Source organism: Peromyscus californicus, unplaced genomic scaffold, assembly GCF_007827085.1.
Source record: "Peromyscus californicus insignis strain IS unplaced genomic scaffold, ASM782708v3 Scaffold_12__1_contigs__length_115047231, whole genome shotgun sequence".
NCBI classification, from domain to species: Eukaryota; Metazoa; Chordata; class Mammalia; order Rodentia; family Cricetidae; genus Peromyscus; species Peromyscus californicus.
The window spans coordinates 85,622,303-85,730,690 of NW_026294413.1; the positions used below are offsets into that span (position 1 = coordinate 85,622,303).

General features: G+C 44.4%; 2 protein-coding genes across 10 annotated transcripts; one reads left to right on the forward strand and one right to left on the reverse strand.

Annotated features, from left to right (window-relative positions):
* Positions 1-20,523: 20,523 nt before the first annotated feature.
* Eaf1 (ELL associated factor 1) lies at positions 20,524-36,836 on the reverse strand. The gene is made up of 6 exons (XM_052733644.1): positions 36,476-36,836; positions 33,533-33,627; positions 31,136-31,272; positions 28,502-28,692; positions 26,064-26,303; positions 20,524-23,739 (listed from the first exon to the last, which is right to left on the reverse strand). Exons 1-6 carry the CDS (start codon positions 36,834-36,836, stop codon positions 23,693-23,695), a joined length of 1,071 nt encoding a protein of 356 aa, XP_052589604.1. The 3' UTR covers positions 20,524-23,692.
* Mettl6 (methyltransferase 6, methylcytidine) lies at positions 36,836-107,834 on the forward strand. Of its 9 annotated transcripts, none has more exons than XM_052733646.1 (6): positions 36,836-36,951; positions 37,953-38,320; positions 39,681-39,815; positions 42,996-43,166; positions 50,248-50,389; positions 99,566-107,834. In XM_052733646.1, the coding sequence occupies exons 2-6, from the start codon at positions 38,096-38,098 to the stop codon at positions 99,754-99,756; spliced, it is 864 nt and encodes a 287-aa protein (XP_052589606.1). In that variant the 5' UTR covers positions 36,836-36,951; positions 37,953-38,095; the 3' UTR covers positions 99,757-107,834. The 9 variants fall into 9 exon arrangements, with proteins under 9 accessions (XP_052589606.1, XP_052589608.1, XP_052589610.1 ...); XM_052733648.1 differs by lacking the exon at positions 99,566-107,834 and adding an exon at positions 90,415-90,961; XM_052733650.1 differs by lacking the exon at positions 99,566-107,834 and adding an exon at positions 72,046-72,275.
* The last annotated feature ends 554 nt before the right edge of the window (positions 107,835-108,388 follow it).

Here is a 108,388-nt window from a genome sequence, read left to right on the forward strand (position 1 = left end):
CTCCCACACCCCTAAGCTCTCTTTCCCTCCACCCTTGTCCTTCATTACCCCCACTCACATCCAGGTTGCTCATATAGCTCTCATCCATTTCTCTGTCCTTTTTTTATTCATATACACAGATTGTCATGCTGTTTTTGTCCTTTATTCATTTTATGTGGTGGGATAAATACATTGATTTGTGTATGTTGAATTATCCTTGCAGGTTTGAGGTGAAGACAACTTGACCACGGTGAATAATTTTTTTGATGTGATTCTGAACTTGATTTGCAAATATTTTATTGAGAATTTGTGTGTATATGTTCATCAGGGTAATAGGCTTATAATTCTATCTATCTATCCATCTACTACCCATCCATCCATCTATCTATCTACCTACCTACCTACCTACCTACCTACCTATCTATCTGTCTCCCTCTCTCAATACCAGGATTTCCCTGGCTTAAAAATGAATTTGGATGAGTGCCTTCTTTTTCCATTTTATGGAATAATCTCTGGAGTGTTAGTTGCTCTTTAAATGTCCTTCTCCGGGCTTCTTTTAGTTGGGAGATTTTTAATTACAGCTTCTATACCACTAATTGGTATAGGGTTATTTAAAATATTCATGTTATCTTGATATAATTTTGGTGGATTACAGACATCTAAAACTTCATCAGTTCTTTAAAAAGATTTTTCAGTTTCGTGGAGTGTAAATTTTTAAAAGGTTAAGGTCCCTCCATGTCTCCTTTATCCTCCTTTGTTTTATTATTTTCATCCTCATCTTCCTTTTGGTTAATTTGGCTAAAGGTGTGCCCATCTTGTTAATGTCTTCAAAGAACTGACTCTTGGTTTCACTGTATCTTCATATTTTTGTTTTTATTTCATTGATTTCAGTCATACCTAATGACTTATCTGTATCACACCCTTTCCACAAGTTTCAAAGACCATCATGGGCCGGGCGGTGGTGGCGCACGCCTTTAATCCCAGCACTCGGGAGGCAGAGCCAGGCGGATCTCTGTGAGTTCGAGGCCAGCCTGGACTACCAAGTGAGTTCCAGGAAAGGCGCAAAGCTACATAGAGAAACCCTGTCTCGAAAAACCAAAAAAAAAAAAAAAAAAAAAAAAAAAAAAAGACCATCATGGAAGATGAGGCAGGAAGACTGTAGGAGCCAGAGGTCAGGGAGGATTAGAGCAAACAGTGTCTTCTGGCCATGATTCAGAGCTGCTGTGGTCACTGTCCAATATCAAGCCGGTCAACATTCAAGCATGGAGTGGGAAGCGTCCTTGAGCCCCTATTCCTAACTGATGAGCTTTGGACCAGTAATGGCTTCCGGCAAATTGGGTCAGTTTTCTTTAAGAGTCTGCCTCTGGCCAGGTGGTGGTGGCGCACGCCTTTAATCCTAGCACTCAGGAGGCAGAAGTAGGTGGATCTCTGTGAGTTCGAGGCCAGCCTGGGCTACAGAGTGAGTTCCAGGAAAGGCGCAGAGCTATACAGAGAAACCCTGTCTCGAAAAAACAAACAAACAAACAAACAAAAAAGAGACTGCCCTAGGTTTATTAAAAAGTAACGTAATGAAGAAGATGTAAATTGGGCATCACAGATGTAGGGGCAGACTTGGGATGACAACAAAATGGGAGGAATTGGGTGGTGAATATTTTCAAAATGCATCCTATGCATTTCTCAAAGACTAAGTAAAAATATATTGAAGTATATTCATTAAATTATTACTGTAAAAATGTATTATTATTATATAGGGATATTTTATTAAATAACTTTAACGAATTTTGATAACCCCGATGTGTCTGTCAACTTGTGGGTTCACCCACAGAGCATTATCTGTTCTGCCACTAATAGTGTTTTGTTTCAAATGGCAGCCTACAAAATGGAAAAAGGTTTTTTTTTTTTTATCAACTACATATCCAATAGAAGGCTGATATACAAATTATATATAGAACAAAAAAACCTGCATATCAAGAAAATAAATAACACAGTTAAAAACTAGGTATAGATCTAAACAGAGAAGTTTCACTAGTAGAAATTCTAGTTTCTGGGAAACACTTTAAAAATGTGCAGTATCCTTAGTCTTTAGGGTAATGTAAATCAAAACTATTTTGAGATTTCATGTTACTTGAGTCAGAATAGATAAGATTAATAAAACAAATGACAGCTAATGTTGTCGAGGGTGGGGAGCAAGGGAAACACTCATCCATTGCTGGTGGGAATGCAAACTTGTGCGGCCACTATGGAAAGAGGTGTGGCTGTTCTTTGGGAAGCTGGGAATTGATCAAGACCCAGTACACCACTCTTGGCATATACCCAAAGGATGCTTCACCTACCACAGAGACACTTACTTGCTCAACCATGTTCATTGCTGCTCTATTTATAATTACCAGAAATTGGAGATATCCTAGGTATTCGTGAACAGATGAATGCCCAAAGAAAATGAGATAAAGTTACAGAAATGGGCTATTACTCAGCAGTTAAAAAAGAAAAAGAGGCCGGGTGGTGGTGGCGCACACCTTTAATCCCAGCACTTGGGAGGCAGAGGCAGGCGGATCTCTGTGAGTTCAAGGCCAGTCTGGTCTATAGAGCGAGATCCAGGAAAAAGCTCCAAAGCTACACAGAGAAACCCTGTCTCGAAGAAAAAAACAAAAGACAAAGGTTTGGCCTGGAGAGATGGCTCAGAGGTTAGGAGAACTGACTGCTCTTCTAGAGGTCCTGAGTTCAATTCCCAGCAACCACATGGTGGCTCACAACCATCTGTAATGAGATCTGGTGCCCTCTTCTGGTGTGCAGACATACATACAAACAGAACACTGTATACATAATAAATAAATAAATCTTTTAAAAAAAAAGAAAAAGGAAGTCATGAAATTTACAGGTAAATGGATGGAGCTAGAAAAAAATCATCCTGATTGCGATAACTCAGAACTAGAAAGACAAATATGGTATGTTTTCATTTATATATAGATATTAGCTATTGAGTCAAAGATAAGTAAGCTACAATCTGTATAACCACAGGTTAGGTATAGAGTAAGGGACTGGGGGGAGGTACAGATCTCCATATAGGGGGAAGAGAATAGATTGTTGTGGATGGATGAGGAATGGAGTCTGGAACAAGATGGTCAAATGAGGAGGGAGAGAGAAGAAGGAGCAAATAAATATAGGGAGGGAGCGGTAAAATTAAGGGCGATTGGAGGGATCTTATGGAAACCTAATAGAGTAGAACCACTCTAAAATATATACATATATGAAGGGGATCTAGATGAAATACACCACCCCAAAAGAAAGCTGGGCGGTGGTGGTGCACACCTTTAATCCCAGCACTTGGGAGGCAGAGGCAGGTGGATCTCTGTGAGTTCAAGGCCAACCTGGGTTACAGAGTGAGTTCCAGGAGAGGCTCCAAAGCTACACAGAGAAACCCTATCTCATAAAAAAAAAAACAAAGGAAGGAAGGAAGGAAGGAAGAGAGAGAGAGAGAGAGAGAGAGAGAGAGAGAGAGAGAGAGAGAGAGAGAGAGAAAGAGAGAGAGAAAGAAAGACCTTCTCAAAAAACCCAAATAAACAAAAACAAAACAAACAGAAACCAGAGTGTAGGATACAGAGCCCCAACTGGATATCTCTTGTTACCAAATGCAGCTTGCAGTACTGGCAATGGGTTACATCTAGTCAAGTTGTAGGTCAAAGGTGTCCAATGGTGATCCCAAACAACCCAAGGTTTTGCAAGGCTATTGGTTACTCTCCATAAACTGACAGGAAGGTGCTGTTCCTGAAGATGATGATGACACAGCTCATTGAACATGGAGAAGTCAAGCTGGTATCTCCCTAGAGTCTTCACCACTTATGGACTAGATCTCATGGCACTGAAAAGTACTCTGCTCACTATCAAAGGAGAAAGGTAAACACCAACCCAGCTCCAAAACCTCCAATCTAGAATGGTGACTGCATCCAAGATATGCTGGTGCAGTAATGGACCAAAGCTTGTGGGAGAAACCAACCAATATCTGACTTGATTAAAGGCCATTCCATAAGATGGAACCCATACCCAGCACTGCATGGGTGGACAAGACCTGAGACTAGACAGGCCAGGGTCCACGGGGAAAACCAAATACTACTGTTGTGCTTAAGGAGCATAGCAATAAAATGACTCCTAACAATATTCTGCTGTACTCATAGATAATGCCTTTCTCAGCCCTCTGAAGAGCAGCTTCCTCCTGCAGCAGATGGGAACAAATACAGAGACCCTCAGTAGATTATAGGCAGGGAGTAAGAGATCTTGGAACACTCAACCCTAAACAGGACATCTCCACTCCAATTCCTCCCCTCAGGACTTGGGGAACCCTGTGGAAGAGGAAGTGAAAAGAGTGCCACAGAATACTGCAGATGGCAGGACCGTGGTCCATCTACTGAGGGGAAGCACAGATATGGAGTGGGGCCAGACTAAGCCCGAGAAAAGCTGCACTGCATGTGTTGTACAGGGTATAGCTGGAGAGGGAGGATTGCCCCATTTGGATTCCAGAAGATCACATGAGTATCAGATGCTGGGCATTGGGCTGTAGGAATTTGATATTTAAAACTGGATTTTGGTAATGTTCCCATCTGAATATTTCTGTGCTCCATTCTTCCATTGTGGAATAAGAAAATATCTAATTTTTTTGGTTTGTTTGACCAGACCCAATTAAGAGACTTTTTTCCTAAGGGACCTTGGACTTTCGAAATGTTTTAAGTTTTAAAGTTTGTGGGGTTTTTAAAGTGTACACTGCATTTTATATTATGATATTAACACAAAAATTTGGAGAACAAGAAATAAATGGTTAGGGTGTTTAGGTGATATGTTTGTGTTTCATGCTGACAAGGAATGGAAAGTCCTAGTTAACTTTATCTGTCAACTTGAAACAGCCCAGCAACAATGGAGATGAGAATCTCAATCTAGAGCCTGCATGGATCAGACTGCCCTTTGGCATGTCTGTGTGGGACGTCTTGATTTTCACTGACTTAGGATAGCCTAGCCCATTGTGGGCTGTGTAAGAAAGATAGCTGAGCAAGTCATCAAACAGCATTCCTCCCTGGTTCCTGCTTCAAGTCCATGCTTTTGTTCCTGCCCTGACTTCTCTCAGTGATGGACTGTAAACTGAAATAAACTCATTTCCTAAAACAAACAAACAAACAAAACAAAACAGTGTTTTGTTTCCATGTACCTTTCTCATTCATATATATTTCATTTCATTTATTAGTCAACTGACTGCATTATTGGGTGCATTATTATAGTAGCACAACCTCTGTTATTTGCTAAGACATTTTCTCTTTTTTTTTTTTAACGGTATATTTACCACAACTGGGAAACACACCTCCTGATTGGCACTCAGAGCCCATAGCTTACTAAGAGTCCAATCTGAGTGCAGTTTGTGGATCTGAGAAATCTTTTTTTTAAATTTTTTTAAATTTTTCTTACTAAGAAATTTTCTACTCACTCTACATACCACCCACAGATCCCACCTCCTCCCTCCTCCCACCCCACATCCCCACATCCCCCAAATCAAGGTCTCCCATGAGGGAGTCAGCAGAGCCTGGCACACTGAGCCTAGGCAGGTCCAAGCCCCTCCCCACTGCACCAAGGCTGTGCAAGGCATCACACCACAGGCACCGGGCTCCCAAAAGCCTGCCCACACACCAGGGACAGATCCCGATCCCCCTGCCTGGGTGCCCCCCAAACAGTTCAAGCCAAACAACCATCTTCCATATCCAGAGGGCCTAGTCCAGTCCCATGGGGGCTCCACAGCCACTAGCCTACAGTTTATGGGCCTCCACTAGTGTGGTTGGTCATCTCTGCACATTTTCCCATCATGATCTTGACATCCCCTGCCTGCAAAAAATCCCTCCTCTCTCTCATCGATTGGATTCCCAGAGCTCAGCCTGGCGCCTGGCCGTGGATCTCTGCATCTACCTCCATCAGTCACTGGACAAAGGCTCTATGATGGCGGTTAGGATATTCACTAGACCGGTCATCAGAGTAGACCAGTCCAGGCACCCTTAGATCACTGCCAGCACTCCCAGGTGGGGTCATCCTTGTGGATTCCTGAGAGCCTCCCTGGCACCCTGCATCCTCCTATTCCCATGATGTCCTCTCTATCATGGTATCTCCCTCCCTGCCCTCCCACTCTGTCCCTGTTCCAGCTTGACCCTCCCATTTCCCTATGTTCTCATCCCCCACTCCTCGCCCTCTGCCACGCCCCCACACCCAGTCCGCCCATGTAGATCTCATCCACTCCTCCTTTGCAGGGTCATCCATGTGTCCCTCCTAGGGTCTTTCCCTATTGGTTAGCCTCTCTGGAGCTGTAGGTTGCAGTCTGGTCATCCCTTCCCTCACATCTAGTATCCACTTTGAGTGAGTAATACTATGTTTGTCCTTCTGAGTCTGGGTTACCTCACTCAGGATGATATTTTCTAATTCCATCCATTTGCCTGCAAATTTCATGATATCATTGTTTTTTTACCGCTGAGTAGTACTCCATTGTGTATATGTACCACATTTTCTTTATCCATTCTTCAGTTGAGGGGCATCTAGGTTGTTTCCAGGTTCTTGCTATTACGAATAATGCTGCTATGAACATAGTTGAGCATGTGTCCTTGTGGTATGATTGAGCATTCCTTGGGTATATGGCCAAGAGTGGTATAGCTGGGTTTTGAGGAAGACTTATTCTCAATTTTCTGAGAAACCGCCATACTGATTTCCAGAGTGGCTGTACAAGTTTGCATTCCCACCAACAGTGGAGGAGTGTTCCCCTTGCTCCACATCTTCTCCAACATAAGCTAGCTAAGACATTTTCTTAATTGATAGGTTTTGCATTTCCTAATAATGTTTTCTTGGGAGCACACAACTTGTTCCACTATATTTTAATATATGATTGGGTTTACTTATAATATTCATATATGTAAGTAAGTGAAAGTGGGCCTATAACTTTATTTGGTTTTCTTAATTTTGTAAACAAGGCTACCACAGCCTCAAAAAGAGTTGATGCATAGCCAGGCATGGTGGCACACCGCTTTAATCACAGCACTTAGGATGTAGAAACAGACAGATTTTTGAATTCTAGGCCTGCCTGGTCTACATAGTGAGTTCTAGAAAAGTCAGAGCAACCACGGATTGAACTCACTGGAACTGTACAGCAGGATAAACCCTTCTCTCCTTAGGCCAGTGGTTCTCAACCTTCCTAACACTGCAACCCTTTAATAGAGTTCCTCATGTCATGGTGACCCCCCAACCATAAAATTATTTTGTTGCTACTTCATAACTGTAATTTTGATGCTGTTATGAATTGTAATGTAAGTATCTTATATGCAGGATATCTGATATTCGACCCCTGTGAAAGTGTCCTTCCACTCTCCCAAAGGGTATGTGGCCCACAAATTGAAAACCACTGCCAAAGCAATGCTTTCTGGATTTGTATAAGAGTGTTAGAAAATAGGATAAAATATTTTAGACTTAAGTCAAGCAATTTACTATAGTAAACCAGTGTATCATTTTACATCTTAAGTCTTTATAGACAAGCTTAAATAGCTAATATAAAGTTTACACACAGTGGTAGCACCTGCTGTCTCAAAGCTAAAGCACATTTTGCTACATGGTATAGCTCATAGGAAAGACAAGGTAGAGTGAAGTGTTTGTTATGAGTGCATATTAAAGTCATCTTTTAACTTTATTTGAAAATGCCAGGTCAGTGAGATCAGAGTCAGTCAGTTACCTAGGCAAAATACATCCATGGCAAGAACAGCCTCAGATGGCAAACATAGTTTACAGCTTCCTATAAGCAAAACTACTTCCATATAGCACTTATTCCAAAAGCTATTATCAAATATCCATTCTTGAGTTGCCATGAAAAATTAATAACAATTTCACATATGAAAGGAAGCACTTGCTCACCTTAGTAAACAGAATTGGGTGGTTTAGAGGCAAGAATATAACAAGAGATAGAGTAATAGATTCTACTTATATTGTGTGGCAAATGACACTGTAAATATTTATTCAAGATCTTCCTTACCTATCTAGATCAAGACTGAACGGTAGTAACACCCTTTCAATTCACAAAGCATTTGGACTACCAACTTCCTAACATTCCCCTGTAAGTCCTGTTTGAAACAGTGTGGCCTCCTCTTGGATGATGATTCTGATTTTAATCAAGAATGAATCAAAGACATTGGTTATCAAAGACTAACTTATTTCCACATATACAATCTTACATCATTTTACTGACAATACTAATTTCATTAGATACACAGTACAGATTGTTTATATTTTGCATTGTCTCTGCTACTATATGTATATGTTATGTCTAAGGACTAAAAATATTAATATTGTGATTCTATTATTGCTTGTGTCCCTGAGAACAGGGAATTTAAAATTCAAAGCCCTGATTTTGAACTCCAAGTATCAATATGAACACATGACACATTTTATCTCCTTTATACATAGAATATCCTCAAATGTAAAAACATTATAAGCCCTTAATGTTGCCAAAGAACAAATGTCCCATGTCAATTAGAGGTTTAAATATTTGAATGATTTTATTGCTCGTCTTCTGAATTTTGAATAAGTTCACCAACTGCAATTACAGGGATTTCTCATAAAACAGCAAAGCACCTAGACTGTACCCTTGTTCAGGGTATGGACTTGGGTTATACCAGCAATTTGATTTCTATACCACATTCAGCTGCCAGTTCTCAGGACATATGATGGACAGGATAGACTTCATCATGAGCATGCAGTCATGAAACCCAAACCATGAAGAACTACATACCAAATGATTAGAGTTCTCCCATGCCACAGATAAACTGCCAAGGAAAAGGAGACAGAAGGGAAATCTGTGGGTTCTGGTATTATGACAATGAAAACAATAAACTTCAAGAGTAAGAAAGTGACTAGGGACGTATAGTTGGGTGACAAAAAAGACAGACATGAGGCTACTGTAAGACCAGTGTAATGGTTGCTACTAGTGGGAGATAGAACATTGCCATTCGATGGGGTACCTGAGGGACTTCTGAGGGACCAGAAAATTCTCTGTTCAATCTGCCTGTTGACCATAAGACATCCATTTATCATAAGCCACTACATCCTGCATTTGTTATGGGTGTTTTAACTACTTGCTTTTAAAATACAGTAAGGGCTTTGGGAATATTAGGGGATACTTGTATACACATCGTCTGTACAAGTCTGGTGAGTTCAACCCCCAGAAATCACCTAAAATCCAGAACAGTGGCACACATCTGTGATTCCTTCACTCATGGCAGAGTTATGCGGGGATGAGACTAGAAATTGCCTGGAAGCTGGAAGGCCAGCTGGACTAGAGTACACAGTACATCCTAGAAACAAGAGAGACCTGCCTCACCACGGTAGATGGGGAGAGCCAACTCCTGAAGGATGTCCTCTGACATGCACAGTGTCCTGGTTGGGGTTCTGTTGCTTCAATGAAGAACCATGACTAAAGCAAGTTGGGAAAGAACGCATTAATCTGACTTACACTTTCATGTCACTGTTCACCACTGAAGGAAGTCAGGACCAGAACTCAAACAGGACAGGATCCTAGAGGCAGGAGCTGATGCAGAGCCCATGGATGGTCCTGTTTCTGGCTCACTCGTTGCAGCTTGCTCAGCCTGCTTTCTTGTAGAAACCAGGACCACCAGTCCAGGGGTGACCCCACTCACAGTGGGCTGGGCCCTCCCACATCAACAAATAATTAGAAAAATGCCCTAAAGGCTTGCCTAGTGTCAAGTGGACATAAAATTAGCCAGCACAAGTAAGCTATGGGATGTGTATTCTCTCTCTCTCTCTCTCTCTCTCTCTCTCTCTCTCTCTCTCTCTCTCGTTCCCCCAACACATACAATGTTCTGATTTGTTTTTATATTGCTGTGATTAAACACTCTGGTCAAAAGCAAATTAGAGAAGAAAGGATTGATTTCATCCCACGTCACAATTCCTGAGGAAACTCAGGGCAGGAACTCAAGGCAGAAACAGAAACAGAGCCCATGGAGGAGTGCTCTTTACTGACTGGGATTCTTGTTCTTACTCAGCTACCTTTCTTATACAGCCAGCCCAGGCTTACCTGCTTAGTGATAGCACACCCACAGTGGACTGGGCCCTCCTATATCAGTCATTAGTTAAGAAAATTCCCCATAGACATGTCTATATGCCAATATGATGGAGGTAATTCTTCAGTCAAGGTTCCTCTCCAGCTTGTCAAGTTGACAGCGAAGGTGGTCTCACATACCCACAAGTAAATATTAAAATACAAATAAAGAGAATTTGGTTTAATGAAATAAAAAACCCATGTTTTCTGCCTTATATTTTGCATTTTTTTAAACATGGAAGCTTATCACGCTGGGCAAGATTTCTAGCAGTGTTTTATATCCCCCAGTCCCTGTAACTTCACAAGTGTGTTCATGTTGGACTGGACATGTTCATGGAAGCCAGAGGACAGCTTCCAGTGTTTCTCAACTTTCTTATTTCTTTTTAAAAATAAAACAAATGGAGTCTTTTGTTGTCTGGAGCTCTCCATTAGGCTAGGCTGGCTCACCAGTGAGGCCCAGGGATTGCCTTGGCCCTCCCTTTCCAATGACCAGCATGAACCACCATCCCCAGCTTCCCCCCCCCCCCCCCACGTAGGTTCTGTGAATTGAACTTGGGAGCTTGTGCTCACACAGCAAGCTCTTTCTGACTGAGCTATCTCCCGAGTCCTAACTTAACACACCTCTAATTCTGCTTCCCGCCTTGTCAGCTTTGGGGGTTTTGCTTGTTAAACTTACACTGAGTCAAATTTACTTTTTTCAGTTCTGAGTTTGGACATAGATGTAGTATTGTGTAACCATGACCAGAACCAAGAGGGAAGACACCTCTGTCTTCCCAGAATTCTCTATGCTACTATACTTTATATATACTATACTTTTATATATACTATACTATACCATACTATACTATACAGCCCCCCACCCTGCCCTACCACTTACAATTTTACCTTTTCTGGAATGTCAGGGGATGACATAATACAATAAATAGCCCTTTGAATCTTGCTTATTTCATTAGCAATAATGCATTTTGTGTAATAGCATGTATCCATTATTGTTCATCGTTGCATACTAATTTATTTCTTCTTTTATTGCCTATTTCTCCTTTGGTTTCTTTCCAGTTTAGTGAAATTGACATGGAGACTGCCTATATTGAGAGGAGAAAGAAGATAGCAAAGATAAGAGACCAGACACCCCTCCCCGCCCAGAAAGAGAGAGAACGATGGAGAAGGATGCATCCTAATGACGTTCCTGTGCCCTCACCCCAGAGGCTCTGGTGCAGTGTTCTGTGTGTATAACTTGGGGATTGCTCTTGAACTTACTCCCCAAGTGTGTTTCTGTTCTTTGCATACATAACGCTCCTCCAATCTCTTTGATACTGAGCATAAACTTTAATTTTTTTTCTGCAGAATTATAGGAAGGCTGCCTTGTTTTGTAAAATCTCCCTAATAATCATCCCATCTGCAATGATGTTAATTGGCTTAAGTTTGGAACACATACATAAAATAGGGATGTTTTATGATTAAATGAACAATATTTTTGTTTGACACTGAATGGTTCTACGGTTACAATTCCTTTCTTGTACAGCACCACGTTTCCTGCAGTGAATTGTCTCATTTTCCCATTTTCTGTTTCCCATATACTCTCTTGTTAGTTCATCAGCAGATGAACAGATCCTGACCATCCTTTCCTTTCTTCCCTGCAGCCCTCATCCCTGCCCTTTCAGTCCTGGTGACAGGCTTCTTCTGCGCTATCCTGAGAACCACATTCCTTATGCTGTTGGCTGTATGCTCTCTGTGGCACCCTGTACCCCCTGTCGCTCTGTGCCCTCATGTCACTGAGTCACACCTGTCACTGGCTCCCACTGGAAAGGTACAGGGCAGGTAAACTTTTTTTTTTTTTTTTTTTTTTTTTTTTTTTTTTTTTTTTTTTTTTTGGTTTTTCGAGACAGGGTTTCTCTGTGTAGCTTTGAGCCTTTCCTGGAACTCGCTTTGGAGACCAGGCTGGCCTCGAACTCACAGAGATCCGCCTGCCTCTGCCTCCCAAGTGCTGGGATTAAAGGCGTGCGCCACCACCACCCGGCGCAGGTAAACTTTTAAAAAAATGGTTATTGCAAAACCGTTGTGTTCTGTGTTCATTCTTGACAGCTTGGGCATTCTTCCTGCCCACTGACGTCATTCCATCCTTTTTGTCTACATCCCAGTGCGAATCACAAGAAGGCAGGAGCTGCTGTAATACAGACTAGCTTGTCTTTAGCGGTCTAAAATTTCATAACTGCATCCCTGGTGTGATCTTTTCAGCCACGTTGCTTGATGCTCAGTGGACTCTACCTACACGTGACTTCTTATATCATGGAGCCCTACTGTCTCATATTTCTTCTCTGGCACTTTCTATCCCTTCCCTTTCTCCATTCCTGTTCATGCCAGTGGCTACTTGACTGATATCTTGGATTGATACTTATATTTTTTTATCTGCTATTGGTTATAGCTTTGCCTTTTTGGCCATCTCTCAATGTAGAGTTGACGGCGTCATCTTGCTTGCTGTTTCCAAATAGCCTCTCCTTTACATAGTTTCTCAGATATGATCTTTTCTAATCCAAAATAAAATCCTGCTGTACTCTCTAGGCTCCTTCTGGGAGGTTTTTCCTTGATTGCTTGGTTTTCTCTTTTAAATGCTGGAAGATTTTCTCAACTTTTTATATGTCCCATATGTCTGTTTGTATTTCACAGTGAGATAGTAAAAGCAGGAGAGGGTTAAACTCTCCAGTGCACGGTCAGGGACTGTCTAATGGCTGGTGCTTCTTTACAGTGACTCGGTTGGACACCATGTGTTGGCGTTTATAAATCTCTGTACAAGAATAATTTTTCACGTCAAATTTTAGAAATGAATATTCTACAAGCTCCATATTTCATTTACACAACTATAAAGAGAAAACATGTAGAAATTTACATGGAAAATCCTGGAAACTTCAGCAATAACACATATGGTGATAATCAGCTTAATTGTAACAAAACAGGAGAGAAAATTCAATTTCCCATAATGAATAAAGTTTATAACTTAAGCAAACAATTAACTCTAGCAAATAGAATTTCCTATGGTATACAAAGTTTCAGGATTATGCCTTACGATAGAACTATTATATTTCTGAGTTTAAACATTCTGGAGACTGCCCTTAGAAAGCAAATATTTAAGAGGAGGTATAATTCTGCTTTCAGTTGAGCGTGTGTAAACTCAAAAACCCACCAGAAGACAGGAGGAGGACTTGGACCTTCTGGTTCAGAATCTTGTTGTGTTCTTGATACCATGAAATGTAAAGTCCTCTGTTATTCATCTGTCTCTGATGTGAGGAAAATAACACTACACTGAATCTGAAATATTTACTCTAATTAAGCTCTAATTTCCTACAAACACATTTTTTGTCTTGTAAACTACTACCCCTTTATCATTTTAACTACATGTAAATTAAATTGTTTGCAAGGTAATAAATTTTCACAGATTTGTCATCTTCTGCTTCCTGTGGGGACAAGAGGATGTGAGGGCTAGAGGTGACAATTTTAGCTGCCATCTTTCCTGAGATAAGAAAAGGAGAGTAGTCAGAAGGGACTCGCTGTTCAGTGTGTCGTCTTTCCTTCACTTCATCCGGATTTCCAGAAAGTAACTCATTCCCATCTGCCTTACATTGTATTCCATAGCATCTTAGTGGAGTTCTGGGAGGAAGCAACCGTAGCAAAGACTGTGCCCAGTGGGACATATTCAACCTGAAGTTCTGATGAGAGTCTTTGAATGTGAGAAGTGCCTTCACGGGATCATTCAGGGAAAAGATAAGAGCAGATGCTATTTTATTTATTTATTTTTGCTCAGCTGCTCATACTGCCAAGAAAACGGAAGTACCAGCTGTTGAACTGCTCCCCTGTCTCAATGCACACACCTTTCTTCTCTCAGCAGCTCAGTTTCAGAGTACCTTGCTCTTTGTTTTGTTTTTTTTGTTTTTTTTTGTTTTTTTTTTTTTTGGTTTTTCGAGACAGGGTTTCTCTGTTTTGTTTTTATTAAGAGATTTTCTATTCATTTTACATATCAATCAAGATTCCCCTGTCCTCCCTCCTCCCGCCCCCCCAGCCTATTCCCCCAACCCACCACCCATTCCCACCTCCTCCAGGGCAAGGTCTCCCGTGGGGAGTCAGCAGAGCCTGGTACATTCAGTTGAGGCAGGTCCAAGCCCCTCCTCCCTGCACCAAGGCTGCGCAAAGTGTCTCACCATAGGCACTAGGCTCCAAAAAGCTGTCTCATGCACTAGAGATGGATCCTGATCCCATTGCCTGGGGGCTCCCTAAACAGTTTAAGCTAAACAACTCTCTCTCCTATCCAGAGGGCCTAGTCCAGTACCATGAGAGCTCCTCAGCTATTGGTCCACAGATCATGTGTTTCTACTACTTTGGTAGTTGTCTCTGTACTTTTTCCAGTTATGGTCTCGATATCCCTTGCTCATAGAATCGCTCCTCTCTCTCATCGACTGGACTCCTAGAGCTCCGCCTGGGACCCGGCCGTGGATCTCTGCATCTGCTTCCATCAGTCACTGGAAGAGGGTTCTTGATGACAGTTAGGGTATTCAGCCATCCAATCACCAGAGTAGGTCAGCTCAGGCACTCTCTCGGACTATTGCCAGTAGTCTATGGTGGAATCATCCTTGTGGATTTCTGGGAAACTCCCTAGCATTCTGCTTCTCCCTATTCCCATGCTGTGTTCATTTATCATGGTGTCTCTTTCCTTGCTCTCCCACACTGTTCCCGATCCAGCTTGAACCTCCCATTCCTCTAAGCTCTCATCCCCCATCCTTTGGCCTCCATTGCCCCCCTCACCCCCAGTTTGCTCATGTATATCTCACCCATTTCTCCATTGCTGGGCAATCCACGTGTCCTTCCTAGGGTCCTCCTTACTAGCTAGCCTCCCTACGGGTTGCAGTCTGGTTATCCTTTGCTTTACATCTAGTATTCACTTATGAGTGAGTACATACTATGTTTGTCCTTCTGAGTCTGGGTTACCTCACTCAGGATGATATTTTCTAGTTCCATTCATTTGCCTGCAAACCTTATGATGTTTTTCTCTGCTAAGTAGTACTCCATTGTGTATATGTACCACATTTTCTTTTCTTTCTTTCTTTTTTTTTATTTTCTTCAGTTGAGGGGCATCTAGGTTGTTTCCAGGTTCTGGCTATTACAAATAGTGCTGCTATGAACACAGTTGAGCATGTGTCCTTGTGGTATGATTGAGCATTCCCTGGGTATATACCCAAGAGTGGTATACCTGGGTCTTGAGGGAGATTGATTCCCAATTTTCTGAAAACCTTGGTTACTCTGCATCATCAGCCTAATTGGATTGAGAAGTGCCTAGACTAGCAAATCTCACTTCTAGGTATGTCTGCGAGTGTTCTCTAGAGATGATCAACTTAAGGGGACTCTCCCTGAATGTGGGCCATGCTATCCCAAGGCTGGGGTCCAGGTGGAATAGAAGAGGAATCGGGAAAGCCTCTGGTGTGTGGTTCTCTGTACATACTTCCTATCTGTCATGAGGTGAGCTGCTTTGCTCCACCACACACTGTTGCTGTCGTCACATTCTGGCTGACCACAGGCCCGGGAGCATGCCAACCATCCACTGAGAGTCCTGAAACTGTTGGCCAAACACCAGTCTTTCCTCCCTTTGAGTTGGTTTCCTGGGGTGCATGTCACAGGATGGAAAACTAGCACACCATCTGCCCGAAAAGACGGAAACTCCAAGCTCCCCATCAGGATGGCAACTCCCAGCCTCTGCTGCAGCCACATGTGGCCATGTGTGTTCCAGTCTCTGAAAAAGTGTACAAACATGGTATTTGGAACTTCTGGAAGGCCTCCTGAAGATGAAAACAGCTTGCTTTCTTCTCTCCCTCTGTCCTCTTTCCTTATAATCAGGTGAAATTTGGGTTGACTAGCAGCCATCTTGAATCTTGAAGACTTTGCCATACCCTGTCGGACTAATGAGTCTGACCTCATGAAGAAGGCTAGGCCGTGGCATCTTCTTACTAAAACATGTATCATTAAGTGAGTTCCCTAACCCATTTGGGGGCCCAGATGAATAAAACTGTCCTGTTCTGTGTCTTCTAAACTTCCAGGATTCTGAGGGCCTGTGCACCAGGATGCCTCTTACAGAATTTCCCTCCTCAGTCCTAGCTTACAGCTGTCCTGTTACCCAGGATGCTTCTCTAGAATTCCTGGTTCTACAGACATTTTGATCAGATAAACTTAGATCCCAAGTACAACTCAGCGATATTATACTCGGACACAGAGGTCAAATGAATTAGACCTACCAAACACTATCCAATACTATCATTAAACATAAACTCTAGACCAGGTCCAATCTTTCGGCTTCTCTGGGCTACACTTGATGAGGAAGAATTGTTTGGGACCAAATGTTAAATCTAGCAGTGTCTAAACTGTGACTAAAGGGTTGTGAGAACATACATATGTTTATTTTCTTGTAATATTGTGTCAGGATACCGTCATCTACAAAGTTCACAGAGAAATATTCAATCAAATTATCAAAAAAAAAAAGGGAAGAAAAATCACAAAACTATATCATTATATTTTAAGATTTTGTGTTGGGCCACACTCATACCTAACCTGGGTCACGTGTGGCCTTCAGGCTGTGGGTTGGATATCTCTGCTTCAGAATCACCAATCCCTGAGTGTCTTCTGAAGTAGAGGATATCTTTAGACTTACCAACCCCTAAGGGATTGGAGGAAGAGCCGTGACAGCCGGTCAGCAGGCTAGACTCCTGTGGGCAGGCTGCTCCATCACTCCACCACCCACTGGACTCTGCAACCTATAAGACCCATTCCACATCCTAATCCACGGAACCCATGGGTTCCCAACCCCCCAACACACCCTGTTCCCACCCCCGCAGCCCCTGGAGGCACAGGCACCACCTGCACTGATTGGACGAAGAATCAACACCTGTACCTATAATTACCCCAAACCAGATGTGTAGATGGCAGTGTAAGAATACATTCAACAACATAAAGAGCAATATGGCACCACCAGAACCTAGTGAGTCTACAACAGCAAGACCTGAACATCCCAACGCAGATAAAGCAGAAGAAAATGACCTTAAAAATAACTTTATGAACATGTTAGAGGCCTTAAAGAGGAAAGGAAAAATTCCCTTACAGAAATCGAGAAAAAGACAAACAAAAAATTAGAAGAAATCAATAAATTCCTTAAAGAAGATAAAGAAAAAAAAAAACAATCACACAGGGGAAGGAGGCAGTTCAAGACTTGAAAATTGAAATAGAGGCAATAAAGAAAACACAAACCGAGGGAATTCTGGAAATGGAAAATCAGGGTAAATGAACAGGAACTACAGATGCAAGCATAACCAATAGAATGCAAGAAATGGAAGAGAGAATCTCAGACATTGAAGATATGATAGAGGAAATAGATTCACTGGTCAAAGAAAACATTAAATCCAACAAAGTCATACACAAAATATCCAGGAAATCTGGGACACCCATGGAAAGACCAAACCTAAGAATAATAGGGATAGAAGAAGGAGAAGAATACCAGCTCAAAGGCACAAAAAATATATTCAACTAAATCATAGAAGAAAACTTTCCCAACCCAAAGAAGGACATGACTATGAAGATACAAGAAGCTTACAAAATACCAAATAGACTAGACCAAAAAATTAATGAGGTGTCCCCTCACCACATTAATAATCAAAACACTAAATATACAGAATAAAGAAAAATTAAGAGCTGCAAAGGAAAAAGGCCAAGTAATATATAATGGAAGACCTATCAGAACTACACCGACTCAAACCAATGGAAAACTCAAACCAATGGAAGTTAGCTGCACCCACGAAAACACAGGCAATAGATAATCCCACACCCAAATCCCAAAGAAGGGAAACACATACACACATTACCACCAACAATAACAAAACCAAAAGTAACAGGAATTAACAACCACTGGCCATTAATATCCCTTAATATCAATGGACTCAATTCCCCTATAAAAAGACAGATTAACAGAATGGATACGAAAACAGGATCCATCCTTCTGCTGCATACAAGAAATACACATCAACTTCAAAGACAGGCTGGCCTCGAACTCGTGATCCTCCTGCCTCCGCCTCCTTCAGCAAATCCTACCAGTGTGAGCCAGCTGAGGAGCCCCCATGGAACTGGATCAGGCCCTCTGGATAAGTGAGACAGTCGATTAGCTTAAACTGTTTGGGAGGCCACCAGGCAGTGGGACCGGGACCTGTCCTTAGTGCATGAGCTGACTTTTTGGAACCTGGGGCCTATGCTGGGACACTTTGTTCAGCCTGGGTGAAGGGAGGAGGGGACTGGACCTGCCTCAACAATTGAATCTACCAGGCTGAGCTGAATCCCCAGGGGAGTCCTTGCCATGGAGAAGGTGGGAATGGGGGGTGGGTTGGAGGGAGGGATGGGGGAGGGTGGGAAGAGGGAGGACAGGGGAATCTGTGGCTGATATGTAAAATTAAATTAATTATTAAAAAAAACAATTTCAAAGACAAATATTACCTCAGACTAAAGGGTTGGGAAAAGATTTTCCAATCAAATGGCCCTAAGAAGAAAGCTGGTGTAGCTATTGTAATATCTAACAAAATAGACTTTAAACTAAAAATAATCAAAAGAGATGGAGGACACTTCATATTAATCATAGGAAAAACCCATCAAGATGAAGTCTCAATTCTGAACATTTATGCACCAAATACAAGGGCACCACCCCTAAAAGAAACATTACTAAAGCTTAAATCACACATCAAACCCCACACACTAATAGTCGGAGACTTCAACACCCAACTCTCACCAAATGAACAGGTTTGCCAGACAGGAATTTAACAGAGAAATAAGGGAACTAACAGATCTTATAACTCAAATGGGCTTAGCAGATATCTATAGAACATTCCACCCAAATACAAAAGAATATACCTTCTTCTCAGCACCTCACGGAACCTTCTCTAAAATTGACCACATACTCTGTCACAAAGCAAATCTCAACAGATACAAAAAAAAAAAAAATTAGAATAACCCCCTGTATCTTATCGGATCACCATGGCTTAAAGTTAAAATATAACAACAACACAAGTCACAGAAAGCGTACACACTTATAGACATTGAATAACACTCAATTGAATCACTACTGGGTCAAGGAAGAAATAAAGAAGGAAATTAAAGACTTCCTAGAATTCAACGAAAATGAATGCATAACATACCCAAACTTATGGGACAATATGAAAGCAGTACTAAGAGGAAAGTTCATTAACACTAAATGCCTATATAAAGAAGTTGGAGAACTCTCACACTAGCAACTTAACAGCAAACCTGAAAGCTCTAGAACAAAAAGAAGCAAACTCACTCAGAAGAGTAGAGGACAGGAAACAATCAAATTGAGGGCTGAAATCAATAAAACAGACACAATGAGGAAATCCAGAGAATTATACTTCAAACACCTGTACTCCACAAAATTGGAAAATCTAAAAGAAATGGACAATTTTCTGGATAGGTATCACATACCTAAGTTAAATCAAGACCAGATAAACTATTTAAATAGACCAATAACCCCTAAGGAAATAGAAACAGTCATTAAAAGTCTGCCCACCAAAAAAAGCCCAGGGCCCGATGGGTTCAGTGCAGAATTCCACCAGAATTTCAAAGAAGAGCTAATACCAATACTCTTCAAGTTGTTCCACACAATAGAAACAGAAGGAACATTACCAAACTCTTTTTATGAGGCCACAGTTACCCTGGTACCCAAACAACACAAAGATGCAACACAGAAAGAGAATTATAGACCAACTGAACCCTCATGAACATTGATGTAAAAATACTCAAAATACCCCTTCATGATAAAAGTTTTGGAGAGATCAGGAATACAAGGAACATACCTAAACATAATAAATGCAATTTACAGCAAGCTGACAGCCAACGTCAAATTAAATGGAGAGAAACTCAAAGCGATTCCACTAAAATCAGGAGCAGGACGAGGCTGCCCGCCCTCTCCCTATCTATTAAATATAGCACTCCCAGCCCACGCTCTTAGTGGTTGAGCCGTCTCTAGCCTCCTGACCTTCATACCTTTTTAAAACCAGAATGTGTTTTATAGTTTTGAATGTACAACCTTTTAAAAGCTGAAGTGAACTTCATGACCCAAAACTGAATAGGAATCAAGTTAATCCATTAGACTTAATCATAAAGAATTCTCTATTTTTTGGGGGGGGGGGGGAGGTTCAAGACAGGGTTTCTCTATGTAGCCTGGGCTACCCTGAAACTCACTCTGTAGGCCAGGCTGTTCTTGAACTCACAGAGATGCCTCTGCCTCCTGAGTGCTGGAACTAAAAGGTGTGTGCCACCACCGCCCAGCCTAAATGATTCTTAAAAAGCCTTATTTTACACAGATTTTCAGTTAAAAAAAAAAAACAATCCAAGACATTAAATATATTGCTGACCTTCATTTTTATTTAAATATATTCATCTTGAAGAGACTACACAGCAAATATAAATGTAAACATGCATGTCTACATCAGAATTAAGCAAAATGAATTTGTAGGCACAAGATTTTAAATATTATTAAAGGAGACAAGGAATCTAAGACAGAAATAACAGAGGCAACAAAAACATACATTTCCTAACACTTGAGTTGGTCTTCCAAGCTACTGGTTAAGGCCTGAGTCTTAGAAAGTCTATGTTCCTTGCCAAGTGGAAAGATCCACTTTGGCTGTTCTTAATACACATCTACAAAACAGACAAATAATTCTCTTTCAAAATAATGTAATAAATATGCCATTCACACACACACACACACACACACACACACACACACACACACACACACACACACACACGGAGCTAAACCAGACTCTCAAAAAAGGGAAGGAAGGACTTTGGAATTTTCAAGTTTCCTTATTACTGCAGCACACCACCCATACAGAAAATTATTCTGCTACAGAAATAAATTAACCAGTGGCATTATTACAAATCTTTAGTTTATTTGTATTGCATTTCCCCAACGTTTTTCTAAGGATTGCCATGGCTTCTTTGTAGAATTAGTCTTCCCACCTCACCCAAGCGGCCAACGTTGCATAGAGCAAATAAAAGGTAATTTAAGAAAGAATTCAGCAGGGACTTGCAGGGGCAGTCAAAGCATTAGCTTTGTCTCAATGCCTGGACAGTTTCCCCTATGTTTATCCTCAGTCCTTAGCTAGTTAGTTGTCTCAGCCTCCTCCCCACCAAGCTAGGAGCATGTGCATGTCTAGTTCTATGATGACAGTCCTTACTTTCGAGGTGCTCCTGCCAACCAGAGACCAGGTATGCACACCACGGCACAGCTCAAAGGTTGAAAGAAATGAAGAGTTGGTGACGATGGTGCCTGAGGAGCTCTGGAGAAGGTTGAGTGGGTGAAGAAGAGGGGACAGCAAAGGCACAGAGACAGGAAGGAAGTCATTTGGTTGGCACAAGGATACCCCTGAGAGGTCATCATTGTCATCATCAATGTAGAGGCTGCATTCTGGATGTTCAAAAATGGTTTTCTTACTGTGGTGGGCAAAGGAGATAGGACCACTGAAGGATCTGTGCAGACAGAAAAACTGGGGCCAACAAAGGAATGTGGTGCTGGTAGGCCAGGTGACAGGAGTCGGAGGCTCAGAAAGCTCGACAATCAAGCCCAGTGCCACATGCAAATACTTCCTATACAAACAGTCACTGACCAGCATCCCAACACCACAGTTCTGTCTCCACAAACCAAGGCTTTTGGAGAAAAGCAGGGCAAGGGGATACTTAAATAGGTATTTTTAGTTCAAGTTCCTGAAACCTGCCCCAATGTGAACAGGTTAAGAGCAGTAACACAATTCAATTCTCACATCCAGTGACAATTCAAGTCACCCAATCATAACCTTCACCTTCCCTGAGCTGTCGTTACCAAAGAATTATAAAGCAATTATCAGTTTGCTATAAAGAGGTTCCCATCTGCCACTGGAAATCCACCGAGCATCCATCCCCCAGTGGGCTGAAACAAAGCGCAATGTACCAGTGCACACACCCTCTACACCTGTACTTGGGCAGAGTGGTGTAGATGTGCTGCTAGGCAATGCCTTCTGCCCCATCTCAGATCACTTCCATCTCTGTGTGGATCAAACAGTTGACCTAGACGGTATGACTCTAACCCAAGCCCCCACCACGGACCAGCCATTTCCTTTCTAGGTCCAGACCACCTCCCTCCACTAGCTCAGGAGAAAGGGGTATATGAGTAGAGGAACCCAGGGAAAGCCAACAAAGCAAAGACAGGAACTTCCTACGATATATTCATTCTAACTACAGAGATGGGCAGTGACATATAAGTCACCACACACTTCCTCAATATGGAACATTGACTAGTGAGTTTCCAGCAAGAACAGTCATTTGGAAGTGGCACACTGCAAAAGGCAATCTTGTGATTCTCTTCTTTAAAAAACCCATCAGTCTGGGAGTCAGGCACAGACAGTGGCACAAAAGCATAAACAGCTCATGAAGACTGTTCCATATGCAGAACTCCTGCTGGATTCTCTGTGGAGACTTGCTGCTGTTCATCTGCTCTGAGGTCTCTTCACTCCATCCCTCTTTGATTCCTAACCTCTGCTAACATCCGTGGATGAAGAACACCTAGGGGATGGATCCACACGAACCCAGAGGCCTCATGAGCTGAGGATGTATGTCAGCATGGCAGCTGCTGATTTAACCTGTTCACTCTGTCTCACATACACAGGAACTGCCTGAGTCTGAATCCAAGATAAACGCCAGCTGCGCTTTTGTCTTTTGGAATCTGACAGAAAGTTCTGTGTAGAAAAATCTGACAGCAGCAAGTGTAATTCAAAGGAGAAGTAGTGAGCAAGTTTGTACCGGGACAGGTGACTGGCCATTCCCTGCTGTGTGCTTCCTTTCCTAGCTGTGCTGGACTGAGCTACTGGATTTCCAGCATGCGCGCGCGCGCACACACACACGCGCACGCACACACACACACACACACACACACACACACACACACACAGTACTGGATTTCCAGTACACACATGCACATACACATACACACACACCAATTGACCCAAAGTCAAGGTCCACCTCTATGGTCTTGTCAAACTGGGTCACATAAAACTTCCTTACCACCTCATGTCAAAGATGTAAAGTGGTCTTAATGTATTTCTATGACACAGTTTGAGGATCTCCTTTCTTTCTATAACCCTTTACTGGTACAGACCGCCTGGCCAAACTGATGGCTGCTGAATTACTGGCCTGGTGAAGACATGGGTTTTGAATGACCTAGACCAGGGTGCATTGTTTTTTTCCATCAATTTTCATTGATTTTTCATTAATAATGTTAACCACAGGGAAACAGAATTCCGTTAGTTCTCCTATAGATCTACTTAAACTCTGAAACAAGAGATTGTTCGAGAATTACATGAGAAAACCACCCACCACCACCAGGTTAAAGACTGAGTATCTGAATGCTTCCAGGCCTTAACTCCTCCTACAGGCTCTGCTTCGCAACATCCTCCGGTGGCGTAGAGTCCCAGCAGGAGTAGCTGGGTCTTGCAGCATGTCTGCATACCAGAAAGCAGATTTCAGAAGCCAGTGCTAGTCATCACTGTCACTGCCAGACTCACTTAACTGCAAGTCATTTCCTACGGGAGAAAACAAAATCAAGCTGAGAGCACAGCAGTTAATGACGTCCTGCCTCCTCTGCCTTCTCCACTTCCCTCTGTTCTACCTACAGTCGGCTCTCTGCACTTCAATATGCCTATATTTTGCCTTCACTTAAAACATCAAGATATCCTTAAAATTCTTTGGATGTGATAGCTTAAAATTTAGCTATCACACCGGGCGGTGGTGGCGCACGCCTTTAATCCCAGCACTCGGGAGGCAGAGGCAGGTGGATCTCTGTGAGTTCGAGGCCAGCCTGTTCTACAGAGCGAGATCCAGGAAAGGCGCAAAGCTACACAGAGAAACCCTGTCTCGAAAAACCAAAAAAAATTCAGCTATCACATCACATTTAAAGCTTCCTAATAAGGGCTGGAGATAGTTCAGTTGCTCTTGCAGAGGACCCAGGTTCGATTCCTGGCACCCACATGGTGGCTCACAACCACCTATAACTCCAGTTCCAGGAGATCCGATGCCCTCTCTGACCTTCTTAGGCATCAAACATGCACATGGCTTAATACATAGAGGCAGGAAAAACATGCACACAAAATAAAAAGAATTAATCAAATTTAAAAATTTAAAAACAAAACAAAAAAACTTTGTTAATCCAACTTAATAGATAACAAAACCATTTGGTACAGTTGACATTCTGAAAGAAACACTATTTTTAGCATGTGCAAAGCACAATTTGGTACGGCTTATTAGTACTGAGGAGCAGTGAGACAGTTTTAAATGTGCTAAGAAAATATAGATAACATACAGCATTTGGCAGACTCTCTCACATTAAGTTGCTTTATAATTAGATTTATTTACTTTATTTATTATATATTATATATAAAAATATACATGTATATATCATATTTTATATATATATATACATACATATATATACACACACACACACATACATACACACACATGTATATATGAGTGTTTGGCCTGCATGCATGTCTGTCTCTTGGAGGTCAGAAGAGGGCATTGGATCCCCTGGAACTGGAGTTATGGGTGGTTGTGAGCTGCCATGTTTGTGCTAAGAATCGAACCCAGGTCGTCTGCAAGAACAAGTGCTCTTAACTAACCCCTAAGCCATCTCTGCAGCTTCATTAAGTTGCTTTAGAAAAAACTAAATAGAGCCAGGACTGGTGGCTCATGCCTATAACCCCTGTATCAAGGAGGCTGAGGCAAGAATCACAAATTCAATCCCCCCAACCCCGCCCCCACTTCCAAAAAAGCCAAGGAAACAAAAAGTTCCCACTACAGAAGCTGAGTGCTGTTTCCACCTGTACTATGCTAATCCATGATCTCCTCTGCCCACCTCTGTCCAGGACATTTATATTGCTTTAATAGAAAGCTCCAGATTCTTAGATGGTATGTAGGTGCCTAGAATTTAAGTGGACTCAACACTTCAAGTTCACCTAACAAAAATGTATATAAAAGAACCTCAGCTGATAGTGGTTGGATGAAAGTGAACATCCATGCTTTTCTTTGTCCCTGGAACCTTTTCAGAGGACCCAGGCCCACCCCTGAGGACTTCCTTTTCTGACTGTATGAGGACAGACTTCTTACCTGGACCTCATCTTATACAGATGACAGGGCACACCAGGCAAATGCTGAGGAGTTTTAGTTGGCAGGTGCAGGGGATAGCACAAGTGGGTGGAGTTCAGACATGCTGCTTCATACCCAATAAGGCATTGCACAGCCCTGTGAAAAGGAACTACCCAGCCTGGAATGTCCACAGCATTGAAACTAATAATGTCTGCCTGGGCCACACTGCAGGGTTAACTAGGTCTGCATCCCACCTCCGCTGCCAGGCCTTCCAACTTCCTCAAAGGAAGATGACTAGGAGAGAGACCATTTGCCATGCAAGGTTGGGGGCAGGGGATTGGGGGGCAGAATCGCCTCATTCTGAAACAAAGCCAATTTTACTCTGGCTTTCCTCTGTGTTACCTTATCAACTGTAGGAAAACTACTCAAACATGACAATATCCTGTCTTGTCTCTTGCCAAAAGCTAGGAGGTGTCCAAATAGAGGTAATAGGTAACTTTTAAAGACCAGCTGTTGGCAGGCCACGTCTTAAACCTGGTGTATGGAAAGCCAAAGAGCCTACAATCAGGTTTAAGCATTTTGCAGACATCACAGCCGTAAGTAAAGGGGGGAAACGAAGGAAAAGATTGTGAGTTTGGGGTTGCCCAATGTGTCCTTGTCAAGACACTCTCCTAACTGCCTGTAGTTTATAGGTTCTGGCACAAGGCCACAGAAGTTGCACATGGCCGGCGCTGTGTCAGCCACTAAAGGAGGACACACTTACTGAGCGTATTCATGAGCTGAGAGCTTCCTTGGGGCCGGCTGGCTCCATTGGCCACTGCAGACCTGCTGTTGTAGGGCTGCTGGTGTGAAGGCTGCGGAGGAGAGGCCGGGCCATTGGCCTCCGGCCCGCTGCTGGAGCTCTCATCGTCACTGGCCGAGGAGCTCTCCGAGTCGGAGGAGCTGCTCCCACTGCCGCTGCTGCTGCTCATCTGCTCAATAACGTCCACCTCAGCCCTCAGCTCTGCAAGGACACGCACGACAGGGCAAACCAGCACAGTCAGCACTCGGAGAGGACAGGAGGCGTCCATGGACAGTCAGCCACAAAACCAGCTGCAGCAACGGACTGCAATCCTCCCTGCCACTTGACTATAACACACCATGAACCCTCAAACTGACCAAATACCTACTCCGTCTTGGGCTGATGGAAACACTGAATTCACCAAAATAATGACTCTTCTGTGTGAGACACATGAGAATTATTAATTATTTCCTTAAATAAAGACTCTGATTTGGGTGTAGTGTGTGCCCATAACCTCAGTCGTTAGGGGCAGTGGAGTTAGGAAGATCTTAGTTCAGGACCAGCCTGGGCTACAAAGTGAGACCTTGACACATTCAAGCAAGCAAATGGGAGTTATTGTATAAAACCTCAAATAAGAGAAAAGAATAGGAAAACATTTATCGAGCAATTGCAATTCTGAGGGCTTATGGTAGATCCTCCTGTCTCAGGTTCTCTTTGTCGCTGTGACGTAAGCAAGGATTTATTCCAGCTCCCAGTACCATGTACAGCCTATCAGTGAGGTCAGAGTGCAGGAGCTCTAGGCACCGAGTCACTCCTCATCCAGCCACAAGCAGAGAGCAACAGAAGCCTGTGCTCTCACTTTCTCCTCCTTATATGTTCAATGACCCAAAGCCCAGAGTGCTGCATACTCATGTGGGTCTTCCTACCTCAACCTAATCTAAACAATCCCTCAGAGCCATGCCCAGAGGCTAGACAACCCCTGCAGGAGTGCCTGGAGGCCTTTTCCTAGGTGATTTCAGATCCTGTCAAGTTGACAATTAACATTAAACATCACTACTGCTGACCAGTAAGTAGTGAAGTCGATATCAATGGATTTCCTAAGCCACCAAGGAAAAAAACCGGCTAGGCAGCCCGTGTTGGCCTGAGTCCTTTCTGACTCCCATGGAAGCCTGTAAGAAAGACCCTGGCAAGGGAGGGCAAATGGTAAAATGCCATCCCCTCTTGACTCTTACACATTTGATCATGGCTGTGCCTGTCAGGTTCTGCATTCTTCGTGGATTTAAAGTAGAGGTGGAAGAAACATGTTTTCCCTAACCAATCCACTGTCCCTGGATATATGAAGGAACATCAAGACAGCTGATAGATTTCTTTCTGTCTAAACATCACCATGGCCTCACATGGCTATGGCTCCTTTCACTGCAGCTGGCATCAACTGGCTACTCTTGGCCTAATTCCTATTACAGTACAGTAGAAACTTCCACAGCAGCGTTCTAGAATCCAAGAGGGAAAATAATCAAGAGGTGTAGCAGCTGTGTGAAACTTGGGGTGACTGTGTTTGTGAGAAGACAACATTTCTTTTTCTTTTTTTTAAAATTGATTTATTTTGTGTGGATTGGTGTTTTGCCTGCACGTGTGTCTGTGTGAGGGTATCAAGGTCTTGGAGTTACAGTTGTGAGCTGCCATGTGGGTGTTGGGAATTGAACCTGGGTCCTCTGGAAGAACAGCCAGTGCTCTTAACTGCTGAGCCATCTCTCCAGCCCCAAGGAGGCAATATTTCTACAGGTTGAAAAAGGCCAATTCCCAGGAAGCCTCCAAGGCCTCCCATTTTCTACTATTAGAGATCGCATTTGTTCCACAAAACATAAATGTGAAATATGATACTCAGCCCCATAACACCCGAGAGTCTGGAGACCAGCACCTTCTACTGTGTGGGACAAAAGCCAAGGCAAGCTTGTCTCATGTCTGTAAAGGAAAGGCCCAAACCAGACCCGAGTCCTTCTGGGCCAGATTCCATCCCCAGTGGCCTCAGGGCCTTTCAGAATTACATGCTTTGAGACAGCAAAGAGCATCTAACCCTGGCGTTTTAAGAGTTCCCTTAATAAAGCACTTACATTTGCACACATTAATTAGTAAGTGAGCTCAGAATCTACACACTGAGAATACTCTTTCTGGGAGTCTAAAGCCCTGAAAAGCTTTGGCTGATAGTAATGTTTATTTAAACTCTAAGCCTAGAATGCTGCCAAGACAATAGCACTTAAGTAACTGTTCCTGGACTCGTTCTTGTCAAACAATGTACGTGATAAAGTGTCAGCCCCCGGCAGCTCTAGAGCCGCAAGTTCTGATGACACAACTGTATAGTGAGCTTTGTGAGCTTCCCGAGGACCCTCTGCCTGACCCCACGGGCTAGCCCAGCTCGGTACCTCTTTTGATGTCATCCAGCTGGGGCTCAGGTGAGGGGTTATCCTTCAAGGGAGAAGTTTTGGGTCCAGCTGGAGGCTTTGTTGGGGCTCGGAACGGCATGGGTGGTGGAGGAGGGGGTGGCTGTGATGGCTGTGGAGGACGAGTAGGCTGCTGTTCCATCCGGGCTTGGATTTTACTGCTCCCCTCAGCTCTGAAACAGACATGAGATCCAGAGGCAAAATAGTATCTCTCAGGATGACCAAGCACACGGGCAGTGTCTGCCGACCCAAAATCTGATCTTTGTAATTTCACCATGAGAACACACTCAACATCCATGTGTCTACTGCATCCCAGAACTGTACTATGCATCAGCAATGCAGAAACAATGAAATGCTTCTTCTGCTTCCAAGGAGTGCACTTTTTTTTTTCCCTTTCTGAGTCAGGGTCTAGCTCTGTACTCTTGGGACAGCCTCAGCCTCCCAAGAGCTGAGTCTACAGATGTGCCACACCCAGTACAAGCTCAGCAAGGAGATAAACACATTCACAATGTGATTAAATGTGTTTATAAGAAAATATCACAATATGACAAATTCAATATACAGTTGTAATAATAAATACAGAAGTTTCTGAATAAACTAGATTTTGAAATGCTGGCAGCTCGCAAATTTCCCATTATTTACTGATTTCTACTTCCAAGTGAGAAAATTTTACCCATTAATAATGTCTCTTGCTCCTCTGCATACACGCTGTGGTTGTTTGTGGGAGTGTGTATGTGGGGTGTATAGTGGGAATGGGTACATCTCTGACTCTTTTGCCTGCTCTTGGGACTCTTTTCCTCCTATTGGGTTGCCTTGCCCAGCCTCCAAAGGAGGGCTTTTGCCTTGTCTTATTGCATCTTGTTATGCTGAGTCCTATAGATATCACTGGGAGGTCTGCTCTTTTCTGTAGGGAAATGGAGGAGCAGTGGATCTGGTGGGGGGAGGGGTGGAGCTGGGAGGAGTAAAGGGAGAAGAGGCTGCAGTTGGGATGTATTATATGAGAGAATTTTTAAAAAAAAGGAATAAATGCTCAAAAATGACAAGATGGGAAAAGATACACTGTTCAATAACCAATAAAAGGTGTCTGCATACTAAAAAATCATAATAGTTCTTTCTGCAAATGGACTAGCCTAGTGCTCCTTAACTTCAGCATCTGCACAAATCCCCTGGAGTTTCTGCAGGTTCTGACCTAGCAGGTCTTGATAATCTGTGAGTGTAACAAGTACCCAAGAGGTACGCTGCTAGTTCCCAAACCACAGAGTGGAAAGGGAACAGAGCAGCACTGGTGTCACAGGAGCAGCGGGTTTACCACAGGCCTTGATACAAAACAAAGGGGCAGGGCAGAAGCTGGCACTACGGGAGCTTCGCCTAGGATGGGCTCTCAGCTCTAGCAGTCTAATTAGGTAAATCACAACTTCGGTAATCCCCAGTTTCATCCCCTGCCTCAAAGAGAACAGCATTCTAAAAATTACTGGTGAAGATTAGGTACCACACCCACAACATCCAGCATACTGACCCATGATAATCTCAATGAACGGAAACTTTTCCTTTTCTGGGGAAATGAGTGAAAGGAGAAAAATGGCTCAAAGAAGCATAAGCAGACATCAGGTTGTAATAGTCTCTTAAAACTTAATTAGCGGCTGGGCGGTGGTGGCGCACGCCTTTAATCCCAGCACTCGGGAGGCAGAACCAGGCGGATCTCTGTGAGTTCGAGGCCAGCCTGGGCTACAAAACGAGTTCCAGGAAAGGCGCAAAGCTACACAGAGAAATCCTGTCTCGAAAAACCAAAAAAAAAAAAAAAGAAAGTTCATTCTTTAAAAAATTAGGAAACATTCTATTTTTTTTATTTTTAAGTTTTTTAAAATTATATTTTTATTTATTTATGCTATGCCTTCTACCACGTGGGTCCTGTGGACTGAACTCAGGTAATCAGAGTTGGTGCCTAACATCTCTATCCACTGAGCAATCTTGCAAGACCATTTTTGTTGCTGTTGTTGTTGTTGTTTTGAAACGGGGTCTCATGTAACTAAGACTAGCCTCAAACTCACTATGTAGCTGCAGATGGCCTTGCATTCTTGATCCTGCTGCCTCCAACTCTCAAATGCTTGGCTTAGAGGTATGACCCACCATACTCAGTTAGCAAGGTTTTATTTTAATAGTACAGTCACCTCAAGTATATCCTAATTTACAAGCAATAATTTACTCTAACAAAGTTATGCAATCATTATTTTGTAATTTTAAGTCTATACATATAAATCGAATTTCCTACTTGATAGTATAAGAGTATAAGATAGTATAATTATGAGATTGACAAAACTGGCTCAATTATAAGTACTTTGTTTTCCCCAATGACTTCATGTTTTAGCTCTTAAAAGCATTATTTACTGCATTTGAGGGAAATGTACATTTCTGTCTGAGACAGAAGTGGCTAACATTACTGATGGAACACTAGCCATGAACAAGCAGATGTTCACACCTTTGTAATATTGGACTAAATGCCACAAAGACTTAGAAACATTTAAGGCAGTCCTTCAGGAGAGCATCTGCTGGCCCACGGGACCCTAGCTTTGATCCCCACAGTGCAAGAGAAAGGGAGGACACGGTCGTCAGCCATACCTCGTCTTCTTGACCTGAATGCTGCTGCTGAGCTTCTCCAGCACATACTCTCCAGTGTCATGATTGATAATGAGCACACAGTCTTTCTGATAAGGCCGTTTGTTCCCTTTGAACACAGTCATCGGTGGTGTGGACCCCTGTTTGTATAAACACACAGTTATGAACAGCCCACCTTTACAAAGGACACTGCCTCATCCATCCTTCATCAGAGCTACCCAAAAAGAACAAACAACCCATCCCTGGCTTAACTCCTCTGGCATTCAAGGCAAGAGGAAAGAAACAGTCAGAACACAGCAAGCATCTGGTTTTAGGTAATCATGGATGTAGCATAAGATTTTTAAATTACTAGGCACATTTTTAAGGGTGTGGGGAAATGTTTCAAAGAACAGTGATTCATGAACTGAGAACAATGAACTTTCCCCTACACTACACAGAGCTATCACTATGACTGGTGAGTGATCTCTGTATTTCTTTGCAATTCAAGAGTCCAAGACTTCCCCGTCATGCAAATGACCAACACAGCATTCTCTAAGGGTAGCCCACCAACCTGATGAACGGAAACTATCCCATGCTAGTTACCTACCCAAGTCTTTCAACTGTTCCCATGTTTCACTAGGGCCAAAGGAGAATATCTTTAAGGTGGCCCCCTGGCTCCACCACCCACCTGTTGCTCTGTGGTCTTCAGAAAACAAGCTCTTGTTCCTGCCTCAGGGTTATAACTGGGCTTCTACTTGCTATATTTGGACACTCCTGTCTAAATTCTTCAACCTTCTGCTAAGTCCAAAGACAAGTTAGGAAACACTTCTCTAGCTTTCCACAACAAGTATTTGTTTTGGTTTGGTTTTGAGACAGGGTCTCATGTAGCCCAGGCCAGCCTTGTACTCTCAATCATCTTGCTTCCGCCTCTCAAATGCTGGGATTACAGGAAAGCATCACATCCAGTAACGACTATATATTCCCATATTTAAATTCCAGACCCTAAGCTGCATAAAGGCAAGAAATGTACTTGTTGAAGGTTAAATTCTTAGAGCCTAGTAATGGGCTAGTACATTGAACATTCCTTTAATATTTGTCAAATATAAAATTTAATTTCTTGCTTAGGAAAAAAAATTGCTTGGCTCGTCAACTTCTTATTTTCACAGTAAAAATGTAGGTTTGAAAGGGAGCTTAGGGACCATTTATCTAACCCCTTCATTTTTCATTTGGGAAACTGAAGTCCAATGGGAGATGATGTAACCCGCCACAAGTAACATGTAACAAAAGAGGAGTTTGCATGAACAGGCTGTTTCCCTCAGCTCAGGGGCTTCGGGGCCCGGACTCTTCATTCTGTCACCAGTTACACAGAGCTTACTGAATGTGAGGACAGAGCTGTGAAATGTGCTAAGAACCTCTTCTATTTTAACGTTTTTGTTTGCTTGTTGGTTTTGCATGTGTGTGTGGTGTGCTTGCATGTATGTGGGCAGATGTGTGTGCAGGTCCGTATGTGCATACATGCACCTGGAGCCTCGAAGTTGACTTCAAGAACCTTCCTCAACTGCTCTCCACTTTTCTTTGTTGAGACAGGGTCTCTTGCTGAACTCAGCTAAGTTCTAGCTGGCCGGCTTGCCCCCGGGCTCCTGTGTCCCCGCTTCTGTAAATGTGGGAGCACAGGCAGCTGACAGGCCTGCCCTGCTTTTTACATGGGTTCTGAGGAACAAAACTTTGTACACTTCATTCACCAGCCATCTCCCCAGGCCAAAGTATTATTAACACAAACCTGAGTTAATGTTTCTTCCTGTTTTTCCTTTGGCTGGACTGGGGACTGAACCAAGGGCCTCATGCATGCAAGGCAAGCCCTCTACCATTGAGCTAAAGCCTCAGAACCAAAGGGCTGCCCTGAAGAGAGCTCTACAAAGTCTTTTCTTGCAAGTTCTTGGTGCATCTTTTAACTGAGTCCTTCATCCTTAAATTAGCAATGTTCCAAACCTTTACTCCTGCCTGGGACCATCAGCCTGCACTGGACCCCTTACCATACTAAAGATATTCCTCTGGCTCCTACCTGCCTTCTGGCTGCCCGGTGTTCAGGAGCTGCTGTGGCTACACATGGCACATAGGGCCTTTCTCTCCAGAACTGCTTGGGAGAAACTCTAGGTATGTAGCAGAAGGGCAGCTGTCCCGAAGGAAACATGCCTACTGTACTGCACACCGAGGAGAGGGGAGCTCAGGAACAAGCGCAAAGAACTACCTTAAACCAACCCCATGGCACGAGTTACCACCCACCCAAGCCCTAACTTCCTACTTTACTTACATTGGCTCTTTAAACATCTAGAAAAGAAATTAAACCGAAGGGAACTCCAACTGTAACTTAAACACAAAGAATTGTGGCATTAAAACCAACAATGGAAACAAACAACTTACAGGGATATGTGGCAGTGTAATTGTGACTTCATCTCCTTTGCCAACCTGGAGCTCTCCTTCACAGGAGGTATCTATCGATGCTGGCTTAAAATCATCTAAAAGGGAAGAAAGAACATTTCCCAATGGGTGACTAAAAAGAAGGACTTCCTGGGCACTTATTTTCAGAATTAAAAATTGTATTACATAAATAAAAATGGATGAGGATTCTTTCATGTATGTGTGTTCCTGTATGTACATGGGTACATGTGTACATGTGTGCATATATTTGCAGCACCTTAGACAGTCTCTCAGATACTGTTAGTCTTGTTTTGTTGTTGTTGTTTTGTTTTTCAAGACAGGGTTTCTCTGTGTAACAGTCCTGGCTGTCCTGGAACTCACTTTGTAGACCAGGCTGGCCTCAAACTCATAGAGATCCACCTGCCTCTGCCTCCAGAGTGCTGGGATTAAAGGCCTGCGCCACCACCACCCAGCTCATCTTGTTTTTTGAGACAGGGTCTCTCATTAGCCTGGAGCTCACTGACCAGTGAAGCCAGCTGGCCAGTGAGTTCCCAGTGATCCTCCTGTCTCAGTATCCCCAGCACTGGGATTACAACAGTTTACTACCACACTGTGGCACTTTTATTATTCTAGAAATTCAGATCAGATAATCATGCTTTCATGGCAACGATTTCACAAATGGAGCCAACTCTCCAGCCCCATCATTTAAAATTCTAAAGAAAAAAAGAAAATACTTCATAGAAAACTTCATATATGCTAAAGTAGAAAGAACAGTGCAATGAGCCCCAAATAACCTCATTCAATTCAATAATTACCAACTCAGGAACACCTCTACATATGGTACCTTCAACTACACTATTATTTTAGTGCAGGAAGCTGGGACTCATACACCATTATGTTAATATTCCAAGTGATAGGTAACAGTTAACATCCATCATCCATGATAAGGCAATTATTAGAACTGTGTGCATAGAAGCAACAGAGCAAACATCCTGACGCTAAATCTGCATGAGACTCAGCAGGGCACGTGAGGCTGATTTCTTTTTACACAGAAACGTTCAAAAGTAGAACCTGCCACACTCAAGTTCTTTCATTTTGAAGAAGATACTTCTGGAGGTGTTTTGTTTTGTTTTGTTTTTTCAAGACAGGGTTTCTCTGTGTAGTTTTGGTGCCTGTCCTGGAGCTCACTCTGTAGCCCAGGCTGGCCTTGAACTCACAGAGATCCTCCTGGCTGTGCCTCCCAAGTGCTGGGATTAAACGCGTGCGCCGCCACCACCACCTAAGAAGATACTTCTGGATATGTTCAAAAGCAAACAGGGGAACTCCAGAAATTATCATGCTTATTCTTACAAATTATACAATCAGAAGAGCCATTTTATTTCGTATTAACACACACCTGCCTCAAACTGCAAGCTAGGTACACATGTGCAGAATCTCACTTAAAACCCATACTGCCCTTCAATGAAGGGGGGCAGGGAAAGGTAAGTCTTATCATTTCCCCAATATTGTCTCATTGAAACAGCTGGATCTGCTGTCAGTGGGAAGCACAGAAACGGCATGATGATGGCCACACAAGATGAGACTTTAATGTCTAACACACCCCCTTCCTGAGTGTTGAGTCACATCTATTAGCTGCCATGACAAAGCATGTCTTAACCAGTGTTAATGCTACCGGAAACCAGAAGCCTGTGAATCACAGAGGGATGTGCTCAGTCAGCCAAATCTTTACTCAGGACACACAGTGGAAGTACCCCTTTCAGAGTCTATAATCATGTAGAAAAAGGCCAGCATAATGACTGTTTCCACATTCCTTAAGCTGCTGTCTTCATTTTCCAAACATAGATCAAGGTTTAACTTATGCCAGGTTCACAAACTTTTTTTTTTTTTTTTTTTTGGTTTTTCGAGACAAGGTTTCTCTGCGTTGTTTTGGTGCCTGTCCTGGCTTTCACTCTGTAGACCAGGCTGGCCTCGAACTCACAGAGATTGGCCTGGCTCTGCCTCCCAAGTGCTGGGATTAAAGGTGGGCACCACCGCCAACTAATTTTATTCTTCACCACAAGTCAGAGTGGTGGAGGTGATCGAAAGGCATTAATGTCAACTACGTATGGTGGGTCAGGCCCATAATTTCAGCACTACAGAAACCACCGAGGCAGGACTGCAGCACGTTCAGGGCTGGCCTGAGCTTTATAGTGAGTTCTAGGGCAGCATAACCTACAGTAAGACAGTCTCAAACAACAACAAAATCAGTGTCCAAAGAAGCATGGGAGGAGGAAGAGAAAACCCCATGGGTGATACAAAGAATGCAGATTCCCAGCCGGGCGGTGGTGGCGCACGCCTTTAATCCCAGCACTCGGGAGGCAGAGGCAGGTGGATCTCTGTGAGTTCGAGGCCAGCCTGGTCTACAAAGTGAGTTCCAGGAAAGGCGCAAAACTACAGAGAAACCCTGTCTCGAAAAAAAAAAAAAAAAAAGAATGCAGATTCCCTAGATGTGGAGGGGACCAAGAGCCCTAAGAGGAAAGGAAAGCAAGGAAGAAAATGGAGCAGACTGAGTAAATGACGCTCGTGGCAAACGAGAAGTCTTCCAAAGCGTGAGCCCTGACGGAATAATTCGACAAAGGGGGACTCAAGGGAGGAGAAAGGGGCCTCGCTCCGAAGGAGGAAAGTCTGGCGAAAGGGCTGGGAAGGGGGATTTTAATTAAAGGGCCCATGACTTTCTGAACTGGTATTTGAGACTGTAAGGTAAAAGAATAGTTAGTTGACAGCAGCCAGAAGTTTGGTTTGAGAAGCGCGACCTGAAAATAAAAGAACAGATAGAAGTCCCAGAGGCTCTGGGGTGAGAGATAAGGAAAGTGACGCTTTGGAGAGCCCAGGTCGGACAGGAGGGCGTCGGGGCTGGCACGTGGCGGCCAGAGAGGCCGAAGCGAACCGCGGGGAGCGCTCACTCACAGCGAATAGTGTGGAAGGAGGTCCGCGGCCGTTTCTCGAAGCTCTCCCCTAGCCTCAGGCAGTGTTCCTCTCGATCCAGCAGCGGGTTCGCCGTGCCGTTCATGGCCTTGCACCTGCCTGGCACCCAGATCGGCGCTCTCCTGGCGCGGCCGCAGTCCCGGAACCCCGCGCAAGCGGCCCGCAGGACCGCGCTCCCGGGACACAGCTCCGGAGCGCGCACCGAGCCAAGTCCGCGCCCACCCGGGGCCGGAAACCAGTCTCCACTGCGTCTAGAAAGACTCTGAGGAAGTAAGGCCGCTGCGCTTCCGGCATTGGGGAGGGACTTCCGGTTTCCCAGCGGAAATAGCGGGGGAAGTGCCATGGAGGGAGAATTCCTCGAGAGAACCTCTATGGACAGTTCTGGGCAATATCTGGTTTAGTCTCAGGAGGTTTACACGTCAGTTGGAAGATTCTACCCCTGAGAGCTTGACCGACAGGTGAGTGCGCCCTGACCTGTCCTTTGCTGGCAACCCTGCGAACCGATAGTCGGGAGCCCCGAGCGTGGGAACGCAGTGAATGCGAATCTGAGCGTTGATACCGACGGCCGGAGACATGCCCGAGACCCTGGCGGCCTAGTTTATCCTGAGGGTCCTGAGAGAGATGACGGATCTCGGGAACTCAGCGACCCGTCACTCCGCCCTTCCTACTTGGCTCCACGGTTGCGGCGTGAGGGTTTCATTCAGTTCTTGGCCGGCGACGCTTCCTTTAGTTGGTGCTGTAGCCTTTTGTGGGGTACGATCAGAAACTCTGGCCTCCTCGGATTAGCTCCATCACCTCCGAAAACATGAAGCTACGGTCCCAACGAACGTGACTACTCTTTTGTCTGGCAGTCGTCTACCCGCTTTCAGTTCGGGCTGTTGTTGTTTTGAAGTCCCATTTTCCGCGGGCACTGACCATTGATGAGAATTTTTTTCTCACATTTTCTCTGTCAATTCCTGGAAGCGTCCCTTCGTCCTAACTAAATCTATGTCTTGTGACACTTGGCTCATCTGGTTTGAATTGGAGTCCGCTACATGAGAGTTCTGGTCTCTGAATGTAGTAAGCTTTGTGCAGTAGACTGTCTTGGTCTTTGTGACCTCTCCCACCCCCGGCAGGGTGTTGGGTAGAGTCAGCATCTGGTGAGTGTTTGGTGAATTGACCCCAGCGCCTTAAAGAGCTAGTCAGGAACCTCTCCCCCAGAGTCTTGGACTACTTTAGAACCCAAACTCTAGAAGTCCTAAAGAACGCTCTAGCTCGGTGAGTCGGTATAGCCACATTCACAGCACTTGGAAGGCTGAGGCAGGAGGATATACGTTCAAGGGACAGCCTGGGCTACTTCCATACGGGATTCAAGGGCAACTTTACATAACTAGACCCTGGCTAACAGAAAAACAGGATGGGGAGGGGAGCGAGCAGGCTATTACAGAATCACTAACCAGAATCTCCTTTTCCTAAGTAGCATCGTTGGCTGCGGAAGCTTGAAAATCACCTGGGGAAAATGCACCAGAGAAAATCCAGTGTGTGCAGGGTCAGCACGGATTGTTCAGCTGGTCAAAGACCAGAGAATCTTTAGCGGCGTTGAATGTGTTACCAGCAACTGCAATGGCTTCTTCCCAAAGGAAAGGACTGCAAGCAAGGGTGCTTAGCTCTGAAGAGGAGGAGAAATTGCAGAGAGACCAAGCTTTGGTGTCTGACTTTAAACAGCAAAAACTGGAAAAAGAGGCTCAGAAGAACTGGGACCTCTTCTACAAAAGAAACAGTACCAATTTTTTCAAGGACAGACACTGGACCACCAGAGAGTTTGAGGAGCTAAGATCATGTAGGGAGGTAGGCTGGGCTACCTTTATTTGCAATGTGTAGAGGAGAGGTCCTTTATTACATGTAGAGTGTGCTCCCAGCTGAGAACCTTGGGTGTCATTTGTCAGGAGCTGTCTACCTTTTTTTGTTGTTGTTGGTGGTGGTGGGTTTTTTTGTTATTTTTTTTTGGTTTTCCAAGACAGGGTTTCTCTGTGTAGTTTTGGTGCCTGTCCTGGATCTCACTCTGTAGACCAGGCTGGCCTCGAACTCACAGAGATCCGCCTGGCTCCCGAGTGCTGGGATTAAATGTGCGCCACCACCTCCTGGCCTACCTTGTTTTTTGAAACAGGGTCTCTCACTGGGACCTGGGACACACAGATTAGCTTGGGCTAGATGGCAGTACACCCCAGGGAGCCTTCTTAGCACAGAGATCCAAGCATACTTCACCAAGACCAGCTTTTTATATGAGTGCCCGGGGTTGAACTCAGGCCCTTGTAGTTGTACGACAGGACTTTACCGACTGAACTAACAAAAATTTATGACGCCTGTCAAAATGTACCTAAGGAGAGTTCTGTTTGGTTTCAAGTAATTTTAGCAATTTCTGGACTGTTTAATAGAAAGAACTTTTAGGTTTTCTTTTTAGATTTATTTATTTTATTATCTTATGTGTATGAGTGTTTTGCCTGCATGTATGTCTGCACCACATGCATGTCTGTTGCCTGTGGAGGTCAGAAGAGGGCACCAGATCCACTGGAACTGGAATTACAGACAGTTTGTAAGTTGCCATGTGGATGCAGGCAATCGAACCCAGGTCCTCTGGAAGAGCAGCACGTGCTCTTAACCACAGAGCCATCTCTCTAGCCCCTTAATGTTGTTTTCTACTTACTTAAAGCTAATCTGAAGGTTAGAAATATTAAATATTCAGAGTAAACTTTAGTGATAGATTGAAGCTACTTTTAGTAGTTAATGAACTATTCACTATAACCCTTTTCTAAGAATTTTACATATGTTCTCCTTGTTAGGCTTCATAGCAACTCTATGAAGTCATTTTCAGGAAAAATGGAGGCACAGAGCTGTAGAAATGAGTTGCCCAAGGATAGAATACAGGGGCAAAAGGAGTTGGGATTTGAGGCAGGAGGTTAACCCCAGGGTGTCTACACTGTACTAATGGCTGGTTTATTTTTTGCTGATGTTCTTAATACTAAACTGCCCGGTGTTGGGTAGTTATAAATGAGGTACCAGTGTTAGCTTTTCCTTACTAGTTCTGTTGTCTGTTATCAGCTTCATGAGGTTAGAGATGTTGTCTCTTGCATGCTAAACCTTTTAGCTTGGTGTGTTTCTTCATTATGCAAAAGTAATGTACTGTAACTTTTGTGTTCTCATTCCTTAGTATGAAGGTCAAAAATTGACTTTGTTGGAAGCTGGATGTGGGGTTGGGAACTGTTTATTCCCACTTTTAGAAGAAGATTTGAATATCTTTGCCTATGCCTGTGATTTTTCTCCAAGGGCAGTTGACTACGTTAAGGTTGGTGCACCATATTCTGCTCTTTTTGATTCCTTAGACCATTTGTCTAATTCCAGTCCTCTTCTAGGAGCTTACCTGCTGTGGTCACCATGTATGTCATTTTCTTTTGAATGTACATATGAAAACATTTTGATTCAAAGCAAAGCAAGAAGAATACTGAGCAGTGCCTCTGTGCTTCATTCATATCATTTACTCTATAGGTTTGTTTCTGATTATTTGTGTTTATAAATCAGGTTCATGTGACCAGTGTTGTGCATATGCTTCTCAAAACTCACATGCACAGTACTCTGTGATGACTAATGGAGGGAATGAAATCCCTTAGAAGAGTGTGAAAATTTCATAGATAATACCACTTTCCTTTCAAAAGAAGATTATGCCAATAGATGTGTATATATTTTTTGCGGGGAGGGATGGTGGTTTTGAGACTGAGTTTCTCTTTGTAGCTCTGACTGTCCTGGAACTCACTCTGTAGACCAGGCTGGCCTCAAACTCAGAGGTCCTCCTGCCTCTGATGGGATTAAAGGTGTGCACTACCACCACTGCCCGGCTGCCAATTTATAATATTACCAGTAATATAAAGGCACTCTTTCCTGTTTCCTCAATATTTTTTGTTTCTGCCAATCTTTGAGGAAAAAAAGTCTCTGTTTTTTTGTTTCTCATTACCAGAGATATTGCAGACTGAAATATGTAAAAACACATACATTTTCTTCCGCCATGAGCTCCTTTCTCCTACATGTGTTTATTGAGAGCTTACTATATTCCAGTTGCTGTCCTAAGCGCTGGGGGTAAGCAGTGAACAAGAGGCAAAGTCCTCACCTGTGCAGAACTTACATCACAGTAAGAATTATCTGTTCATAACTGTTGCCTATTTTTCTGTTGACTTGTCATTTCTTACTTTTAGAATATATAGAATGTTATGATACATATATTGCAAGCATCTCTTTTTGCCCATTCAACATTATTAATGGTAGCCTTTTCCTAACACAGGATTTAATTATGTCTTTTTTTTTTATATATAGCCCAGGCCAAGGCAGGTGAAACTGTTGATCCTCCTGCCATAGCCTCCCAAGTGCTGGGATTACAAGTGTGTGCCACCATACTTGGCAGTTATCAACTCTATTAACCTTCTGCTTTTTGAGGTAATAAGGTTTTATGTGTAAGAATTCTTTATTCCTGCCATTTAGATAATTGTTTATTGTTTTGTTATTTTTTTATTTATTTTTTATTTTTTTTGGTTTTTTCGAGACAGGGTTTCTCTGTGTAGTTTTGCGCCTTTTCCTGGAACTCACTTGGTAGCCCAGGCTGGCCTCGAACTCACAGAGATCCGCCTGGCTCTGCCTCCCGAGTGCTGGGATTAAAGGCATGTGCCACCACCGCCCGGCTGTTTTGTTATGTTTTCTAATCTGGAAAAAATCTGGTCATACTTCAGTTAATTTCTTGAGTTCTTATTCTTTGTTCTCCCTCTAGGGAATTCAGTTACAAGTACTTTATGCCATTGGCTGCTCCCACCATACACTTTCACACACACACACACACACACACACACACACACACACACACACACACTCTGTTAAATGTGGGGTTCCCTCTTTTAATTTTGTTTTCATTTTTAATTCATATTATTTCTATTGTCCTGTCATCAAGTTCACTGTTTCTAAGAGAGCTAGTCCTCCAATAAACTTATTTGAAAATGATTTATTTCTGTTATGAATTTATTTATTTTATTTCATAATTTTTTTTATTTTGGGCACTTAAATTTTAGTCTTTATAATTTCCATCCCTCACATTACCTATCTTACTTTTCATGTTATCTGTCTATAACATTTTAATGTTTATAACATTTTAATGTTCTTTAGATTTTTTTAAGATCTATTTTTATATTAAATTATGTGTAGTGTGTATATTTTTGCATGTGGGTATGTGCAAGGTGTGTCAGATCCCCTGTAGCTGGAGATATTGGTAGTTATGATCTGCCATTGTGGTTAGTGGGAGTTGAACCAGGGTCCTCTGGAAGACAGCATGCGTTCTTTACCGCTGAACCATCTCTCCAGCCTGTGGATTCAGTGCCCTCTGGCCTCTGAGGGCACCTGTATGCACATGTACATACATAAACATAAATAAAATGAATCTTTTTTAATACTAAATATTCCCACCCAGTAGCCTTGTATATTAATTTATTGAGGTCCCTGTTTACACGATTAAATAAAGCTTATTCTCCTCCTCTATAATACTCATACTGGAGCCTACCAACCAACCAAAATGCTCCAGGAGTAAGTACACTTGTTAGAAAGAAAGGTAGATTAGGATCTTAAATCTTTTATCTCTAGAAAAATCAGCCACATAAGAACTATGGGGGCATCCCAGTAGGGCGAAGTGGAAGAACTTCTCATAGAGTCTAGGCTTGTCGGGGATAGCCAAAGGAGGGTTAGGAAGCAGCTGCCGACTTTGTATTATCCTTTTGGAGGAACAGGCCTCTGAAATGCTTGGTTTTAAATAAGTGGTAGACTATATTCTGCCCTCAGTTAAAAATCATTTGCTGAAATGCTGCCTTGCTCCCTGTAGCAGTATTGAATATACTTCCCCAGTAACAAGTGACCATTCTATGTTGTAGAAAGTTATTTTAAGGTGTGTTACTTTTGTTTATATTACATTTGTTTAACTCTGTGAAACTGTGTTACTGCGTCTGTCTAAAACACCTGATAATCTAATAAAGAACTGAACAGCCAATAGCAAGGCAGGAGAAAGGATAGGCAGGGCTGGCAGGCAGAGAGAATATATAGAGGGAGAAAACTGGGAGGAGAGAGCTAGGAGCCGGAGAAGAAGGAAGACATCAGGGGCCAGCCACACAGCAAGCCATGGAGTAAGAGTAAGATTTTTACAGAAGTAAGAGAAAGGGAAAAGCCCAGAGGCAAGGTAGATGGGATAATTTAATTTAAAGTTAAAGCTGGCAAAAAAACAAGCCATGCTAAGGTTGGGCATTTATAATTAAGAATAAGCCTGTGTGTGATTTATCTGGGAGCTGGGTGGCAGCCCCCGCTAAAGGTAACAAGAGCAAAAAACAATTATATGTAGCCGTAAACAAGTAGAAACGGGATCTTTCTTCAGTGCTGCATGTTCATACATGAATCAGCAGGGTAGTTAATTAAAATCCTAAGTTCTTTCTGGTTTTCCCCTTTCTAGCAAAATCCTTTATATAACACAGAGAGATGTAAAGTATTCCAGTGTGACCTCACTAGAGATGACCTCCTTGACCATATCCCACCAGAGTCTGTGGATGCTGTCACATTGATCTTTGTGCTCTCAGCTGTTCACCCTGAGAAGATGCACCTTGTCTTACTAAATGTGTACAAGGTTAGTGATTTGGCCAGCTGGGCGGTGGTGGTGCACGCCTTTAATCCCAGCACTCGGGAGGCAGAGCCAGGTGGATCTCTGTGAGTTCGAGGCCAGCCTGGTCTACAGAGTGGGTTCCAGGACAGGTACCAAAGCTATACAGAGAAACCCTGTCTCGGAAAAATAAAAATAGAAAAAAAAGAAAAAAAGGTTAGTGATTTGATGTCTGTGCTTGAGGATTGGCCCCTCAGGCTCCCTTGCCTCCTCCTCTGTAAGGCTTGTGTACTGCAGTTCCAACATCTTCCCATTTTCAATGGGTAGACTGTGGCCAGTATAGGAGGAGGGATTCGCTGGCATAAAGCAGCCACTGTAGCTCTGGGCTTGTGCAGTGCCATGGCTGCCCTTCAGAACATGGCCAGCCCAGAGCAAGGAAGATGTTGCAGTTACTTGGGATCCATAAGGTGAGGGGACATGTGACTAGTGGAGAAGACAGTCAGAAGGCCTAGAAGCTAAGCTGGGTTCACTACCAAGGCAAGTTCCTTCACCTCTCCAAGCCTGTTTCTATACCTGAAAAATGCTGGGATAATGCTTCTGAGATGGAAGCAGTTGAGGAAGATGTATAATGGGTGCCAGGCACAGTGCTTGCACTCTGCTAAGTGTCCTCGAAGCCAACTCTTGTTACATTACCGTCACTATTCTTGTTAGGATGGCAGAACCTGAACTGCTATGGCCACCAGAAGGCTGCTATAGCATGCCTATAATCTTACTACTTGAGACTGAGGTAGGAGGATTGCCATGAGTTCAAGGCCAGCCTCGCCCACATTGTGAGTTCAAGATCAGCTTGAGCTATAGATTGAAAACAAGCCAGTATGCTGGCATATACCTTCAGCTTCAAGAAGGTCAAGATTTCAAGACTGTTCTCATGTATAGAGCAAATTTGAAGCTGGCCTAGGTTATTTTACACTATGTCTCTAAAAAAAAAAAAAAAAAAAAAAAAAGAACCAAAAAAGCTTCACCTGTTAAGTTACATGATTCAAGACAAGCTATGGCACCTATCTCTGAGCCTCAGTTTCCTCTTAGTGCTAAAGCTGAGAATATAAGTGAGTGATATCACTTTTTTGGAGAACCTCAGTGGGAGTATTCATGTAGACACTGTAGTCACCATATCAGTTAACTCTTAAGAGTCAATGAAATCAGCCGGGCGGTGGTGGTGCACGCCTTTAATCCCAGCACTTGGGAGGCAGAGCCAGGCGGATCTCTGTGAGTTCGAGGCCAGCCTGGGCTACCAAGTGAGTTCCAGGAAAGGCGTAAAGCTACACAGAGAAACCCTGTCTCGAAAAACCAAAAAAAAAAAAAAAAAAGTCAATGGAATCAGTTGTTTAAAATGGTAAATTCTAGCCGGGCGGTGATGGCGCACACCTTTAATCCCAGCACTCAGGAGGCAGAGCCAGGCCAATCTCTGAGTTCAAGGCCAGCCTGGTCTACAGAGCAAGATCCAGGACAGCCACCAAAGCTACACAGAGAAACCCTGTCTCAAGAAAAGAAAAAAGGAAAAAAAAAAATTTTTTTTTTTGAAACAAGATCTTACAATATACTTCTTCCAGGCTGGACTTCATATATAGACTAGGTCAGCCTCAAACTCTGGACAGTCCTTCTGCCTCTGCCTCCTGACTATGGGGATGACACTCAGGTGCCACCATGCTGATGAAATGTTTGACTTTATATAGAAATTGTAAGCTTCTTACTCATGTTCACATGTCATTGTTACAGTCTCTCTTTTTTAAAATTATTTTAAAATTAAAATAAACTTGGGTCTTGCTGTGTACTCCAAGGAAGCCTCAATCTTCCTGCCTCAGCCTCCTGAGTACTAGGACTACAGGAGTTCAGCACAACACTTAGCGTCATGTACTCTCTTGCTTTTCATTTTTGTCACCCTGTAGCTCAGGCTGACCAAAAACTTAAACTTGTGCTGCAGCTTTCAAGTGCTAGGATTACAGGCATGAACCTCTTCACCCAGCACTTTCTCTCTTTTAAGATTGTCTGTGTGAGAGTATGCCTTATGTATGTGGATGCTCATGGAGGCCAGGAGAAGGTGTCGGATCCCCTGGAACTGGAATTACAGGTGATTGAGAGTAGCCTGATGAATATGTTGAGAACTGAACTAAGATCCAGAAAGACAGCAAATGCTAACTAAGCCCCACTCAGCACCTTAATTAAAATGTGTAATTTAGTTGAAAATCCACAGGTATAAGTAAGTTTGAAAAGAAAGATGAGTGATGCGTGTACAGCATAGAGGGTGGGACAGTTAAGTACCAGAGTGTACAGACTGATTTTAGAGGAAAGAGAAGGCAGCCAGCGAGTTGAAAATGATGCTGGATAAAAGAGTGTCACTTGGCAGTGTGTATTAATGCTTCAACCTTGTTTTTGATTTTGATTTTGATTTTATGTGTATTTTGCCTATGTGTATATATGTGCACCATGTGCATGCCTGGTACCTAAGGAGGTCAGAAAAAGGGCATCAGATCCCCTGGAACTAGAATTAGGGGTGATTGTGAACCACCATGTGGGTGCTGGGAATTAAACCCAGGTCTTCTGCAAGAGCAACCAGTGTTCCCACTAAGCCATCTCTCCAGCCCTTAACCCTAGTTTTAAATGTTACATGCAGTGAGATAAAGGTTTCAAAACATTGGAAAACTGTTAGGGAATTATTCTCCTCCAAAGTAGTATATTTTAAAATGTATACTTCTACCACAATGTAGGTGGGGGTTTCTGTCCCACAAGTCCACTCCCAAATAACCACTCAGAGACTTATTAACTATAAATGCTCAGCCAATAGCTTAGGCTTGTTACTAACAAGTTCTTTTAAATTGACTCATATTTCTTAACTACACTTTAACACATGGCAGTCTGTTTTTTAGCATAGCCGTTTTATCTCTTGCTTTCTCTGCATCTGGCTGGTGACTCCACCCTACTTCCTAGTATTCTCTCAGTCTGGCTCTCCTGCCTAACCTCTTCCTGCGTAGCTGTTGGCCAATTGGCTCTTTTATTAAACCAATGAATGTAATACATATTCACAGTATGTAGGAGTCCAGCTCTGACCTGTCGAAGGGTTCTTGGGGGGAGAAGAGAGGAATGAGGAAGTATTAGATAGAAATATAGACATAGCCAGAGAGAAAGACGAGACACAGGATAGCTTTGGGAGGGCCCTGGGTCAATACCCAGCTGCCTCAAGGTTTATTCTAATGGGCTTTTCATACACTGCCGAGGGGAGAGGCAAAAGACCTTCCTTTTCAAGATCAAAGCACAATGTGCAGCCAAGTGTAGACCCTTCAAAACACCTGGTAACCACACCCCTACCCAAATCATCCTATTATGCAGCCCTGCTGAGTAAAGCAAACTCCGATTTTGACCTTGAGTAAGGGCTTACTAGGGAGCCTTTGTGGGCCCCTACAACAGTGTACAAAAGGATTATTCCACAGCACCTCACTGGCTTATCTCTGCCTGTGAGCTTCACAAAGTTTTCTTTTGTTCCTCCTCAACTCCATTCTGTCCCTGGATATCTGAGCAGGTGAGAACCCAGAATATGCCCACAAATGGACATGGGACGTAAGCTAGACAGAAAAAAAGGCACCAAAGAAAAGATGAGCATATTGCCTGATTTAGGCCCAGGTGAGAGTGAAGGATTACTAGAAATAGGTGATGAGGAAAAAAGAGAGAGAATGCTAAGACAGACAGAAGGGGCAGAGTGGCTTGCCTGGCCTTGTGTGGATGGGGTGCTCTACTTCTGCGTGTTGCCAGAGTATTAAGACTTCACTCTGGGAATAAGTGGTTCATAGATAGGTGGAGGAGAGAGAAGCCAAAGAAAAGGCCAGCAATATGGCTTAGTGAGTAAAAATGCTTGCCACTGAGTCTGATGGCCTGAGTTCAGTCTCTGAAGGAGAAAACCAACCCTTGAACTGCCCTCTGACCCCATGCACACATTCACCACATGTAAGTAAATGTGAGGGGGAAATGACATGACAAAGAAGCCAGCATAGGGGCTGAAGAGATGACTCAACAAGTAAAGGGCTTGCCATCCAGTCATGAGGACCTCAGCTCGATTTCCAGAACCCATGTAAAGCTGGTAGTGCTTGTCTGAAATCCCAGTACTCCTGTGGTGAGATAGGAGGCAGACACAGGAAAATGTTGGAAGATTGAAGAGCAGCTAGCTTGGTGTGACCAGTGAGAGACCAGCTCTCTCTGAATCTGAGGTTGCCCTCTGATTCTCATACACATACCTACATTCAAGCACAGGAACATGTGCATACACATGTGTCTACATACACACACACACACACACACACACACACACACACACACACACACCAGCACAATTGGAAAGACAATCTACTTGTCTACTGAAATTAGCTAGGATTAAAAATAGAATAGCATTTAGAGTAAGACAAGACAGAAGGTACAGTCCTTGAAGAGTACAGCCAAGTAACCCTGGAATGAATAGGCAAGAGTAACAGGGCATATAGTAAGTGATTTGTCTGATGACAGGGAAAGAGAGAGGAAGTATAGAGAGGAGGAAGGATGCACAGGATGTAGCAGGGATGACACTAAGCCCTGTGAGTGATGGGAGAAAGCACAGCCTGGCTTGGAGGGAAAACTAGCCTCCATAGATACCAGGTTTCTGTGAGAACAGAGCATGAAAGAATGTTCAGAGGCAGATGGATCTCTGTGAGTTTGAGGCCAGTCTCTATAGTGAGTTCAGGCCACCCATGACTACATTGTGAAACCCTGCCTAAAAATTTTTTAATTGCAAAAAGAACTGTGCCATGATACAAGAATATTTATGATTTCATTAGTTACCATCCAAATTCTTAATGTAGTACACAGCTTTCATAATTAAAGGAATGTAATGTTCCCATGAGAAGAAGTAAAAATAAAGGTGTACCTTGTTTTTTCCACTTGAAATTTACAGCCCTCTGAGCTCTAACTTTATGCCTTTTGGACCTGTGAACTCTAAATAAAGAATTTCTTTTGGTGGGTAGAGGGCAGGAGGGGCGAGGAACCTATGGGCAGGTAATGGGTCATTGGTGGTCATCTAGCCTGTAGAGCAGAAGATCCCACTCAGAGTTCACAGCTTACGAGTGTTGTCTGTGCTTTCCACCCTCCTAAGCTTTAGTGTTCTTGAGCTAAGTGCCCCGATTTTAAGTATAAGATTGGAGGCTCTTACTTGTGCTTTTAATGAGTATACCACCTAGACACCGAATGCCTCCAGTATCTCTGAGTTCCGTAATGCCCCCAACTCGCTCTTCACAGATCAGCCTCTTCTGAACTTTTTATAGAAATAAATAGTAGGTCACCTATATTTTAGTAGGTATGACATGTCACATTTGTAAAAAATTTTCTTGCACTGTCCCAGGGCACGATTTCCTTTGACAAAATTCTATTTGAGTATGCCTCCTATTTTTAGTCTCCATTAGAGATCTTCTTTCAGCCAAGCCACAGTGACTTTCTAGCCCAGTCCGATTACTCTCTCACTGCCATTATGGTGATTGGCTGCTGAATTTAAAATTGTGTGTTTTGTTGGGAAAGTACTAGAGAAAGAAGCCGTCTTCAGGCTCTACTGACAAGACCCCAGCAGCCTAGGTGAAGCCCAGTGTGAACAGTCCAGGGCATAAGCTTCCTGCCATAGATCTCGTTACTCTATGGCGCCAACACCAGGCAGGCTTCTTAAGTCAGAATTTAATTTGAAAAGCAACCAAGAAGTTGAATTCTCTCATTTCCTAAACAGAATGGTGATCTGCGGGAGAACACTGGAGTTTGGGTCTCCTTTGTGCCGCTCACTTGTCCTTACGATCTCAACAAGTAACTTACTACTTTTATTCTGGGCCTTACTGAAAAGTGGGCAGAGTGAAGGCGCACCAGCTGCTTTTGGGACTCGTGGGCGGGACAATACATGACAGGAATGTGTGCTGAACTACATAGTGCTGTGAGCAGAGAAGGCATTGGCGATGCAGCGAATTGAGGGAAAGCTGGGATGTGAGCGCAGATGCCCATCTGTCTCAGGAAGCGCCCTGCTCACTGCCTCACACAGCCTTTCCTTCCTTCTGAAATGAAGATTGAGTCACCTGTGAATGAAATTTCTCACCTGTTTTTCTTTGCACCATTGGTGTGGTGACAGACACCTATAGTCGCAGCACCCAGGAAAGTAAGGCAGGAGAATCTCTACAAGTTCAAGATCAGCCTGGGCTGCATAGCAATTGGTTACCAGGCCAGCCAAGGCTATATATATATAAAACCATAGCTGGCTGGGGGAGGGTATGACTATGCAAGTGCATCAGCACACGCTTTTCCAAAGGAGACAAAACCTGTCACAAAAGGTGGCATCTGTCATTTTAAAACAAGTGCTCTGTGCTCCGTGAGGTAGTGTGGGTCTGTGGAACACCTGCCTCTTGGGGTATAGAGGAGATGTGTGTGCACTGTCTGCAGCACAGATAGAAGACAGGCCCTGAGGAAAGGATGGCTTTCCTTATTCTTCCTACGGTGCGGACTTCCTGATACAAAGAACAGATGGTCAGGCCAGAGCCCAGCACCTGAGAGGAGGGGTCAGTGCTGAGACCGTAGGGAGTCTCACAGGAGCCCTGCAGAGGTAATTGTCAGAAGCAGATATCTGGAAACTCAGTCTAATGAAGGAGGTGGCTCATGCCTTGTAGAAGGCAGAGTGTGTCTTATGTGGTTACTTTTATGTGGGGTCTGAAACTGTACTGTGGTCCATTACATCCAAAAAATGACTTCTAAGGCACTTTATTTTTTATTTTTGTTTTTCTGAGACAGGGTCCCCTTGCTATGTAGCCCTGGTGGGCCAGGTCCTCACTATGTAGGCCAGTCTCAAACTCAGAATGATCCTCCTGCCTCAGCCTCATGAGTACTGGGATTACAGGTGTGTACCACTACACCCAACATGTTTTAAAAGCAACCATTCATATTAAAAGTATTTTATATGCCTTCTTTCATAACTACCACAGGTCTGTTTTAATTCCTAACGTCATTGGATTGTACTTTATTTGACTAGGTTCCTCTGAGTTATATGCAACCTGCTTTACTTTTGTAGGTATTAAAACCAGGCAGAAGTGTCTTGTTCCGTGACTATGGGCTGCATGACCATGCCATGCTTAGGTTTAAAGCTGGAAGCAAACTTGGAGAAAATTTTTATGTCAGACAAGATGGAACCAGATCCTATTTTTTTACTGATGGTAAGAGGAATGGAGTATCTCCTTAGTGTTTCATTCTCTGTCTCTGCTCATTTGACTGTCAACAGTGGGGTCCTGCTTGGGCAGCTATGTGGCCATGCTAACACAAGTCCCAAGTTCTTAGAATAAGCCCTGATGTACACCGCTTTCCCAGTACTTGCTGAGACATAGACCCCTAGTGAGTGAGCCTGGGAGAATAGACAGGCCTCAGACATGTCACATGGTGACTGAGCTTACTTTCCCAGACCAAAGGCAAAAATCCTTCTTGAATAAAAGTGATTGGATCTGTTTTCAAATAGACAAATTTGCTATCAAAGAATACTGAGAATGTAGCTCAGTTGGTAGAGTGCTGACCTAGCATGGGTCAGATTCTGGGTTCAGTCGCCCGCACTGCGTAAACTGGGGTGGTCACATACAAGTCTTAGACCCAGCAATCTAGAGGCAGAAGCAGGACGATCAAGAGTTAAAAGTCCAGCTGGAGAAATGATTCAGCAGTTCAGAGCACTTGTACTTGCTGAGAACTGGTTCTGTTCCCCACACCCACATGGTGGCTCAACCATGTAAGTCTAGTTCCTGGGGATGAGGACCAAACACCTGCTCTGACCCGTGTGGACACCAGGTGTGCACATGGTGCACATACTTCATGCAGGCAAACACTCATACACAGAAAATAAACAGTAGTTCAAGGTCCTTCTCACCCTCAGCTAGTTCCTGGGCTACATGAGATCCTGTCTCGATAAGTGGTTGTAACTGGGAGGATGGCAGAGTAAAGTCTGCTGCAGCCCCCCAGCAGCCACGTGAAAAGCCAGGTGTGGTGGCCTATCCCTGTAATCCTGATGCTGGGAAGGCGAGAGAGTAAAAATCCCTAGAGCCTGCTATTCAGCTGGTTTTGTTGGAAATGCCAGGTTGGTGAGAAACCTTGTCTCAAAAAGTGTGGTAGACAAGGACAGCCAGGGCTATATAGGAGTGAACCTGTCTCAGGGGGAGAAAAAAAAAGGGCAAGGTGGAAGGCTGGAGAGATGGCTCAGTGGTTAAGGGCACTGTTGGCTCTTCCGGAGGACCTGGGTTTGAATCCCAGCAGCCACATAGCAGCTCACAAATGAGGTCTGTAACTTCTTTCCAGAGGCTCTTTGGACCTCTGTGGGCACGAGGCATGCATGTGATGCAAATGCAGACAGACGGTCCGTGAACATAAATAAAAACATACATTTTTTTTACAGTGGAGAATATAATAGAAGAAACATTGACCTCTAGCCTCTTTGTATGTGTGTGTGCTATTGCACACAGATGCACATACACATGAACACATGACATATGCCACATCAAGATAATAATAGAAAATACTTTAAAAGGCCTTTTGGATCAGTAAATGCCGAATATCTTTTCAATTTTTAAAAAGATAAAGATCCTTTATCTTTTTCTAGCTCTGGGTTTTGAGGGCTTTGCTTGTTTTGGAATGCTAAGGCTTGAACCCAGAGCTTCAAGCATGCTAGGTGAGTGTTTTGCCCTCAGCTGTATGCCTAGTTCTTTTACTTTTTGGTTTTAGGGTTAGGGTGTTTGTTTGTTTTTAAGTTTTTTTATTTTTATTTTATATGTATATGTGTTGCCTGTATTGTGAGTATGTGCACCATGAATGTGCCTGGGGTGTATGGAGGTCAGAAGCGGGTGTCATCCCCTGGGCCTGAAGTCATGGATAGTTGTGAGCCACCACAGAAACCAAACCTGAGTCTTCTGCAAGAACAACAGGCACTCTTAACTGCTGAACCCTCTCTCTAGCTCCATATTTTTTAGGTTTTTGAAACAAAATCTCAGTCTGTAGCCCAGGCTGTCCTTAACCTTACAGCAGTTCTGTCTTTGCTTCATAGATATATGCCACCCAACTTACATTTCATTTCTTGAAATACTGTTTTAGATATTAAACGAAAAAATGAGTGTTTACAGTTAAATATCTAGTGTCAGGTGAAAATGAAGACGACTTTAAGGTTTCTGACATGGCCGCATCTGGATAAACCCATAGAGGTCATCAGGAAGCCCAGTGGTATCTGCACAGTGCTCCAGAGCACAGCCTGTGCAGTAATGCCCTGAGGAGGACTGCATGTGTGCTCTTGGTTCTACTTACTTACTTCATTTGTCTGTGTGATGTTTTGCTGGGGTGAATTTATCCTCAGGCTGTCACACTACCAGGTGATCCCCCCAATTCTGGGCACAGATATCCTTCCTTTCTGTAAACAAGTTGAGTGTGTGCAGTCTTCTCCATAGCTAGCCTGGGCATTGTTTCTTTCCAGTCAGACTTTTGTATGTGCTGACACATGGACAAGCCAAGGTAGGTACACCTTTGTTGCTGCTTTAATTGGAGGTTTCTGCTCGGGTCTCAAGACCATGAGAAGTAGGAATGTGTTTGGGATTTTTTTTGTTTTTGTTTTTTGGTTTTTCGAGACAGGGTTTCTCTGTGTGGCTTTGCACCTTTCCTGGATCTCACTCTGTAGCCTAGGTTGGCCTTGAACTCACAGAGATCCGCCCGCCTCTGCCTCCCAAGTGCTAGGATTAAAGGCGTGCGCCACCACGGCCTGGCTAGGAATGTGTTTGTTTTTAAAACAGAAAGAGCAAATGAGTGAAGGGAGAGAAAGAAAGCCTGGCCTGTTAGCACAGGCCTGTATACCCAGCACTGGGAAGCTGGGGCAGAAGCATTAAAAATCTCAGGCCAGCCGGAGATATAAAGTACAATCTTGTCTCAAGAGGGGAAAAATCAAATAAGAAAAGTCTAAAAACAAATGAAAAAGTTTAGCATTGAAGTTTTTATTACAGAAAAAAACCAAAACCTCCGTAGCCCATCTCAGTCCTCACCCCTCAGAGCTCACCACTGCTTGCCTTCTAGAATTCCTGGCGCAGCTCTTTGTGGACGCAGGTTATGAAGAAGTGGCGAATGAGTATGTGTTTCGAGAAACAGTGAATAAAAAGGAAGGCCTGTTTGTGCCACGAGTTTTTCTTCAGAGCAAGTTCCGGAAGCCTCCACGGGACCCAGACCCCACCCCTGACTCTGCTTCACTTGGAAGAGAAGTGTTTTAAACTAACATAGATTTTTGTATTCTGAATTTTTAAAATTACATGTGTAATTTTTGTATTAAAAACAAGTGGGGACTAGGGAGATGGCTTAGCAGTTAAAGTGTTAGCTGTGCAAGCCTGACCACCCAAGTGTGACCCCAGGAATCTGTCTAGGAAAACAAAGATGGGGGCTGGAGAGATGACTCAGTGGTCAAGAGCATTGGCTGCTCTTGCAGATCACCTGGGTTCGATTCCCAACACCCACATGGCAGCTTACAGCCATCTGTAACTCCAGTCCCAGGGGATCGAAAGGAATGGAATGCCCTGTTCTGGCCTCTTCAGGTGGTACAGAGATATACATGCAGGCAAAACACCCAAATTTAAAAAAAATCCAGGTTTGGCAGTTTGAATCCATAATCCCAGCACTCCTACCTCAAGAGAAGCAGAGTAAGAATCATCTGGAAGCTCCAGGACCAGCTAGCCAGGAGTGTGGCAGAAAGGAGACAAGAGACCTGACCTCAGAAAGGTGGAGGGTGAAAACGACTCCTGGGACTTGTTCTCTGCCCTCCACATGTGCACAAATGGATAAATGAACAGAGAGTGTATGTATGTGCACATAGAAAAACGAAAATGTAAGTCGGTCCTGAAAGTCAAGTTCTGTGGTTTACCTGTGTCGTACAATTCTCTTTCCACAAAGGAAAGCCAGGAGCCAAGCGTGCAGATACACAAAACCGGTGTGCAAATCAAGCATTTGATAATAAATACATTAAAGACAGTTCTTTAATCTTACCATTTATTAAAGAAAAAAGCAAATTTATATACTAATCAGGTGGGTATGCTTGTTTATTTTTACATAAAAAATTAAATCTTGAGCAGTGGCGCATGCCTTTAATCCCAGCATTCAGGAGGCAGAGGCAGATGGATCTCTGAGTTCAAGGCCGGCATGGTCTACAAAGAGAGTTCCAGAACAGCCAGGATTACAGAGAAACCCTGTCTTGACAACCCCCCCCCCCCCAAAAAAAAAAGAAAAAGAAGCAAAAGTCAGCAACTTACTTTTTTTTTTGTTTGGGGGTGTGTGAGTGTGATGTATGTGTGTGTGTGTGTGTGTGTGATGTGTGTATATATGTGTGTGTGTGTGTGTGTGTGTGTGTATGTGTGTGTATGATGTGTATATATGTGTGTGTATGATGTGTATATATGTGTGTGTGCTGTATGTGTGTGTGTGCTGTATGTGTGTGTGATGTATATATTTGTGTGTGATGTGTGTGTGTGTGTGCACGCTCAGGTGTGGGTGTCATCCTCTTTCACTCTCTACCTTATATCCTAGAAACAGTCACTTGCTGGACCAGGAGCTTGTCATCTGGCTAGGCTGGCTAGTCACTGGGCTCTCAAGACCCACCAGTCTCCTCCTCCCGGTGCTGGTGTTATAGGGTCATGTAGCCATGCCCAGCTTTCTTACATGGATGCTGAAAATTTGACCTCAAGTCCTTATGCTTCCACTTTTAAGCACTAGGCCCTTTAAATAATAAATTTTAAAATTTTTGTTTCCAGGTGTTTTGTCTGCAGGTATGTCTATACTACATTCATGCCTGGTTCCCATGGAAGCCAGAGGGTATCAGATCCCCCAGAACAGAAGTTAGACTGTTGAGTCTTGAACCACTGTATGGGTGCTGGGAATCTAACCTAGGTCCTCTGGAAAAGCAACCAGTTCTCTTAACCACTGAGCCATCTCTCCAACCCCCTTAAACAGTAATTTTAAAAATTCTCACAGTACTATTTTATTTTATTTTATTTTATTGGTTTTTCGAGACAGGGTTTTCCATATAGCTTTGGTGCCTGTCCTGGATCTCTCTCTGTAGACCAGGCTGGCCTTGAACTCAGAGATCCGCCTGGTTCTGCCTCCTGAGTGCTGGGATTAAAGGTATGTGCCACCGCCTCCCGGCACAATTTTAAAGATATCCTAATTTGATATTTACATGCTGAGGAGTGGTGGTAGGAAAATATTAAAAATCTTTGCTTGGCATAATTAAACTATTGTTTCTGGATGTCTTAGTTTGGGTTGCTATTGCTATGATGAAACACCATGACCAAAAGCAAGTTGGGGAGGAAAGGGTTTATGCTTCTACATCCATAGTCCATCACTGAAGGAAGACAGGTCAGTAACCTGGCGGCAGGAGCTGATGCAGAGGCCATGGAGGGGTGCTGCTTACTGGCTTACTCAGCCTGCTTTCTTATAGAACCCAGGAAGGGCCCCACCCACAATGGACTGTGTGGTGGTTTCAATAGGTATTGTCCCCTAACCCCAACCCCACCCCGCACACACACCCCAATAGACTCATATGTGTGAATGTTTGACCTGTAGGGAGTGGCACTATTAGGAGGTGTGGCCTTGTTGGAGGAAGTGTATCACTGGGGGAGGGCTTTGAGGTCTCAAGCTATGCCCAGGGTGGAACACAGTTCACTTTTGCTGCCTGTGGATCAGGATGTAGAAGTCTCAGCTCCTTCTCCAGCTCCATGTCTGCCTGCAAGCTGCCATGCTTTCCTCCATGATGATAATGGACTAAACCTCTGAACTGTAAACCAGCCCCAATTAAATGTTTTCCTTTATAAGAGTTGTAATAGTCATGATGTCTCTTCATAGCAATAGAAACCCTAAGACAGGCTGGGCCCTCCCTCAATCACTAAGAAAATCCCCTACAGGCCTGCCTACAGCCCAGTTTAGAGACATTTATTCACGTCTCATTTATTCATGACTCTAGCCTCTGTCAAAGTGATATAAAATTAGCCCCCACACTGAGAACAGGAAACTATGGACAGTTTGAAAACAGCAAAGCAGTGCAGTTGGCAGTATACAGTGGTCTTGGGCCTAAGCTGAAGTGTTTCAGGCAGTGGTGTTGGTGTGTGCCTGAACAGCATGCACGGGGCAAGGTGTACGTGGTTCGCAGCCCAGCCTGCAGTGACATCACACAGTGTCAGAGGGAAGCACTGCCCGAATGGCCTTGGAGACATTCTACCTTTGTTCTGAGTTAGCATTTGGTTGTTGCACATTTTCAAAGCTTACATTTGTGACCCTCACATTTAGTTATCTGACATTGTATGGGGTCAGGACCCACAGTTTAAACAGCTGGGGCATAAAGACATCGTTGTCATTACTCATGGGGATTTTTTTCTGGTGTCTCATATTTGCCCTTTTCTTCCTTTAAATCATTTATGTGCTTCTTTAACACCAGTGTTACTAAACACTGCTGAACTCTGCTGAAGAACCTAGCATGGGTTTCTGCCTGATTCCCACCCCCCCCCTCTCTCCCCCCTCCCCCCTCCCCCTCCCCCCCCCCCTCTCTCTCTCTCTCTCTCGTGTGTGTGCATCTGTAACTCCATTTCCAGGGGATTCAACACTTTCGTCTGTCTTTCTCTGGCACCAGCCATTCATATGCTGCACATACATATATGCAGACAAAACATTCATATACATTAATAAATCTAAAAACAATTTTTTTTGTTACTTGTGAGACAGGGTCTCACTATGTAGCCCTGGCTGGCCTAGAATACACTGTGTAGATCAGGCTGGCCTCTGCTGGGATTAAAAGCATGCACCACCATGCCTAGCTGAGATATTTAGTATTTTGTTGTCATACCAGAGATTGAACCCAGGCCCTCACATATGCTAGGCAAGTGCTCTACCATTGAGCTCATCCCTAATCCTTAAAAAAAAAAAAAAAAAGTTAAACACTAAAAAAAACTCAGGTCCTCAGGCTTGGTAGTAAGTGCCTTTATCTGCTAAGCCATCTGCCATCTTGTCAGCCCTTTCTGCCTGATTGTGGATGCCCTCTATAGTCAGCCAGTTGCCCTGAGAAGGGGAAAGGAAGGCCACCCACCCACCCCCATCTGCCCAGTGCAGTTTCTCAAGAAACACAGTTGATACCTGTTTGCTTCCGAGTTGGAATTTTAACTGTGAAGGGGCATTGGAGTGTGTCCAGTTCCCTCCTGGGAAGCAGTGGCTAGAGAGGAATGCTGAGGCCCAGTGCTAATTTTAGTGTGGACTATGGGGAACACCCTAAATTGGTCTGGTGACCTGTCTCCTGGGCACTGTCATATGTGACTTTTACATTATGATGCAGAATTGAAATTCCATATGTGCATAAAAATTGGCCTTGCAAGCCTTTCCCATGTTTGTTTGCAGAACGTTGTTGGTGAGAACATCATCCTGAGCATGTGGCTTGCCTGCATGTGCAGCCAAGCCCAACTGTATCTTGAAGAAGGGCAGTACCGCTGGGGATGGGCAATATTCACTGTGGTTCTGTCCAGTCAGAATAAGTCCCCCAGTCCTGGAAAGGAGGGGCTGACTCAGAGCTCAGTTGGGCTTGCTGGCTGACCTTCAGGGCCATCTGTTTCAGCTTGGGAGGAGCCCTTTTCCCCTGCTAGTCAGTTGCTCTGTGTAGTCTCTCCTTTGGAGGCTCAAAAATGGCTATTGCAAGTAAAAACACAACTGATGAGATAGAGGATTTTGTCTTTTGCAGTAGTTTTTTTTCCCCCCTTGAAATCGACTTGTAAAGGAGAAAGACCTACAAGAAATCGCATGGGTCTCAGAGGAGGAGCAATTGTGGGGAGAGCCAAGAGGGCCTGGAGTCTCAGTTCAGCCCCTAGCCTCCACCAAAAGCATCCCAAGCTGCCTTAGCCCAGGATGCTGCTCAGGGCCTCTTCAGGAGATCCTTTCCCTCCATACCGAACCACTACCTCAGATTTAGTGGCTGGGCCTGGGGAAGACAGAATGAAATGGGAAGTGGGGAAAGGGATGGTGTGATAGGAAAGTTGACCTGGGGATTCTGGCCTCATTCCTTCACTGTTTGAACCTCAGACTAGATTCCCCATGTAAATGTAACCTCAAAGTATGAGGATTAAAGGAAAATTTTCTGATATGTGGCTGAGTACACACCCCAGGTACACAGGCCTCATTGTTAGCAATGTTATTGTTTAACCTGTATGCAAAGAGCTACATAAAGCAAGATCTTAGTCCAGGGATGTCACAGTAGACATACCTGTGTGACAAGCATCCAGCTGAAGAAATGGTTGGTCAGTATTCCAGAATCCCAAATGTTCCTTCTGGTCACTGATCACCTTCTGGTCACCCAGGGGTAACTACCCTTCTGACTCCCTACACCATAATTTTCCCTTTCTGTTTGAAAATTCTCCCTGAAGGAATTTAAAGATGACTTGTAAAGTAGGCAAGTTGGGAAGTAAAGAGATGGTTTTGTGCTTAAGAGCACTTGCTACTTGGCAGGGGACCCAGGTTTGATCCTAGCACCCACATGATGGCTCCCAACCATCTGTAACGCCAGTCCCAGGGGATCCTACATCTTCTGGCCACTGCAGGAACCAGGCCCGCATGTGGTACACAGACAGACATACAAGCAAAACACCTATACACACAAAATACATTTTAAAAGTAGGCCAATTCTAAGTAAGGAAACAATGAAGGGGGATGCTGCATTCAAGAGTAAGATAAGCACACTAACGGCCTTGCATTTCGGGAGATCTTGCAAACTAGACCAGGTACAAATGTTGGGAAGCCAGCACTTTCTCACTGGAGATAAACCTGAGGCCTTTGCTCCTGAGTTCCCGTGCATTGTGCCTCCATCCTCATAGCACCTTCGACAGCTTCACCAGTAACGAACACAAGAGCCACTGTCGTTTCGGCTAGTGTCAGTGAGGACGTAATCTCACAGGACTGAGCAGGTATTTGGTCTGGTGCAGGCAGCTGAAAGGAGATGGGAATCCCTGAGGGCTGGTGATGGCCTGGCCATCTTGGCAATCCTCTGACCACAGTGAGAGAGAGGCTGGTGAGATGGCTATGGATAAAAAGGCTTGCCACACAAGCCCAACTACAAGTCTCATCTCCAGAACCCAAGTTAAAAGATGGGGTGGTGGTACATCTCTAATCCCAGCACTGCTAAATACGAGGAGAATCGCCTGGAAACTGTCAGGCTGGCTAGTTGGGAATAAACAGCCGGAAGAAACCAGAAGGATCCTGCCTCAGGGAGGTGGAAGGAGAGAAACAACCACCAAGAGCTTTCCTCCAACCTCCACATGTGCACTGTGGTACTCAGGACCATGCACTTACATAGACACATGCAAACACATTCATCATTTTTTTTTAAAGTGAGGGTTTGATGTGAGTGGGCAAAGTTTTTAAAGTTACACTTATTCATACGTATACATGTGGGTGGGTATGCATATGTCACGATGCACGTGTGGAAGTGAGAGGGCAAGTTGCTGGAATTGGTTCTCTCCTTTTACCAAGTGGGTGCTAGGAATTGAGCTCAGGTCATCAGGCTTGGCAGTAAGCACCCTTATACTGAGCCATCTCTACTGTGGGAGGATCCTTCTGTATGCTGTGAATGTGTGTTACTCTCATGGGTTGATAATAAAAACTGATTTGGCCTATAGCCAGGCAGAATAAGGCTGGGCAGGAAAGCCAAATGAAGATACAAGGAGAAGAAGGGCGGAGTTGAGAGATTTGAGAGTCAGAAGGAGAACAAGTCAGACATACAAAATGGGATAGAGGTAAAAGCTACAAGCCTCGGGGCAGCATATTAATAGAAATGTTAATAGATTAATAGAAATGGGTTAAGTTGTAAAAGCTAGTTAGTAATAAGCCTGAGCTAACAGCTGAGCATTTACAATTAATACAAGCCTCTGAGTGATATTTGGAAGCAACTGCAGGATGGGACAAAACAGACAAAAGCCTCTGGTTTCCCTGAAGAGCCAATCAGTACAGCATTGCCACTGCACACACAAAACAGCCCCAGAGACCTAGTGAACTCTTCCTAATACTACTACAGAAGGTGGTGTGTGGTATGTGTGTATAGAACTAGTAGAGTTGGAGGTACAAGTGTAAAATATACCACACAATAGGTGCACATATAATTTAATGGTATATACTACAGTTAAACGATTGCACACATTAGTATTAACAAAATGCTACAGAGTTTGAGTTTGACCATCCAGGAGCAAGTAGAGGACTTGACTCATGCAGTCATCCACATCCCTGGATATAGCTGTCACGTGTTCAAGACCAAAGTCTCCAGGGATGCCATCTATGTCAGAGGACTTTGCCCATACTATAAAGTATAAACTGTGAAATCCAGTCAAGTGCTAGGTATTTCTAATATTTTTAGCCTTCTGTCTCCAACCTCCCACATGATTATTATGTCCAAATGTTCCAAACAGCTCAGAACCCAGCTCCTCTTCAAGAAGACTTAATTTTCCATCGTAAATACCTGGGATTGAGAACAGGCCACCACAAGGTGGCGATAGATGCTCAATGTTTATATTGGATTTGTTTTTTTTGTTTGTTTGGTTTTTTTTTTGTTGTTGTTGTTGTTGTTGTTTTTTTTGAGACAGGGTTTCTCTGTGTAGCTTTGCGCCTTTTCCTGGAACTCACTCTGTAGCCCAGGCTGGCCCCGAACTCACAGAGATCCTCCTGCCTCTGCCTCCCAAGTGCTGGGATTAAAGGCGAGCGCCACCACCGCCCGGCTGTTTTTGTTTGTCTCATGTAGTCTTGGCCCTGGATTTGAACTCGAAGAGGTTTTTCTGCCTCTGTGCTGGGATTAAAGATGTATGCCACCACGACCAGCTTCTGCTGCCATCTTAGTCACCGCTACACAGGGGCCATTTTTATTGTCCTTGCACAGTAAGGAAAATATTGTTACAAATGTGCTTTCTAGGTCAACTTCAGCTGGTAAGATCAATTTGTGCTTCACTGGACAAAACAAAATGAAGATGCTCTTATCCAATATTCAGTCAACTTTTGTCTCCTGAATTCAGTTTGCTTTCAACTAAATTTTCACATTTAAGGCAATGTCTGTGATGTCTGTAAGGCTTCAAGGCACACTGGAGAACATAAATACACGAGGGACCTAATGGACGATCTGAAGCTTTTCCCTGTAGATAAATAATATATACTCCATAGACCTCTCTTATTCCTAAATAACTCTGCAGATGTACTTTATTGCTGCTCAGGATTAAGGCAAAACAAGGGCAGGGCTATATCTTGGATATCAGTCTGCCTCACACATTAGTCATAGTATTCTTTTGTGTGAATCCAGGACTCAAGCTCAGATCCTCAGGTTTGGTGGTAGATGCCTTTACCAGCCGAGCTCTCCCTGGTCCCAATATTCTTTGATAGTAGCTGATTTCCTGTTCCATAGTTGCCACTCAAGGAAGAGAAAAATGGGGGAAAGTAAAGCAAAGTGGTGCTTTGCAGGACCATGTTTTCTGTTAGGAAGAAATATTTCCTGTAAACTCTATATGTTCTGTTTCTGAAACCAAATATTTTATTAGAAATAAAATTAGGTTGGGTGTTTGGGGATTTAGCTCAGTGGTAGAGCACTTGCCTAATAAGCGTAAGGCCCTGGGTTCGGTCCTCAGCTCTGAAAAATAAAATACAAAAAAAAAAAAAAATAGGTTGGGTGGTGGTGGCACACACCTTTAATCCTAGCACTCGGGAGGCAGAGGCAGGTGAATCTCTGAGTTCCAGGACAGCCTGGTCTATAGAGCAGTTCCAGTACAGCCAAGGCTATACAGAGAAACCCTGTCTCAAAAAAACCAAGGGGAAAAAAAGAAGGAGGAGGAGGAGGAGGAGGAGGAGGAGGAGGAGGAGGAGGAGGAGGAGGAGGAGAAGAGAGAAGAAGAAGAAGAAGAAGAAGAAGAAGAAGAAGAAGAAGAAGAAGAAGAAGAAGAAGAAGAAGAAGAAGAAGAAGAAGAAGAAGAAGAAGAAGAAGGAAGAAGAAGAAGAAGAAGAAGAAGAAAGAAGAAGAAGAAGAAGAAGAAGAAGAAGAAGAAGAAGAAGAAGAAGAAGAAGCCCAATTAGGTTAGCTTGGCTGGCCAGTGATTTCCAGGGATCCTTCTGTCTCTGACTTCCCAGCAATCGGGTGACACACACCTGCCCCACCTCTGGGATTCTTAGATAGGTTCTGGGGATGGAGCTTGGCCCTCCTGTTTACAGGGCAGACACTTTACTGATGGAGCAATCTCCCAAGCTCTGTTCTTCACCTTTTGAGAACTGTCTGTTCACTTCACTTACCCATTTAGTAACTGTTTGAGTTCTTGTTATTTAGTTGTTGTGGGTTGTTTCCTTTCAGCTCTTTATATATGTATTTTTAATGAAAGATTTATTTTTTTACTCGTTTTAAAGTGTTCGTGTGTGTGTGTGTGTGTGTGTGTGTGTGTGTGTGTGTGTGTGTGTGTGTGTATGTGTGTCCCTGCACATGAGTGTAGGTGCCTGTGGAGGCCGGAGGCGTCAGATTCCCTGGAGCTGAAAGTAACAGGTGGTTGTGAGTCACCTGATATGGGTGCTGGGATTGAAATTTGGGTTCTCCAAAAGAGCAAGTGCTCTTCACTGCTGAGCAGTCTCTCCAGTCCTCTCAGTATTCTAGATGTCGGTCCTGTGTCAGATGAGTAGCTAGCAAATATTTTGTTCCATTCTGTGGGTTGCCTCTTTATTTGATTAGCCGTTACCTTTGTGTGGTCCTACTTGAAGATATTGCATATTGGAGACTGGCCTGCTCTACAGTGAATTCCAAGTCAGCCAGGGCTACGTGGCATCACACTGTCTCGGAAAGAAAAGAGGTAGGAAAAAGAGTAGGGATGGGCTATGTTTGGGAATCCAGAGAGCAGAGAGGAAAGACTTAGTGAGTTTGAGGCCAGCCTGTCTATATAGGAGTTCCAGAGCAGCCTGAGTCACATGGTGAGACCCTGTCATAACTCCTCCCCACCTCTAAAAAAGAAAAGATGTTGACTATAACAGGAGTGAGGCAGCAGAGCCACACATGGCGGCTCAGGCCTGTAATCCCAGTGCTTGCGAGGCTGAGGCGGGAGGTGGGGAGCTCTGGGCCAGAGTATCGTTCACTGGAGAGCCCGCCTCAAGAAAAGAAAAAGGGGCATGTGCAGCAGACTAGTCAGTGCCATTAGGAGGGCTGAGATATGGAAGACACTTTCCAAGTCAGCCGAGACAGCTGAGGAGCTGAGCCTAGAACATTCCCACAGGGTGTTCACTTCATATGAGGGGACTTCCTCTGCAACATGCCAACATGCTTTCTTCCTTTACATGTGAGTGCCAACACACAGCAGGGAGTCACCAAACCGCTGGGAAAGGGGAAGGAAACACCAGGTATTTCAGTCCTTCCTGCAATGACAGCCCCAAACTGTCCAACATGAGACCCTCCACTAGGAAAGGGGCGGGGACCAGCCATTGTGTTTGCTGGGGCATTCCGGGCTTTAGCATGATGCTCCTACATGGCAGAAGACACACACACACACACACACACACACACACACACTGTTCTATTACCTGTCTTGTACAGGAAAATGAGTTAACCTGTGTTGGATTCCTCTCTAGTGGTCAGACTGGCAGACCACCACTAACTTATTGGATCTTTGTACAAACTCAATAACCTGCCCTGGGTAAATGTATTCCTCGAAGCTTGGTGTGGTCCTCTGGTAAAAGGTGCTTTTCTGCTGCATAGGCCTTCTCAGGGTAGGATAGCTCAGCAAGCAGAGCCTTGGTTGGGTTTCAGACCTCCACCTCCAGGCACCTTTGCGCTGTGGGAGAACCACACCTCCGAGTGGGGAGGCCTTCGGCTCAGACTGCAAGAAGGGTTTGTTCTCTGTCCCATATGCCCCTAACATCAGCAGTGCCAGAAAACACAGAACTCTTCCTTCACCACCGAATTAGATCTTTTTGTCTAGGAAATGGGCCTGCTGTGAATGTGAAATCCGAAATAAACACAAGGTTTTAATTTCCTTACAGACTAAAGACCTTCTAAAAATAAATGACAGAATAACAAGGCCGGTGGAGAAGAAACACTGGAGCCGAGGGTGAGGATATGGGTTTAGCCCTGTGAGTCTGGGTCTTTGAGTCCAAGGAGAAGGGGCTCACCAGCAGGTACAGCATGGCGGCCGCTCCTGCCCCTTTGGCTGCAGCCCTAGACTCCTAGTCACTTATCCGAAGGCTGCTCACACTGTCACCTGAGCTGTTCCCTCTCACACATCTTCTCCGCTACACCACATGGACTACTCTGGGTTCCCTAAAATATGCTAAAATATGCGTTTGCTTTGTTCATAAACTTTCAGTGGTTTCGGTTGGTTTATTTTGGGAGACAGGGTTTCTCTATGTAGCCCTGTCTGATCTTGAACTCTCTATAGCCCGGCCCAACAAGTTGCATTTAAAAGAAAAAAAAATGTATTTCTTTTTCTTTATGTGCAGGAGTGTCTTACCTGTGTATGTGCCTGCTGCCTGTAAAGGCCAGTAGAGGGTGGCATTTCCCTAGGGAGGAAGGAAAGCAGAGCTGGTATGGGGACAGGGAGCTGGCGCTGAGCCCTGACAGATAACGAGGAGCTAGATGTGGAAAAGAACTAGAAAGGCCCACATAGAATTTGATGGCTTTGTTTTGTTTTAAGGCAGGGACTCTTGGTTTTTGTTTATTTGTTTTTGTTTTGTTTTGTTTGAGACAGAGTTTCTCTGTGTAATAATAGCCTTGGCTGTCCTGGAACTTGCTCTGTAGACCAGGCTGGCCTCAAATTCACAGAGATCTGCCTGCTTCTCTGTCTCCTGAGTGCCAGGATTAAAGGAGTGTGCCACCCACTGCCCAGCAAGACAGAACTCTTGTTGCCTAGGCTGGCTTGAACTCTCAGGAGCTAAGAATGGCCTTGAACTCAAGATCATCCTGCCTCAGCTTCCCCAGTGCTGGGATCATAGGCATGGGCTACCATACCTGGTTTACATGGTGCTAGGGCTGGAACCCAGGGCCTCGGCACACTAAGCAGACGTTTTACTGACTTATCTTCATCTCCAGCCCCCAAATTCCAGTGTTTACTATCTCCTAGGAATCCTGCTTGATTGTGGAGCCCCCAAATTTCAGTGTTCACTATCCCCTAGGAATCCTGCTTGATTGTGACCTTTGATTCTGTAAATCTGGAACAGACTCTGAGATTCTATATTTTTATCTAAGAATCTCCTACTTCCTCCTCGTCGTCCTCTTCCTCCACTTCTTCCTCCAAATATGGTCTTTCACAGCCAAAGCTGGCCTCAAACTCAGTCTGTAGCCAAAGATAACCTTGTATTTCTGATCCTCCTACCCCTGCCAGAGTGCTGGGATCACAGAGGTGGCCATCACATTCAATCTATGTGGAGCTTGGGATTGAACCCAGGGCTTCGTGCATGCTCGTCAGGCACATCAACTGAGCTGCATCTGCAGCGCTGACTGCAGTTCTGCTGCACTGTGGACCCCACCTGGAGTAAACTAAGTTCCCGTCTGCCTTAAGCTAGTCGAATAAGGGCCCCTGGAGGCCCACTGGTTAAACAGATCCCAAGCCAATCTTCTACTGACTAATTGCAGGACGCCTTTCAGGACTGGGCTCCAGTGTAACCCTCTAGGAAGCCCCCTCCATGCCTGTATCCACAGTGTATCTTACCAGGAGCCTGGCTGGGAACCCCCCTCCTCACTGCCTGTGCCCAACTGTGACCACACCTCTGTCACACTGTACTGCAGTCAGTGCCTAAAGTCAGTGCCCATGTCCTTGGCACTGGCACACCACCTGGCAGCTTTAACAGAAATAAGAAAATAGTTTATCCTGGTCAAACATGACTGGCCTTGGCCTAGGAGAGTGGTTCTCAACCTTCCTAATGCTGCAACCCTTTAATATAGTTCCTCATGTTGTGGTGAACCTAACCATAAAATTATTTGGGTGCTACTTCTTCATAACTGTAATTTTGCTAGTTATGAATCATAATGTAAATATGATATGTGGTATATCTGATATGTGACTCCCAGAGGGGTCATGACCCACAAGTTGAGAACCATTTGCCTAGGAGCACAGATTCAAGTTAGTTTGAATGACAGGCTCCATCATGGAAGAAATGACATGAACCTCCAGAGTCACAGAACAAAACAAAGACATGTTATGAATCTATGTGGTTCCCAAATGCATTAGTGGAATCACCAGTTAGATGGGCTACAGACATTTCTGCTCTGACTTTTAGATATTCTCTCTCTCCCTCCCTCTTTCTCTCCCTCCCTCCCTTCCTCCCTCCCTCCCTCCCTTCCTCCCTCCCTCCCTCCTGAGGTTGAACCCACCTATATTACCTTATGCATTCTTTGGTTTTTGTTTGTTTTTTTTTGTTTTTGTTTTTCAAGACAGGGTTTCTCTGTGTAGCTTTGCACCTTTCCTGGAACTCACTTGGTAGCCCAGGCTGGCCTCGAACTCACAGAGATCCACCTGCCTCTGCCTCCCGAGTGCTGGGATTAAAGGCGTGCGCCACCACCGCCCCGGCCACCTTATGCATTCTTAACTTCAGGGTTGCTGTACAATCTCAGTTTGTCAAGCTTTGAGATTCCAAGAGTTTATCTGATGGTCACAAGGACGTTAGGTGAGATCCAGGGGATGATATAAATGAGTACTGGAAAAGCCTAGCAGAGTCCAAGGTACCTTTAGCTCTGGGTCTGCTATATCACATCTCTCCACAGTCACGATGATCTCATGAGTCAGGGTCAAACAGCCTTCAGGTATTCTGGGTGGATGTGGCCTCTTAAAGTCAAAGAACTTGACTTTAAAGAACTCGGTAAAGGAGCTGTTGAGATAGCTTTGTGGCATAAATGAATAGAAGAACAAACTAGGAATGGGAACTTGGTGGTGATACAGCATACTCTTGACCAGGACTTACAGGCCAGGCCTCTGTTTATTCTCAGGGCTGCAATGATCCTCTTGGCTCTGGTCCTGGCCTGAACTGTATCCTCCTTAGAGTCTTTCACACAGCCCTAACCCCATGCTGATTGTGTTTGGGGGTAATTAAGAAGTAAAGTCAGAAGTCTGGAGGCCTAATCCAATAAGACTGGAGCCTTTAGAAGAAGAGGCGCCAGGATGCATGTGCACAGACAAAGGGCTGTATATAAGGACTCAGTAAGAAAGTGGCCCTGGGCACATCAAGGAGCCAGGCCTCTAGAGAAAGCAAAGCTGCCCGAGGGCAGGCCTGAAGTCTCTGGAAGTAAGAAAACAGCCTTCTGCTGTATCAGCACCCAGTCTGAGGTGTGGTGTGCTGGCAGCCCTGGAGACTAGCCTGGGAATGGACCAGGAGCCTAGGGTTCTAGGTCTGCTATGTTTTCACACAAGTCTTTCAGCTCACAGAGACCTCCCGTAAAAATCAGCTCAGCTTCTGTCCTCCACTCTCCCAAGGCCAAGAGTAGAGAACCTCCTCTGGGCTGGGGACTTTTGCTGGGCAGTTAGAGAAAGGGGTACTCCTGAGACTCCAGTAATAATTCTCAGAGGGGCATGTCTGAGTTCCAAAACTTGGCTTTTGGGTAATGGGTTTTCTCCTATCCACTTCTGCCTAATAAATACACCTGGGGCTCCTCAGCCCTGTTTCCCACTGGTTCTTTGAAACAAGGCCTTGTGCAGACCAGGCTGGCTTCCAACTCAGTGTGTATCTGAGGATGACCTTGAACTACTGATCCTCCTGTCTCCACTTCCCCAGTGCTAGGATTATAGGCGTGCACCGTGTACTGTGTGTGCATATATGTTCATGTCTTTGTATGGGTATGTGCATGTGGATGCAGTTGCCCTCAAAGGCTTGAGGCATCAGATCTCCCAGAGCTGAAGTGACAAGCAGTTGTGAGCCATCCGACTTGGGTACTGAGGAGGAGACTGTGGTCCTATGCAAGTGTAGGAAGGGTTCTTAACCAGTGAGTCTTCTCTCCAGCCATCAGGCTTGGTTCCTTAATGAAATCGTTTTCCCCTATGAGTCATGGAGAAATGCCCTGGGCATCACAAAAGTCATCTGACTACCAGGACTTGTGACACGTATGTCAGAGCAACTGCCTGACCTGCAGAATTGGAGGAGATGTGCGGAAGACAGAGGGCAGCTCAGGAGCTTCTCCGAGCCTCAGTTTCTCCACAGATCTAACAATGTCAGCTGAGCATAATGGTCTCAGCACTAAGTCGACTAAGACAGAAGGATGGTCACATCTGAGGCCACATACTGAGTTCCAGGACAGCATGGGCTTCATTGCGAAACCTGTCTTTTAAAAACGCCAAACAGCCGAGCAGTGGTGACACATGCCTTTAATCTCAGCATTTGGGAGGCAGAGGCAGGTGGATGACCTTTTACGACCTCTGCATGGGTATGGTACATACAAACTCATGAGGATACACACGTACTCATACATTTTTAAAAACGAGGTGGGCACAGTGCCCAGGACTTGGGAGGAAAACCACAAATTTGAGGCCAGCCTGGGCCACATAGAAAGACCCTGTCTCAAAAAACAAAACAAAAAAGCACCTCCTCAACCCCAACTAACCACTAACTCTGCGCTTGTCATGAGTAGCCCATGTCTACAGTTTTCTGAGGTTACCTTCCAGAAACTTCTCTTTTTCAGTGCTGGGATTCAAAGCCACGGCCTCGTGCAGGCTGTGTGGACAGTCTACCCCTGAGCTACATCCACAGTCCAGTTTATTTCTTTTTCCTTATTTATTTTGGGGGTAAGTTGTCCAGGCTGACTTTAAACTCACTATGTAGCCTAGGCAAACAACTTGCGATCCCCTTTCCTCATCCTCCAGAAATGGGTAGAGGCCCACATCACCAGGCCTTGATCATGCTGGAAGTTGAAACAGACAACAGTTTGAATAGAATTGATTGAAAAGTAATGAGATTTGGTATTGAAAACATTGCAGGGTAAAATTGCTACATCACTGGATCCCATATAATCTTTAAAATCCAGAAAATTACCATGCTGTTCATATTCCTGCTACACAAGTGTGAGCCATGGCTGGCAGTGCTGGTGTCCCTGGGAGCTTATTGGAAAAGCAGTCTCAAGGCCCAGCCAGACCTGTTAAAGCAGACTCTGTATATTATCAAGCCTGTAAGTGATTCCTGTGCATGTTAATATTTGAGAAGCTCTGGGCTGCACCAGTGATTATTATTATTATTATTTTTTAGACAAGGTTTCTCTGTGTAACATCCCTGGCTGTCCTGGAACTTACTCTGTAGACCAGGCTAGCCTCAAACTCACAGAGATCCACCTGCTGGGATTAAAGGCGTGAGTCACTACTGACTGGCACCAGTGATTCTTTTTGTTTGTTTGTTTTTAGGTTTTTTTGAGACAGGATTTCTCTATGTAGCCCTGGCTTTCCTGGAATTTGCTCTGTAGACCAAACTGGGCTTGAACTCAGAGATCTGCCAGCCTCTGCCTTCCGAGTGCTGGGATTAAAGAAGTGCACCACCACCACCACCACCGCCTGGCTTGCACCAGTGATTTCTTAACTATAGCTATGTATTGGAATGTGGCTAGAGAGATGGCTCAATGGTTAAGAACACTGACTGCTCTTCCAGAGGATCCAGGTTCAAAGCCCAGCACCCACATGGCAGCTCACAACTGTCTATAACTCCAGTTACAGAGGATCTGATGCCTTCTTATGTCACTGCATGTATGTGGTACACAGGTATACATGCAGACAAAATACCATACACATAAAATAAAAATAAATCTTAAAAAATTAAAATGTGGTTTTCACCCTCAGAGATTCTTATTATTGGTTAGGTGCATGGCCTAGGATCTTGGTTTCAAAATACTTCCTGAATAAGGGGGCCACACTTGCAACCTCAGCACCCAGGAGACAGACAGGAGGGTAGCTGCAAATTCAAGACCAGCCTGGACTACATAACAAGTTCCAGTCCAGCCAGTGCTAAATAGTGACATGCTGTCTTAAAAATACAATAAAATAACCCCTAGATGGTGGAAAATGAAGATTAAAAGTGAGCCGTACTAAAATGAGGAAAGTGTTAAGAAGTAAAGTACAGCCGGGCGGTGGTGGGGCACACCTTTAATCCCAGCACTTGGGAGGCAGAGGCAGGTGGATCTCAGTGAGTTTGAGGCCAGCCTGGTCTACAAAGTGAGTTCCAGGACAGCCAGGGCTGTTATACAGAGAAACCCTGTCTCAAAAAACAAAAAACAACAAAAAAAGTAAAGTACATGCCCATAATGTCTGCACTTGGAATGCTGAAGCAAGAGGATAAGACATTTAAGGTTATCTCCAGCTACATAGTGGGGAGAAGGAGGAGAAGCAAAAGCTGACAGCAGCCAGGCAAGGTGGCACAGGCCTATACTCCTGCACTTGGGAGACTGGGACAGAAGGATCAGGAGGTTGAGGCCAGTGTCGGCTACATAGACACTCTGAGACCAACCTAGACTACACTGCAAGACTCCCATCCACATGGTTTTGGCGGGGAGTGGGGTAGAAGCAAAGAATGTATTACTCCCAATTAAAAAACAAAAACAAAATCCCCACAGGGACTGTCAGCCCAGTGTGTAAACCTGAGTTCCATCCCGAGAATCCACAGGGTGGGAAGAGAGAACCTACTCCTGCAAGTTGTCCTCTGACCTCCACATGTATGCCACGGTGCACACTTCCCCCCACACACAGAGATAATTGTAAATTTTGTTCTTAAAAAACCCCACTACAGATGAATCTCATGGTTAGAGATATAATCTAGCAGTGATTAAAAAGTAATACAATAAGCTGGGCGGTGGTGGCACACGCCTTTAATCCCAGCACTCGGGAGGCAGAGCCAGGCGAATCTCTGTGAGTTCGAGGCCAGCCTGGGCTACAGAGTGAGTTCCAGGAAAGGCACAAAGCTACAGAGAAACTCTGTCTCAAAAAAAACCAAAAAAAAAAAAAAAAAAAAAAAAAAAAAAAAAGTAATACAATAAGAAAGGCCAAGCAGAGTGTGTTCTGGAAATGCAAGTGATAGCGTGTGTGCTGGTTTAATAACTCGTTCTCTGAGAAAGAAAAACAGCCCATCGGCGCCAGTTTTGAATTGCCAGCATGACCTCAGCCATTTCGAAAGGTTCTGGAGGGGCTAACAGTGGGCTCCCTTGGCTGGTGAGAGCAGCGGCAAACAGTCTACTGGCCCAGTTTGTCCGTAAAGTACAACAGCAAATTGACTGCCTCAGGTGGACCAGAGCCCAGTTGTCTCCCTGACCCAACAGTCCCTAACACAAGTGTTTGTGATCAAGTCGGGCCCAGCCAGCCATGCTGGGGCCACTTTTCCCCTCACAGTCCTGGCAGGACCAGCTTCAGTCCCGGCCGGTACAGGGAGGGCAGCGGGAACCGCACTGCTTCCTTAGCTGGCGATAGCCTACTGCAGACGCTTTGGCCCTTCCTCAACCCCAAGAGGAACAGGAGAGCAAGGCAGGGTGGGGTTCCTGCCTGCTGGCGTTCTTGGCCCGCGTTCTTGTCTCCCGAAGATCACCCACTCAGCCCTGCATTTCCTTACCTCCCCACCCCTCCCAGTGCCAGGCCCTCCTCTGTGAGTCTCCCACATCTTTCCAGTAAGTTCCATTCTGTCTAGCTACCCAGTGTCTAAAATCACTGCTGCCAAATCATTCCCGAATAAATACCACCAGTCCTTGTGCAAGGGAGCTGAACCCAGGGCACAGGAATCCAAGCAAGTCATATCAAGGATAGATGATTACCAAATTCATTCTCAGGGCTTGGAATGGGATTCTGGGAATGTGAATTCAACAGCTCCTTCCAGGCAGGTTTACCCACTTTTTTTTTTTTTTGAGGGTGCTGGAGATTGAACCCACACGGCCTTGCACATGCCAGGCAAGCATTGTACTGATGAGCTACACCCTAGATCTGTGCTTGGCAACTCTTCGGAAGGTTTCAAAGTATCCACAGAACTTCTGGGAACAAACTGTTGAGCAAGTCACTGCATGGGACCTAATGCTCTAGGGAAAACAATGCTGTCTGTGAGCTCCGTCCTCCCGGAAACACTGTTCTCACCTTTCAGGAGTGCTGCGCCCCCCCCCGCCCCCCCCCCCCCCCCCGCCCCCCGAGCGCCCATTAGGCAAAGCGCAGTGAGAAGTTAGCCAAATGCTGCAGGAGCTTGCTTGGCTTATCCTCCACAAACCCACTAGTGTAATTAGTCAGCACCTGGCGTGGACCGTTTCTTGCTGGGGAGAAGAGCAGTGAACCAGAGAAATGTGGATGCCAGTAGCCCCATATTTCATCCAGAGAAGGAAATGAGCAAAGCGGTCCTAAACAAATGAAGGAATGGGTTGATGGGAGGTAGTTGTAAGAAACAAGACATAAGAAGAGGACAGAGAGAAAGAGCTTCTTTAACTCAGGAAGTCAGCGAAAGGCATTCTGGGAAAATAACCCACACAGAGGGAGAGCCAGCCATATGCCAGGCAGAGGGAAGAGCAAAGACAAAGGCCCCACAGGGAGGTGGGCAGGCGTGGGGCTGCAGAGCCTAGAGGTCCAGTGTGGCGGCCGCAGAAAGGTAGGTGGGGTCAGGTCATCACACGGGGCTGCTGGGCACCAAGGAGTCTCTATGTTCTTGATGGAAACTGAACAGGAAGTTTTAAGCGGGAGGGCCATCAGCTCTGACTAGGTTTGGGAAGTCTGCTGCGGCTATGGTGGGGAGAATGGACTATGACGGACCAACCGTGGAGGCAGGAGCCTGGCTGGCAGGTGGCAGAGAGGCCAGAGACAGCAGCAGCAGCCAGCCATCTGGTATGCAAGGCTGTGCTTAATCATGGGAACCATCCTCAAAAGCCTCTGCTCAGAAGCTGTCACTGCAACCCAGAAACACAGCATTTACTTGCCTAAAACAAACCCTATATATTTATTCTGAAACAGCAGTAATTGCGGGGCAGTCTCTCTTCACGCCTTCCCTGCTAACTGATGATCACCCCCGGATTACCTCCTATAATCTGTTCAGCCCACCAGCCCACCTGCTCTGACACTCATTTCAAGCCGTCTGCCACCTCTTTGTATATGACCAGCCCCAATATTATGGATTTTTATCACCAATTATTTTGAGACACGATCTCTTTGTAGCCTAAGGTGGCTTTGAATGTGCTGTGCAGACCAAACTGGCCTGGAACTCATCCTTTTCCCTCCACCATCGTGAGCTGGGATTACAAGTGTGTGCCACCATGGCCAATCCTCCCAACTTGTTTTTTATACATTACCAGACATATAGGGAGGGAATAGATCGATTTTTGGAGCTAAGTTTCACCTATAAGTTATTTGACGACTTTAGATAGCTTAAACACCCCACATTCTTTACAATGTACAGAAATATATTCACTCACCTGTTTATCTATCTGTCCATCCAATCCCTATGGTCTGCTCCGTTCCTTCCTGGATAGGAGCTGGAGAGACTGAGGTAGATGGCACAGACCTTACCCTCCAGTGGGGAGGCCCATCCGCTGGCTTCCTCACGGCTGACTCTTTATTGGGCACCAACTCTATTTTGTAGGCCTCAGAACTAGATTCTTTTTCTATTGCAAGGAGAGATGAAAATTCACACCCTGACTATCTTCTCTGTGTCAGGCACTAAGATGTTTCTACAGGTTTGACCACATCGTTACTTTTCACAGAAGGAGGCTGTCTGTGATCACTCCTGTTTTTAGTGGATGAGGATATTGAGAAAGGAAAGGTTTCCATTTGGGTATAATAGCTGGAGTATAGCAGAACTAGGCCTGAATCCCACCCTGTTCAACTCAAAACTCTGTGCTCATGGGGCTAGGGATGTAGCTTAGTGGTGGAATACTTACCCAGCATGAACAACACCTTGGATTCAGTTCCTTCAATGCAATGACTTTGATTCATTCATTAAAATACATTTTAAATTAAATAAACATTTTAAAACAGGTGTAGTAGTGCTTATCTGTAATTTCAGCATTTGTGAATTAGAGGCAAGAGGATCAAGAGTTCATGACCAGGCTAGAAAGATGGCTCAGCTGTTAAGAACACTTGTTGCTCTTCCAGAGGATCCAGGTTCAGTTCCCAGCACCCAAGTGATGGCTCACAACCATCTGTAACTCCAGCTCCTGAGGATTTGACACCCTCTTCTGGCTTCTGTGGGCACTGCACATGTGTGGTATACATACATACAGTCAAAACACACAAACACAAAAAATAAAAACCCTTGTCGGGCATAGTGCTGCAAGCCTTTAACCCCTGCAACCCCTGCACTCAGAATGCAGAGGCAGATTGATTTCTGGGAATTAAAGAACAGTCCAGTCTACATAGAGAGTTCCAGAACAGCCAAGGGTACATAGAGACTGCCTTTAAACAAAGTTCGTGACCAACCTCAGCTACATACTTGTAATTCCAACACTCAGAAGGCTGAGGCAGGAGGGTGACTATGAGTTCAAGATCAGCCTGAGCAACATGAGACCCTGTACCAACAATCAAAGCCAGGACTGGTGGAAGGAGGAAACGGACTCCACACCCCATCGTGGTTCGACTGTAAAGAGGTAGATCAAATGAGAAGCAATAATCAAACTAAACCAAAGAGAAGGACTGCCACATGCCAGGCCCTCCTTGGTCAAATCAGATGAAGAAGTACGTCCTGCAGTGACAAAAAAGTCACATGTCCTCTCTAGATGACAGGGCCTCCACCACAAAGGAGTCATGAAAACAGAGTCCTCATGGAAAAACCCAGAAAGCTGCTTCCCATCTCTGAATGAGTCATCCCAGAGAGCTTTGGAGAACGACTAGAAAATGGATAGGCTTGGGTGTGATTACTTATCTGAGCTTGACTGGGAGGCAGAGTCCTGCCAGAACTGTGTATTTATCATCCAGATGGCTGGCTGCGAGAGGTGGGAGGAGGGAACTCCCAGGACATCCTGCCAAAGAGTGCCCTCACCGCAGGATCAGCAAGGGGAGCCTCTAGGTCCCTGAGTCCAAACCTGGGGGCCTGTACCTACAGAATTATTGGCAGGCTGGAGGGTGGAACAGGCCACAGATGGAAAAGAGGATCTTTAGATGTATCTATTTCTCTTAAAAATTATGCAAAACTCCCAGGCATTTTGATCGTGCCCATAATCCTAGGACTCAGGGAGGCTGAGGCAGGAGGATTGTTTTGAGTTCAAAGCCAGCCTGGGATGCATTGTGAGCCCTTTGTCTTAAAACAAACAATAAGCAAACTGGACAAAGCTATTACTGATGGTGCAGGTCTGTACTCCGAGTACTCAGGGGGCTGGGGCAGCCTGAGATACACAGGGAGTTCAAGGCCAACCAGAGATACATATAGACTTTGTCTCATAAAAAAGAATAGAACGAAGAAGGGGGGTGGCTGTTGCCAGATGTGGTGGCATGTGCCTGTAACCCCAGCTACTCAGGAGATGGAAGCAGGAGGAGCCCGAGTTTCAGGCCAGTATGTGCAAATTAGCAAGATCCTGTCTCAAAATAAAATGAAAGGGATGTGGGGTACTGTGGGTGTGACTCAACAGTAGAACCTTTGCCCCGTATGTGGGAAGCCTTAGGCTCAGTCCCTGGTACCAAACAAAGCACAGCCCCTCAAAACTCATGGCCATAGTGCTGAGACCTGTGATCCCAGCTACTAAGGAGACAGGAGGATGACAAGTTCAGCAACTGGCTACTTACATAGTGAGCGCAAGACCATGCCACTAAAGGGAGAACCTCTCCTAAAACAAAAAGTTAAAAGGGGAGGGGGCGCTGAATAGCCGGGCATGGTGGTGCATGCCTTTAATCCTAGCACTTGGGAGGCAGAGGTAAGCAGATCTCTGAGTTTGAGGCAGGCCTTGGTTCAATCCCCTGTACAACAACCAAAAATCTAATAAGAAAACCAACAACAATAAAACACAACAATAACATTCCTTTGATAATGAACATCAGTGTGTTATTACTACATGAAACTTTAAGATGAACCCATCCTTTTAGTGGGCTCAAAACTTGTTTACCAGGCTGGCAAAGACCCCAGGACCTTTGGTGGGATCTGCCAAGACCTATAGGATGGTTAACTCAAACATGTCAGCTGAACTAGCTGTTCCCTATCTCAAATCAGTTGTAACCAACATTCATGGAACTCTGGCTTAGACCTGATAGTCTTCTACTGGATCCTGTTTCAGATTAGTAAACTATTATCCATGCAGTGTATAAACTATTATACACATTCACAGTAGCTATCATAATTCAGTGTATGACTGCTAGCACAGAGGCATGTGGAGGAGCCAGTGTGCTCAGAGGAGTGACTGATTCTCCTCATCCAAGAATGCTGTGCAAAGAAGTCTCAGCTGTGAGGAAGGGCACACAGGGGTTGGCTTGTTCGAGACCATCAAGGCAAGTTTGTGGTGCACGCTGGGAAGCCAGGAAATTGCTGAGACTGGAACCTTCAAATCATGGGAGGCCCTGGTCAGAGGTCAGTTGCTGGGTTCAGGTTGTCATCCTGGAGATGCTGGGCTCCACACAGAGGACAGTGCTGGGTGGCCACTGGAAGGGTGGGTGACAAGCACAGCTAACCCTGTGCTTTGGAGAGTTAGTGAAGGTGGAGGGTGGCTTCTAGCAAGTTCAGATTTCCGGGGGCTGTCCGGACACCATCCAGTCATTCGGGCAGCTCAGCTTGTCCTTGTCACTCTCCAGTGACAGTGATTCTCTACATTTCCAGAGTACATTATAAAATGTAATTACCCCATAGGGTGGATTATATGCTGCTACACCATAATTTTTGGTAACGTTTCAATAAATGCACCTTAATATAATCGATTTTCTTTATAATCCTGTGGTTTTAGGATTCAGGCATAGTGGCATGTGCCTGAGTTCCCAATGCTTAAAAGGTACAGCCAAGAGAATCAGGAGTTGACCAACCTGGGCTACTCACAAGACCCTGTCTTAAAAAACAAAACCAATATATATGTATTATCTTTGAAAACACTCCGTATATTATAGAAGTCTTGGCCTGATACCAAAGGAATTCCTGGCAGACCCTTCAAACATTTGAAAACATCCCATAAAACATCTTCCTCTTCTCCAGGCATGCTAACTTCTAAACCAAGCTACTCCTGTGCTCAACGTGATGTCCCGAATCTGGAACCAGGCTGGTTCTACTTACTCCAGCTCTGTGTCGTCAGGCAAATGTTAACCTCTAATAGGTTTCCTGTAAAATCATGCCATCCTCCTGAGATTGTTTCCAGAATTCCGTGAATGGAAGAAGCTTTAGCCTACTCCAGCTCCCTGCTTATGGGATAATTAGGGACACAATAACCTCAGGAGAGACTATTTGAGAAGAGAGCTACTTCTTTTATAACCCTCTCATGGTAGGTTCTATTCCGAAGATACAGACCTGGAAAAAGTATTAATCAAATCCCTTTAAAGTCTATGCTTCGGGACTGGAGGGATGCCTCAGCGGTTAAGAGCAATGGGTGCTCTTGCACAGGGCACAGATTCAATTCCCAGCACCCATGTGGTGGCTCACAATCATCTGTAACTCCAGTTTAAGGGGATCCAATGTCCTCTTCTAGCCTCTAGTAGCACTAGGCATACAAGTGGTGCACACAGACATACCGCCCATACACATACAAACTTAATTTAAAAATTAAGAGTATACTCACCTACAATTTTGATAGATGTCTTCATCAGGCTCCTCAAAAGTAAACTGTGGTAGTATTGTGTTCCCCAAAATATTGTGTATCCTAATAAACTTATCTGGGGTCAGAGAACAGAAAAGCCACTAGATACTTAGGACAGGCAGTGGTAGCACACGCCTTTAATCCTAGCATTCCAGAGGCAGAAATCCATCTGTTCAAGGATACAGCCAAGCATGGTGACTCATGCCTTTAATCCCAGAAAGCAAGCCTTTAATCCCAGGGAGTGATGGCAGATAGCAGAAAGGTATATAAGGCGTGAGGACCAGAAACTAGAAGCATTTGGCTGGTTAAGCTTTCAGGCTTTCAAGCAGCAGTTCAGCTGAGATTCATTCTGGATGAGGACTCAGAGGCATCCAGTCTGAGGAAACAGAATCAGCTGAGGAATTGTCAAGGTGAGGTAGCTGTGGCTTATTCTGCTTCTCTGATATCCAGCATGCAACCTAATAACTGGCCTCAGGTTTGGTTTTATTAATAAGAACTTTTAAGATTCCTGTTACAGTAAACCCTGATACAAAATATTTGGAGTGAATGCTCCATGGTTATTCCTTCACTTATAGTGGCTCAGCTTAGTGATGACAGGAAAGAATGTCTTTAGAAGTGTCCCGATTCACACGCTCAGGGAATATTGAATGAATTACACAATGTAGTCAATACTTCATTACAAAATAAGCTTCCTGCTAGTGATTTGCCCCATTGCAGGCTGTTTTGAGCACATTTAAGGTGGATTAGGCTGAGCGGTGGTATTGACAGGTCAGGGCTGCTAAATGCATTGTTCATTTATATCTTTAATTTACGATTTTGCTTCATTAAAGACCGAGTCTTGTGGCGCCCATGCTAGCTGTGAACTCTTGAGCCTCTTGCCTTCACCTCCCAAGTGCTAGGATCACAGGACGGTACTATCCCATGCCCAGCTAGGGTGATTTTAACTAAGATACAAGTCCTTTCTAAACTAGAGTGTCCGCATCCTGGAAATGACCTAAGGAATCAGGAAGTGAGATAAGGATAAGAACCGCCAGGAAGGGCACTTGAGAGCGCAAACCACACACCTGGGCGGGGGTGGCAGCGGGGCTACCATCTTGTAGGGGACTCTGAGAGAGTGTGTAGAACACAGCTCTGCTGGAGTGAGGAGACGACCCTGCCTTATCCACCAGCTCATAGCCCTTGGCTGTTGAGAGCGGCCTCCAGAGTATTACATCCCAGCAGCCCTGGCCTCAGAGAGAAAGGCAGTGAGTGGAGAATTGGGTTCCAGTGTCGCAGGTGACTCTGGGTGGAGTACTTACAAGTGCCACTTCCCTGGGGAGGGCTGAGTTAATAGAGTGTCCAGGCTGAGCGTGAAATGATTATAAAATGGATGAAAGAGACATAAATAAGACAGGTTAGCTTTGACTTTGATTTAAAAATGTGACTGACATGTTTGACCCTAGCCTGGCCCTGTCTACGTTTCCTGCTTTCCACCCTCATTTATCAAAGCCTGTGATTTTCCTGGGTGCTTACTTTAGCAGGGTCTGTGTGGTTTCATCTTTAAGGGTGTAATCAGAAATTCCGCTCGCCCACTCTTGTAGCCCATGTGTTATTACTGGGAAACTTCAGCACTTTGAGGGTGAGCAGTGAGAAGATTGTTATTGCTCTGGTACCTGCTCATTAGTGACAAAAACTGAGTTCCTGGGGTGTTTTTCTTTGGTCAGTGACATCTATTATTCAAGTACACGCCATGACTTGTAATTCAGAATCTTAGGATTGGAGCTCTTGGGTTCATGTATCGATTTCCCTGTGAGGTAAAGCCATGAGAGCATGCATCTTGTTTAATAAATGAATGCCTGTCGAGGTGTTAAATTCCATAAAAAGCAGTTGCAATCTGTTCAGTTTCCAGGTGACTGAATGGATGCCAGAGAGGCAACTTATCACCGTTATTTTGAAAATCACTCCATGGCAAAGGAAAGTGAATACAGAATATCAAATTTGATGCACATTGAGAACCACAGAGTATAAATTATGGAGCTTTGGAGACATGAACAGAAGGGTCATAACGAGGAAAGGGAGAGTCTTTTTTGCCAGTACAGTCAATTTTCTTTTAAATAGAAGATAGATCACATAGTGTGATCTGGGACTTGATCTTGTGATGAAATGTATCTTCCAGAATGCTTTCAGTTAACCTTAGCAACTTCTCTAGGCTCATAGAAATTTACTAAGAAATTACCTAAAATTTCCTCCTAGTACTGGAAGAGAAACATTGTGGAGAAGGATGAGCCTCAAAATTTATATGCTGTGTAAGAGCACAAGGCTGCTTGTGCTATGATGTCATTGCTATGAAATTTCTAGAAAAGGCAAAACAATGGATACAGAAAGTAGACCAGTGGCTCCAGGAGCAGGGATTGAGTGTGGATGACACAATGAAGAAATTGGGTGCTGGGTGTGGCGGCTCACGCCTGCAATCTCAGTACTGAGGAGGCTAAATTAGGACAATTATGAGTTTAAGGCTAGCCTGGGCTACATAATGAGACTCTGTCTCAAAAGGCCAAGAGTTAAAACAAACAAAAGGTAGAAAAGACAGTTACAGAAAGAATGTTCATTTGTAGAAGAGAATTGAATATCCGCCTCTATTTACTTATGTAATTAGCCCTGGATCCTTTCATGAAAACCACATGGACTCTATGAACCACATGGCTTCAAACTCATGGCAACCTTCCTGCCTCAGCCTCCCCGAATCTTTGCCTTTTGTTTTTGCTTTATTTTGAGACAGTGTCTCAGTACTTACCCCTCACTGACCTGGAATTCAGTATGTAGACCCGGCTGGGATTAAAGGCACAAACCCCCATGTCTGCCCTCTGTCCTTGTTTCACCCGGTCCTGTGGAACTGACTTCTTCCTCCTTTCCGTTCTTTCTCTTTGTATTTATTTATTTGGTCCTATGAAACTGATTTTGCATCAGTGTGTGCACACAGGCTTGTGTTTGTGTGTGTGCTCCTGGAAACCCGAAGTCTGTGTTGGTCTGCAGTTGCTCTCCATGTTAGTTTGGAGATAGGGGATCTCACTGAACCTAGAGTGTACCACCAGCTAACCTGGCTGCCCAGCAAGCTCTGAGGATCTCCCTGCACCGCCACCTCCACAGGGTGCCAATTTAGATCCCTATGCTTGCACAGTTAACACTTTACCCAGACCCATGGAATGTTTTTTAAATGTGCAACACTCAATGATTTTTCTTTTTGAGGTCCTAGCGATTACATCATGGCTGGTCCATTCAGAAAGCATGTGTTTGAAGTAAACATCAAAAAGGGCCAGGCCATTTGGAGGCTGGGAATAGGAAGTGAGGATTTGAACTAATTTTAAAGGTTATGTCTTTCCCCGGGCGGTGGTGGCGCACACCTTTAATCCCAGCACTTGGGAGGCGGAGGCAGGCGGATCTCTGTGAGTTCGAGGCCAGCCTGGGCTACCAAGTGAGTTCCAGGAAAAGGCGCAAAGCTAAACAGAGAAACCCTGTCTCGAAAAACCAAAAAAAAAAAAAAAAAAAAAAGGTTATGTCTTTGTGTGGAAACTACATCCCATCTTTGGGAAGAACAGAAGAGATGATCTACTGCTGTGGGTCTATCTGATTATTATAATTATTGAACCAAAGCTAGTAACTGGCCGAATGATAGTGTCACAGATCAATAAGAACAGTTTGGGGCCTTGGGATCTTGAGTGGGTTTGCTTTATTTAGGAGTGGGATCCAAGTGTTTGAGTTTTAGATAATGTAATCATTTGAACTCCGGTCAAGATTCTACAGCTTTCTCAGTGAGTCCCAATCTGCTGTTCACTGCAGGAGAATCTGATTTAGTCCACAAAGTATTCAGCATCCAGTTTTGTCTACAGTACCTGCTGGTGATTACAGGCTTAGTGGAATCAAAACTGCTCTCAGATTATTTATTTATTTATTTATTTATTTATTTATTTATGGCATGAGGTGTGTTTTATTTTCATTAGTCATACAAATAATTTTCTATATGATTCCAGGGCAAATAGGTGAGACTTTGTAGGCTGTATAGGGAGAGGTAGGTCCCTTCAGAGACCAGTAGAACAGTGGGGAGTGCCTGGCTTCACAGATTGTGGTTTTCACCCATCCTGAAGGTGACCTTTCCTCCCCATCATGAAGGGGTCTTGGAGATGATAGAATATGTGTTTGGGGGTGGAGGTGAATCCTCCAATCTAGGTTTTTAGGGAATTTTACTCTGCTTTTCCTGCTCAATGGTCTCTTTGGTTGGCAAGATATTTTCTTGTGTCAGAGTTTCCTCTGCTTGGCTTTATTGAAACTGCCTATTTCCCATGTCCAGTTTGTCTAATGTTTTCTTGCAATCACCCAGCAGTATTGTTGGGAATAAGCAAAAGGTGTTTGACCTAACTAAGTACTGCCATCTTGTTTCCAGACTCCATTTTTTTTTTTTTTTTTTTTTTTTTTTTTTTTTGGTGACAGGGTTTGTCTGTGTTACAGCTCTGGCTGTCCTGGAACTCACTCTGTAAGCCAGGCTGGCCTTGAACTCATAGAGATCTTCCTGCCTCTGTCTTTCAAGTGCTGAGATTAAAGGCATGTGCCACCACCAGCCTGGCTTCTAGACTCCATTTTAAAAGCAGGGTCAAATAAAGTTTTAAGCTTCCAAGACCTCCCCAGACCTCCGTGGGTAACTGACATCTTTGTGCTGCCCTGCCACACTTGAGGGAACCATCCAGTGAGAACAAGATAAGTGTACCACAGAACAATGTTCCTAGGAAAGTTCCCTATCTCTGGATCCTGATTGGTGGGAAAGTGTAACTGTAACTTGGCACAGATGTTTGCTGAAATGAAGCTGGAGGACAAGGTCAGTTCCTGAGTCTGTACAGTTGTCCCTGAGAGGATGGTTTCTGCCATGCTGTCCAATCCAATAAAATCTTGCTTTGTGTGACCTCTTGTGTCTGTGTGGGTTATTTCGGAGCCTTGGACCCACAACAACATCACCTTTGGCCTGGACTCTTGGTGCTCCCAGAGACTAGATTGTTTTGTTTTGTTTTGAGACAAGGTTTCTTTGTGTAGCCCTGGGTGTCTTAGAACTAGCTCTCCAGGCTGGCCACAAACTCAGAGATCTGCCTGCCTCTGCCTCCCGAGTGCTGGGATTAAAAGGGTGCTCCACAGTGGAGCACCCCCCATTCAAAAAAAAAAAAACACAAACAAACAGCAAGCAAAGAAGACATGTTTGCTGGCATGGCAGTACATGCCTGTGATCTCAGCATAGGAGAGGCTAAGGCAGAAGGATTTGTGGGGCCATCGAGGCTTGTCTGAATTACAGAGTAAGTTGAAAGCTAGCCTAGACTACATATGGAGACCCTGTCTAAATAACAGTAACAAACAAAACCCACCAAGACTGAGTTGAGGTAGAGGGGCCATGCTATGGTAGGGACAAGGGAACCCTGTACTCTACTCAGTTTTGCTGTGGACCTAACACTGTCCTCTAAGACGCATGCCATTCATTTATAAAACTTGCCCAGCTGCTGTGCATGGTGCTCATGCACGGTGTGACACGGTGTGACACAGGTGACTCACCCTGCCATCCTAGTACTTGGAAGGCCGAGGACAGGGGATTCGCTACGAGTTTGAGGCCAGCCTCAGGTACAATCAGACCTTGCTTCCACCTTAAAAAGAATTTGCTCTGTGGCTATACCACCTGAAAATACTATTTCTTCCCTGGAAACACTGCAGCTATAGCTCTTTCGAATAGCCACGAAGTAAAGTGTGTGTTTTAGGGGGGGTGTCCTCATTAACTGGGCAGGAAGAAAGGCAGGTGATTGGTTTCTCAGTTATTGTCGATTGTTCTGGGAAATTCCCCTCTGGAAATGGTGATCTTTTGTTTTGCTCTTCCCTTTTCTGGCTTAGTCATGCCTTTGGGGTGCAGGTGTCCTGACTCCAACTGTTGATTTCCTTAGGTGTCTCTTGAAGTCCTGCACAAACATCCTCCTTGTGGGGAGGAGGCCCCTCACTGGAATGCTGAAGAGGAAAGCCCTCACCTCACCCTGGGTGCCTGCCTTTAATCCTGGCCTCCCCCTGCTTCACAAATGCACCCCATTTTCTTTTTTTCTCTAAGTCTCTAGCCTGGCTTCAGGTCTCACTGGTCTCTAGGATCTGCTTTGAATATCTTTCTCAATCTGGAGCCTTTCCCCATTTACAAGGTCTCCCCTGGTCCCCAAACTATTGTACTCACTCTGGGCACAAGCAGATCCTGGCCTGTATGTACTGTCAACTTTAAGCTGTAATGTTTAGAAGGTACTTCAGCCAGGCATGGTGAGATTGCTGTAAACACAACACTCAGGAGGTGGAGAGTTTGAGACCAGCCCCAAACTATGAGTTTTAGAGTAAGACCTTGACCTAAAAAGAAACTCAGGGAAAAAAAAGACATATTCTCCCTCATATTCAGAACCTGCCAAAAATATATATGCATATCTGTAAATAAATATACGTGTGGATACAGCTTAACATGAAGGAAAGAGAAGAAAGGCTAAATATGGGAGGGTAAGGACTGGATGCAGGGGATGAACACGGGTTATGATGGGGGATATAAATCTAATTGTTTTTCTAATTCTGCCGTTGGATTTTGCAGTTGTGGTGGTGAATAAGTGCATAAAAGTGTATTCAATAGGGAAAATGTGAAATCCAATGGCATTCTAACTGTGCAGAAGTTTCCCGAGATACATAGACTTCTGGGTAGTTTTAGTGTGTCATGTTTTTTTATATTAAAGTTAAAGAGTTGTTTTAAGTCTAGTGATAGAGTGCCCGCTGAGAATGTGTAAAGGCCCAGGTTTGATACCCAACATTGGAGGAGGAGGGGGAAGGGAGGGGAGGTTGAGGCAGTAGAGCAGTTCTGGTGATGTCCTCAAAGCCAGAGAGGTCAAGGGTAGAAGTCTTTCCAGAGTGGAGAAACCTTACAGGAGTGAGGAAAGCCAGTCTGGGGGAAGCTGAGAATGTCACACTGGGCAAAGGCAGGGTATCCTCATGGTGCCAATTGATGAGCAAGTTTTATAAATGAATGGCATGCGTCTTAGAGGACAGCGTTAGGTCCACAGCAAAACTGAGTAGAGTACAGAGTTCCCTTGTCCCTACCATAACATGGCCCCCTCTACCTCAACTCAGTCTTGGTGGGTTTTGTTTGTTTGTTACTGTTATTTAGACAGGGTCTCCATATGTAGTCTAGGCTAGCTTTCAACTTACTCTGTAATTCAGACAATTGATGGCCTGTCACCTAAGAGTACCTGCTCAAAATTCTACTGTCACTGTCACTGGCTATGATGACACAAATCATTAATCCCAGAACTCAGGAGTCATGTTCTAAGACAGCCTGGTCTACATAGCAAGTTTCAGGGCACCAGGGCTACATAGTGAGAAGCTGTCTCAAGAAACAAAACAATAAAAAAAAATCTGATGTCATCTATAGGAACTCCAAAGCAGTGAGAAAAAATTTTAGTGGTGATTGTTTGTTTTTGAGAAGGTCTATGTAGCCCTGGCTGTCCTTTTTTTTTTTTTTTTTTTTTTTTTTTTTTTTTTTTTTTGAGACGGGGTCTTTCTACATAGCCCTGACTGTCCTGGGAACCCACTATATAGACCAGGCTGTCCCTAAACTCAAAGAGATTTCTGTCTGCCTCTATGTCCTCAGTGCTAGAATTAAAGGCATTCACAACTACTCCTGACTCAAGATCATTTTTTAAATATTTCTTCTTTTAAAAAGGAACTTTTTATTTCTAAATATTTAATTTTAATTTTATTCATGTATATGTGTGTAACTGAAGTTTTCCTGGTCCTGCCTGGCCCACGGTCAGGAGAAATCTCTCCCACTAGCGTCCCCCAAGTAAACACACAGATTTATATTACTTATAAACTGTATGGCTGTGGCAGGCTTCTAGATATATGTTCTTTTATCTTAAATTAACCCATTTCTATTAATCTATAAGTTGCCATGTGGCTTGTGGCTTACTGGTATCTTACATCATGCTTCTCCTTGTGGCAGCTGGCAGCGTCTCCTCGACTCTGCCTTCCTGTTCCCCCAATTCTCCTCTCTGCTAGTCCTGCCTATACTTCCTGCCTGGCTACTGGCCAATCAATGTTTTATTTATCAATCAATCATAGCAATACATTCACAGCATAGAGAACATCCCACAGCATATGCATGTGCCACATGTGTGCAGGTGCTTATGGAGGCCAGAAAACAGTGTTGGATCCCCTGGAGCTGAAGTTACAGGAGGTTATAAGCCATGTGAAGTGTGTGCTGGAAACCTGTAATTGGTTTTCTGACTCTTTGGGGGCCTGCCACCCAGCTCCCAAATAAATACACGGAGACTTATTTTTTTATTTTTTATTTTTTTGGTTTTTTCGAGACAGGGTTTCTCTGTGTAGCTTTGTACCTTTCCTGGAACTCACTTGGTAGCCCAGGCTGGCCTCGAACTCACAGAGATCCGCCTGGCTCTGCCTCCCGAGTGCTGGGATTAAAGGCGTGCGCCACCACCGCCCGGCTTTTTTTTTTTGGACTTATTTTTATTTATGAATGCCTGGCCTTAGCTTGGCTTGTTTCTAGACAGCTTTTCTAACTTAAATTATCCTGTTTCTCCTTAACTACATTTTGCATCTGGGCTTTTTACTTTCTTTATTCTATGTATGTTTCTTTCCTTCTTTTTCTGTGACTGACTGGATGGCTGGGTGGCTGTCCCCTCTTGCCCCCCTCTCCTTTTCCTCTTCTTGCTCCTCCCTCTCATCCCTAGATTTCTCCTTCTATTTATCCGCTCTGCCCACCAGCACCAACTATCCTTTCTCCTGACTAGTTATTGGCTATTCAGCTCTTTATTAAGCCAATCAGGTGTTTTAGGCAGGCAAAGTAACACAGTTTCACAGAATTAAACAAATGCAACATAAAAGAATGCAACACATCTTTACATCATTAAACAAATATTCCACAGAGTAAACAAATGTAACACATCTTAAACTAATATTCCACAACAGAAACCAAACTTGGGTCTTCTGGAAGAATATTGCTTTTAGCCTCTGAGCCCCCCACCTTCTTTTCTAAATTAACATTACACAGATGTTTTATTGTGACTTTTTCATATATGCATAGAACATACCTTGAAATTAGATTTTGTTTTTGAGACAAGATTTTTCTGTGGCTGGCCTTGAATTCACCTCACTGTACAGCCCAGATTGGCCTTAAACTCACAGAGGGCCTTAGCCTCCCAAATTCTGGGATTATAGGCATGTGTCAATACCCCTGGCCCCCATAGATACTATACTTCATCAAAGTATATCTCTTTCTCTCTCTCTCTCCCTCCTACCTTCCTCCCTCCTTTCTTTCTTTTTTTTTTCTTTTACATGAGACTAGAGTCTTATGTACCCCAGGTTAGCCTCATGTGTACAATATAGCTGAGGCTGGCCTTGAATTACTGCTCTTCCTGATTCTACCTCCTTCATGTTGGGATTACAGGATTACCATGTCCAGCTCAAACTACTATTTGTCATACTCAGAGCACACACACACCTTTGCATCTACTAGATAATTCCTAATACACAATTGCAAAGTGATTCTATTATTTCCAGTTTCCAGACAAGGCAACTATGGCTCACAGAGTTAAGTTTAGTGAATGACCCGGGGTTGTACACCTTTGCAAGCTGCAGAACTAGGGTTCTAAACTACTTCACAGGCAAAGACAGAAATACGACTCTTGTTTCAAGGACATATGTGTTTTTTTACCAGACACAGGAAGACAGGAAACCTAATGAGTCAGTCTGCAACTGAAAAGTGGTGTAGCCAATGCTTCAGGGCTCAGATCTGGGGGCCAGCTGACACCCTGGAAAAACCCCAAAGAAGAGAGTCTGTGCTTAATATTCTCTCTCTCTCTCTCTCTCTCTCTCTCTCTCTCTCTCTGTGTGTGTGTGTGTGTGTGTGTGTGTGTGTGTGTGTGTGTGTGTGTGTGTTGGTTGTTAAGAATTGAACTTCATGGTACACTCCTTGCCTTGTGCATGCTAGGCAAGGTCTCTACCACTGAGCTATGTCCCCAGCTCATAAACATTATTAATATTTTAATGTTTGTAGTACAAGGTCTTACTATATAACCCAGGCTGATCTGGAACTCTCCATCCTCCTACCTAAGCTCCCCAACATCTGAGATTACAATTGTGTGCCACCATGCCTGGCTCAAACCTTTCATTGATTTTTATATTTATAGACAGGCTTTTACTTTATAGCCCAGGCTGGCCTGGAACTCAGATATTCACCTGCCTCTGCCTGCTCCCAAGTGCTGGAATTAAAGATGTTCACCACCACACTCAGCCAGGATTTCTTGAACCGGTTTCCCTTGGTAGGCTTTAATGTTCTCAGGTTCTAGGTAGGCCTCTGGCCTAAAGTAATACTTGCTATGATTTGGACATGTTTTTTCCTCATGGTCATGTGTAAAAAGCTTGGACCCCAGTTTAAAAAGTTATAGGTGCTTTAAGAAGCAGGGCTAGCTGGGCTTTGGTGGTACGTGCCTTTAATCTCTGCACTCAGGAGGCAGAGGCAGGGGGATATCCAAGTTCTACAGAGTCCCAGGCCAGCCACGACGACAGAGAAGAACCATCTCAGGAAAAACAACAAGAAGAGAGACGCAGAAGGCCACGGGTGCTTCCTAAGGAAGGATTTAAAGTAGTTCTGTGAGACGCAGGTTAGGTCTTTGAGGAGGCTGGTATTGGGACAAGCCTCTCTGGCTCCCTGTCTCACCGTGTGCTCTCTTGCTGTCGGCACATGCTGTCACCTTGACACCATTTGCGGTCTTCCTGTCTCACCGTGTGATCTCTTGCTGTCGGCACATGCTGTCACCTTGACACCATTTGCGGTGACAGGACATGCCGTGGGGTTTTCTCTCACCAGTGTTAGCAATGTCCTATTTAGACTTACGGCCCCCAAATCTGAGCTGAAAACCAAAACACAAATCAAACAAACAAAAAATCCTCAAACCTTTTTCAATGTTCGTTTAATTTATGTTTATGTGGTTTTTGCCGGTATGCATGTCTGTGCACCACATGTATGCCCAGTGCCTGTGGAGGTCAGAAGAAGGTGTCAGGCCCACTGGAACTGGAGTCATAGATGGCTGTGAGCTACCATGTGGGTGCTAGGAATCGAACCCAGGTCCTTTGGAAGAGCAACAAGGAATTTTGTTGTTGTTGTTTTCCAAGACAGGGTTTCTTTGTGTAGCCCTGGCTGTCCTGGAACTCACTCTGTAGACCAGGCTGGCCGTGAACTCACAGAGATCCGCCTGCCTCTGCTTCCCGAGTGCTGGGATTAAAGGCATGCGCCACCGTCTCCCAGCTGCAACCAGTACTCTTAATCATGTGCCATCTTCCCAGCCCGAGTCTTCTTTTCCTTACCAGTGTCCAGCCTCAGGTATTTTACTGCAGCAACAGAAGACTGACCAATGCACCATGTCCTTATCAATGACTCAGATTCGGACATGTGCTCCAGACTCAAGAATCCAGCTTCTTCCTTGACTGTCTATTATGACTGACAAATACCTTAACATTAAACAAAACTCTTGGCCCTTTTCCTCCCTCCAAGATCTTTCTCTTCTCGGTTAATGAAACCGCCCTTCCCATAGGTGCTCAAGCCCAAAGCTTAGACAGCATCCTTGAGTCCTCTTTTGTCTACCTCATATCCAGTGACTCAACAAGTCTTCAGGGCATCTCCTCTTCCATATGTAGACCAATTTCAACTACTTCCCTGTTTCCCACTCTTCCAAGTCTCACCAGTCTCACCCCACTGACTGGCTTCCCTGTTACACTTAGCATTCATATGATGCACAGACATACATGCAGGCAACCCACCCAAACACATACAAGTAAATAAAATAAGATAAAGAGAATGTAGATCAGATGATATGGATCACTGCTATAAAACTCGCCAGTGGCTTCTTCAGAAAGAAAACAATTCATTTCCCTCGATAAGAATTACGTAGCATGTCATTATTTAGGCAAAAATTAGCAAGGGTCAGATATATTATAGGCTTTGTGACCCATATGGCCTTTGTCATTGGTACTTAACTCTGGAAACAGGGTAGCCATAGCTGACCTGGAACTTGATTTGTAGACTATGCTGGCCTCAAACAGAGATCCATCTACCTCTGAGTGCTGGCATTAAACATGTCTAGGCTGGAGATGTGGCTCAGTGGTTCAGAGCACCAGCTGCTCTGCTCTCCAGAGGACCAAGGTTTGATTCCCAGCATCTGCATGGTGGCGCCAAGCCATCTGTAACTCCATTCCCAGGAGATCTGATGCTTTCTTCTGACCTCTGGTACACAGACAGACATACAAACACCCATATGTGTTAAAAAAAAAATATGTACCACCATAGCAGGTTTTCTTTGGACTTTTCAGTTACAAGAGCCAATGCATCCAATTCTACTGTCTCCTTCCTATAGATATACCAACTTGACTTGTAATTTCTGTACTTTTGTTTACTAACTTACTGTGTTTTCCTTCCTGTTCCCCCTCCCCTCTTTTTTCTCGTGTATCCCTGCCTAGCCTCGAACTGTGTAGCCGAGGATGACCTTGAACTTCGGATCTTCCTACCTCCATCCAGTTGCTAAGACTGAGTGTGTGCCACCTTGCCTAGCTTTATGTGGTGTTAGGGACTGGACTTAGGGCTTTAGGCAGGCTAAGCAAGTACCGTACCAACTGAGCTACATCTGCAGCCTCTGGGCTTCCTTAGTCTCACACTGCAGCTCCACCACTCTCCAGGGCTTTGTTACCATCTGCATACAGTCACAAACAAGAAAATGGAGAAGGATCATATATGTAAATTGGGTAGGGGGGGTGCGGATAGGAAGCCATTGTCATTGCTGTCCACCAAGTTACAGGGCCCCAGCACATCAAATAGTAGATAAATGTTGTCTTGTTTATTGCTTCAAGAAGTAAGAATGGCCAAGCATGTCTATAATCCCAGCACTCAGGAGACTGAGGCAGTGAGTTCAAGTCCAACCTGGACTGCATAGTTAGACCTTGAAAAAAAAGGGGGGGCCTCCTGGTGCATGAGCCGGCTTTCTGGATCCCATTGCTTATGGTGGGACAACTTGCTCACCCTTGATGCTGGGAGGGGGGCTTGGTCCTGCCTCAACTGAATGTACCAGGCTTTGCTGTCCCCCCCATGGGAGGACTTACCCTTTTGGAGGAGGGGATGAGGGTTGGGTTGTGGGGGGTTAGGCAGGAGTGGGGAGAGCGGGAGGAGGGATGAGAGGGGGGTCTGTGGTTGGTATGTAAAATGAATAATTTTTTTAATTAAAAAAAGAAAAGAGCTGGGCGGTGGTGGCGCACGCCTTTAATCCCAGCACTCGGGAGGCAGAGCCAGGCGGATCTCTGTGAGTTCGAGGCCAGCCTGGGCTACCAAGTGAGTTCCAGGAAAGGCGCAAAGCTACACAGAGAAACCCTGTCTCGAAAAAACCAAAAAAGAAAAGAAAAAATACATTTAATATATACTTTCTAAGTTACAAAGAAAAAAGAAGGAAAAATGGATGTGGTGGACGGCTAATGGTCTCCATGATCCACAGCTAAAGTCATGGTGAGGTAGATTTAATCACTGATAAACTGACCACACATTCCTTCCTTTTAGAGCTAACCCTGTACCCCTGCCCACTGGGTCAAGTCTCAGTCCATTGCTCACTCTGTCCTTGTCAAGCTATAACAGCATAATGCAGTGCAAATAACATAAAACTCGATGGCAAAGTGAAGTTGTCAGTGTTCAAAGCAAGCAGGCTTCAGGAGGATGAGGAAAGTGGTTCTGTCTGCAGACTCATCCACATGGAGAGATGGCAGCTTGAGATGAGAGGAAGGTCCACAAGATGAAGACCAAAGGCCAAAGCACAGTGCCAAGGAGAACGAGACAGTAATTTGAATAGCCAGAGGAAGAGAGACACCTGGGAGATTTACACAGGACTCAACTACGTTCCACAAATTTTATTGCTTATGATTAAGCTTTGAAAATGGAACCTGAACTGACAGCTTCCATGTATGCTCATATGATGTATCAGAAAAAATATGTAAACAAATTGTTCAACAATTGATTTATTTTTCTGGCTACTGTTGCTGGTTTTAAAGATGGCTGCTTGCAGTTTTATTTTATTTATATTTTTGAAAAAGAGCCTCATGTGACCCAGGTTGGCCTCAACATTGCTGTGAATCTGAGGCTAGTATTATACTCAGAATCTCATGTCTCCACCTTCCAAGTGCTAGGATTACAGGTTCTAAGCCAATTTAAAAAAATCAAAACAAGAACAACAAAATCAAACAAACAAAAAACTGACTGACTGCTTTATAGCCCAGGCTGACCTGGAACTTACCATCCTCCTGCCTCAGCCTCTCAGTGCTGGGATTATGGGTATGCAACACCATACCTGTTGGTTTCCTGTCGAGTATGTGTGTATGTATGTGTGTGTGTGTGTGTGTGTGTGTGTGAGAGAGAGAGAGAGAGAGAGAGAGAGAGAGAGAGAGAGAGAGAGAGAGAGAGAGAGAAAGAGAGAAAGAGAGAAAGAGAGAAAGAGAGAGTTAGAGTTTCATTTGGCTGAGGCTGGGCTTGAACTCCTGATCCTCCTGCCTCTACTCCCTAAGGACAGGGATTACAGGTGATGGCCACCACACCCAGCTAGTTGCAGTCCTCTTGCTTGGCTTCTCTTTCCAGGCTGTTCTGTAGTTGTGATGCTCCACAGCATTTAGATGCTTTGCCCCAGGCCTCTTCCTTCTCCACCTCCATCTCCTAAGTGATCTCATCCAGTCTCTTGGCTTTAAGTATTGCCTGTATGTGGCTGAACATGTATAATCCTGTAATCACAGCTACCCTGGAGACTGAAGCAGGAGGATTCAGAGTTCAAAGCCAACCTGGTCTACAGAGTGAGTTCGAGACTAGCATGAGTAACTTGGACTTGAGTAATTGAGTAAAGTGGTGGCAGGGAATATAACTCTGTGGTAGAGCACCTTCCCAGCATGTGTAGGCCCTCGATTAAATCCCCAGTGGGTGCCAAGGAAATATAATAAAAATAAATTATAACAAAAATAAATAGCAACAATTTCTGTTGACTCCTAAATTTAAAAACCGCTACCTGTGCTGGGTGATGGTATCGCACACCTTTAATCCCAGCACTTGGGAGGCAGAGGCAGGCAGATCTCTGTGAGTTCAAGGCCAGCCTGGTCTACAGAGCGAGTTCCAGGACAGCCAGGGCTACACAGAGAAACCCTGTCTCAGAAAAAAAGAAGACCCAAACTGTCACCTCTGCCACCTGAACCTGTCCTTTGCTGTATACTTGACATCCTGATTATTTAATAGCCTGTCCAGCTTGGGTGACTAAAGCAGAACTCTTGATTTCAAAAGATTTGGTTCTCACTTTCCCCATCTTACTCTGGCAGTATCAGTCAGTCATGTGCTCAGGCCACAATCTCAAGAGTCTAAGGATCATGCCACTGTACCTGACCAAGAGTCCTTTTTTAACTTTTTTTTTTTTTTTTTTTTTTTTTTTGGTTTTTCGAGACAGGGTTTCTCTGTGTAGCTTTGCGCCTTTCCTGGAACTCACTTGGTAGCCCAGGCTGGCCTCGAACTCACAGAGATCCGCCTGGCTCTGCCTCCCGAGTGCTGGGATTAAAGGACTTTTTTAACTTTTAATCATTTATTTAACTTTATTTTATGTTCATTGGTGTGAAGGTATCAGATCCCTTGGAACTGGAGTCACAGACAGTTGTAAGATGCCATGTGGGTGCTATAAATTGAACCTGGGTCCCCCAGAAGAGCAGCCAGTGCTCTTAACCGCTGAGCCATCTCTCCAGCCCCGCCTCAAGAGTTCTTCTTGATACCTCTGCCTACCTCCACATCTGCTGAACCAGCAGTGATGTCCTTGTGGCTATCTTCAAATCTAACTCATGCTAATGCTGCGCCCCCTCCAGCACCACATAATATGACCCAGGCTACCACATCTATTGCTGGTGCCTGTGGTTCTGATTCCACTCTTGCCTTCCCGCTGCGTGGAAATGAGCTGGTAATTACCATTCCCACACAGTGACCGCAGTGATCATTTAAACATGTAAGTCAGAGTGTATAATCCCTTGAAGTACGTCTCTCCAATGGCTTCCATCACATCTGTAACAAACTCCATCCCGTGTTCTCCCAGGATACCTGCCTGCACCTACCTTTCCCACGTTGCCTCGCCACCATCCTCCTTCTCCCACTCTCCAGTCACAGTAGGGGCTGAGTCTCCAGACCTTGGCTGTCCTGAGCTCTCATTTCTCCACAGCATGGCTGCCTGACTCTTCGTCAAAACCTCTCCTCAAGATCTCCATGAGTAAACTGGGGTTAAGGGGGGGGGGGTCAATGGAGGGTGGGGGTGGGGGATGAGAACATGAGGGAATGGGATGGTCAAGCTGGAGCAGGGACAGAGTGGGGGAGCAGTAAGGGAGAATCCATGATGGAGGGAGACATCATGGGGCTAGGGAGAAACCAGGTGCTAGGGAAGTTCCCGGGAATCCACAAGAATGACCCCAGCTTAGACTACTAGCAATAGTGGAGAGGGATCCTGAACTGGCTTACCCAGGTAATCAGATCAGTGAACACCCTAACTGTCATCATAGAGCCTTAATCCAGTAACTGATGGAAGCAGATGCAGAGATCCACAGCCAAGCATCAGGCCGAGCTCCTGGAGTCCAGTCGAAGAGGGATTCTATGAGCAAGGGGCATCAAGATCATGATGGGGAAACCTACAGAGACAACCAAACCAAACTAGTGGGAACTCATGACCTTTAGACCAACAGCTGTGGAGCCTCCATGGGACTGGACTAGGCCCTCTGCATAAGTGAGACAGTTGCGTAGCTTGATCTGCTTAAGGGGTCCCCTGGCAGTAGGATCAGGATCCATCCCTGGTCCACGAACCCACTACCTATGGTGGGACACCTCGCACACCCTTGATGGGAGGGGCTTGGACCTGCCTCTACTGAATGGACCAGGCTCTGCCGACTCCCCATGGGAGACCTTGTCTTGTTGAAGAAGGGAATGGGGGGTGGGTTGGGAGGAAGACGAGAGGAGGGAGGAGAGTGGGGATTTGTGGTTGGTATATAAAATGAATTTTAAAATTCCTTAATGAAAAAACAACCTCTCCTCAAAGGTCACGGAGCAACCTTCTCCAGCACCATCTAGAGCAGCTCTCCTTACTCATGTCTGCATAGTCTCTATAGAGCGTTTCTCACATTCTCACTACATGAATGACTTTGTTAATGTGTTGTGTCAGTTTTTTGTGACTGACAAATACCTGAGCAAAACAACTGTAATTACTCTGTTTTTGTTTTATGTGTATGAGTGTTTCTGTACATATATGTATAGGCACCATGTTCATGCGGAGGCCAGACCATCTTTACCTGCCAAGTAATCCTGCCGGATCTAAGTGAAACGATTTAAAAGAACAAAAGAGTTTTGTTTTAGTCATCTGGTTCCGTTATCTCTGGGGTAGTAACACTAACCTCATGGTAGAAGGGCATGGTGGAACAGAACTGCTTGCCTCTTGGCAGCTAGGAAGGGAGAGGAAAGGAAAGGTCAAAGGCAAGCTGCATCTTCCCAGGGCACATGCCCAGTGACCTCCTCCTGCATCTAGCTCCCATGGCCTTCCTATCACCTCCCAATAATGCCATCATCTTTTGAATCCACCAGTGAGTGAAGCAATCCATTAGTTAGGTCAGAGCCCTTATAATCTGATCATATATCAATGGATTCACTAATTGGGGACCAAACTTTCCAGTCAAAAGCCATATGGGGTGGGGGTGGGCCTCATCATATCCAAACCATAACAGTATTTAAATATTTTTAGTCTTAACTGTGCCCACTAGAGCAGACTTAACTTTGTTCCCAGCATATTTTCATTTGCCAAAGGCTATTCAATAATGGATAATTGATACATGTTTGTCAAGTAGCTTTTAAGACAGATGAAAAATATTTTCAAGTTTCTTTTCACAAATTGAAATCCCAATTTAAAACTTTTTTCGCCATGTAATAGGAAATTTATTTCCTTTAGAAGCTGACTTGATCCAGTGAACAGTGGTGGTTTCCCAACTGTGTCTTTTCTTCTTAGAGCCTCTACTAACACACTTTGGAACAAGGAAGCACTATCCATGCTGACATGTGAACTGAAGGTGCATGCTATCAGTCACTGTCTGCCAGGGGCAAGGATGCTTTCTTCCCCTCAGCACCCATTCTAGGATAGTGTCTGCAGTATGCTGGACTCACTGGTTTGCAGGGAATGGAACGTCCTTTCTTTCCATGGAACACTTTTCCTATCTCCAGGATTCCAGCACTGTTCTAAATATCTTCATGTCTCCTTAGGACATGGAAAGATCTGAAAGGCTCTGTTTATTTGGTTGGTTTTGAGACAGGTATCCCATTGTAGCCAAGGCTGCCCTGGAACTCTGTATAGCCCAGATTGACCTTGCACTTGAGGCAATCCTCCTGCCTTAGTCTCCCAAGTGCTGGGATTGCAGGTATGAACAAGCAACCTGGCTTCAAAATCTTTTTCTGCATCCATGAAGGATGTAGGTGGTGGTGCAACTAGGGAGATATGCTTAATTTCAAATTCCCTCTGAGTTCAAGCAGTCTCAGCTCTTGGGCTCCTGGAAGAAAAGAATTCACATCATGGCACAGGTAAAGTGAACACATATCGAAGTTTTATTTCAGCAGCAAGAATACCATCCAGAGTGGAGGGCAGTCAGGTTTGTCTCTAGTGTGGGCACTTACAAGTCTTGGTCTTGGATTTTCAGATCAACTGGTACCCAGATTAGCAATCAATGAGGTTCGTATTTAGGGAGAGACCCTGCCTCAAAAAATAAAAGGTGGAGATCAGTTGAGGAAACAGACTTGACTTCAGACTTAGGCTTCTACACACGTGCACACGTGCACCGATAGCCACACAGACACATGTACCTGGGTTTGGGGGTCCCTGCAGGTGTCATACAGCAAAGTGAACCACATGAAGAGATAAGAATGAAAACTTGGTGCAGATTGACTTCGTCAACCTGGATCAGACTTTGGGAGTCTAATGCCAGGCATTGTCAGCATATTTAAAACACAGTACAAATTGGGAAATTGTTCCCAGGCAACAATCAGTCCAATTCCAGGTGCACAATAAAGCTTAAGGTGTGACTACATAGGAACTATTTTACAAAGTACATGTGACCATGAGGGTGGGTTCTATAGCTAAAGGACCTAGACTCTAGTGTGGTCTCTGACCAATAACAGAGGTCAGCAGGCCATAAAGTATTTGTGATATCTAACCTAAAGATGAGTAATGGTTTAGGGAGGGAAGAGTGTGGGATAATTATTCTGGGTAATTAGGGTGAGGCCTGTCCCTTCAGATGGCAAAAAGGTCACCAGGTCATTAACAACTTCCACTCTCAGCTTTCTAGATGGAATGCCGGTGTTTGATTTTTATCTTCTTCATTGAGGAGACACCTCTGTGTGATTAACATTCCTGGTTCTCTTAGTGCTTCTCTGTGAGTACAAGGACTTCTGTGCCCCTGACATCTCCTTCCTTCTAATTTTTTTTAAAGAAAAAATGAGGCCAAGGCTGAATGCTTTGCCTTTATAGCTAGTCTAATTAGCACAGACAAGCAGGAGAGAATTATAAGAACAGCTAGCAGCCGACTGAGGAAAGGCAAACACCGTCCTCAATTCATCCATGTCTTAATTTCTGTTAATATTTTTGCTGTGAGCAAAGTGGGTGTAATACAGCCTATTCCACATAAATCTTTATAAACCTTAGTTTGGCAAAACAATATCATATGTCACCTATCACAGGTGTGTCTTATCCCCCCTGATGAAAGGCATTTGGATTCTTCATTGACAAGAATTAACATGTAATACAGTCATTAAACATAACAGCATCATTTTGGGGTTAGTCCTTGTTGTTTCCCCAAAGTCTCAGCTTGAGGAGTTAAAGTTCTACTGTCTGCCCAACTTACCAGCTTACTCTCCCTCTTGGGACATCTACTCTTGATGGATTTGTCATCCACCTTCAGAAATTTATTTGTCTGGTGGTTTCTGGATGTCCTAGTTGGATGTTTTCATTTGTCTTGTGGTCTCTGAATGTCCTGGTTGGATGCTTCATTCATCTGGTGTAGCTAGAGTTTTCCTGCCTGGCCCACAGTCAGGACAAATTCTGTCACCTGCCAGTCCCACAGCCTCTCAGACCCAACCAAAGTAAACACAGAGACTTTTATTGCTTACAAACTGTATGGCCGTGCCAGGCTTCTTGCTAACTGTTCTTATATCTTAAACTAATCCATTTCTATAAATCTATACCTTGCCACATGGCTCGTGGCTTACCGGTATCTTCACATGCTGCTTGTCATGGCGGCAGCTGGCAGTGTCTCCCTCTGCCTTCCTGTTCTCTCCTTTCTCCTCTCTGTTAGTCCCGCCTATATTTCCTGCCTGGCCACTGGCCAATCAGTGTTTTATTTATTGACCAATCAGAGCAATTTGACATACAGACTATCCCACAGCAATCTGGTGGTCTCTGGATGTCCTGGTCAGATGTTTCATTCATCTGGTGGTCTCTGGATGTCCAGGTTGGATGTACCAGATCAAGAGCCATCTGGGACTTGTTCATTTTCTGAAAAGACCCAAGCATAACCTCACCTCAATGATAGAACATCAGGCTCTTTCTTTTTAGTTAGCATTTACTGTAGGTTGAGTCTTCTTTAGGGCAAATGCTTTTGGGCAGCAGAAAAACCATTATCCCTTAAAATGAAAAAAAAATTTAAAGTTAAAGTTAGCATAGCTAAATAGAACAATAGTATGTGATGATTTAGGTGGGTGTAAATTCCACTTTTATTTATTTTTTAATTTACCAATTAGGTATCTGATGGTATCATTCTATAATAGTTTGGTCCTATATATAGAATGGTATTTCAGTAACATGATTAATATTAAAATATCTCAAGTCATTTGCTAGCACAAGCAGGAACATTATCATTTTTTAGTTGTAATCGGTCCTAGAAAGGAAATGTATAAGGAGCTATTATTTTGCTGGAGTTTCCGGAACCCCTCGCCATGCCTGGGGTTGTGCTCTGCAGCTGACTAGTTAGGGAGAGGCATTGTGCTCGCCTGTATTGTATTTTGAGCACAGATCTTTACATACCTGACAGCAGAGGCTGTCCAAGACGTAGACAGCCATATTTTCAGACTCAAACTGATGCCCGTTCACTATTAACTATGCATTAGAAGCCTAGAATATTGTAAAAAATTCTTGGTTCTCTTAGTGCTTCTCTGTGAGTACAAGGACCTCTGTGCCCCCAATACCTGGGTGCATGCACACACCCCACTAACAAGTACACACACCCTCCACACATACCTCTTTCTGAGTTCTCTGGCCTGTCCTTCATTAAGGGATTCGAGTCTAATTCAATTTCTAACACAAATAATGGTTCTCATTAGAGGGCAGTGGCCACAGTGCAGGATAGTTTGGCAACACATCGATGTTACAAAATCACAGAAATAAACAGATGTCTTTGAGTGTAGAGCACCAACCCTTTTCAAACAAGTGTGTGTGTGTGTGTGTGTGTGTGTGTGTGTGTGTGTGTGTGTGTGTGTTTGATATGTATGTATGTCGTTGAGTTTAAGGTATGTGTTAAACTTGTAACTTTTCTTCCACTTTGTCAGGTTCTGTAAAGGTGGAAAGGAAGAGGAGGGAGACCAGGAGCTGCAACAGGAAGGAGCCAGCTTCTCACATGACTGCAGTAGTCTGTAGGGCTGAAGGGTGTTACTTGGGTGTGGTCGTGCCTCCTCTGCCTGACTCAGCAATATCCCCCACCCCAGAGAATTTCATACATACAGTTAGAGGTGTTGTCTGATCATTCATTTAGAATAAAGTATAGGGCCTATTGAGATGGCTCAGCAGGCAGAGGTATTGGTTGCCAAGCCAGAAAACCTGTGTTTATGCTACTCACATAGTAGTAGGAGAGAACTGACTCCTGCAAGGTGTTCCCTGACCTCTATGTGTACTGTGGCATGTGCACATACACATGAATAAATTAATAAATGTAGGCCGGGCGGTGGTGGCGCACGCCTTTAATCCCAGCACTCGGGAGGCAGAGGCAGGTGGATCTCTGTGAGTTTGAGGCCAGCCTGGTCTCCAAAGCGAGTTCCAGGAAAGGCGCAAAGCTACACACAGAGAAACCCTGTCTCTAAAAACAAGCAAACAAAAAAAAATAATAAATGTATATAAAGTAATAAATATGCTGAAATCTGAAACCCTTACCATGGCAGACAGGCATTGCATAGTCTACTCACTGGCAGGTCTTGGATCTCATCTGCCTTGCTCTCTGTCCCACACACTCTTTCTTGCTCTACCCACTCCCCCCTCCCCCAGCACATTGCCATCCCGGGACTTTCGCACATGTCACTAAAGTATTCTTCCCTGAAGGGCGGCACAGGTGCTTTGTCTTTTAATATCATTCAGGCCTTGGCATGTTAAGTGCATATGTTCTAACCACAATAGCACCTCCTTTTCTTGGCACTGATCACACCTGCTGTGTGTGCGTGCATTGTGTGTATGTGTGTGTGTGTGTATGTGTTTTGTCTGACTCTGTAATAGAATGTAAGCTCTCTATCTGTGGTGAGTTCATGTCTTTGGATCTCAGTAGTCACTTGGCATCTGGGGGTGTTCAAATGTGAAATATCTAGTAAGTATTTGTCAGACGCCTAAATGAATAGACAACTGAGTGGTGCCTCATTTCCCACAGTTTATATTTGTGATGGCCCATCTTCCTTATAAACTTGCCTGGGTTTAGAATCACCTAGGAGTGTAGATGTAACCAACGGTCTTATTAAATAAGAAACACAGAGCCGATTCAGAGAAGAAAGCCAAGAGGTCAGAGCTAAGAGCCTCACCCTTCCTGATTCAGGGATCCTCTCCAGCCAAGAGAGCTCTCCGAAAAAAGGGGCCTACTTCCTGTGTGTATGTCTTTATATAGTGTAGCTGTTCTGCCTTCTCATTGGTTGTAAACCTAAACATGTGACTGCCTCGTCACTGCCTGAATGTACCGCCCTCCGGGTCCTTAAAGGCGTGCGCCACCGCCGTCACGCACTTGCTATGGCTCTAATAGCTCTGACCCCCAGGCAACTTTATTTATTAACATACAATTAAAATCACATTTCAGTACAAGTAAAATACCACCACATAGGAGACACACCTCTGGCCAGTCTGTGAGGGTGCTCTAGAGATGTCTAACCATGGAGTGAAGACCCACACTTAAAGCAGGTGGTCATCCTAAACTGAACAAGAATGGAGAAGGGGAAAGTCAGCTGAGCACTGGCACTCCATCTCTGCTTTGTCCAGATGTAAGCATTCTCATGCTGTCACTGCTAGTCCTTCCCTGCTGGATGAGCTGTTCTCTTAAACCGGATTCATTCACAGTGGCTACAAGTTATATGTCCTTGTCCCCCCATTTCAGGGTCTCTAGAGTTTCAGGAAAAGACAAAAGGATTTGTTTTGTTTTGTTTTGTTTTTGAGACAGGATTGATCTGTGTAGCCCTGGCTGTCCTGGAACTCACTCGGTAGACAAGGCTGGCCTCAAACTCACAGAGACCCTCCTGCTTCCTAAATACTGATATAAACAGTTCCTGTGTCACATAAAGGAACACAAAGTGAAAGTAGCTTACCAGGAGAATTATTTTTGCAAAAAGTATGCAGCAAGATCCAAATTGAGCTAGCAAGCTCTTTGGGACAGGAAGTTCACTTTAAAAAAGTATTTTTGTCCATGAGTGTTTTGCCTGCATGTTGTATGTCTGTGTACCACATGCATGCAGTGCCTGCAGAGCTCAGAAGAGGGTGTCAGATCCCCTGGACATGTGGTTCTTAAAGCTGCCAGATGGGTGCTGGGAACTGAACCTGTGTCACCCGGATGAGCAGCTAGTGTTCTTAACTGCTGAGTCATCTCTCCAGCCCCTTGGTTTTTATACCGGGCCAGGTAGTAACTGTGTGTGTCTCCCATCAGCTGGGGTCCAACCTCACGGTGTTTCAAGACTGGCTAGTTTCAAGAGGACTGGAGCAAAGGAAATTAAGGAAATTGGGAAGAGGTGGGTCACTTCAAAGTTCCAAGAATGAGTGTGTGAACAAACATTTTGCTGCTGGGAGGAGATTAAAACACTTGCATAAAGATATCACAAGATGGAGGTGATAAAAAGATGAGCATAAAATCTTTCAAGGTGAGAGAGAGAACAAAATTTGAATTCTCTGTCCTAAACAAAAAGTTTTAGAGTGTTTGACAGACTAATAGTTGCTGGGTACACCCTTTAATCGAAGCACTCGAGGCAGAAGGATATGGATCTCTGTGAGTTCAAGGCTAACCTGGACTACATAGTGAGACCCTGTCTCTAAAACAAAGCAAGACTAATACTTAATGTTTCTTACCCTGCTGAGATTAAAGCCATGTGCCACCATGCTTAGCCTGGAAAAGACATTTTTATTAGAAGAGAGACAAAGGAACATTTTCAACACAGCTGTCCTCCTGAAGATGGAGATGTAACACTCTGGGATAGCACAGGACTTCCACCAAGTACTGAATAATAAATCCAGGTGGGTATAGAGATACTGTAGATGTAACTGTCTTATTAAATAAGAAACACAGAGCCAATACAGAGATGAAAGCCAAGAGGTCAGAGCAATAGCTAAGAGCTAAAAACCTTACCCTTCACTGTCGCTGTTGCCCTACCTCTCCAAAAGAGAGCTACTTCCTGTGTCTGTCTTTTTTTATAGAGTTTCTGTTCTGCCTTCTCATTGGTTGTAAACCCAACCACATGACCTCCTAGTCACTGCCTGCCTGTACAGACCTCCAGGTCTTCTATGGTTGGTATTGAGATTAAAGGTGTGTGTCTCCAATGCTGGCTGTATCCTTGAACACACAGAGATCTACTTAGCTCTGCCTACCAAGTCCTGGGATTAAAGGCATGCACCACCACCGCCCAGCTTTTGCTATGGCTTGCTAATAGCTCTGACCCCCAGGCAACTTTATTTATTAACATACAAATAAAATCACATTTCAGTACAAATAAAATATCACCATAAGATACCCTCGAGTTGAGCTCTCCAAGGGTGGACCACACGAGGGTCTCTCCATTGGAGCGCGGCTTGTTTGATCACCCCAGACATCAGGCTTGGATGACACAGGCACAGCAATATGTGACCAGCCTGCAGAGATGGGGTCCCAGAGGACAGGAGACCAGGTCTGACCGGTATGGTGGCCAGAGAGGAATAAGCCGGCATAAGCCTGGCCCGACAGACATCTCCGTTCTCCTCCCTCCGCAGCCTCTCCCCACTGTCTTAAAGGTTAACTGGGAAGCACAGAGGCTATGAGTTTTACCCAGAAAGATCTGTATCTTGAAGTGGTAAGGCGGTATACAAACACAGGTAGCATATTTTCCTCTACTGTTTGGAGGAAGATAAACCACAGGGCAATAAAAACAAATAACACCAATACAATCTTTAAGCAAAGCCATGTCTCAAGATTTTGGCTAAGGCATTTCACCTGTGTTAATCAGATTTTTAAAATTTTTTTTTTAATTTAATGTGTATAGGTGTTTTGTCTGCATGTATGTCTGTACACCACATGTGTGTCTGGTATTCACAGAGGCTAGAAGAGGGCATTAGGATCTCCTGGAACTGGAAACACAGGCAGTTGTGAGCTGCCATGTGGTCCTGAGAATTGAACCCAGGTCCTCTGGAAGAGCATCCAGGGCCATCTCTCCAGCCCCTAATCATCAGTGTGACAAAAGATGACAGAGATAACTCAAGCTAGTGAACATTCACTTTAGCTCCTTCTTTTAGTTCATGGTTGTCTGACTCTGTTACTTTGGGCCTCAGGCAAGGCTTTTGAATATCATGGTTGCAGGAGCATGATGGAGGCTGTTCATCTCATGGTAGCTGGGAAGCAGAGAGGAGGAGGAGGAGGAGGAGGAGGAGGAGGAGGAGGAGGAGGAGGAGGAGGAAGGAGTCAGAGCAAGATATACTCCCTCAGTGACTGCTTCCTCCAACCAGCCTCCAACTTTCACAGTCCCACTACCTCCCAGAAGTCTAGTTAGGTTCTGGGTTCAAATACGGGTCAGTCTACTGATGGAGGCAGGACTTGCATGATTGAATTATTTCCCCCAAAACCTCACCTCAAAACACTGCGTGTATCAGAACCTACCGTTAGCTGTCTGGGGATACTTCACATCTGAAGTATAACAGCACCTCTGCCCACACTGAGGCAAGTGATAAGACCCCTGCCAAGCAGTGCTGCTTTAACACATGCAGTCCCAAACTATAGAAATGACAGACATCTGGCTGCCTGGACAGTCACCCAAGGTTCCTCTGTAACATTGGGGCATCATCGGCCTGCAGGCCTAGAATATCTGACAGACTTTTCTGTGAAGCAGGAAATTTTTGAAGGACTGCCCTACCTTGTCATGGCAAAGTTTGGCAGTTGCTTTTTTGTGTGTCCTGCTTGTCCAGTTTGGATAGCATACTGTGAACAGTCAAGGCAAGGGCGGTTTCTTGTCCAAATGGCTAGCTTTTGCCACAAAGAAAGCAAACTCCATATGGAGGTTCTTCAATGCTTATCATCCTTTTATGAAGTAGATTGGTGCTGCCAGGAGCAGATGTATCTCATCGACATGAAAGGCCTTGTTATTAAAACAGTTTAAAATTCCATATTCTGTATGTCTTTGAAGAGTTTGGAGACCATCTCTGTATTTAAAGTATATCTCTATTTGACCTTGAAAACATACCTATATATATGTTTGATTGTTATAGAAGACTAACTACTAACTAATAGTATTTCTTTACTATCCTAAATAGCTTTCAAGGACTAAAACTTTACATAACCTTTTAAAATGAGCTGCATCAGTACAATACCTTAAACAAGAGTAGGAACATATATACAGTATAACAAAAATAACCTTAAATTTGTATCATTATATAAAAATCCATACCAATGTAAAATGTTTGAGACCAGTGGTTGTTCAAAAGTAGACTCAACAATCCACCCTTTTATCTCATCGTTTCTATACTATATCCCCCTTTTCTCCTTTAGAATGAGATCCTTGAATCTAATCTCCTTTAGTTTTCTCCCTGACCATGACCAATAATAACTTGTAACCAACCACCCTTAATGATGACAAACATCCATAACCCATCAAATGACCAAAAACCATCCACCCCACCTCTTGGCAATATGGGCACCATGTTCTCTAGACTGCTTCCTGTTGTCTGGGGGCAATGACATCTTTGAGGGACCCTGAGAAAAGTAAGATAATATAAATTCCTGGGAGAGCTAGCTATTGTCTAGTCTCAGTGTGCTAGAAAAATGTAGGGCTTATCTGAAGTCTGGCTGGAGTAGTCTGTGAGGCTGGACCATCTCAGCCATCAGACTTGAAGCTGTTCTGGATATAGAACTCTGAGGAAACTGCAACAGAGGCATTCTTAGAGGCTGGATCACCTGAGCTACTTGTCTTCTTTGGTGCCTGGTCCCCTTGCTCTGAGAACACACAAAGTTTTAAAGGTAACATACATGTCTGCATTAACGCAAGTATGAAATGTGCAGTGTGCATAAATCAATTAAAGATGAGTTTGAGCAGGTAAAAGGTGTCTGTCGACTTTATAAGTCCATTTGGGCTGCATAACCAAACTGTAATATAAATCTCTGTCCATGCCATATGAAAAGATAGCATGTAATAAGTCATGATGGGCCAGTCGTTAGTGGCGCATGCCTTTAATCCCAGCACTCAGGAGGCAGAGCCAGGCAGATCTCCGTGAGTTTGAGGCCAGCCTGGGTTACCAAGTGAGATCCAGGACAGGCACCAAAACTACACAGAGAAACCCTGTCTTGAAAAACCAGGAAAAAAAAGTCATGAGAACTCTGTAGCAAACAAGATTTATCATGTCCCATCTCATCTCTGAGCTCTTCCCATGCAGAGGGATCAGCTTACATGTCACTCGTCCTGTAGTCTTTTTTGGCTTCCTCTCCAGTGTCTGTAACCAAGATTTTCAGGAGGTCTCCCCCAGTCCAATCTGATCTCTACTAACCTGGAAAGAATCCACAGCCTTTCATTTCCTGTGGAAACAAAAGTGTAACCTCTTCCCCAACGTAATACATTTTTTTACTTCCATTTTAAAGTTATGGCATCCCTAAAGTATATAGGTTGGTTTAATTCAGCAGTCCCTTCCAATCCAATGTCTCTCAGCAGCTGTTGTCTGTTTATTAGCATTCAAAAAGTTCAAAATTAACAAAGCATCATATAAAGTCCAAACTCCCTGCGTTATAGTATTTCCCATCCTTACATGGCTTATTCTTTTTGTTATTATTATTACTTCTCTCTTTAAAGACTTTACTTATCATTTTTAAACTATTTTTTATGACTATCTACGTCCTTTTTCTTTTTTTTTCTTCAGTGTCTAAGCATATTTTTAAAAACACTGTAACCTGTGTAGAGATTTTTTTTTCCATCTGAACCTGTTTTACTGTGTATCTGTAACCTTTTCTGTCTGTATGAACAAAACCTTAAACAGCTCATGGCATGCTGGCAGCTCAAGTCAGCAGGCAGTGGCCAAGATACAAATATCTGTACCATGACCAGCATGAGAGACTGCGGGACTAGGAAACCACGTTTGGCTCTGTTTTTGTGTGTTTGGAACCTTTTTTTTAAAGCTTTTTCAGGTGTTACATGGAAATACATACCCCCAAATTGGATGCCATTTGTAGCTGGCCTTTTTCATCAGGACTGCCTGCTCCCCAGTAATGACATGGAGACTTATTAATTATGAACGCTCGGCTCATAACTTAGGCTTGTTTCTAACTAGCTCATAACAATCCATTTATATTAATTTCTTCCTGCCTCATGGCTTTATTATCTCATCTCCGCAGTGCCCATCCTGCTTGCTCTGCATCTCCTGGCATCTCCCTCTTCTTCTTGCCAGCATCCTCTCTGCCCAGAAATCCTGTCTCCCTATTGGCCATTCAGCTTTTTAATTAACCAATCAGAGTGACACATCTTCACAGTGTACAAAAAGATTATTCCACAACAGCAGATGAGCTACCCATCTACCTCTCAGGGCCACTGAAAGCCTGACAAGAAGCATTGCTGTCATTGAAAACTTATTACAGACAGCATTAGAAAACTGTTTTCTCTGAGAATGACACATTATGATCAGGCAATAGGTGCTTCTGGGAAATGACAAAATACAGATCCAGGAAGGGATCATCATAGCACACTTTATCTAACCAGCTCCTGGGGTATTTCAAATTGTAAAGTTAAGCTGAAAATGTTTAAAATGGCCAACAAGATCCCAGCCTGAAACATACCAGCAATGAATAGCCCACAGGGTGAAGGGTAGGGGAAGCATCTGCTGTTTTGATTTGAAGGTCTGGCTGTGTCGCTCAGGCTGGTCCGGAACTTGTGGCCCTCTGGGGCTTGTTTCAGGTTGTGGACTGGATGTTTTGGTTTGATTCCTCGCAAACTCCTATGCTGAAATCTTAACTCCTAATTGATGGTTTTAGGAAGTGAAGCCTTGACAGGTCATAAGGCTGGAGGGTGGAGGTCTGAGAAAATGGAATTAACATCCTTACAAAAAGAGACTCCAGAGGTTTTTCTCTCCTCCTCCTCCTCCCCATCCTCCTCCTCCTCCTCCTATTTTTTTAAATTTTTACATCCCAACCAAAGTTTCCCTTCCCTACTCTCATCCAAGTCCCTCTCCCCACCCCCTCCCCACTCCACCCCTCCTCCTGTTTCTCTTCTGAAACCAGTGGGCCTCCCAGAGGGCCTAGGTCAGTCCCATGCAGGCTCCCTGGTTGTTGGTTCAGTTTCTGGGAGCCCCTATGAGCCCAGGTTAGTTTATTTTTTTTAATTAAATTTTTTCATTTATTTTACATCCTGATCACAGCTTCCTCTCCCATCCTCCTTCCATTCCCCCCTCCTACTTCCCCTCTGTCCCCCCTCCCCAACCCACCCCTCCTCCACCTCTGTTCAGAAAGGGGCAGGCCTCCCATGGGTGCCAACAAAGCATGGCATATCAAGTTGAGGTAGGACTAAGCTCCTCTCCTTGTATTAAGATTGGGCAAGGCAATCCAGTATGAGGAGTAGGTTCCTAAAAGCCAGCCAAAATGTTAGGGACAGGCCTCTCTTCCACTGCCAGGAGTCCCACAAGCAGACCAAGCTATACAACCATCACACATATGCAGAGGCAGGTCCCATGCAGGCTCCCTAGCCATCGGTCCATAGTCTGTGAGCTCCCATGAGCAGGCCAGATGCTTCTGTAGGTTCCTGATTACCCTGACCCTCCCCCCCATACAATCCTTCCTCCCTCTCCTCAACAGGATTCCCCAGGCTCCGCCCAGTGCTTGGCTGTGGATCTCTGCATCTGTTTCCATCTGTTACTGGATGAAGGCTCTCTGATGACAACTGGGGTAGTCACCAATCTGATTACAGAAGGCCAGTTCAGGCTACCTA

Bases quoted from the DNA above. Each gene is read 5' to 3' on its own strand.
- Eaf1 (XM_052733644.1), bottom strand. From the start codon at position 36,836: ATGGCACTTCCCCCGCTATTTCCGCTGGGAAACCGGAAGTCCCTCCCC. The intron at 33,628-36,475 runs GTGAGTGAGCGC...CTTCCCTTTTAG, and splicing joins CTCCTTCCACACTATTCGCT to ATGATTTTAAGCCAGCATCG. The intron at 31,273-33,532 runs GTAAGTTGTTTG...TTATACAAACAG, and splicing joins TTACACTGCCACATATCCCT to GGGTCCACACCACCGATGAC.
- Mettl6 (XM_052733646.1), top strand. From the start codon at position 38,096: ATGGCTTCTTCCCAAAGGAAAGGACTGCAAGCAAGGGTGCTTAGCTCT. The intron at 38,321-39,680 runs GTAGGCTGGGCT...CTCATTCCTTAG, and splicing joins AGCTAAGATCATGTAGGGAG to TATGAAGGTCAAAAATTGAC. The intron at 50,390-99,565 runs GTAAGAGGAATG...CCACTTTGTCAG, and splicing joins ATCCTATTTTTTTACTGATG to GTTCTGTAAAGGTGGAAAGG.